This window comes from Eutrema salsugineum, unplaced genomic scaffold (assembly GCF_000478725.1).
Source record: "Eutrema salsugineum unplaced genomic scaffold, Eutsalg1_0 scaffold_8, whole genome shotgun sequence".
Classification (NCBI taxonomy): domain Eukaryota; kingdom Viridiplantae; phylum Streptophyta; class Magnoliopsida; order Brassicales; family Brassicaceae; genus Eutrema; species Eutrema salsugineum.
In genome coordinates this window covers 6,880,373-7,004,944 of record NW_006256414.1, presented here as the reverse complement: position 1 = coordinate 7,004,944, position 124,572 = coordinate 6,880,373, and the positions used below count along the sequence as shown (strand labels likewise).

General features: G+C 37.9%; 6 protein-coding genes, 1 long non-coding RNA gene, 2 other non-coding genes and 2 pseudogenes across 11 annotated transcripts; 4 read left to right on the top strand and 7 right to left on the bottom strand.

The window, feature by feature from the left end:
• Window positions 1-7,222: 7,222 nt before the first annotated feature.
• LOC18009943 lies at window positions 7,223-9,174 on the bottom strand. Its single transcript, XR_002896557.1, has 5 exons — window positions 9,044-9,174; window positions 8,720-8,839; window positions 8,010-8,245; window positions 7,819-7,896; window positions 7,223-7,604 (listed from the first exon to the last, which is right to left on the bottom strand). It is a non-coding gene; the product is annotated as an uncharacterized LOC18009943 (long non-coding RNA).
• Window positions 9,175-11,926: 2,752 nt separating this feature from the next.
• LOC18009862 (bromodomain-containing protein 3) lies at window positions 11,927-16,430 on the bottom strand. 2 transcript variants are annotated; one of them, XM_024149617.1, is made up of 8 exons: window positions 16,382-16,430; window positions 15,124-15,806; window positions 14,930-15,007; window positions 13,968-14,202; window positions 13,380-13,461; window positions 12,945-13,041; window positions 12,365-12,775; window positions 11,927-12,286 (listed from the first exon to the last, which is right to left on the bottom strand). In XM_024149617.1, exons 2-8 carry the CDS (start codon window positions 15,781-15,783, stop codon window positions 12,077-12,079), a joined length of 1,773 nt encoding a protein of 590 aa, XP_024005385.1. In that variant the 5' UTR covers window positions 15,784-15,806; window positions 16,382-16,430; the 3' UTR covers window positions 11,927-12,076. The 2 variants fall into 2 exon arrangements, with proteins under 2 accessions (XP_024005385.1, XP_006392350.1); XM_006392288.2 differs by having other exon boundaries at window positions 13,380-13,458.
• A 1,567-nt stretch (window positions 16,431-17,997) lies between these two features.
• Window positions 17,998-22,009, top strand: LOC112088253 (annotated as a pseudogene).
• A 1,040-nt stretch (window positions 22,010-23,049) lies between these two features.
• Window positions 23,050-26,528, top strand: LOC18009882 (UPF0481 protein At3g47200). The gene is made up of 5 exons (XM_024148936.1): window positions 23,050-23,058; window positions 23,239-23,750; window positions 24,846-25,663; window positions 26,179-26,311; window positions 26,343-26,528. Exons 1-5 carry the CDS (start codon window positions 23,050-23,052, stop codon window positions 26,437-26,439), a joined length of 1,569 nt encoding a protein of 522 aa, XP_024004704.1. The 3' UTR covers window positions 26,440-26,528.
• A 17,667-nt stretch (window positions 26,529-44,195) lies between these two features.
• Window positions 44,196-44,564, bottom strand: LOC112088251. Its single transcript, XM_024158558.1, has one exon. The coding sequence runs from the start codon at window positions 44,562-44,564 to the stop codon at window positions 44,196-44,198; it is 369 nt and encodes a 122-aa protein (XP_024014326.1).
• Window positions 44,565-51,148: 6,584 nt separating this feature from the next.
• On the top strand, window positions 51,149-51,616 carry LOC112088246 (uncharacterized mitochondrial protein AtMg00810-like). Its single transcript, XM_024158551.1, has one exon. The coding sequence runs from the start codon at window positions 51,149-51,151 to the stop codon at window positions 51,614-51,616; it is 468 nt and encodes a 155-aa protein (XP_024014319.1).
• A 1,815-nt stretch (window positions 51,617-53,431) lies between these two features.
• Window positions 53,432-59,617, top strand: LOC112088243 (annotated as a pseudogene).
• Window positions 59,618-60,079: 462 nt separating this feature from the next.
• On the bottom strand, window positions 60,080-70,690 carry LOC18009849 (DExH-box ATP-dependent RNA helicase DExH4, chloroplastic). The gene is made up of 34 exons (XM_024148554.1): window positions 70,394-70,690; window positions 70,156-70,261; window positions 69,816-70,015; window positions 69,688-69,714; window positions 69,438-69,585; window positions 68,994-69,370; window positions 68,526-68,744; window positions 68,220-68,331; window positions 67,694-67,882; window positions 67,496-67,572; window positions 67,215-67,337; window positions 67,063-67,149; window positions 66,875-66,975; window positions 66,468-66,525; window positions 65,932-65,997; window positions 65,620-65,705; window positions 65,346-65,529; window positions 64,986-65,112; window positions 64,784-64,866; window positions 64,539-64,691; window positions 63,777-63,881; window positions 63,351-63,491; window positions 63,170-63,263; window positions 63,030-63,085; window positions 62,696-62,779; window positions 62,531-62,629; window positions 62,307-62,444; window positions 61,789-61,859; window positions 61,546-61,621; window positions 61,235-61,318; window positions 60,854-61,042; window positions 60,573-60,668; window positions 60,249-60,371; window positions 60,080-60,160 (listed from the first exon to the last, which is right to left on the bottom strand). The coding sequence occupies exons 1-34, from the start codon at window positions 70,688-70,690 to the stop codon at window positions 60,080-60,082; spliced, it is 4,257 nt and encodes a 1,418-aa protein (XP_024004322.1).
• A 16,869-nt stretch (window positions 70,691-87,559) lies between these two features.
• Window positions 87,560-100,447, bottom strand: LOC18009828 (DExH-box ATP-dependent RNA helicase DExH7, chloroplastic). 2 transcript variants are annotated; one of them, XM_006392284.2, is made up of 34 exons: window positions 100,098-100,447; window positions 99,888-99,993; window positions 99,592-99,782; window positions 99,418-99,471; window positions 98,730-98,880; window positions 98,239-98,645; window positions 97,711-97,929; window positions 97,254-97,365; window positions 96,648-96,836; window positions 96,456-96,532; window positions 96,118-96,240; window positions 95,949-96,035; window positions 95,678-95,778; window positions 95,413-95,470; window positions 94,919-94,984; window positions 94,325-94,410; window positions 94,057-94,240; window positions 93,438-93,584; window positions 93,244-93,345; window positions 93,004-93,156; window positions 92,137-92,241; window positions 91,641-91,781; window positions 91,468-91,557; window positions 91,333-91,389; window positions 91,051-91,134; window positions 90,720-90,818; window positions 90,497-90,637; window positions 89,787-89,857; window positions 89,297-89,366; window positions 88,988-89,080; window positions 88,662-88,871; window positions 88,372-88,464; window positions 88,054-88,176; window positions 87,560-87,964 (listed from the first exon to the last, which is right to left on the bottom strand). In XM_006392284.2, exons 1-34 carry the CDS (start codon window positions 100,392-100,394, stop codon window positions 87,884-87,886), a joined length of 4,368 nt encoding a protein of 1,455 aa, XP_006392346.1. In that variant the 5' UTR covers window positions 100,395-100,447; the 3' UTR covers window positions 87,560-87,883. The 2 variants fall into 2 exon arrangements, with proteins under 2 accessions (XP_006392346.1, XP_024015493.1); XM_024159725.1 differs by having other exon boundaries at window positions 99,891-99,993.
• Window positions 100,448-108,749: 8,302 nt separating this feature from the next.
• LOC112082717 lies at window positions 108,750-108,856 on the bottom strand. The gene has a single exon (XR_002897336.1). It is a non-coding gene; the product is annotated as a small nucleolar RNA R71 (small nucleolar RNA).
• Window positions 108,857-123,457: 14,601 nt separating this feature from the next.
• LOC112082372 lies at window positions 123,458-123,564 on the bottom strand. Its single transcript, XR_002897039.1, has one exon. It is a non-coding gene; the product is annotated as a small nucleolar RNA R71 (small nucleolar RNA).
• Window positions 123,565-124,572: the final 1,008 nt, after the last annotated feature.

Here is a 124,572-nt window from a genome sequence, read left to right as displayed (position 1 = left end):
AAAGTATAAATAGAAGAAAATAAAATAAAATAAAAGAATAGAGAAAAAATGAACATTTAGCATGAGTGTGTGTGTGCGCGCGTGGGATAATAGTATTTTTTTTTTTAACCTGGGATATCCTAAGCCTATGGAGGGACACAGACTAATCCCCAAGAGGAGGTGCAGCCCATGGATAGACTCTCAATGGGTCGAAAAAGCAAAGGCTCATATCCATGTTTGATATCCGAAACAAATGTGTGTTAGTTTCACATAGCAGAAGGATTGAACCCGAAACGTGGTAGCGTCCAAAGCCCGTCCCCTGCCACTTGACCACAAGCGCTCGGACAATAGTACCTAAGGGTTACGAGGAGACAATCTTGGTTCCTATATCTCCTTCATTGTCTTCTTAAAGTGATAACTTCACACTTCTCCTTGACTTTCTTTTATATTTAGCTTCTGTTTACCATTGTCTTTTAATTACTTTATTTTTTCATTTCAGAAGCCTATTACCTACCAAGTCTAGAAAATTACATACAGTAAAAACTCTATAAATTAATAATGTTGGGATTTTAGTATTTTATTAATTTATAAAGTTATTAATTTATAAATTTTTAATAAAAAATATTTCTTATTTTTTATTAATTTTAAAAGAGTTTTTTAAAAGATTTTACTTTTTAAAACATTCTTTCTAAAATTAAAAATGAGTTACAGAGTTACAAGAAATTTTAAATTTGAAATGAATAAATTTTTTTCACTAAACTCATATTTTAGTAGATTATCTTACTTATATATTTATATTAAATTTTATTTATGATAATTATTAATTTATAGTATTAATGGGACTATATATTTACATAGGAATTTTGTTAAAATTATTATCTTATTATCTTATCGATTTGTATTAAATTTTGAACCGATCCAACTTGGGACCAGAAAATTTTATTAATTTATAGAGTTTCTACTGTATTTGTTTCCTTTTTCCTTCTGAAATTGTAAACAATCTTTATCACTCCTAGCCCTTTTCGTTAATCAAGTATTCTTCGATTCTTGATCAAACTATCTATCGATTTTGGAATTATCAAGGAGGAAAATTGATGCGATATGTGTGAATCACTAGGAAGCCTCCTTAAAACTTAGTTGAGCAGCATATATGGACCTAGAAAGTGATCACTGAATAATTTATGCCAAGCTAATATTAATGAAATACACGAGATGAACCAATTAATTAAGAACAATTTTTTGGGTTCACCCTTAGGGGTGAACTCTTTTATTCACCCCGTTCCTTTTTAACCAATCAAAATAAACCAATTCTTTTATTTAAATAAAAAACAATTAATTACTAACTCAATTAAATGATTATGGGACCCATAATTTTAAGAGGAAAATTTTGTGATACCACGATGAATACACGATTTGGGATTTTTTTTTTGTTTAGTAAGTTTTATTTTAAATTAATATTTTACTTCTTTTTTTAACCAATCAAAATAAGTCAATCTCTTTTCTTCAATAAAAAATAAAATAAATGTTAATCCTCAAATAAATAAAAAAACTGAATGTCTAAATCTCAAATAAAAAAATAAACTGAATGTCTAAATCTCAAATAAAAAATAAATTTAATTTTAATGCTTTTTTAGTTTCTCCTTTTTGCTTCTTCTCCTTTTTTGTTTTTCATTGTCTCTGATATTTCTTGTTTTTTATGATGAACCATCATAACTCTTGTCAAATTCTTAACAAATATAAAATTTTAAATTATTAAAAAATAACAGATTACTAAAAATATAAATATTTAAAATGACACTAAAAAATAATAATAAACAATAATGTATTTACCTTGAATAATTGTGATAAAAATTGATCATTTTGTAAGTTCGAACTAGTGGTAGCACCAGATAACTGGGTATCGAGAGTAGTAGTTGTATCCTAAATATTTATCAAATTTGTCTAATATTTAATATATAGTTATATTTAGAAAAAACGATGATAAAAAATAATAAATCTAATGAAATATTTACTTCGAGCACTTGTGAGAAATATGGTCCACTTTGTGAAGTCGAACTGGTGTTAGCACCAGATAATTGGGTATCGAGAGTACGAGTTCTAAAACATTTATCAAAATTATCCAATAATTACTATAATATATATATATAATTTTTTAGAAAAAGTTATCATTTCAGGTACTGAGAACTAATGAGATTTCAACTTTAAGTAAAAAACAAACATATTAGTCATATTTTAGAATAATGTATTTACATATACTTGCATAAATTTATATCATTATTATTTATGTTTTTGTTGGGACCATAAATTTACATAAGGGTTTCAAAAAACATATTATCTTATTATCTTATCGAATTTGATAGATTTTTACATTGACCCGACTTGGGACCAGCAAAATTTATTAATTTATAGTGATTATTAATTTATCGAGTATTAATTTATAGAGGTTTTACTGTATATATATATATATATTATAGTAATTATTGGATAATTTTGATAAATGTTTTAGGACACAACTCGTACTCTCGATACCCAATTATCTGGTGTGCTAACACCAGTTCGACTTCATAAAGTGGACCATATTTCTCACAAGTGCTCGAAGTAAATATTTCATTATATTTATTATTTTTTATCGTCGTTTTTTCTAAATATAACTATATATTAATTATTAGACAAATTTGATAAATATTTAGGATACAACTACTACTCTCGATACACAGTTATCTGGTGCTACCACTAGTTCGAACTTACAAAATGGTCAATTTTTATCACAATTATTCAAGGTAAATACATTATTGTTTATTACTGTTTTTAGTGTCATTTTAAATATTTATATTTTTAGTAATCTGTTATTTTTTTATAATTTAAAACTTTATTTTTGTTAGGAATTTGACAAGAGTTATGATGGTTCATCATAAAAAAAAGAAATATCAGAGACAATGAAAAACAAAAAAGAGAAGAAGCAAAAAGGAGAAACTAAAAAATCATTAAAATTAAATTTATTTTTTATTTGAGATTTAGACATTCAGTTTATTTTTTTATTTGAGATTTAGACATTCAGTTTTTTTTTTATTTGAGGATTAATATTTATTTTATTTTCCATTGAAGAAAAGAGATTGATTTATTTTGATTGGTTAAAAAAAGAAGTAAAATATTAATTTAAAATAAAACTTACCAATGTTAAAAAAATCGCTAGACGGTGGCTAGACGAGTGATAGGAGACTAGCGCCTAGGCGGATTAGTCGGAGACTAGGCGGAGCCTAGGCGTTAGCAAAATTTTTGTTAATTTTTATAAATTTTCTATCTATATATCATATTTTAAAAAAAGTTTTAATTTTTTTCTTAAAAATTATTTTATCAAAATTTATGTTTGAATAAAAAAGTAAGAAAAATTAATAAATAAAATTATAGAATAAAGTTCAACAAAGAAATCAAACTAAAAATCATCAAATTCTCCAAACTAAAATAATTTTTAATCTAAAAAATTTAAAAATGTAAAGCAAAGAGAATATCTAACTTATTCTTCAAACACATCCATATCCACCACCTGCTCATTTTCAGACTCAAATTCAAAATCAATAGCTATATCATTTTCATCGTCGGAATCAATATTTCCTCTAGGCTCATCATTAAAATTGAAAGTTGAAACTTGAAACAGAGCACAAACAAAGTAAACAAAGATGAAAAAGCAAATTAAGAGAATACAATATAGTTATATAATATACACAGATAGATAAAGAGAAGATCAAACTCATAGAGTTCAGCAATAGAGAATAATTATCGCCTCTTTTAGTTTATAAAGGTGAAGTTGTGGAGAGGAACGAAGATGATTATATGAAGTTATTAACCCTAATCCATGTTTCAAATCTTTTTTTTTCTTTTCTGTAAACCGATATTGGTTTACTATCTAAAACCGTAAAAATTGACTGAAAAAGAGATAAAAATAATTAGTCTGATTTAGCCGATTTTACCGATTTGGTCCAATTTTTCCGATTTTCTCCGACTTGGTCCGATTTTTACTAAACCGAATTTGCTTCACTGATTTATGAAAATCAGGTCGGTTAACTCCGACTAGCCGCCTAGGCGGCCGCCTAGTCGCCGACTAGGCCGATTTTTTGAACACTGAAACTTACTAAACAAAAAAAAAATCCCAAATCATGTATCCATCGTGGTATCACAAAATTTTCCTCTTAAAATCATGGGTCCCACAATCATTTAATTGAGTTAGTAATTAATTGTTTTTTATTTAAATAAAAGTTGGTTTATTTTGATTGGTTAAAAGGGAAGGGGGTGAATAAAAGGGTTCACCCCCCAAGAATTGTTCTTATTTATTATGTACACAATTGCAACCAAAACCTCGAAGTTACCATTGTAGAAATGAACAGAAAATGAAATATAGAATTCAGTCTTGATTGGTATTAGGAATTAGCAATTCAACAATATTGAATGGTTTAACATAAAAATATATATATTGAATGTCAAAAACATTGACAAGACTTGTTTGTTGATGATATTATTTTTCTTTTAGTTGAATGTAAAATTTATTCAAACCAAAAAAATCTATTTTACAACAGTTGTCACTTTTTTTGCAGAAAATTATAAGAGAGTTAATTTCTAGAAGATAATTTTTTTTAGAGCAAATACTCTCATCAGAGCTTGGTCGATGTTCTGAAATGCGTGTGGCAAATCATAACTTAGTCCTTCATCGTATGATCTTCTTGATTTCTGATTGAATAAAAACGAAGGATGATGTTCTTGTCTGATGAGTCGAGATGGTAGAAGATATCATTCTCATTGTTGAATGATAAAATAACGTTTGAATAGGACAATTCGCAATACTCATAAATGGTGCAGCCTACAAGCGTATAACAACACTAATTTCAGACCAGCCATTGTCCTACAACTTATATAGGTAGTCTTGGCGTAAGGTATTGTGAAGATGCGTCGGTAAAATTTTGGGGAACATAACAAAATGTAAAGACAAAGCTATATTATGCTCTCCCTTATCTTTTTATACCCACTTTATAATATATAATAAATAATATTTTGCCCCATATGGCTGCAAAATTAAATATTTGCCAAATATGTTTGTGATTTCTTTTTCAAAAACGGCTTTGATATTTCATGCCCTTTAATTAGTGGGTATAGCTTTGTCGTTTTTCTGTCCATGATAGAGAAACAAACAAATAGAATAAAATGAAGGGAAGAGTTTCACATTTAACCCATATTTCAAAATCAAACACCAAACTAACCTCTTTTTTTTTTCTCTCCAACTTTTGCTATTTTCTCACAATTTTATCATTCCCACTTAAATTATTAACGAAAATGCCATTATACATCTATTATTTCGATTTTTTTTTAAAATTTGGCTAAAGTCTCCTTGGACCTTCTAAATACCTTTTAATTACGAGAATGTCATCTTCTTCAATTTCTTCAACCACCATGAACAACCATGAAAATGGAATAAATGCTTCTCAACCAATTTTAAAGCTGTAATAAGTAAATATTTAAGCTCATTCACTCATAACCTTCCTCATTCTTTCATAATTTCTTCTCCAAAACATCTGGGCTAAGTTACAATGCCAAAAGTCATGTATTTTCGGTGATTTCTGGTTATTTAACATCTGGATTGCTTATTTTTGGTGATATTCTGAGTTCTGGGTGCTTAAAAGAACTGTAGCCGAGCTCAATTTTGTAAAAGGTAATCGTCGCACTTCAATTTCTCCATATTTCAGTTTTCATATCGCGAAAGTAGACTTCTCGTGAAGTATACTGAAGTCTACTAGTCAACATAAGGTTATTTTTGCAATTGACTTTTTAAAAGTAGACTTCGTTAAACTTCACGAGAAGTCTACTCGATATCCTTTGAAAACAAAAAAAACTTAGTAGACTTCGTTTGAAGGCTCAAGAAGTCTACTAAAGAAAAGAGATTATTTTTGTAGTTGACCGTATTTTGACTTTTTGATTTAGACTTCCGTATGAAGTCTACTGCTTACGTCTGCATACGAAGTCTACTTTAAAGTTACTTTTGTAGTTTGACCAAAAACATATAGGTCATTTTAGTGTTTGACTTCTGTTTTTCAAAAATTAAAAAATTTAAAAAATCCCAAAAAACTTCAGTAGACTTCTCAAAGAAGTCTACAAAGACTTCTCAAAGAAGTCTACAGTTTGTAGACTTCTTTGTGAAGTCTACTTATTTTGTTCGGTCAAACTTAGAAGGAATCCTTTTTTGAGTAGACTTCATTGTGAAGTCTACTCAAAAAAATCAATTGCAAAAATAACCTATTTTGTTCTGTAGACTTCTATTTAAAAAGTAGACTTGAAAAGTAGACTGTCAGAGAAGTCTACTCTTATATGAAGTCTACAATAGAAATCTACTTTGTTAGTCAATGCATCAGTCAAATGCTAAAGTAACATTTTTTGATTGAAGTCTACTCCTGAAGTCTACTACCCAAAAAGTCAACAGATTGGTCAATTGCAAAAATGACATTTTTTTAGTAGACTTCATTAGTAGACTTCTCAATGAAAAAGTAGACTTACATTTGAAGTCTGCTTTAGAAGTCTACTTTTTGACGTTTTTTTTAAAACGCGTTTAAGCAAATTTATAAACTATTTTTCAAAAATTTTGGTTTAGAATTGTTTCTTAGTAAGTGATTGAACTAACCATTGAATTTTATTTCATTTCATTGGATATTTATTGTTGAATCACAAGTTTCGATTTTTTAGGTACTTATCTTATCAAAGTAGACTTCTCCTCCAGTCTATATTCGAAGTCTGCTTTAGAAGTCTACTTTTGACGTTTTTTTTAAAACGCGTTTTAAGCAAATTTATAAACTATTTTTCAAATTTTTTGGTTTAGAATTGCTTTTTAGTAAGTGATTGAACTACCCAGTGAATTTTATTTCATTTCATTGGATATTTATTGTTGAATCAGAAGTTTCGATTTTTTACGTACTTAGTTTATCAAAATAGACTTCGTCGTATAGTCTACTAATGTTCTTTTTGTGGCTTTAGATATAATGTGTTGTCTTAGGTGATAAAAATACATAACATGACCAATACATTTATGCTCATTACAAATGATGACCAATAGATACCATTACACTTGATGATCATTATCCCAAAAAAAAACACGAGGTCCTAAACCCAGAATTTTTTAATATTGTTTTGATTCAAAGGTTCTTTTGGAATCTCTGGTACATTGTTATCTTCTGCTTAATGACAATAACAAGAAAAACAAGACATCTGTATAAAATAGTATATCACCATATATACAAATCGAGTTCATGATCATTATAATTGATGACCACAAAATTAAGATGATATAAACCTCACAAAATAAAAAAAAAATGAGACACAACTTCTCCTTTTCTATAATTACAAAATGAAAAAAAAAATGAGTAGATTACAAAATAGATCTCAAATTCACATTACATAAGCCTCCCAAAATTTTCCAAACCAAAAACATCAATTAGAATGAAAAACAATCACACTAGTCTCCCATTTTCTGGTGTTGTTCTTGGTGGATGTGAAGAGGAATACTGACGAATAAGCAGAGTTTGTTCGAACATCGCCTTTCATTACACAGATGTCGAATCTCAATCCGGTTCTGTCACAGCAAATGGTTCCTACACACAGATTTGAAAAATCGGTAACCGTAAGTTTGTGGAAGTTTTTCATAGATTACACAAAGTTTTAGTTTCTAGTTTCTAAATTAAGACAACAGAAAAAGAGCTGTTCTGTTTCTTGATTCTTTTAACAAAAGAAAAGGAGAAACTGTTTCTGGCTATTCGTAAACAAACAATTTCGGATTGAATTTGGAAAAGAACCTAAAATACTAACCAGTGGAGTTATCTGAGCAGAGAGGTGCAGTGGATGGCTCGTAAGGACTAAGAGCTTCGCTTTCTCTGCTAAACGAATCTGCGGAAGAGGAAAAAGAGAAGGATGATTGATAAAATAGAAATACAAACTCAAAAAAGCAAAAAAAAGACGAAGATAGTTGTGTGAGAGAGAGAGAGAGATGATAATCATACCTCTAAACCTCTCTTCTTTTCTTCCATGGTGGATGATTAATCTCTGATACTGAACCATCTTCTCGGGGAAGTACAAAGTCAGGGAAAAAGCAAAAACCCAGAACCCAAGTTTTGATTTTGACGAAGGGTTTGATCAATTTGGTGTTGATTCAGAAAAACGCAATGGAAGGAGACGATTTGTCGCTAGTAACCCAACTCACTCGCATGTGTTTATCTCCACCCAATGAGATATGAACCTGCAAGTATGAATCTTTCTCAGTGTAAGAATTATGACCAAAACTGATTTGAAAACAGAGCTAATGATGTTCAACATCAATTGTATCATGCGCTACATATCTGTAATTTTCTCTCAAACATCAAATTTTTTTTCTTCAGATTGAAACAGCCGATATAAAAATCCCTCTCAAGTGTAGTAAGAAATCCATTAGGAAAAGGCATTTTCGTCGAAGTATAAGTCACAGAGTAGTAAAGATTAAAAAAGGATTTCATGAATAAGCAGGACACAAGCAAATGGGATTATCTCTGGAGTAAGTATTAACCCAAAATCGGATTTTGCGGAGAAAACAAACTGAGACCCACATGCAGTAAAGAGAATAGACGAAGATCAGAACAAAATAAGCATGGGTTTTACGGAAATGGATCAAATCAGAAGAACCCGAGACACAGAAGAAGATAAGAAAACAGAGGAACCATACGGAGCCTAGTGTTACCTGTTCGGGTTGAGAAAGGGACTTTTGTTTCCATGGAAACTGCAAGGCTTGACGAGGTTTTGGTCGGACGTAATCATCTGCCAGAAGTGCACCGGTTTGAGCTGCCGTTCTTCCAAGTCGCTGACAATCATTTAAAATTGGTAACCTCATGTATCAGCTCAAATCAACTACAAACCCAATTTCAGAGAATCTTAATTTCAATTTGATTTTTAATACATCGCCAAACAAACAGATAGATGTTTTTTTTGAATCATTTTATACTATTAGAGTAAAGTTTTATAAATGCAAAGAAAAAGAGATTCAAAGAATGATTTTTTATATTACCTGAGCGGCGAAAACAGCGGTGGTGGTCTTGCTGGAGTCACCAGACACCAGATCTCTGAGCTTTGAAAACAATGGTGAGAAAGGGGATGGAGGCCAGAGGAAAGCGCCGTGTTAGAGAGTTTTTTTTGGATAAAATTAGGGTTTTATTAGAATTCGTTGGTTTATATAGTATGATAAAATTTTTGGTTAAAATAGCTATTTTTGGTTCAATTTTGGTTTAATTTCGATTTAAATTTTGGTTAAGTTAATTTATTCGGTTTAGCAGACTTCAATATAGAAGTCTACAAATTTTAAAACTTAAATAATAGATTTTCTTCTTCTTAATATAAAAACATAAATTTCCATTTATCAATATGAAAAAATAATTTATGTACATTTGGATTACAATTACAGAATTTATGAATGTAATTTTGATATCAAAATAATTTTTTCTAAATTTTAAAATTAAATTTCCTGATTTAATTACTTAGTAGACTTCATTTCGATAAACGAAGTCTACTATTAGATTTCTTTCTTTTTTTAGTAGATTTCGTTAGGGTGTAAACGGTAATTAGGATGTCCGTTTTTTGTTTAGTCATACATGATTAAATGGTCTTTTCACTACCTCTTTAAGTTATTTCTGCCAAATATTTTTTCAGGAGTCTACTTTTATATTCAAAATCAAGTTTTAGGTTATTTTTAACAAAAACCCCTAAAATGAAATAATACTATATATTAAGAATCATAATTATTGAAGATGGGTCCTTCGTGTTATGAGAAAGAAACAACAAAGAGAACCATTCATTCTTTTAAGGTCTAAAACACCACCTTTAGTTTGGTCATTCAACTACTATAATAACATTTTTAGATTACTTACGTAAGTTAAGAATAATGAATAATTGTTGTTCTTCAGTTCAGCAAATTGTATGTTATAAACGATGCCCCATTGGGGAAGATGGAATAAAGCAAGGAAAATTCAGGGATAAAAAAAGAGAATAATTGTTGCTATTAAATATGTATCTGAATAGTTTTCAGATTTGAAATTTTGACATAATATCGTGCATGCTATCATCACCTTATTACCTGTGGTAAATATGAATATGGCTATATTGACATTATTATAAATATCGTTACTTCGTTAGGCAGACGTTAGCCGTCTTGGTTAACAACATCCATTTATTTTTTCCATTTTGCTACAACGTCACACTATATATATAGTGTGACTAAAACCAGAGGCGAATCTAGCTATAAAGGAGTGGGTTGCATTAAAATTTAAAGGTTTTACATTGATTTATTAGGATGAAACGGCTTATTCGGCTATGTTTTTTTGTTTGGTATGATTATTTTGTTATGTTGCACCCACTATTACTTATGGACCATGGTTCAGTTCTTTTCCCGCTTCAATAATATTTTATATTTTGCATCCACTCAAAATAAACTCTGGCTTTGCCCCGGACTAAAACACATAGCTAACAATAAAACACAGTTATTTTTATTTTCCTTTAATAATATGATTAAAAATGTATTTATCAGTAAGGGCTATTGACTCACAAGACCGTGATCAACGAGTTGCATTCAGTTTATTTTGTTCTCCAATTCCTCCCCTCTGACAAAGGCAAAAATAAACTGTTTGAAAAAAAAAAATAAACCGTTTGTTTTCTTGTTGTACATGTATAGTACAAATTGTTTTGATAACAAAACCTTTGCCTCTCACCACTTACCTTAACATCGACCCAATAGTTCCTTGTTCCCATATTTTTCTTTTTACCACATACATCCAAAATAATGGTTGGAATATTTGATAACTTATCCTGAGTGTGAACCAATGGAATGGAATCCAAGATTTACTTATTCTTATACAACTGGAATATGCATATACATATAAAGTTTTAATTCAAAACACATTTCCAAAAGTATTAGATGATGGTGGGTTTGAAGTGATACAAATGTGTATTTTGGGTGTAACGAAGGCATGGGGAGCCTGTATAGGAACAGACATATTATGCCTCAGGAGTTTGGAAACTACTCCCTCTTAGAGAAATTGGCTCAAAATTCTCTTTTTGCTTTGGTTGGAAAAGAAAACATACATCCACTCAAAACTTAATCCTAGCCGATGGTGCAAACATATAAAGATATACATCCACTCAAAACCTAATTTATATCATAGCTGGCCATTATATGTTTCAACTTGAGTTTGTGGTCTTAAGTCAATTTACTCATCAAAAATGCAATTAATGCATGAAAGAACATACATATTCAAAACATGTTTAACAATCACACATACGTAGAATTTCTCATAAATTTACCTATTATATTTTATGAATTTGAGGCTAAGATGGTATAATATTTTTTTTGAAACTCATATATATGCATTATATATATATATAGTGAAATAATATCATATCTTCTTGGTGATACTGACATGACAAATAAGATCAAGATGGATCGATGTATGTATGAAACATGATGTTGAAAGAAGATAGGATTTCTAATTTCAAGTCAAACTAAAAGAATGTACAGCACAAGCAATAAAAAATACAAATATGAGCAAAATGTGAAGCACAGGCTATGCACCAAACCTTCTTTGCCTCTTACTAGCCTACTTGGTTAACTGTAATAAATGATTGGGATCACGGTTTACTGCAAAAATTTGTGTAGAGAATGTTTGCTTATGAAATGGTGTGATAAGTAAATAAAATTTGAGCTACTTTTGGTCGATTTGTAGCTCCAAACCATTATAGAAGCAGCCATTTTTGGATGCCAAGTGGAGGACCACTACGGTAATAAACTACCAATCAAATCATCACCTAAAATAAAAGATTTTAGCCTTGGATGAAATAAATAAGTAAACTTTTCAGTGTTATTAAACTAAAGTTTTTGAAAAAACGGAATCTTTATCCCCTTATTCTTGTTGTCTGATCATTTCACGGTAGTCATTATGTGATTAAAGAATTCAATTGTCTTAAAAAATCATGAACAAGTTGATTTTATGCTTTCAGTGACAACAATCATATGATGATTGGCTAAGTACTTATGTTACATTTTGAGTCCTTACTACATCAATGCCTCAACTGCTTTGTGTAAGGAACTACTACGACTTGAACCTCCTCCACGTTTAAAAAGCGAGTGAGGTCCGTTCCAGACAGAACTCTGGTTGTTGTTAGGAAAGATAGTTTCACAGAAACTTAGAAGCTTCGGATTTCTGACTTGGAACTTCTCATGCATCTTAGCTCTCCATTGTTGACGCTCCAACTCCTGCAGCTCCTGAAATAACGGAATAACACAACTAAACTCAATACTGATTGCTGCTTAATCAAAACATCACAAAGCAAAGAAAAATACCTTTTGCTCTCGGAGTCGTTTTTCCTTCTCTTCCTCCTCATTCTGAGCCGATTCTGGACCTTCAACGGAAGCAGCTAAAACAACCAATTTCTCTGCAGCACTAGTCACAGGCTCATCGCCAGTCTCTTCCATTGATCTATCAACCGATTGGGCCTTGCCCTCGACATTAACTTCGGTTTTATTTTCACTCTCCACTTCAAGGTTTTCCTCTTCCTCTTTACCTTCTTCTTCTTCCTCCACCTCTTGTTTATTTTCACTAACTCTTTGTCTTTTTGCCACCGGACTGTCTAGTTCCACAATTTCTGATTTTCCTTGTCCAGTTTTGTTTTCAACATCAACATCAATGTCCTGCTCCTCACCCATGTTTATTGACGAATTATCCACAGATGGACTTCCCACAGGTGAAGACTCCTTAAAAGAGAGAAATATATTAAGATTAATACTTATTACAAAGTTTACTGACTCGCTTTACACTGCAGCCAACTGAGGCCAAAACTTGGGTTGTTTGTGGGTTATCTTGTTTGCATAAACACATGATGACTAAACCCTAGACGTCATGTAAACAAAACACATTACTAACCTCTTGTGCTTCAGAATGTCCTTGAGAACCTTGACGTTCTCTTTTACGTCGCTTCAAGATACATATCGCGCACATACAATCACTCTTATGGTGCCTTCTGCAAACGAAATGATGACTATCAAATGAAAACTGATCCCAGTCCCAATTTTAAGGGGCACAAGCTCCGTAGTAACTATCAATTTAAAAAGAAATGCAAGATGTATGAACTGGGCTACAGAATACAATTTGGCAAAGAGAAAACCAAATTTAGCTACAATGTTGACTAAGATTGGCAATGGTTTAAAAGACCTTGTAAAAGATAACCTCTTCCCTATAAAATCTAGAAGCTTTATGAAACGTTGAAATCAAACTCAGGATAAAATTGGACACAAAGTAGAACATATTAGAATATGAGTTCCCATGTATCATAGAGAACAAAAAGTTTCAACGGCATACCCATGACGTTTGTGGCTCTTCTGTTTTGTTTGACTACCTTTGGTGGAAGCCTTCCCACCATCCTCTGGTTGAGCATTCTCTGCTATAAACCGAAGAAACCAAATAAGTTAAATTCTAGGCACAATCACTTTGGCCAAAATGCATAGCTAGTTGATACAATGCAAGTCGTGTATTGTTAACACTATCCGCAGTTGACATTTCTCCTTATAACTTCCTTTCGCATGCACCTTCCTACATATTGCTTTATGCATCTCTTCGTTTTTACTTTCATAAGAGAATTTGAACTAAAGCAATGCAAACTAGATGTAAGGCAGTAACCAAATGCTTATATGCAACTGCATTCAGGATTAACTCATCAATCTAATAACAGCTCTGCTTCTCCATTTATTACTAAAATGGGTTACATGCATTTCAACAATGAAATTTCATTAGCTAGAATAAGCAATGACCCTTGTCAGAAGCAGACGCTTCAAAATATGTTCACAATGTCCACATAATAAGCATAAAGGGAACCAGAAACGTAACTATGTATAGAGAGAACTGTAGCTAACAATTTAACAATGCTGGAGAAGAAAATGTTAACAATACCAGCAGATTGCTCAGTATACAATCCCGCAGCAGTCCAGTACTTCATGAAATTTTTCTTCACTCGCTTCATAAGGTCCACGATATAATCACCTTTCTTATTGTACTTGGAACAGTTATTCCAAATGTATTGGACATCCTTGTAAACATCCTCAGAATTCATATATATGTTGCCTTTTTCGAAATTACTGCATATTGTTCCAAAATCCATAGGTGTCTTGATGATATCGAAATAGTCCTAATTACATAAACAGAAAACATTTACACGTGTCAGACATCAATGCTGAAACAAGAAGCAAAGACGAGACGCAAAGATGCTCGAGATGGGATACGTATAGAAGCAATTTCACTATCCAGTGAAAGCGAAGGCACACTACTATTCATTAGCCATCTTTGTTAAGAGTCTGAGTACCACGATGACAAGTCAAGGAATTCATAGTTAGTTCATGAGACGACGTAGGCGTCTACTTTTATATTTGGAAACAAATGCAATTCTATAAGAGCTGATAAATAAATTTTGTAATAACCATAAGCCAAGGTTATTCCTCAAGGACAGAGAATAATCTCTGTATATTAACTATTAAGCCGAATAGATACAGCCAATCTGGTTCAGCTAACGCAAATAAAGAAGTTCCTTCCCTTGTTCACATATCGAAAGAGAAAGACTGGACCCCTGCATTGAGCTAAATAGTAGGACTACTGAATCTACTAGAGCATTTCTAGTTCCTGTCAACTGAGATCAAAAATGATTTTCACGAGAAAAGTATTTAGGCTGCAAAACCATAAGGAGCTTTGAGCCTAGGACGATTAACATAACCATGTAACTGGAGATATGCCAAACGTAACACATGTACCTATAAGTAGTTGAGCTTTCACAAGTTCACAAGCCAAGGTTAAAATTTAGCAACACCTCCCAAAATGGTGCCTTTATACCAATGAACACGAAGCTAAATATCCACACTTACAGGAATTCCAAGAGCTTCTGGGTTAACGGGAACATTAAACGGATCAGCAGCTTCCATCTTCATAATCTTCTTGATCACCTAGAGCAAATATGACACCAAGACAAAGAAGGTGCATTAGGTGTAATATTCAAGATCAACTGTATATACAATCAAAAGAGAGCAACAATGAAGGTGAGATAATAATCTGAGCATACTGTAAGAGAATCTTCCAGTTCTTGCTTATTGTATCGTGATACTTGATCGGTCTTCTTCTCCTCGTTCTGAGAAGAAACTGCCGCAATTTCTGGTTCTACCTTCTTGATTTCAGAGCTCTCATCAGGCATTTGTGTATCCTTTGGAAGTACATCTGCATCCTTTTGTTGAACTATATTTGCGTCCTGGGCCTTGACGGTATCAGCACTCTTCTCAGTAACTGAACTAGACCCATCAACCACCTTCGAAGGCTTAATCTTTATACCTTTTGTTTTCCTGTAAACATTCAAAAACACCGGTTTTCTGTCAGGCAAACGAGGAACCGGGTCCTCTTTCTTCTCCACAGCCACGACGGGTTTCTCTGGCTCAGCTTGAGGACTGCTCTTATCGATATCAGTAGTACGCGGTGAAACATCTGGTTCCGGTGCTTTCGAGGCCTTTAGTTTGACCTTAACACGTCCCACCGACTTAGCCGCCGTGTCTGATGCAACGGGATCTACACTAGCAACAGGTGAATCGCCGCTCCCGGTAGAAGAAGGTGCATCAACCTCCATTTTGGACTCATGTTCACTATTCTCGGAGGTTTGGTTCTCTGTTGACTCAGTGAAAGGCTTGGGCTTTTTAGACTTCTTGCCTTTCTTGTGTCCTCTTTTACGCTTCATTGTCTTAATACACAAACAGGCTCCTGCACAAACCAAAAGGCTTAAAACTCTTACAATCACCAAACGGAGCTAAAAAAGCCAAACACGGATGAGTTAATAACAGATGCTTCGATTCGTGCAGAGAATCCTATCGAATCATATGACAAAATTGGAATCTGAAGAAAAGCCCATCAAGAAATCAAATTGTTTTACAAACAAATTCACAATCTTGGCTTATTCATATCAAGAAGCTAAAAGATTTTACAATTACCAAAAGGAGCTCAAGAAAACCAAACACGCAAGAGTTAATTACAGATGTTTCAGTTAGTACAGAGAATCCTATCGATTGATATGACAAATTGGAATCTGAAGAAACCCATCAAGAAATCAAATTGTTTGTAGATAAATTCACAATCTTGGCTTATTCAAATCAATCAAAACAACCTGAAATTCTCCAAACAAAAGGAGGAACAAGAAGAGAGAATCTACCAGAAAACGGAAACCCTAAATCCAACCCAAAAAAACGAAAAATCATCGGTCAAGAAGAACGAGAGGAACAAGATAATGAGGGAAATTCAAAAAATTAGAATGAAAAGTTGGAGGGAAAAGAGGATTTTACCAAACAAGCTTATTAGACCGAGACCGAGCTTTCGAGTTACACAACAAACTCGTCGAACGTCGCTTATTAGACCGTGACGAAACGGTGCTTTTTGAGACTTATACTTTTATGCAGATTTACTGGTCACGTCGTCGTTTTATCTAATGGGTTTACAAAGGGCCTGTAAACGTCCATGAAAGCCACCATATTATTATTTTTATAAGAGCCTACCCTAAAGTATTAAACTATGTTTCACCACAGTGATGAAACAAGATCTACACTAGCAATAGGTTAATCGCGCCACTCCCGGTAAACGAAGGTGGATCAACCGCTACGCTTTTACGCTTCATAGTTAAGATATCGACGATTAAGCACAACAGCTACGAGAGATTCCTACAATACCTAAGACTAAAAAAGCTTAAAAGCTGAAACAATTACAAGGAACCAAGAAACTAAAACACATAAGACCAAGATTTGTAGTGTCCTACAAAAGGTTCCACCAAACTAATTATCTCAATAACCTGTAAATGACTTCTAATTCATGATATTTGAAATCTTAAAAAAAAAAAAAACTATCATTGTAACTATATATCTTTTGACACAACTAATTTTTTTCATATGATCAGAAAAAATATGAGATAAGCTTTTCAAACCTCTCTTCACAGCGTATAGAAGGAAAGAATGTGTCATGAAGATCATATTTCTTTACTATTAGTAATGGACCTAACTCACACCCAAAAGCTAGCTCAAGAGTGGAATATTGCCACAGACTATGTTCAGAACAAGTTCGCCCTAGTTGTACGGCTTTCTTACATCCCCCTCCCCTCCCCGCCCTCCCGCCCTCCCGCCCGTCACTACTCGAGCATTCATATTGTTGAACCATCTTCCACCCCACCCCCATCGGTGCAAAATTCAGACCCAAATGACAAACACAAAGGAAAAGCGATCACCAAGGAGGATGAGGATAATGCCAATAGTGATGCTGGAGATTTTGAGTCTTCCCCTAAGCTTCTCGAGATGGGTTCTGGATTTGGTGTGGTGCACTTTCCGCAATTTGGCGAGGCAATTCCCAATGAAGATAAGCCATTTAAGGCACCCTTAGCTCCGCTTCCGGAAACAGATGATGGTGGAAGCATTCTCGGAGCTGAACTAGTTCCCACTGATTGAGAGGACCAAGCTGACGGCGTGGAGGATGATCTTCTGGGTGAAGATTCGCTGCAGAAAAGATAGTGGAGAGTTTAGAGCGTACGATTTCTGACGTTGCGATCCCGATCTCTAAAAGCTCTGTTGTGGTATCAGCTGCTTCTCAGTCCCCTACTAGCAAAAACGGTGAGGTCTCCTGATCAGTCTATGGCTCGGAAGAAGAAGACCACTCCGCGGAGCCCCATTGTGATTACATCAGCTTCTAAAAAGCTCAAACCATATCAAAACAAGACCTCTCCGAAGAAGCGCCATAGCTCTGCAGCTAACTCTGCAATCCCTGTCCCTGGAGGTCGCTCCGATCCAATTCACAGGACCGCTCCAAGATCTGTCCCTCGTCCCGCAGCTGAACCCACAGCACCACCAAAAGGCAAGATCGTGAAGCACAGCAAGAAGACCAATGGTTTGGAGGACCATGCTCCTCCCAAGCCACCCAAATGAAGATTCTTTCGTGGAATTGTCAAGGGGTGGGAGATGAGTTAACTTCTCACCGACTGGAAGAGTTATATCATAAGTACTCTCCAGGATTTATGTTTTTATCTGAGACCAAAAACAATCGTATGTTTCTGCATAATTTGCAAGTTTCTCTAGGATTTGATTGCCTTCACACTGTCGACCCAATAGGGAACAGTGTATGCCTTGCTCTTTTTTATTCTAAGGACTTTCCGGTTAAAGTTTTTCATTTGGATGATCGCCTAATTGACATTGAAACTATTATCGATGGCAATAGAGTTTTCATATCTTTTGTTTATGGTGATCTTGTTGTTAAAAACCGTGAGTATGTTTGGGAAAGATTTACCTGTATCAGTATTTCCCGTAATGATCCTTGGCTCATTATCGGAGACCTTAACAAGATCACAGGCAACCATGAAAAGTGTGGGGGCAAGAAACGGTCTGAGGCAACTTTTCTTCCGTTTAGGACGATGATCCAAAATTGCATAATGATAGAAATTCCATACCAAGGCAACCCCTATCATGGATTGGCCGTAGAAGAAATGGAGTAATCAAATGTCGACTAGATAGGGCCTTAGGTAATGAGGATTGGCACAATATTTTCTCCCACACTTGTGTGGAGTATCTCAAAATGTGGGGGTCTGACCATAGGTCTATAGTAGCATCCATCAGAAATGCCCCCATGCGACATTACAAGAGTTTTATGTTTGACAAAAGGTGGATAGGCAAACCCAGCCTTGAGGACCCTTGCTTCGCTCCCACGGAAACTTTGTTTGTCGCATCAGACGCTGTCGACAAGCTATCTCTGTCTGGAAAAAAAGGATCACCTCAAACTCGCAGAAGCTCATTAAGCAGCTCCAATATGAGGTAGACAAAGCAGTAGAAGATGAAGGAATTTCCATGGAGGAGCTTTTTGCTTTGAAGTGCCTTCTTTGTGAAGCTTACCATGAGGAAGAGCGATATTGGCAACAAAAGAGTAGAACAACTTGGCTTAAAGAAGGGGACAAAAACACCAAATTTTTTCATGCTACAACTAAAGAAAAGAGGGATCGTAATAGGATTATGGGCCTCCTTAGCCCATTAGGGGATTAGGTGAATAATGAGAAGGGAGTCAAAACCATTGCTGTTGACTATTTTGAGTCGCTATTCACATCTTCTAATGTGGTTGATCCCACCCCTGTTGTCCAAGATATTCCGGTAAAAGTTACTGAGGAGATGAATGCAAGCCTAACTAAGGAGGTCTCAGAGGAAGAAGTTAGACGGACTTTGTTCTCCCTAAACCCTGGAAAGGCCCCGGACCTGATGGTCTTACCGCCCTCTTTTTCCAGAAGTTTTGGGAGACAATTAAGGCTGATCTCCTCCTAATGATTAGATAGTTTGAACAGTCCAGTTCATTTGATGATCGGCTCAATGAGACTAATATCTGCCTCATCCCGTAAGGAGATAAGCCTCGAGAGATGACGGGATTTAGACCTATAAGCTTATGTAACGTAGGTTACAAGATCATCTCTAAAGTCTTAAGTTTACGCTTAAAGAGATTTCTTCCAGAACTAATCTCTGAGACACAATCGGCTTTTGTGGCTGGAAGATTAATAACATATAATATTCTTATTGCACAAGAAAACTTTCATGCGCTACGATCTAATTCAGCTTGCCAAAAGAAGTTTATGGCAATAAAGACAGATATGAGTAAGGCATATGATAGGGTGGAGTGGTCTTTCCTCAAAGCCTTGATGGAAAAGATGGGTTTTGCCCCCCGCTGGATTGCTTGGGTCATGTACTGTGTTAGCTCGGTGAAGTGTAAAGTGCTTATCAATGGTGAACCGAGAGGATGCATTAAACTTTCTCGGGGAATCAGACAAGGAGACCTCATTTCCCCGTACCTTTTTATTTTCTGCACCGAAGCTCTAATCTCCCAACTCTGCAGTGCAGAAGTAAATGACAAGATCCAGGGAATACGTGTTGCAAGAGCTAGCACGCCCATATCTCATCTCTTCTTTGCAGATGATAGCTTGTTTTTTTGTAAAGCAGATCTTGTTCAAAGCAAAAAATTATTGACATTATCCGCTTGTATGGTGAGGCCTCGGGACAGCAGAATAATTTTGCCAAATCATCTATAATGTTTGGTACTGAAGTGGCTTCCTCTGTTCGACAAGGAATCCAAGATACCCTCGGCATTCACCAAGAAGGAGGGATGGGGTCCCACTGGGGTTTACCAGAAAAAATCCAAGGCTCCAAAGCTCAGGTGTTTGCGTTTGTTCGCAATAGACTGCATAACCAAGTTAACTCTTGGTTCTCCAAATTCCTATCCAAATGAGGCAAATAAATCATAATTAAATCCCAAGCACAAGCAATTCCGACATATGTAATGTCGTGCTTTCTTCTTCCGAAAGTTATCTGCTCTAAGCTTAAAAGCGCGATAGCAAACTTCTGGTGGAGCTCTAAGAGCGATAGTAGAGGCATTCACTGGTTGACATGGGAAGTCGTTTGTCACAAACTTGAGGAATTTAACCTAGCTTTACTAGCTAAACAACTATGGAGGCTTTTGCGTTATCTGGATTCTCTCCTCTGTCATGTCTTAAAAGGCAGATACTTCAATTATTGCAGCCCTCTTGAAGTTAGTGTTTCAAATCGCCCTTCGTACAGATGGTGTAGTATATTGGCAGCTAGACCCCTGCTTGCTTCTGGTATCCGCAAGACTATAGGGTCCAGCTTTGATACGTGCGTTTGGTCCAAACCTTGGATCCCCGATGCTCTGGCTAGACCTCCTAGAGGTTTCAACACTTATCGAGATCCTCTGCTATATGTTAACTCCCTTATTGAATTCGAGACTTAACAATGGAAACTAGACCGTCTCCAAGAACTATTCTCTTCCGAGGAGATTACCCTTATTTTGGGGATACGTCCGAGCCACGCTTTCTCAAGGAATGGTTACAGCTGGAGTTTCACTAAATCTGGCAACTACACTATCAAGTCAGGATACTGGGCTGCGAGAACCTTATCTCGTCTTACCTGCGACCTCCCTGTTCAGGGACCAAGTACTACTGTACTCAAGGCGCAAGTATGGAGACTAAAAATTATGCGCAAGATTAAACACTTCGTGTGGCAATGTATTACTCGTGGTATATCGGCCGAGACAAAAGCTGCCAGAGATGCGGCGCTGAGGAGGAGACCATTAACCATATACTTTTTGAATGCCCCCCGACCAGACAAGTCTCGGTTCTCTCGACGATCCCCTCTGCCCCCGGTATTTTCCCTCGATGCTCCATATTCGGTAACCTTGATTACCTGTTTTGGAGAGATGGTGAATCGTGATTAAGTAAAGAGCATCTCCGTTATTTCCCATGGATCATCCGGTTTCTATGGAAAACCAGGAACAAAAAAATATTTGAAAATATGGATGAATCACCCTCAGACATTCTCGACCATGCTAAGACTAAGGAAGAGGCTTGGAGATTAGTGAATTCTCATGAAAAGGAAGATCAGGAATCTATAGCTGTGCCCACAAGCACCAACCTCATCTCTGAAGATTATTTGAGCTGCTATGTGGATGGATCATGGGATGCGACTGCGGCATTCAGCAGTCATGGATGGATCGTCACATCTGGCAACAACACTGCATTAGTGGGACTCAAAGGTGCAGACCGCTGTTTATCCCCGCTTCACGCAGAGTTGGACTCACTGTTTTGGGCAACGCAATGCATCTTATCTTCTCATCTGAAGTGTTAAATCTTTTATACGGACTGTGGCGATCTCTTATCTATGACGGCTAACCCAACAGAATGGCCAACTTTCGCCGCAGAGCTTGTAGACTTTAAATCCTTAGCATCATGTTTTCCATCGTTCAAGCTTCTTCACATCTCTCGCAAATTCAACGTCCGTGCTGATAAATTTTCTAAAGCCGCAAGAGCAAGAGGAGTTCGATTCGCCCATGTTAGCCTCGCGGCCCCATCTTGGCTGTCCTTAGAGGATAATCTTTTGCCACAAGCTTTATAATAGGAATGATTGTAAAAAAAAAAAAGAAGAGTAAAGTATTGCCACATATTTATATATTGTCCAAAAAGATTTTTAACTCTCGATGTGGAAGATTTAATCTACCACATCTCCTCACACTCAAGATTGGACATCTAAACCGTAATGCTTGTGGGACTGGACATCCACGAATGTGATCCACTATTGAAAAATTAGAATCTTGCGCTTTAATACCATATTAGTAATGGGCTAACTTACATCCAAAATTTAACTCAAAAGTAGAGGATTGTCACCTACTTATATATTGTCCACAAATATTCTTTAACTTTTGATGTGAGACATTTATTCTAACATTCACCTCAGCTACTTATTTGATTTATTAACAAGAACCGTCTGCAGTCGTATCTCTATCCCTTCTTCACGTATTAGGGATTCATGGATATGAGGACGCATTTAGGGTGTGTCGTTGATGTTTTGCCCCTCAATGATGGATTTCTAAAGACCTGACATGTTGTTTAAAGGTTTTTCCTTCTCAAACTTCCAAACAAAAGAATCATTCATTGTAAAAGGATGAATAAAATTACCATTCTTTCAAAAAGAAAAAAAATTGTGATTGATATTTAATTACTGTAGTCTATTCTAGCCACGATCTAAATGAAATATTTTAGGACTTTGACTTACTAAATGAGCCAATAATGGCACCCAGTTATCGTTTGAATAACGTGAAAAAACTTGCGTGAGAAATAATGGACTAAATGTGTTTCGCAAGGGTTTTTCCTTTCTTTCAAGCCTGACAGCATAATTCTTTGCTCCAAGAATAATTAAAACGGAAATAAATAAAGAATAAAAAGTTAGATGATTTTTCTTAAGTCAGAAGCAATTTTAAAATGCTTGAATTAAATAGCTTCACATTCACGTCATTTATATATGTATATCCTCCTTTTGTAATCTTATATAAATCCTTATCCCCGCGTGTTGTAATTGATCCATGCACAATTAAATAAATTCACAGAAAGCAACAGTGCCTGTAAATCAAATTTTGTTTATCATTTATCAGCATACATATGGCCAAGGTTTGAGGAAAAAACTAAATTTATGTTTGTTTGTTTTTTTTTGTTTTCAATATTGATTATATCTTCTCGTCTCGTCGTCTACTTTAAAATTTTAGTTATGCTCACGTCTGCTTCATCAATAATCCTAGTTTAGTTGAAGTTTGAATATGCACCATATATAAATTGACTTCTTACATATAGGAGAAACAAATGATGATGGATCTAGAACAAGGATTAGATCCAACTAATAAAATAAAATACGAAGCAGTTGGTAACGTGGGTAGATGTACCAAAGGTTATCGTGGTAACGTGGGTAGCTTGGCCGAAGCTTTTCGTGGTCCATGGGCTCCTCCTAACCATGTTACAAAGCCAAGTAAATCTAAAGAACCAAAAGAGCAAGAGTTGATCGAGGACCAAACCAAGGAGAATGAAACCGGATCTAGTAACATGGGTAGATGGAGCGAAGGATTTCGTGGTCCATGGGATCAAGTAACAAGAGTTGATCGTGGAACAGCTCAGAAGGATTCCTCTGAGTCTGCGATTCCCGGTTTGTGGTCTTCTACTTTAAGCAAAGAGTTTTGTTGCATCTATAGGGTACCGAACCGGTTACGGAGAGTGAACACAGATGCATATACTCCTCAGATGCTTCTAATCGGTCCACTTCAACATTCTAAGAAAGCTGATGCCCTTGAGCTCTCCAAAACGGAATTAAGGTACTGTAATATATACCTCTATATATAAATTTCATAATGTCGGAGCTTTAAAATTTTATTAATTTCTAGAAATATTAATTAATCCATAAATTCATTTCTATAAATAAATTATTTTTTGTCCATATTTTTCTATTTTTTTCAAATGATATGATGTTATATTTAAACAAATCTACTTGTGAAAAAATGACATACTTGCACAAACTTAAAATTATGATTAATAATTTTAGCAATCATATAATAGTTGTGAATAGTATATCGGACTATTCATGTAAAAATCTCAAATCCGGCTCTTGGGTAGTTCTCACGGTGCTAAAGCACATGATCTACTAATTTTTACTATTTTTTTTCATATGTTTTAGGGCCCTAATTCTTAAAAAAAAAAATTTATAAAAGAAGGTCCAAAATTTCAGTTTTTTTTTAAAATATAATAGAGAACCATTTGTTTTTCTATAGCACCACCAGGCCTGAAAATATACTTATTCATTAGTTTAAAGTTTATAAGAACTTGTGGCTAACATCCTTATTGTTGATGATGAAATTAAAAAAAAAATAACATCCCTAGGAGTTATTGATGTAAGAAATAAAGAGATGGGCTCCAATGAGATTTCATCTTTAGTAACATATTAGTTATAGTTTAGTATATTTTCTAATTTATATATCCATAAATTTATATAGTTGTTAATTTATGTTATTATTTGGTCAAAATATCGAAACTGTTTTCTTGTATCAATTATCATTTTAATTAACTTTGTAATATGAAAATGGAAAAAACTGTTTAGTTGGTGTTTTATTTGATGTTTGCGTTCTCGCTTGTTAACATCTTAAATCATTGTGTTTATGTAAATAAAAACACATTCATTGTTTTCTAACAAGTCTCATATTAGTTTTTTACACAAACATTCATTTATTCTATGTTTCCCGCTTCCGTTAATGCTTCATTTATTCATAGAATAAATAAACATTCATTTATCTTCACTAGCTAGCATTATACGTGTTTGAAGCATTCATATTTTTTGTTCTTTAATTTATAGTCAAACTAATGGTTTTAGATTATTTCAGATATTCGGACTATTCCAGATATTTGGATTATTCTAGATATTTGGACTATAAAAACAGGGAGCATCACAAGAAGAAATACCTTACTGATATTGCAACTATATATGGGGATCAAACTATCGAAGAGTTCAGGAGAATCATTAAAAGAGATGAAGAATACATAAGAAAAAGTTACGCCGAAAATACAGAATGGATCATATCTCGAGAGTTCGTGGAAACGATCCTCCTTTACTCGATATTCATACTAAGGTTCTTCATTCAGACCGGTACTCAAATATTTAGCAGGAAAGATGATATTCTTTTCAAGGAACCTTGTCTCATAACCACTATTTTAGAAGACCTAGTGTTGCTCGAGAATCAACTTCCTTTTGTTCTTTTAGAGGAACTCTTTGAACTTCTCCAACTCCAAACCGAGGAAACGTTCCGTGACATTGTCCTTCAAATTTTTGGATTCGAAGGAAAGATAAAAAAAGAAGTCAAATTCCGACATTTTACAGAGTTGTTTCGACTTGTCCGTGTTGAAACACTTGGTTCGACTGAAGAATTACTAGAAAAATCTGAGAAACCAAGGAGCATAAAGAGTCTACACAAACACAATGCAGAGAAACTAGCCAGTGCAGGAGTGGATTTTGTAAATGCGGATGTAGAAAATAATTTATCGTTGGTGATTAATTTTGAAGAAGGAATCTTGAAAATGCCTTGTTTTGTAGTGGAAGACAACACGGAGAGAGTTATGAGGAACATAATGGCATTCGAGCAATGTCACTACCCTTTCTTAGCCTTTGTTTGTAACTACATCACCTTCTTGGATTTCCTCATCGACACAGAGCAAGACGTTGACTTGCTCTTCAAGAAAGGTAAAACACTTTACAAAATATCTACTTCTAAACTAAATAATTAGAGTATGAGACATGATGAATTTTAGGTGCGCAACCCTGAAAATTGGAAGTTTTAGTTTGGAAAACGTAGCACAAGTTAAACAAGTTGGTTTTTTTTTTTTTTTTGGATGCATGATTCAGGCTTTTGCCACCCGACTAATTTCCCAAAGTTGAGTGTAGCTTTCGAATAACCCATTCACCGAGTTTTCTAATAGGTGTAATGCATGATATGATTTTGACTAGTCTCCTAAATTGGTTCTGGTTACATATAGATTGAGACTTTCAGCAAAGTACATTTCAGTTTTATATTCGATTTTGATTTGTCCTGATATGAAAAATATAAAACACATTTTTTGTCAGAATTTAAAATATAAAACCATAACAATTTTTTGTCTACTTCAACTGAATTTCTGGGTTATGGTTGAACATTCCTATATTTTTTTTTCCTTCCAATTTTGAGATTCCTAACAAATCTTCACATTTTACGTCACAAGGAGTTGTAAAAAACTGGTCGAGACGTCCAAGTTCGGTGACGGAAATGGTCAACAAAATGTGTCTAGAAATCGCTGATCATGGCTCTAACTATTACAATATAGCCGAAAGCCTCATCAACTACTACAATAACTCATATAAAAAAAATAAGATATTATAAATACCATATCCACAGATCCCTCGATACTCTCCGGCGAGTCTACTTCAAAGACCTTTGGACCGGTACTGCCACACCGTTGGCGCCGTCATTATCCTGGTGTTGACTTTGATTGGGACGGTTGCTTCCGTTCTCCAAGTGAAGCAGAATAGCAATAATTCTGCTAAGTCTCCGCCGCCTCCGCCTTCGGCTTGAAAACCCTATATTTGTTCTTGATGTACACGAAACAGAACTATTGTATATTTGTTTTATTTTTCACATATATATATATATATATATATATATATATATATATATATATATTATTCACTTCCGCAGAGCAATTACGAGAATACATCTCATTGTAAGATATCTCGAAAATTATAAGTGCAATAATATTTATTTAACACTAGTTTTCTCTTTTGGCCTCTAGTTTTATAACATTAGTTCAGAAGTAAGAAGTACCCTAAAATGACACTAAACCAATTTTTTATGGATAACTAGAGTGTGATCCAAGCTACGTGGATGTGATAAACAATTTTTTTTAACTGCGTGATAAAATTTGTTCTAAATTGTGTTTATTATCTGAAGTGAGCATAGGCTCTTTGCATATGTTGTTTTGGTTTTTCTATGCAGTGTCCGAAATTTATGATAATCTATGTGTTGTTTTAGTAGAATGTACTCATTTTTTCATAATTGTTTTTCTATGTTATTCATTTTATGCAATTATAGTTGGTTTTTTAAAGGGAAAATATGAACATTTTGAATTTCTGATTGGGTAATATTTTTGTTCATTTTCTTTCATGTAAAGTTATTATTATTTGGAGATTGAATCTTATCCATTGCGTGAAATATATTTGTGTTTCTTAAGTTTATTTCTTACAAGTCGCGGTAGAATTAGTGATCTGGCATGAGTAAAGAGAGTGTTTTGGTAATCGGCGAAAGAGTATTAATAGTAGACGGAGTGATCGGATCTTGATCGGAACGTTTCTTTATGTTGATTTGCTGGTCAGACTCGATATTTTTCATTTTAAATCCTTTGTCTTAAATCGCTGCATGTAGATATAATTATATATATATATATATATATATTGAAAATTCGATTTCACATACTCTTATATTTTTTTAGATGTATTATAAAACCACAAATAGCAAATTTTACTTCTTAATTAGTATATACTTTACCATATATATTGGAAGTAATATTTTAATAATCTACTATATAATGGTATGGTGGTTATCAACGAATTTTATTTTTTGTTAAAACTAATTGTTTGTAATTATTATAATTTTTTCTTTTTTGTTAGATTAATTGGTTGTAATTATTATTTGTGCATTTAGCTTTATACATGCATAGATAGTTGTAATTATTATTTATATTTTTTGCTTTTTTTAGATTAATTTGTTGTAATTATTATTTATACATGTATATATATTAGATTCATCATTAATTGTCATGCAATGTAGATGCTGAAGTGGAGGAAATAGAAGTGAAAAAGGTTATTATATAAAGTAATTAAGGCAAATATTTAGAAAGGGCACCGTATTTGCGTAGATAACCATGGCCAACCGTATGTGTAGAAGAGAATGTGAAAGGGTAAGAAAAATTACCTCCAACACTCTGAAATTCATATTACGTGAAAAAGTTTAAATTTAAAAGAAAGTGTAATAGGGGCGTAATGATGCTTGTAGGCAGGTTTAGCTGCCCAGGTGCAGAGAAAATATCTCTGAAGTTGCGACGCGGACCAATGAGAACCACTCGTTCTTTCCCGCCTGAAGAGAGCATTTAATGCAAAGATATGAGATAGATTACATTGACCTCCGTGCCATATCTCTGTATTCTTGTATGTATAGATTATCACTGAGTTTGCATCGCTATATAAGCTATTAGCAGTCGAGCTGGAGAAAACGCCATTGTTAGACCTGCAAACATAGAAAAAAAAAGAAAGTTGTTGGTGCGATCTAACAAAAGCAGCAAGTTCAGTTTGTGTGAAAAAAAACAAGGTACATTTATTCCAACTTTCTTTACTTCAAATAGAGACTTAAATGCAGACATACCTCATACATTTATTAATGCATGTGAAGAACATTTATGACGAGATTGTCTTCTGTGATTCGAGTTTATTAATGACCGTTTACTATTATTATATTTCAGGGACAAATGGGTTTAATGGTGAAGTATGTAAGAGGCGTGTTGAACAAATCTGCAGATGGTGACTGGGATTTTGAGGTGGAGACAACCAGAAGAGGGTACGGACTCCTGATTTCCGAACGAGAAACCTTCGAGTCACTCGACGGGATGATGAGAGCCTGTTACAGCCTCGGTCCACACGACATGATGGCCATTGCCTACCAGCCCCCTCCAAGCATCTGTGTAGCTCCAGGTCGCAAGACTCCTCCTTTCGACATCATCAACAATGGCGATGTCCATCTCTTCATGGCTTTGCGAGTGGAGGTGGAGATACTGACCATTTGTGTGACCGTGGGAGCAGAAAATGTGGAGCGCTACCGTGCTGACCGGCGCCCTACTGGTGACGTTACCGGTCCACCTCTTGCATTTGAACGTCCAACACTGGCAATATCGGGTAACCCTTTTGGTTACAGCGATAATTTAATTAATACCGTTGAGCTTGCAATGAATGATGATAAAACATTTGGTGGACTTGACGATGTTCACAATTTTTGGGAAGGCCTCTTGGAGGGACCAACAGTGCAGATTGCTGAAAGTGTATTCCATAAGATCTTTACTGAGGAAGAGGCGCGTCTCATCATGGAGTTCCATAATGCCTACACCCACCGGGAGTCTGCAAATCAACAACCCATCAACAACAAAGACAGCTCCTCCAAGTCCTCGACTGAAGAGTTCGACCAGATGCAACATGAGGAGTGTCTCTCACATGGTCACCCAAACCCAGTTCAGCCCCCATCGCATGTGACTCGCGCAGTAGCCAACCTCTCCCTAAGGACAACCTCGGGTGGAGGTACCAGATAACTTTGATACTAAAACAAATTATATAACTTTGAACATTGCAGCTAATTTTATCGTTGAATTTGGTACATCGTGACGTAACGGCTAACTTTGTGGTTACAGGGAATGGAAGGTCGCCGCTGTCATCAGGCTCAACAAGTGGTGCCCTGAGTAACTTCCCTACAACTGCTGACAAGGGCAAAGCTAAAATGCCAACAGAAGCTGCCGGTAGTCCATTTCTTGGGTTGACTATCGCTTGCATCGGTGAGGGTAGCGGCGTGCCGAATAAACCGGTTCTTGTTTCAGACGATGACCTTTCTGACCACGATGGAGGCTACATATGTGAGTAGCAGTTGTATAAACAACTTCATACATACGGTTTAACATTAATGTTAAATTGCTACTTTTTAAATTATCGTTTTCTCTTAGGTGATGGTGTCAACAAACCAGATCTTCTGTACTTGGGAATGGTGTTCGAAAACCAAAATGCTTTCAAGCTACACATGTCATTCTACGCGATTGCTAATAAGTTTCATTATCACCACCGACGATCAACACCGAATCTTATGGTGTTAGAGTGTGTAGGACAAAACTGTCCATGACATGTTTATGCCGTGAAGATGCAGGGCATCGAATGGTTCCAGATGAGGAAGGCTTCCCTGACACATAGCTGCACAGTGGACGAGCGTGGCCAATACCATAGGCAAGCCACAACAGCAGTCATTGGGGATAACTTGAGGAGCATATATGCTGGAGGTTTGGTTGGAACACGGCCTAATGAATTGCGAGATATGATGCAAGATGAACACGACCTCCCAATTTCTTACTGGAAGGCATGGAGATCTAGAGAGATAGCAAGGAAAGGTAGTTTGGGTGCTGCTGGTACGTCTTACAGAGAACTTCCCAATTTCCTTCAGCTATGGTGATCTCAAATCCTGGAAGTCTTGTGTCTTTGGAAACAGAAAACGAAGTTGGCTTTGGTCAACGATTTAAATTTCTCTTCTTCGCTCTTGGAGCAAGTCTAAACGGGTTTCCATACATGCACAAGGTTGTAGTTGTAGATGGGGCTCATCTGAAGGGTAAGTATGGGGGTTGTTTACTTACGGCTAGTTGTCAAGATGGCAACCACCAGCTGTACCCAATGGGGTTTGGAATTGTTGACGGAGAGAACGATAAGGCCTGGATTTGGTTTTTTCAGAAGCTGGTGGAGGTGATCCCTGACAATGATGATCTAATTTTCATATCTGATAGACATAACTCCATTTAAGCAGCATTGCGTAAGGTAAATGCATTGCTTATACAATGTTTTTATTACTCCTCAAATAGATATGTTAGTTCTCTATATATTATGTTACCGTCCATCATACATGTGTTACAGCGCTAATATGTTTGTTAGCGAACTACGTCGGGTGTTAACTAAGCTTAATCTTTTACACTGTAGGTTTACCCAAAGTCTTTCCACTGTGTCTGCGTGGTACATCTCCAGCGCAATGTGCAGTGCATTTTCAAAAAATGGCAGCTAAGCTACATGGTCTCGAAGGCAGCAAGGGCTTTCGTTCCTTCTGAATTTTATGAGTATTTTAATGAGATTCGATCCATGGACGAGGGATGTGCAAGTTACCTGACTTCAATCGGGTTTGAGTACTGGGCGAGATCCCATTTTCCAGGTGTTCGTTACAACCTCATGACCAGCAATGTAGCTGAATCTTTAAACAATGTCCTGGCAAGTGCCCGTGATTACCCCATCATCCCTCTGGTGGTTGCATCCGAGCTACCCTGATGGGGTGGTTTACAAGGTCAAGGTTAGCTGCTAACGACTGTGGTACCACACTAACACCAAAGGTGGAGGAGATCCTTTCGACCAACTTCGAAATGTCTACAGGATTTTCATTCCGTAGAATTAATGGAGATGAGTATGAGGTGAGGAACAAGGAAGGCGTCCCATTCCTGGTCAATCTCCAAACAAAGTGCTGCAGCTGCAACGAGTTCCAAATGCTACGCATCCCTTGCCCACACGCTGTCGTTGCCGCCATCCGTACGGGTACCAGGGTTGGCACTTTGGTGGCTTCATAGTACAGCACCACCTTCTGAAGAAAGGTGTACGAGTGCAGCATCTACCCGGTAACAGCACCGACCCTATCCGTTGCCATTGGTGATGACTTTTCAGGACTGAATTTGCTTTCGCCGCGTACAAGGCGATCACCAGGGAGGCCGCACAAGACACGTATCCGTTCCCGCGGAGAATATGGGGTACGTAAATAGTTATCTTCTAAACTTTTTCTTATACCACTAATATTTTGATTGTCAATTTTGAAAAAAATTCAATAATTTGATGTAGGGTAACCAGCCAAGCCTCTTCCGAGTTTGTGGGCGCTGTGGTGGATTCGGTCACAACCGCGCCACATGCAAGAGGCCTATTTAGAGAGACAGGGAAGGAAGGTACAAGAAGAGAAGCAATGGAGTTGGTTTTTGTTTTGCTTCTGTGTTGATGGGGCCATCTAAGTTTAAGAACTATTTTGTGTAATATTTTTACATTCTGGACCCCTTTATTAATCCTTGTCTGTTTGATGTAAGATATTCCTGGAGTTGTCCCATCGTACTTGTTTATTTCGATGTTTGAATTCTATGTTCCCTTAATTGCTGTTAATGTTTAATTCTGAACTTAGCTCTGAAGAATGATTGTTAACACGTACTCGCCATGTTATAGGGGTAAACTTTTGTTGCACATAGTATACAGTAGACAACAAACCCTGAAATCAAACAATGAGGTCTGCTATCTATTTGTTTAGACCTGTTATTATATTATTAAGTAGTGCTAAACAATTTTTTTTGTGCTATAACTAAATTGATTTGCAGTAACAAAATACTACCGAGAATGTTTTGGCCCTAATGAAATGCATGTTATTAATCTGTTTAGACCTGCTAATGTTTTGTTTAGCTCTACAATAAAATTGTTTACTAGTAACAAAAATACTACCGATAATGGTTTGGCACTAATGTTATGCATGTTATTAATCTGTTTAGACCTGCTAATGTTTTGTTTAGCTCTATAATAAAATTGTATACTAGTAACAAAATACTACCGAGAATGGTTTGGCACTAATGTTATGCATGTTATAAATCTGTTTAGACCTGCTAATATCTGTTTAGTTTTGTTGATAACTTTTATGGACTTGTTACTGATTTGTTATCCGAAAATCATAAAATTACAACTACTAAAACAACAACGAGGATATCATATTTTGCAAATTCAAACACATAAAAATTCATAACACACAACAATTTGAACAACGACCATAAAGATAGAAAATGTATTATGCAATTCCAAATAACATGAAATAAGCTAAAAAGGTTTTTTCGGACAAGCACAGGAAAACCTCACAGTTGTTCTGCAAATTCCTCGAAGAATTTCACAGCCAGTACCTGGCTCGCATTGACAACTTCTTCTGGACTCATCGACTTGCATCTCTCCACACCCCCAATACAATGCATCATCACCAAAAGAGCAGCAGATACTCCAGAATCAGTACGTATAGGGTTCTGTGGAATCTCTTTGGCTCTTTGTATCGATAACACCTTATATTTGATTGGACGTTTGTAACCTGTTAACTTTTTCAAGACACACGGCAACATTTATGCTAGAGGTGTAAGCTCTTTTTTAGTGGCCGCCTCGGTCCGAATTGAGGTGTTGCAGTCAATACTCCACATCGCCCCACCCATAACGTCAACATAAATTGCTATCCAATTCTTCTTGTCCACATTGAAAGGCAGATACAATCTTTCAGGTGGTGGTTGTTCAGGTGTTTCTGGTTCCAGATATTCCATAACAGCATCGCCGAATGCAAACCTTTGTCTGTCTTTGGGTGCAAGCTTGGAGAACTTCCCCCAGCATTTCATGAGATGAGATACGAATTTCGTCTCCATAAACTCCGTCTTATTATGACTTGGCTCGGGATAGAGTCTGTTGTATACTGCACGGGCATAGAGTAAAAGAGCATCCATCATCTGCAACCAATAGTCAGTGAGTTAAATTTATGATATAAACGACCAGATGCATTAACGTATACCAGAGAAATGGTACCTACCTTAGCCAACATCGGCTTTGTCCTCTCTCCGATTTCAATAACATCCCTACCAGTAACGGATGATCCATCCCCAAGGCTGATAACACTGCGATCAAATTCTACAATCATCACCAGAACTCAGAAATCAGGAAACTTGTGAGACTGTCACTTACCGTTGAGGCTTGACTGTTGAAAGCAACCGTGCAATCTTCTCAAAATAAATCCTCATTTGTTTGGGAGGACATAAAAATGGGTTGGAACCCATGGATGATGCCAGCATCCTAGTGTCAACCTGGTAATCTGTATATGCTGTGTTCTGGATCCTAGGTCTCTTCCCTCTTCGGGGAGCCACATTGAAATCCATAACATCATCAACGAAATCATTGCCACCATCGACATCACCGCACCCTGAATATGAAGCTAAAACTGTTAGACAGATACTACACACTAAATCCGGAGCAACTAGATCTATAGCTTTAAAGTTACTAGATCCGGAGCAACATTGTATTTAGAAGTCTAACATTTCTGTTATCCGCTTAACTGCTGTTGTGTGGTTGTTAACTAAAATTGCAACGCTTGTAACAATGTTGGGAATAAGGGTAATAATATTGTTAACCTGGTATTATAAGTAATATCATATAAGATCATTACCGGATTACTCGGCGGAACATCGTTGTTGTCACCAACTTCTGAGCCCGACGCGTTCGATCCTTTGTTTCCCATTGCCGCTCGCTCAAGAGAATTGGTTTCGGCGGTGGCGAGAACCTCGTCCTGTTGGTCATCTCCTTATATACAAATGCAGACAGATATAAGCCGTTTGTATTTAAAACAAGATGATGAAGTATTGAAGGTAGATATAATCAAACCGCTCCAGCAAGTGCATTCACCATCCCGATAGCATCAGCAATCACAACATTCGGGTTCTGGTCTGCGTTTAACTGGGGAATGGTCGCACTCAAATCGCGGGAGCCTACGTTTGCGTTCGCATGGATACCTCCTTGTCTGCAATCTGACTTCTGATTCCCTGCAGGTTGTTTCCCGCTAACCGACAGCAACTTATCCAAAAACCCAAGAATGCTTGAAACCAGCTCTTCATGCATCTCTTTTAATTTAAGATCAAGACTGGCCTTCAAGTTTTCTTCAAAACCAGAAACAACTTGGTCAAGAGCACCAATTTTCAATAATGCCTCAGACAACGAATGCTGTATAGCTGGGAGTTGTTCCTTAACCAGATTACAAGAGCTATCCGCTGGATGGCTCGTACTACCAGAGATGCCTTTGTCTGCTGTAGGCATCCCAGATGCAGACTCCATTAGTTTCTCCTTCTCTTTCTTCTCCCGAATCTCTTTCCTCTCTGATCTCAACTTCAAGAGTCATCCCACCCTTGAACATTTCCTTCCTGAATTGAAAACCTTCACCTATAAGCTGCACCACATAATCAACTTTGGGATCATCCTCGTCATCAGACCAATCAAAATCCACATTCTCCATGCTGATATTGGGGTCGTCTGGAATAATACTGAAGACATCAACCTGAATGCAATGTTATACGGTTAACGTAAAGTTTAGATGTGTCAATCAGGTTTAAACACAGATAACAAAATTGTTAGATGTCAAATATAATCTGTTACCGGTTACTTACTTTGCATTCTTCGTCTACCTCCCTGGCGTGACCGGGACTGAGTCCAAGTTTGGGAACCTCCGATCTGGAAGTTGTCTTAGGTGTAATCCGGTCTGGTTCCATCATTGTGTCCTGATCTAACAAGCCCTCACCACCTCCTCCCGATTGAACGGCATCGTCTGTGTCACCTTCTTCATCTTCACCACCTTCCGATCCCGATGAATCGGAAGATTCATTGACTTGGACAACCTCCGTCAGCGCCGGTATGACCTCCACAAGAATTAACTGAATGGCATGAAAAAAACCTTTAACTGCGATGGTGCTTTGTGCAAGTGCAACCTCGTCTTTGGCTTTTATGCTAGCAATTAGCATCTCGAAGCCAAGTCTTCCCCATGGATATGAGAAGAAATCTTCCAGATCTCTGATTAACTCGACATGGTCGTAGACGATTTTGGAACGGTGGTTGGTAGGACAGAGGACGGCGCCGGTTATAGCGAGGCATGCGTACTTCAAACGAGTTGTCCAGTCGACGACGGTTCTCTTCTTCAGCATCTTGGTTGCCAAATCAACACTGCATACTTTGAAATTCCCAAACAAATCAGGCCAATAGGGTTTCTCTTTCACTGGATTTCGTTTTTTCTTCTTCAGCCTCTTCGGATACCTTCCGCAGGGCAGTCCGGTGACAATTGCAAACTCACGCAGAGAAACCCTAATTGGCCGGCTAGCAAACAGAATCCGTACCTCGTGCTTCTTGTTAACTTTGAATAGCCTGGTGATGATGTAATGCCCGAAACTCCCGGATAATGACAGTTTCTCCACTGTGGCGATGAGCTTCCCCAACGACGACCTTCGTAAGTAATTTCTCTCCTCCTCACCGAGAGCATCAAGTATGTTACTAATGGTCTTCGCTTTATGATAGGAGTTCACTCTCTCGCCGGTGGGTTCGCCGCCGGCGGCAAAAATTCTGGACGGGAGTTCTTGCAGCGCCATTAGTAGAGCAGTTGCAAATGGGTCAAAATTATCTCTAGTTCAGAAAGTTTGAGAGACGGTTTTAAGAAATTATTTTGAATTTTAAAAATAATCTTTTTCAAATTCAAAATATCATTATCACACTATGGACGTAGGGGTTCTTTCTCCTCTAATCTATAACCACTATCTTTAATAGAGTTATAGAGATATTTTTGTATTAATGAAAATATGAAGGTAGGCGTATAATGTATAGTGTTAGGTTTGCAAATACGGTCGTATTCTGCGTTACAGTCTGCAAATGTTCTATTATATATATATATATATATATATATTATAACATCAACTTTGAAAAGTCTTATTAATAGGATTATTTTGAAATCTATAAAAACTCTTTTACCCTCATCTAGTTTATAATTAAGAATGTATTAATTAAATTTTGAAAAAATTTCTGATATTTTATTTTCCAAATTGTTTTTCTAAATTTTTTTGTTCCCATTTAATCCATATTTTTTTATTTTTTTTGAAGTTTTTAAAAATACCATGAAGTAAATACACAAACTGTGATGATTCCAGTGGTCACCAACAGAAGATGTTTTCTATATAAAATAAAGATAAATACTCAGGTTGGTACTCATTAGTGGCTATCTATTGTGGTTATCTACAAACATTTGCGTCTCATAGAACCTGGCCTGTTGAAAAAAAAAAAAAGAACCCTGGCCTATAATAAGGATTGCAACGTGTGCAATTTTTTTAACCTGGAATCATGACAAGATATTCCCCATTTATTAGTACTGCACCAAGACATGTTATGAGAAACATTTTGGGTTACCATTTTTTAAAAATCTCATACTAACAGAAGCTTTCATTTAATTTGGTTAAAAAAGTTCCATGTTTTAAACAAACTTTTCACTAAAATGCATATCGTAAAAAGATTCCTAAGGATGAGTCCTTTTATTCAACTTCTCTTATTTTAGCCAATGAAAATGTGCCACATAATATTATATTTAAAATATTTTTCTACTGGAGAAAACCAAATTTTAAATTGAAAATAGTGATCCAAACATAATATTTAAGTTTATTTTTATTTAAATATAATATTACGTGGTATACTTTCATTGGCTTAAATAAGAACAATTGAATAAATAGGTTCAAAACTAAAAGTGAATCCAATTTTTTTTCTTATTTGACTAAAGTCTGCATATTTTGAGGTGAATTTGATACAAATCTATCGAGTATTCACATACCAAAATGTAAGATTGTTGAAATATGCTTTGGAATTCTACATAGAAAAAATGTAGACATACATTGGATATATGGAATACGTCTTTTGAGATTTACTCGTATATATACTTTGTGAATATTTCCATATCTTTCTAGTTGTATAATCTTCCTAAATATGTGGGAATCTAGGTTAAACTTGTGTGTCTATAAGTAAGATTGATCATTGTGAATAACAAGAAATCCTTTCATATGTCTTTTGGTTTCTTGACATTGTATCAGAACTTAAAAATCTTTGCTTGTTTTTTTTTTTACCTCGCCTTTTTCTTTTTGGTTCGTCTTACTCATCTTCTACAATATGATGTCTGGCACAGACGAACTCCCCGACTCTTCTGTGAGCACTTCGGCTAAGTCCACACGTACGACTCAGCCACAAATTAAGGTTCAACATCGGACAATATCATCTTATGATCTCACTGATGTGTCTGCTGCGTGAGGGTATCAAGTTTTACCCTAAATAAAATCAATAGCCGAAGGTGCACAACTGATCGATTGTAGTACTTAGGGATCGAATCCACATGGAAGGAGGATCTTTCCTGCAAAAGCCTTCGAAAGAAATATAAAGTAAGGAAGTCTAGAACCAGGCGATTTTTGTGAGGGTTTTGGCGGTATCTTTAAAACGTAAAAACTAATCTTAAAGAGAAAATACGGGAATTAAAATGACCTAATAACTAAACTTAACGAAAACAACTAAAAACAAGAAAAACGCCTAAACCTAATTGCTTAAATGAAAATCGATTGAAAGAGTAAAGATACTAGACTAAAGCTTGAATAAAAATCGGTGTAAATCTATAGGAAAATAGGCGCTGGGTTTCAGAGAAGTTTTATCAGGGTATGAACGATTCAAAACATTGCTAGAGAGATAATTTTATAAGATCTTAGCTTAAAATTTTCGAACTGGAGTCATGGACGTTTGAATATGCCACTGTCGTGATCATAGACAACTATCTCTCTCAACAATGACGAGTAGGTTTCTACTCTGGCCCTGGAAGAGAAGAGATGCATTATGTTTAAGACTCGTCAGCATTCACAAATCGCCCATAGGTAGGTTTCCACTCCTATGTTTGTTTTGCTCTCCCAAACTAGATCTGACACCGAATGAACAGTTTCGTGTCACCAAGCATCTGGATCAGATTGTATTTCATGACGCTACTCTCATGCAGTAAAAATAAATTCAGAAGAAAAAGTTCTAAGATTCGGCTTCAATAGCTCATGGAATCCTCATCGAACATATGTATCCCCATCGAAAATCCCTTAGACCCAACAATAAAACTAGTCAGACATAATGAACGAAATCAAAAACATAGTATTAAAAAGTAGAACAGAAACCGAAATTGAAAAAGAAAGAACAAGGGTTCAAGAGATAGATCTCTCTCTCCCTAAAACCTAAAAACAAAAGCTTAAAGTAAAATTCTTCTAAAGTATTTCGTCTCTCTTCTTCTCTCTTTAAAAACGACCTAAATGATATGTATTTATAGTCTCTAATGCTCTCTGGTGTCTAGGGTTCCAGAATTGAGGCTGAGAGAATGATATGGGCTTCAGAAATGGGCCTTCGAACTCGGAGTTGGCTGGCAGTGGTCGGGATGTGCGTGACCGCGGGGAATGGATGGCTGGCCGCGGTCGGGAAGCCTCTGACCGTGGTGAAATGGCTGTTGGCCGTGGGTGGAAATGCTTGCCGGCTGGTTTACGAGACATTTTGCCATTCGCGTATCTTTTGATTGAACCGTTGAATTGCCAAGCTGTAAAGTGTGCTGGAAAGCTGATACTTCCATCTTTGAGATCTCTAAATTTGAGCTGGATCAGACGGTGAGAAGGCCTTTAATCGGGGGTGAACTTCTGACGGTTTGACTCTGAGCTAAAAATCTGGTATTCTATCCATTTTGTTAAGCTTTTCCTTAAGTTTCGTGAAAAGAGTCTTGGAACTACAAATACTAGAAAAACGTAATAAAAGTACTTGAAAGCAATAAAAAACATAGAAAAAGTATTTCAAAACGATCCATAAAAATGGTCAAAATACGGTGTTATCAACTCCTCCAGACTTAAACCTTTGTTTGTCCTCAAACAAAGCAAAAGAACTGGTTAAGTGAAAACAAAAATAGGGAATGCACAAATCTCAGAGACATGAACTCCTAAACTAGGACCAAAGATCGTGCATCAATCCACAACTTATTCTAGAAAATTCTCACCAAGACACAAAAGATACTAGTCCACTTTTTCCGTCATGCAAAACTTAAATAATCTAAATCTTGATTCCAGTCAACTAGCTTTCTACATTCATTAAGTGCAATAGTTAATTCTCATTATAGACATCATCCAGGGTAGACGCCGTTTGGCATTAAAGGGCTGTTTAAGTGGTGGAGTTAAATTGTTCCGGGTTACCTGATGAATCTGGAGGATGCAAAATAATATGCAAAACCGCAAGAGAGATAAGGACCTGTTGATGACCGCAATTTTCAGTCACTTCTTCTTGTCCAATGTTGTTGTATAATCCTTCTTCCCTTGTTGTGAACAACTATTCCCCCAGACTTAGATTCTTTCCGGGAATCAGAAAATGATCTCCAAAACTCAATAAAATCGAACTCCAGTTGCCTTTGGACTTAAAATTCGAACTCTCATACGGATTTTTTTCTTTTTTTGGGAAAGGGGATGCCTTTTAAAGAGAGAGACTAGAGGACGAGATTGTACCAAAAGTTGAGATTTTTTCTATGGCAAACTGAGCTTTCTCTTGTGTTGAATCCTTCTGGGAATTTTCCGGCAAATCGCAGGTCTCTGTCTTTGGTGACTGAAAACTGCGTCGTTCCTCTTTCTCTCCAACGTTTTTACACATATCTGCATATAAGACAATAGAAAACAAGAGTGCATGTGGTTTGAAAGAGGATTGGTTAAGGTGGGGAACTAGCTAAAGATGATCTAGCCATTCAGGATCAACATGGAGTGGTAAAAAGGATAAAAGGAATCCTGAATGTATGATTCGTTTCCCTGGTCTAATGTTTCAATGAGAGAATTAAGTCCAAATTGAGTCCAAATAAAACAGAGCTAGTGTATTCCTTCATCTAAATCGAAATCCTTCATACTCATCTAGGGTACTTTGTTTCAAATGTGCTTAGCTACCGCCTAGTCTAGTCCTAAATCATGAATGAGCATGTCACTAGGAACAGTCTAAAAGCACACAGTCAACTATTATTGATTCATGTTCACCATTCCCTTTTAAAACCAATTTTGAAAAACTTTAAGGAAAATCCAAAAAGTGTAGATAATGCAAGACTCATGAAAGAAAAGTGGTTAGAAAGGGATGAAATCCTCCCCCAGACTTAAATCACATTTTCCTCAGTGTGAAACAAGTCGAGATTGGATGAGAAAAATGCATAGATAATCGAATTGGTAAGGCCAAAAAGAACTTACCTGGATCCGGGATGCTGGTGGAGATAGACCGGATTCATTCGAAGAGGTTTGCGAAAGTGATAGGTGGTGATGAAGGTGGTGGGGAGTGATGAATGAGGTGGATTTGGGGCTTGGTGAGGTGGAATGAGGTGAAGTGGGTGATTTGGGGTCGGGTATCATCTCAACGACCATTTGCCGTGGTCAGGAGTCACGCGACCGCGGTGAAGTGGTGCTCGGCCGCGGTCAAAGAGACGTGACCGCGGACGAAGAGGTGTTTCACGCGGTCAGAACACCTGCGACCGCGGGAGCTTAATATGCGGCTTGTTCGTGCTTCTCCTTAGTTTCTGCTGGGCCGAGCAGTCAGGGACCATCCTTCTTTTTGATTTTTTCGGTTTTTTTTATTTTTTTAGCTTTTTTGTTTTATAAAAAACAACTGAAACTAAGAAAAAGAAAAAGATCAATAGAAAAAGAAAGAAAAATCCTAAAGAAAACAATAGCTAAATGGGTTGCCTCCCATTAAGCGCTTAGGTTTAAAGTCATTTAGCTCAACTTTGGTGTAGGACGTGGCTTAGTCCAATGAAGAAGATCTTGTCCTGAGACAAGTCTTTTTCGACATCTCCTTACTTTGCCTAGCAGGTTCTTCGTCACTCCCAAGTTCTTCTTCAAACTCTTCTGTTGCAGAACGTTTTCCTGCTTTGCTGTTGTATGGGGCAGCTTCTGTGAAAACATTTTTGTCGATATTAGCAAACGAAATCCTCCGGTTTGGCCAGTCCATTATAGCTCCGAAAATTATTAGAAAAGACTATCCGAGAATTACTGGATGTGTTGCGTCTCTTGTTTCGACAATGTAGAAGTCGACAGGTACGATGCAATCTCCTATTCTCAAAGGAATGTCATGAGCTATTCCTTGAAGTGTTGCATTAGAATCATCAGCTAGACTAATCTTTGCTCTAGTCCTGCGCAGGTGCTTAATACTGATCTGCTCAAAGTTTAATCCCTAAGCTACTCTGCAAGAGCACAGATGTGCAGTTGTAGTATCTAGGGGTCGAACCCCAGAGACAAGAGATCACTCAATAAACCTTGTTTAGATGGAGTTACGCTAAGCCGAAGTATGCGAAACAAATAGCAATGCGAAAGAAATAAATAAAGCAGCAAAGAAAACGGTTTGTAAATTCGATGTGACAAAGGATAGGTCTAGGGTGATTTTCAGGAGATCGATGAATGCAGATCGACTTAACTAATCAGGGTTCAGTTATTAAGCACGGTTCTTGAACTCGAAACACAGAACTATAATTAACCAACTTCCGTTGTGAGAATTATCTAAGTTAAAATCCTAGAATTCCAAATTCCTTTGCAAATCCTATGGATTTAAACCAGCCTTAATGCACAAGTTCGATATGTTCACAAAGTATCTAAACCAAATTCCTTTGCGAATAGTTACTTTGCTCAACCTAGGTTCTTTCCAGTTATTCAATTACACTTCCGTGTCAATTAAGCAACCTAAGATCTAAGTTCTAGGTGATCAGTCCAGAATTAGCTTTAAGAACAACCTAAGATGGAGAACTAATAGATATGAACCCTAACTAGCAAGTTAATCAAACATTCAAAGAAAACCCTAATTAACCCTAAACCTAACAGGTGATCTACTCAGACATGGTCATTGAAACAACAAACATGATGAATAGAAAGCAATAGATTAAATCGAAATAGATAAAGGGGTTCGAAATCTTCTCTCTAAACGAACAGAGTTCAGACTTGTCTCCCCAAGCTCAGAAATCGCAAAAGCCGAAAAGCTGAAGGTATCTCTCTCTCAAAAATCTAAGGTAATTGTAAAAAGGGAATAAAAATCCTATATATATCTCTAAGACACGTTTTGGGCTTCCTTGGAAACGTTTAGGCCCAACTCCTTCTTCAAATAGGAAACAAAAATCGCCTTTTCCTTATTTCTCTAACAAGTGTCGAGCGTCACTCTCCATGGTGTCGAGCGACACAAAAGCACAAAATCCATACTTGACGAATTTGATCCTGATTAAGCTCCAAAGTGCTCCAAAGTCTCCAGTTAAGCTCCAAACGTACCTATGACCTGAAAAGACTCCAAAAGACTCGAAAGACACTAAAAAGACTCTATAAATAAGACTTATACCATGGTTAAAAACCATAAAAACCATGATATATCAACTCCCCCAGACTTAGCATTTGCTTGCTCTCAAGCAAACAGAACACCAAATAAGAGAAAGAGGTTTGAAAACACGGAGACTCAACCTTTCTTTGGAACATCGCTTTGACCGATCATCCTGCAACTCAACTAGTGCTTCATCATTCCAAATCAAACCACCATGTACTTCTCCGCAGACATTCACAGCTTTCCAGATTAAATCCAAAATTTCACAACATTGTCCATAAACCCTCATCGCTGGATCTCACTGATGATTCAGATGCCAAGAACCTTCGAGATTATTTTCCGTACTATACTCAAACAAATCAGCCATACACACTTTGACACTTTTTCTCTCCCCCAGACTTATTCTTTTCGCACATTCATCATCTTTTTCTTTTCTCCTTTTTATGGCATATACTCGATAAGGTTAAAGGTGCGAGTACTGATGGTGTTTGCCATCAAGTCCCCGAGTTGTCCCCTTACTTTGTATCAAAGGTTTTCAGCGAATAGTGGGGTCATAGGAAACTTTCCTACCCCTCACTTCCTTCCTTTGTGTGATCATTCCAACTTAGAAGTGAAATAATGGGATCATTGGAAACATTCCTAGCCCTTCACTCCTAAGCGAAAATCATCTCAATCTTTTCGCCCTTTTTTCCTTTCTTTTTCTTCTTCTTAGCTCGTTACAGGGAGAGAAACACCAACATTAAATTTCACACAGGCTTTCATTGATCAAGTACGAACGAGGAATCAAGCTCTAAGGCATTTGTCACATCAACGAGTTAAAAGTGAAGTTCAGAACTTAGCTCAGGTTAGTGGATTCTGTTGGAAACATGGACGCCTCTAGTCAGCTGGTCAGCCTTTGGATTTTTCATTAGTCGGATCTAGACTGAATCTGCAGCAGTGGTTACTTAGATGAAAGGTCAGCGCAATAATTCCAGGAAAAGCATCATAATCTCCAACAGGTTTTGACTCAAAAACGTTTTGACACAACTGACTCTTAAGAAAAACAGACACAATGTCAGCAACTACGTCCCCCAGACTTGAATAACACTGTCCCCAGTGTTATCTAGTCCGAAGTTGGCGAAACAAAAGAAAATAAACAGAGAAACACAGGAAAAACGGAGAACTTACCTGGCTGCAATGATGGTGTCGCGCGACACTTATGATGGTGTCGTTCGACACTTGTTATCTTCGTACCAAATTGCAGCAGACCAATCCGAATTTCTGGTTTGACTCCGGTTTCCTGATTTCCTAATTTTTTTTTTTTTTTGAACAAGTGACAGGCGACACCGAGTATGGTGTCGCTCGACACCAGCCCTGTTTCACCTAAAACACGAAAAGAAAAACGAAAATTACTGAAACAAAAGACTTATTTACAGACTCACCAGTGGATTGCCTTCTACTAAGCGCTTGTTTAAAGTCATTAGCTTGACTTGATGGTGATTCAGGCAGGAGGTGCACCATCCAGAGGCACGATATGTCCATCCGGAATCTCAGCTTTGGCCCAGTAGTGCTTCACCCTTTGTCCATTCACTGTGAACTCTCTGCTACCATCTGGTGTGAGGAGGACGATGGCACCATAGGGGCGAACCTTTTTGACTATGAAAGGACCTGACCATCGAGAACGAAGTTTACCAGGAAACAATTGCAAACGAGAGTTATACAGAAGTACATGATCATTAGGTTCGAATTGCCTGGAGAGGATTTTCGAATCGTGATACACCTTGGTCCTCTCTTTGTACAGCTTCGAATTCTCCAACTCGAAAAACCTGCAGTTCTTCGTCAAATCTGCCCTGGAATTTCGTTTCCACATAGTATACATTCTCTTCTGGCAGAAAATCATCTATGGGTACGTCCTCTTCAACCCTGATGCGTGAGAGATGATCTGCAACACCATTCTCAACACCCTTCTTGTCTTTAACCTCAATATCGAACTCCTGAAGAAGTAACACCCATCACAGTAATCTTGGCTTTGCATCCTTTTCAGGGAAATTTTCTCTATGAACGATTCAAAATATTGCTAGAGAGTAAATTTGATAAGATCTTAGCTTAAATTTTTCGAACTGGAGTCACAGACGTATGAATATGCCACTGTCGTGATCATAGACAACTATCTCTCTCAACCCTGACCAGTAGGTTTCCACTCTGGCCCTGGAAGAGAAGAGATACATTATGTTTAAGACTCGTCAGAATTCACAAATCGCCCATAGGTAGGTTTCCACTCCTCTGTTTGTTTTGCTCTCCCAAACTAGATCTGACACCGGATGAACAGTTTCGTGTCACCAAGCATCTGGATCAGATTGTAGTTCATGACGCTACTCTCATGCAGTAAAAATAAATTCAGAAGAAAAAGTTCTAAGATTCGGCTTCAATAGCTCATGGAATCCTCGTCGAACATATGTATCCCAGTCGAAAATCCCTTAGACCCAACAATAAAACTACTGAGACATGATGAACGAAATCAAAAACATAGTATTAAAAAGTAGATTAGAAACCGAAATTGAAAAAGAAAGAACAAAGGTTCAAGAGATAGATCTCTCTCTCCCTAAAACCTAAAAACAAAAGGTTAAAGTAAAATTCTTCTAAAGTATTTCGTCTCTCTTCTTCTCTCTTTAAAAACGACCTAAATGATATGTATTTATAGTCTCCAATGCTCTCTGGTGTCTAGGGTTCCGGAATTGAGGCTGGGAGAATGATATGGGCTTCAGAAATGAGCCTTCGAACTCGGAGTTGGCTGGCCGCGGTTGGGATGTGTGTGACCGCGGGAAATGGATGGCTGGCCGCGGTCAGGAAGCCTCTGACCGTGGTGAAATGGCTGTTGGCCGCGGGTGGAAATACTTGATGGCTGGTTTACAGGACATCTTGCTCTTCGCGTATCTTTTGATTGAACCGTTGGATTGCCAAGCTGTAAAGTGTGCTAGAAAGCTGATACTTCCATCTTTGAGATCTTTAAATTTGAGCTGGATCAGACGGTGAAAAGGCCTTCAATCGGGGGTGAACTTCTGACGGTTTGACTCTGAGCTAAAAATTATGTCTTCTATCCATTTTGTTAAGCTTTTCCCTAAGTTTCCTGAAAAGAGTCTTGGAACTACAAATACTAGAAAAACGTAATAAAAGTACTTAAAAGCAATAAAAAACATATTAAATTATTTCAAAACGATCCATAAAAATGGTCAAAATACGGTGTTATCACTCACCTCTAATGATAATCTGGGATCGTTGATTTCTCTGCCTCTACTCAGATGACCTAATTACAACGAATGGGCTGCAAACCTGTGCATGTCTCTGATGGCGAGAAAGAAGTTTGGCTTTTGTGGATGGCTATATTCCACAACCTGCGTTTGGTTCTCCTGATTTGGAGGATTGGTGGACCAATAACGCTTTAGTTATGTCATGGATCAAGTTGACCATGACAGAGACAGTTAGGTCAAACCTATCTAATCTTGATATTGTGAAAGATTATTGGGAACATATCTGACGCCATTACTCCGTGAAGAACAGACAGCGTGTTCAACGCATCAAAACTAAACTCGCAACTTGCTGGCAACACAGTCTCTCCATTGAGACTTATTATGGGAAATCAATGCAGCTTTGGACTTCTTAAGCAGAGTACCGACGAATCCAAAAGTTTTGGCTGTCTCGAGAGTGCTCTTCTTGAGCAAGAGCGTGAAGAAGATCGCTTACTGAAGTGGCTGAACAGTTGGACGAGCTTTACTCTTTATTGTGCAAGTCATTATATGGTTTGAAGCAGGCTCCGCGATGTTGGTGTGAGAAACTTGCTACAACATTACGTGATTATGGGATTATTCAATCTATACCCGATCTCTTTATTCAACTTGGATACTTAATGTACAATTGAGAAAATATAGATAGTTGAGCTCTGAATTAGTTATTTAGCTAGGAAAGTCACAGACGTGTCAAAAATGCGTCTTCTTACACATGTTCACCCTGTAATTTGCGTCTACTTACACAAAAAAAAACTGTTCACTATTATATCTTCATTTTTTGAAGCAGCATTTGATTTCTTCAATAAGAAGATGGACCATAGCGTTGACGACCTCGTCGTGGACAATACTGAAGCTGCAAACCAAGCTGTAGCAGTGTGTGTAGAAGTTGAGCTAGCTCAAGGTATGACACAGGATACTGGCGGAGCAATCTACACACGTAGAAGTGGGATTGTAGCTGAGCTAGAGCTGCATGACGTGCTTGACACTTCAAGAGACAAAAAGCTGACTTGGAGAAGGAGCTTGGAGTATCTTGGAGGCAATTTCCAAGAAATGTGAAGTTTCCTTATTCTTAGGAGAAGATAAGGGAATAGACAATGCACTTGAAGAATTGGAGAAATCAGCAAGGGGAGTCTCGGCTAGGGTTAGCCGCAAGTCTTATTATGAATAAATAAGCGTGTTGGAACCTTGTAGGATTTTTAACACAACTGAAAAAATTCTTAGCAAAGGGTGAGCGATTGTCTTGTAAGAGATTGTGAGCTAGAGTGCTAAGGGATTTGGCTGAAAGGTTCTTGAATCACGTATAGATTCAAGAACAAAATGAGGCTAGAACAGCAAATCAAGATGTGTCTTGGGTTTGCTTTAAATAGGGTTCTATATACTTGTAAGTTACAAACAGATTTACTAGTGAAGTATTTTCGTGTAGAGAAAATCTTTGTGTTGTGCTCTGTGTTAGTTCATGTGTTACCGCTCTTGCATTTTCAATTGGTATCAGAGCGGTCATCTGTGTATATTGCTAACATGTTAGATCTTGCGGAGAAAATGGAGAGCTACCAGGACATGGTAAACAATTCTAGAATCATTTTGGATTCCGGGAGCTGTGGCTCTTGGAAGGCAAGGATCAGATCCATGATCAATGGGATTGATCCATTGGCGTGGAAGGCAGTCCAGGTGAAGTGGGAAGAGCCTATGGTAGCAGATACTGGTGGGGTATTCCACCCAAAGCCGGAAGAGAGTTGGACTGAAAAAGAGTCAAAAAGGCAAAGTACAACTCCAGGGCTCTTACCACAATTCACTACAACATGTCAATGAAGACATTCAAGTTGTTTCAAGGAGTTGAAACTGCCAAGGAGGCATGGGACATACTTCAGATGCAGGGCCGGCCCAAAGTGATTTGACGCTTAAAGCGTAGGGTAAAAATGATGCCCTTAATCGAATTTTTTTTTTGCAGCATATTTTCTTCTTCACTCTTTGCATCTGAATTTTCTTCATTTCCTGCATCTTCTGTAGTAACAAACTCTTCATCTTCTTGAATAGGAAGCTCTTCAATGTCTTCATCTCCATTGTTCATCTCAGCTCTAGCTGTTTCATCATTTTCAGAATTGTTTATTTTTGTCACAAATCACTTGGCTGATTTCTAATCCTATTTTGTTGCATATTCTCTAATAATCTCAAACACACCAAAAAGTTTTTGAAATAAGAGGATAAACAATTTTTTTTGCTTAAAATCGATTTTTTCTGCTTAAAATCAATTTTTTAAGCTTAAGATCGATTTTTAAGCCCAATTTTTTTTTTTAAGCTTAAAATCGATTTTTTTAAACTCAGAATCGATTTTTGAAGCCCAGAATCGATTTTTTGAAACCCAAAATTGATTTTTTGAAGCCCAAAATTGATTTTTTGAAGCCCAAAATCGATTTTTATAAGCCAGAATCGATTTTTTTTTTAACATTTGATAGGGACAATGACTCTTATTTATAGGTAATTTTTCCTTCCCATTTTTTGGTCTTGGTCGATGTGGGATAAATGTTTTTACACACACTTATAAAAAAAATTTTGGGCTTTTTTTGCTGCCCCAAAAATTAGAGTCATCTGGGCTGCCCTGAAGCCCTTGCTTCATGGCCTTAGCTGTGGGCCGGCCCTGTTCAGATGCATGCTGGTATCCAAGTTCGAGAATCTGAAGATGGAAAAGCATGAAACCATTGCTAAATTTAAAGTTGAGTGCCCTATCACTGGAAGCAGCAACGTTGGGCAAGAAGTACAAAGACAAGAAACTTGTGTAGAAGTTTCTGAGATGTCTACCGTCGAGGCTCATGGGTTACAAGTCTGATCTGAATGTGTCTAGCAACACTGAGAACCTGGGTTTTGGTGAAGTTGTAGGGTTGCTTTAGGCACATGAAATGGAACTTGACAGCATAAAGAAACCTAGGAGTCTGGCGCTTAAGTGTGATAACCAAGCAAGCAATGCAGAAGAAGATGACCCCATAAGTTTTCTTGTCAGAAAACTTGATAGAGCACTGAGAAAATCTGGAAAACTGCAGAAGAAGTTCAACTCGATCAAGAAAAACTCAGATGGTGAGAAAGGCTACAAAAAGAATGATGTGCAGTGCCATGAATGCATGGGTTTTGGTCATTTCAAGACAGAATGCCCCACGATCAAACGCCGGGAAATTCAGTGTTTCAGATGCAAGGGATATGGTCACACTCAGCTGGAATGTATAATTGATCAGAACCATGAGAAAGAAAAGTCTATGCTTGCAGAAAAAGATTCTGAAGAGGAAAGTGATGACTCAGCAAATGAAATTAAAAATTTTGTTACCTTTATTGGTGTCACCGAGTTTGTCGAGGGGCAAGAGGATTCTGAGTCTGAATCAGAAAAAGAAAAGGAGGACGAGCTAATGAATAGCTACAAAGAGATTAGAGAAGCCTTAGTCAGCATTGGAAAGGAAAACACCAATCTGAAGAAGGAAAATCAGAAGCTGAATGCACTAGTCGAGACGCTGTATGCAGATCTTGAAGTAGCACAAAAGTTGGGCCAGGAGAGTGTTACACTGCTAAAGGAGAAGCTTGTTCTGGCAAACAAAGTGGAGGAAATGAGACAACACCTGAAGATAGAGAAGAAAATCTCAGAAGATCTTGAAGCTGAGCATTAGAGGAGTGCCAAGAATTAAGGGTGGAGACAAGTTTGTGTGTGAAGCTTGCAATCAAGGAAAGCAAGTTAAAGTCTAGTAAACGAGTTCCTGACATACAATCGAAAGCACTGCTTGATATAGTGCATATGGATTTGATGGGTCCATTGCAGACAGAGAGTATGGAAGGAAAACTGTATGTGTTTGTACTAGTGGATGACTACTCAAGATTCACTTGGGTCTGGTTTCTACGAGAGAAGTCTGAAACAGTTGATAGTTTCAGAATTTGGGCTTTGCAATTGATGAATGCAAAAGGGGGCATCAAGAAAGTGAGATGAAGACAAATTGCCCGGAAGCTAATTGGAAATGCCACCAAACATCGATTAGAGTAAACCGGAGAAGTCTAAATCGCCACCTATGAGCTTTAGAACCCTAGCATGAATCGAATATCCCCTAAGATATCCCTGTAAGCCCAACATTCGTTTTAGTAGAGTCTTGGTCTTGTTTTATTTTTGTGTTTTCAGTGACACACAACCCCACAAAAACCCCATTGGTCTTTGACTTCAATTACTAATCCAGTTCGAAGTTTCTGCAGAAAAGAAAACTCTCCCTGTGGATCGACACCCTAAGTACTACAACGCACGACTGTGCACTTGCAGAAACTAGGGTTTACAAATTTAAAACTTCTTTTGCGACATCAACCCTAGTGTGCATCATTCAACACAAGGACACGAGTCTACACTGAGTCTGTCAATGTGGTTTTTGATGATTATGCTCATATGAAGTGGGAGAGAGGTTGTGTGGGAAGTGACTCAGACGAGAGCGAAGAGAGATCTGAGCAGAACCAGGAGAAACACAAGCCCGAGGAGTCAAACCCATCGGCAGGACAACAGAGTCCGTCACAGAATGAGCTTGGGCAAGTCCATCGGAATTATTCATCCTCTGATGTTATTGGCGAGGTGAATGAGGGGAGGAAGACTTGGGGAGTTCAGCTGGACTTCAAGAAGATGGTTGGGAAGAACTCTGAGATGGTGTTGTTTGCATGCTTTGTCTCAGTCATCGAACCAAGGAATTATAGGCAGGCACTTGAGGATGAGTTCTGGATCATCGCCATGGAACAGGAACTGGAACAGTTTGTGTGAAATAATATATGGGAGCTAGTTCCACGACCGTCGGACTGAAATGTTGTGGGAACTAAGTGGATCTTCAAGAATAAAATTATTGAGAATGGTGCAGTTATGCAGAACAAAGCGCGGCTGGTGGCACAATGCTATTCTCAGATGAAAAGAGTCGACTTTGAAGAAACCTTTGCTCCTGTAGCATCGCTTAAGTCAATCAGGCTGTTTTTGGGAATAACGTGTATATTAAAATTCAATGTATACCAAATGAACATCAAAAGTGCTTTTCTGAATGGTCTTCTTTAGGAGGAAGTCTATGTTTAGTAATCTAAGGGGTTCAAAGACTCTGCCAATCTGAAACACGTCTACAAACTTCAGAAGGCGTTGTATGAACTGAAATAGGCACCTCAGGCATGGTATGAACGATTGATGAATTTTCTTGTTAAAGAAGGCTACATAAGAGGAAGTGTAAGCAATACCTTGTTCATCCAGGAACAGGCAGAGAAGATAAACATTTTTCATATCTATGTAGATGACATTATCTTTGGAGGCACCTCTCAAGAATTAGTCGATGCTTTTGTTGCAAGCATGACTCGCAAATTTGAAATGAGTATGGTTGGTGAGCTGAAGTACTTTTTGGGTCTTCAGATAACCCAGTCAGAGGAAGGTGTCTTCATATCACAAAACACATATGGGAAGAATCTGTTGAAGAGGTTCAAGCTAGATCAGTGTAAGGAGGTAAAGACACTAATGAGTATTACCACCAAGCTCACTCGAGATGAAGAAGGAGTCAATGTTGATCCAACACTCTACAGAGGAATGATTGGAATTCTGTTGTACCTCACAACGAGTAGACCAGACTTATGCCTAAGTGTTGGAATTTATATGAGGTTCTAAGCTAAACCAAAACAGTCACACCTTGAAACAGTAAAGAGAATCATCAAGTATGTCAAGGGAACATTGGAACTTGGAACCTGGTATTCTAAAGGATCGAATCAGAACTTGGTATGATACTGTGATGCAGATAGGATATGAATTGCAGATGATCGGAAGAGCACAAGTGGATGTTGTTTCTTCCTTGGAAACAACTTGGTATCGTGGCTCAGCAAAAAGTAAAACTTGGTGTTCCTCTCCATAGCTGAAGCAGAATACATCGCCATGGGTAGTTGTTGTAGTTAACTCCTTTTGATGAAGCAGATGCCCGCAAATTATGGAATGGATTCAGGGCCACTCCTAGTTTACTGTGACAACAAGTGTGAGATAAAAATTTCAAAGAATCTTGTGCAACACTCAAGAACTAAGCTCATTAACATAAGACATCACTTTATCCGTGAGTTAGTGGAAGAAAAACAGGTAGTGGTTAATCACATTGTCATTGATTTGCAACTGTCTGATTTATTCACAAAACCTTTGGATTTTAATTGATTTGTCACCTTAAGAAACTTGACTGGTGATTGTGGAATTTAACAAGTTTGTAAGATATGAAGAATTGATACAGGTTCTGACTCAGGGTGTATTTAAGGTTCAGATTTAGTCTGGAGGTTAATATTGCAGAGGAAAAGAGCTGTCTATCTTGTCGTCATGTCCGGCCATCAGAACAAGTTTCACGGAGAGAGCAAAATAAGCTAAAGCAGGTCGGTAGTAAGTTCGTCTCTAAGAAGTCAAGTGATGAGGCTAGCTTATGTACCAACCAAATCGATTGAGAGAGAAAAAGATTGTTGTCCAAAAGAGAAAAACCCAAGACTAAAAAAATGAAAGGAAGCTGTCTAAAAAGAAAAAACAGAGCAGAAAAAGAAAGGAAACTGCCAAGTTGTCTTGTACTACATCTCATAAACTGTATAAGATAATAAAGTTCCAGCTGCTCTCTCTTGATGGATGAAGGTTGAAAACTGATCAAGGATATAATAAAGACAGAACAGTGTGAAAGCTAGACTTTGCAGCGGCTAGACACAAAGAATCAAGAAAAGTTGAGTATACACTATGGGTCATGTGCTGAATCAGTTCGTGCGACATCTGAAAAGAAAAAGTAAAAACTTGATAAATCAATTGTTTTCAATAGCCAGTTAATAGGTGATGTATGAAAGATTGCTATTTGTGGATCAGCCATTAATTTTTCGGATTAAATGTGCTAATGATTGTTATGTCCTGGAGTTAAGTGATGTCACAGTGAATAAAGAATGACCCATGGACATATGATGGTGATTCGAGAAAGACCCAACAACAGCCTATGAATATAAGATGTTGTAAGATAAGTTATCTCGCCTGTTTTACTTTTAGGAAGATTGATGAGTCCGATGTAGGCAAGTAGAGTGCCAAACTGTATTCTCAATTCTCTGATGTTTGTGAAAAAGAAACAAATTCCTACGTAAGAATCTTCATTCAGACCAGCAGAACTCAAAAGCCGTGGGGAGGAGATATTCTTTTCGAGGAGCATCATCACATAGTCACTATTTTGGGCGTGTTTTTTTCATGGAAGCTGCATCAGCGTTCAATTATAACCAATTTCAGTTACTTTTCACCCAAGTATGTGGAGAGTAACACTATCATCATGTTTAAAAGTAGTTGTTGCAACTATTGCAGCTACCACTGTGTTTTTCCAGCGTCACCAGCAACACCAGCATCTCTTTTAAAATTAACCACAGCCTTACATTGATGTGAACACGGGCAACAATTTTCGATCTCGGTATTGTTTTTTTTTTGCCACGATCGCTGATGCAGCGTCGACGAAACGAACAGGCAGACCTAATCTTGCTCGAGAATCAACTTCCTTATGTTCTTTTAGAGGAACTTATCAAACTTCTCCAACTTCAAATCGAGGAAACATTCAGTGACATTGTCCTACAAGTTTTTGGGTTAGAAGGAAAGATACATATAGATGTAAAATTCCGATATTTTACTGATTTGTTTCGACATGTCCGTGTCGAAACACTTCGTTTGACTGAAGAAGAGATTAGCAGAGAAACTAGTCGGTGCAGGAGTGGATTTTGTGAGTGTAGAGAATGATCTCTCGTTGGTGATTAATTTTGAAGACGGAATCTTGAAAATGCCTTGTCTTACAGTGGACTACTACACCGAGAGAGTTATAAGAAACATAATGGCACGTACTCGAGCAGCCACGTGATAAGATCAAAGTACTGAACTCTTGTATAAACTGTATGTATAGAATGTAGAAGAGATATCGATTACATTCATCTACTCAATCTCATAACGATCGAGACCTCAAACTCAGACTCATAGCGTCTTTCAGTTTGTTACAAGATAAATGCATACCCTTCATAAAACTCCTCCTCTCTCTTTATAGTTCTCTCCTTCTAACAAACTCTCTCAGTTAGTTAGAGACTCTAGTTAGTCAACCCTCGTTGTTGACTTCTTCATCTTCTGGGCCCACATTACCCACTTTCTTCCTCCTCACGTACACCTTTTGCTTCATATCAATACCCCGCCCAATAAGACTGAGCTTGTCCTCAAGCTTGAATGTTGGGTATTCTCGATCAAAGGTTGAAGCTAAAAACCATGATGCTTCATGACGAGGTAAGTTCTGCCAAGCAATCAACACTTCCAATCTCCCATCAGTGTTGTACCTGGTATCAACTAACTCATCGGGAACCAGAATGAACTCGCCTATATCTGAAAAAGTATCCGGAAGAGCAATGATCTCAGACTGATCTCCAACCACAGCCTTAAGTTGAGAAACATGGAAAACCGGATGGATTTTAGAAGACGACGGTAAGTTCAGACGGTAGGCTGCTTTTCCGATCCTTTCTACCACTTCAAAGGGACCATAAAAACGAGCAGCTAGTTTCTGGCTTACTCTTCTACTGACCGAGTGTTGACGGTAAGGTCTCAGCTTCAAATACACTTTATCTCCCACCGCAAATTGTACATCCCTCCGATGTTTATCAGCACTCTTCTTCATGATCTGTTGAGCACGAGCCAAGTGATCCTTAATTCGATCAATCATTCTATCACGTTCACGTAACGATGTCTCCAACTCAAAGTTTTGTGTCGAACCCTCTTCAAAAGTTAGCAGAGCCGGTGGTTCTCTGCCATATACCACTTTGAAAGGAGTAGTCTTCAGTGATGAATGATAGTTCGTGTTGAACCAGTATTCAGCCCAGTGTAGAAAGGTAAACCAAGTCTTTGGGTGTCCCGATGCGAAGCACCGTAGGTACGTTTCTAAGCATCTGTTTGTGACTTCCGTTAATCCATCTATTTGAGGATGAAAGGCTGAACTGAAATTTAACTTGGTACCAGCCAATCTGAAGCATTCCTTCCAAAATTTACTTAGGAAAATGCGATCTCTATCCGATACGATTGACGTTGGGAACCCGTGCAAGCGTACAATCTCTTTCACAAACTTCGCAGCCACATCTGTCGCATTGAAAGGATGTTTAAGCCCAATAAAATGGCTATAGCGACTGAGTCTGTCTACTACCACGAATATCACATTTATTCCGCATGAAGAAGGTAAGCCCTCTATAAAATCCATGCAAATGTCCTTCCAAATCTGATCAGGAATTGGCAATGGTGTAATAACCCTGCAGGAGACAATGTAGAATATTTATGTGTTTGACATATTCCACAAGCTGACACATACTCCTGTACCGTCTTTCGGATGTCTTTCCAGTGAAATAGTTGCTGAACTCGTTTCAGCGTCTTAACAATTCCTGAATGCCCACCCACACAACCATCATGACACTCGTTTAGTATATTCGGAATCATTCGAGAAGATTGTGGGATTAGTAACCTTCGTTTATACCACACTCTGTCATTTACCAATGAGAAGCCCTTCTTCACTACTTCTCCTGCTTTCAGTTTTCTTCAATTCTTGAATGTCCAAATCCACTTCGATTTCATCATATATATCTTGTAACTGTATCGCATGAGGAACTGTGAGAGACAGTAAGATTGAGTTCACTTCGGTTACCCCAGTTGGTGTTATCCTTGATAAACCATCAGCGGCTTTATTCTCTACTCCTGGTTTATACACGATTTCAAACTGATATCCGAGTAGTCTCTGTAACCACCGTTGATATTCCATTGATACCTCTCTCTGTTCTAACAGAAACTTGAGACTCTTCTGATCAGTGTGGACTATAAACTTCTTACCAATCAGGTAGTGCTTCCATTTTTGTACCGCAAACACAATTGCCATTAATTCCCTCTCGTAAATGGGTCTCAATTGTTCACGAGCTGTTAAGCTGTGGCTGAAATAAGCAATCGGTCGTTTGTTTTGCATGAGCACTGCATCTAATCCAAAACCACTTGCATCCGTCTCTACAATGAAAGGTTCTGAAAAATTGGGTAAAACCAGCACTGGAGCTGACATCATAGCTTCTTTCAACTGATCAAATGCTTCCTGAGCTTCTGATGTCCACACAAAACAATCCTTCTTCAATAAACTGGTCAAGGGCCTTGCCAAACATCCATACCCTTTAACAAATCTTCTGTAATAGCCAGTTAAACCCAGAAACCCTCTCAATTCTTTGACTGTTTTTGGAGTTGGCCATTCTTTCATAGCCAAAGTTTTACTTGGATCTGTAGCCACACCCTTTTCTGATATTATATGCCCCAAATACTCCACTTGTGTTTGGCCAAATAGACACTTCTTCTGGTTGGTAAACAGTCGCTGGTCAGCAAAAACTTGTAACACCAGTCGTAGATGATCTATATGATCCTCAACCGAAGCACTATAAACCAACACATCGTCAAAGAACACCAATACAAACTTCCTTAGAAATGCTTTGAAGATCAAATTCATCAAGGCTTGAAATGTGGCTGGTGCATTAGTCAATCCAAAGGGCATCACTAAGAATTCATAGTGACCTTCATGCGTTTGAAATGCCGTTTTTTCCACATCTCTGTCCTCCATTCTTATTTGATGATATCCCGACCTCAGATCAAGTTTAGAAAATACCCTTGCATCGTGGAGTTCATCCAAAAGCTGATCTATCATCGGTATTGGATATTTATCCGGAACCGTAGCTTTATTCAAAGCTCTATAGTCCACACAGAACCTCCAAGTATTATCTTTCTTTGGGACCAATAATACTGGACTTGAGAAGGGACTTTTACTAGGTCGGATAATGCCAGAATCAAGCATCTCGGTGACCATCTTCTCCATAGCCTCCTTACTGGCATGTGGATACCGATATTGTCGTACCGACACTGAATTCACTCCAGGAAACAGTGTGATGGAATGCTCGTGGCCTCTCACAGGTGGTAGTCCTTTAGGCATGGCGAATACATGGTTAAAATCTTCTAAGACCGGTTTCAACGCCTTCGGGGTTTGTACTTCAGAAGATTTCACCGTATGATTGTATAAGCCAATTGAAACACTCTTCGTTTTCAATGTGAATGTAGGAGGTAGTGACTTAAAGGACAATCTTGGAGATAGCAAATCCGGATCTCCCACCAACTTCATCCTTTGTCCTTTATATGTAAAAGCCCAATCGTGAAGCTCACAATCTACTTCACACTTGCCTAAAGTTCTTAGCCATTGTACTCCCAATATTATATCTGCTCCTCCTAACTCCAGTGATATGAAATCCGCAGTAAAATCTGTTCCTTGTAACCCAAATTCCACGTTTCTGCAGACTCCTGACCCTTCCGCAACAATTCCCGTTCCCAACTTCACATGTAAATTTTTACACTTCTGCATTGATAGTTTGGCACGATTAATTGTTTGAGGATCCACAAAGTTGTGGGTGGCTCCACTGTCTATCATGAATATGAAAGTGTTTCTGCCAATTGTCCCTCTTAACTTGGTTGTAGATGGTGAATCTAAACCCATGAAGGCATTAAAGGACAAGTGCATCATTTCCACTTCCTCTACTATTGGTCCATCTTCTGTCTCAACCATATTCTCGTCTAACACTTCCATTTCATATCCATTCCTGTGACCTGAGAGGATAGTTCTTGGAATTCCGTAACATACTGCCGAACTGATCCCGTTTGTTGAAGGCAGCACAAACGTTTACCCGGTTCATCATCCAACGATTCCGCAAACTGATCGAATAGCCGTTGTTTGAAATCTTCCCAATCCACAAACATTTCTTGCTCTATTTCCCAGTTGAACCAACTTAATGCAGGTCCCTCAAGACTCAACGCAACCAATTCCAATTTCTGAGTGCTCGTATAACTTCCCAGACGAAAAAATCTTTCAGCTCTCGCAATCCAGCCATACGGTAATGTTCCATTGAACACAGGCATATCTACTTTCCTCAATAGGCTTTCGCGATTCGCTAATACACTAGAAATTCCCCGATAACCTAATTGATTGACATCCGGTTCAAGATCTTGAGAACGCGAAAGAACCTGAGTATTCAATTGTGACGGATCTAGGATTTGAGTGTGCGAAGATGTCGCGACTGATTTCGAAAGCGCTCGTTCTTCTCTGTGAGCTGGATCGAGCTTTTCCAGTGTTGATGCGATCGTTGATAAGATTTCTGAGTGGCGATGCATCGCTTCCGATTGATTCTCCAATCTTCGATCTATCGCGAAGATTCGCTTGCTCAGCTCGCCTGTTCTCTGTGATGATTGTTCCCAGCTTCCCTTCATCACCTCCATCTCCGCATGAATTTCTTTCATACTATCTTCTACCGCCGCTAATCTCGATAACGAATCCACCATTTCTCCCATCTTGAGGTCTGAATCGCGAGCTCCGAACGTCACGACGCACCAATTTGATAAGATCAAAGTACTGAACTCTTGTATAAACTGTATGTATAGAATGTAGAAAATATCGATTACATTCATCTACTCAATCTCATAACGATCGAGACCTCAAACTCAGACTCATAGCGTCTTTCAGTTTGTTACAAGATAAATGCATACCCTTCATAAAACTCCTCCTCTCTCTTTAAAGTTCTCTCCTTCTAACAAACTCTCTCAGTTAGTTAGAGACTCTAGTTAGTCAACCCTCGTTGTTGACTTCTTCATCTTCTGAGCCCACATTACCCACTCTCTTCCTCCTCACGTACACCTTTTGCTTCATATCACAACGTCACTACCCGTTCTCTGCCTTAGTTTGTAACTACATCATCTTCTTGGATTTCCTCATCAACACCGAGCAAGACGTTAACTTGCTCATCAAAAAAGGTAAAACACTTAACAAAATATATATCTAGTTCGGAACTAATTACAATTAGCTATATGAGACAATATAGGAAATAGAGGTGCGCAACCCTGAAACTTGGAATTTTTGGTTTGTGAAATATAACACAGGTAGAACAAGTTGGTTACATTTTTTTTTTGTTTTGTTATTATAAAGGAGTGATCCGGACTTTTTACCACCCAACTAATGCCTCAATTGCCGTCGAGTTAGCCCACTCACCAGGTTTATTTAATGAGTCTAAAAATATAATACCATTTTGACTGACCCTCCCTCGTTGGTTCCAGTAACGTCTGGATTCGAGCTTTCAGCAGGTATATTCCAATTTCAAAGATTTTATAAAACCAAAACAATTTTTTTTTCATCTTCAACTAGATTGGTTTGGTTAAACCAGGTTGTTGAACATTCCTATACTTTTTTTTCTTCCAATTTTTGAGATACCTAACAAATCTTCACATCTTACGTCAAAAGGAATTGTAAAAAACTGGGCGAGACATCCAGCTGGTACGGTGATGGAAAGGTTGAGCAAACTGTGTGAAGAGATGGTTGATTATGGCTCTCACTAGTCACTACTACGATATAGCCGAAAGACTCAACGAACACTACAAAAACTCATATAAAATTAAAATAAAAAATATTATATCTACCGTATCCACAGATCCCTCGATACTCTCCGGCGAGTCTACTTCAAAGACCTTTGGACCGGAACTGCCACCGTTGGCGCCGTCATCATCCTGGTGTTGACTTTGACTGGGACGGTTGCTTCCGTTCTCCAAGTGAAGTAGAACAACAATAATCCTCCTATCTATCAGCTGCCGCTTTCCACCTCCGCCTCCGGCTTGAAGCCTAGTTTTGTTCTTGTTTTACACGTAAAGAAACTATATCACTTCTGCAGAGCAATTTCAAATATACTTTCGGTTGCCTTCTTTGTAAGAAATCTCGAAAATGTTGTGTAATAATAAACATAAGTTTTTTTTTTTGTTTAAACGGGAAAAGAAGATATGAATTTTACAGAAAATACCAAAATAACCTTTTTATTTGTGAGACAACAATAAAATCCTAAAACGATACTTAATTTACAGCTGAGCAAATATAAATAGTTTAGCTCTGAATTAGTAATTTAGGTAGGGAAGTTACATAACTATCGAAATTTCGTCTACTTACACATGTTCACCCTGCAACTTGCGTCTACTTACACAACGAAACTGCTCACGATTCAATCTTCTTTTCCTGGAGCAGCTTTTGGTTCATGAGCGTTGCTGTTTGCCTTCTTCTATAAGAAAATGAACCATAGCTTTGACGACTTCGTTGTGGACTATACCTGATTTCTGCAACAAACGTGAAGAGAGAGAGGAGAGATTAGTCCTGAGCTACTTACCTCATCGAGTGGATCAAATGAAGGATTGAACATGTAACCTCGGGTTTTTGGATGAGATCTTTGAGAATGGAATGGAGTGTTAACCGAAGCTCTTTGAACAAAACTGCGGTTTGAGCTGGTGCTGCTAGGTTCAACCACCCATCAATGGTGACTGTTCCACTCTGTCACGATAGAGAAAGAGCACGCAGAGCAAACCAAAAGCCATAAACAGAGTATCCAACAAGAATCGTCAAATCGTTTTCGAAAGAAATGTGCAACCAAAACTTTTCAAAAGACTCTTAGGAACTGCGTATAGGATGTTTGTGTGATAAATGCCTGGTTCTTGATTAATTTTTTTGCATACAGCAAGACATGAACAATACCTGATGATGAACATCGACTGAGCCACCAAAAAGTAGAATAGAGAAAGGAGAAACAATGGTTGTATCTCGCAGATAAACTAATTTCTTTGATTCAACCTACAAGAAACAAGAAAGTCGATTATATTATCTGTAATCAGATGATATATTAAAATGATCTGCATTGTACAATCAGATTGAATGTTATTCAGTCACAATCATTACCAATTATGAAGCCAAATCTGAAAACTTCTGAGGCAAGTAAATAAGAGGGATAAAAGTAAAAGCAAATGCTTCCAAATTACCTTCTCAAAGAATACAAGGAAAGGGTATTGAAACGCTTTGCAGTTCTTATTTATAGAAGTATGATCGATATGGACTTCTCTTCTGCCATCATGCCATACTGCATAACGTTGTGTTTGTTTTTCTGGCTTTGTTAAACGGTTAACCAATCCCTCTGCGATATTCGGACATAGCCCCGCGCATGATATAGCCTGTACAATTTGGAAGGAGAACTCATGTACTGACAAAATTTAACTGACAAAATTAGAGCCAAGATTCATAAATACAATCTTTTGCCATTTTGCCTTTAGATAAAGGCACTGAAACTCTATTGCAACTTGTAATAAAATCATAGATGCTTAGCAACAAGAAGAAAGAATAGCGGAGCACCAGATTTACTTTACCTTAACAACTTCAGGTTCTTGTGAATACATATTGAAAGGTTGAGTTTTATCAGAAAACCAAACATCAAGATTATCTTTCCTTCTCTGCGCGAAATAGGATAAGAAACATTTTTAGTTCCTGATCATATTTCATTACATAAACATGGGCATTCTTTCTCACCAAGCTTATTAACATGATGGAACTTGATGGTGTTGTATCGAAAACTTATACAACAATAATAACAATGTTTTGGTGCATGTGTCTTCCATGTAAGATCAGACACATTTTCCATTTTAAGTATATATAGTTCAGATATTGTTAGATAAGTTACCTCGCCTGTTTTACTTTTAGGAAGATTGATGAGTCCGATGTCAGCAAGTAAAGTGCCAAACTGTATTCTCATGTCTCTGATGTTTGTGAAAAAGAAACAAATAATTAAGACTCATAGGATGGACACAAAAATGATGTGAATAAGAAAAAGATCAACTAAGACATCATAGTTTCATTTTCAATCATTTCATGTTATTTTTGGAAATCTTTTGTAGACAATTTCTAGCATCAAAGTAATATATACCTTATCGTCTGCATCACAGAGCTGCTCAAAAACTTTGAATCACAGAACCTCTCTGCAGCTTGAAATCCTTGCTGAAGACATCACAAACACATAAAGCACGTCAGATTTGGAGGACAGTGAGACACTTCCATGACCAATCTTTTCTATGTAAGCAGTCATGCTACATCAAACAATCCCTCTACTCATCTGTAAACCTCAAACTTTATTTACAATTCAACCCAAAGCCTTAACTTAATCATATATCTTTAACGAATTAGTTGCAACAAGAGACTTAGAAAGGTAAATCTCTTTCCAAGATTTGTAAAGCTTATACTTAGAAAGTTACTTAAATGCATGTACTGTCTATCACTTACAATTTTTTTTATAAGATTTCTTGCTTCTAAGAACAACTTTCCAAAACGAGGACATACATATTTTGTTCTTAAATCTACTATTGGGCTGTAAGGTAAACTTAATAACTTATACACAGTAAAAGCTAGATAGTAAGCGGCAGATAAAAATACCCTTTTTTCACATACCTCATGCAGTATCTTCGCCCATTTCTCGTATGCAACCATCATAAGGAGGTGATCAGATTGTTTGTCATTGTTGTTTAGATTACTCGAACTCTCCAGCTTATCACACAAAAGAGCAAGTTTCACCCGGTCGACATTTTGCTTCTAAGAAAAGGAGAGCAAACATATTGTCAGTTGAGAACCTCCTTGCTCAAATCAGCCAAGTTACGATAAAGTAAAAAATGTACCTGATCTTTGGGATATGTAAATGGCGATTTGTCGCTCAAGAAAGCAGCAATCGAGAGAATAGGTGATAAGCAACCAAAAATGCCACCATATAATAGCATCTGCAATTTTTAAAACGTTTAGTTATGATATGAGGCTAGTGTAGCAGTGATGTTACTTAAGCAAACCTTTCCAATCAACACATCAACAGGAAGTTTTGCTAAATGATGCCCAAGCGGTGTTAACTCCTCGTCTCCTTCAACAGCACCGACCTACAGAAGACAGAGTTCCCAAAAGAAGGCTCAGCACAGCAGACTCAAAAAGGTAAACACATATCGTTTTACCTGAATTGATACTAAAATCAGTGGTTGAGAAAACATAGAGCATGGGGAGTCTAAATGTAACAAACTCTAATTGACACTGCAGATATACGTCACAGTGAAAGGTCTCAACTATTGGATGTATCAGGAACTAATAGTTCTTACAAAACAAAAACTTTTATCGAATACAAGTACATGGTACCTTGCGCAACAATGAAATTGCAGAGTTTATAGCACCTTCACTCGGAGGTTCCAAAGCTTATAGTGTAAAGACCGTAAGGGGAAAAAAAAGAGTAAGACGAATGATAATGTAAGTTCTTTTGAAACTAAACTTGTTTTCACTTGCCTTGGACATAAAAGGCTTAATGTGACCCAAGCCAAGCGATTTGATTTGTAAACAAGACCCTACTAAAGGCTCCCGCAGCATCTCAGGAACCTAGCCATCAAAATGGAAACCGTGAGGTTAGAGGAAAAAACACAAGTGATCGCGAAACCAGAGAAGGAGAGTCTAAAAGAAAGACACCTGATAGGGACGCATGAGCTTCTCGAACCTATGCCGTGTGTACAATGAAAAGCAAATTCCGGGTTTGACACGTCCAGCTCTTCCCATTCTTTGTCTTGCATTTGCTTTAGATATCCAATCTTCCACCATGCTTGACAACTTCTGTGATTGATAAAATAATGAAGCACCAAAAGATGACATCTCAGAGACAGAAAAACAATGATCATGAGCGAATGATAGGAAGTGTTAGTTCCCTGAGATTTTGCCTATAGAAAGTGTTTGTTCCTTGAGATATTTTTTTGTTTGTTTTTTGTTTGCAGATTAAGTTACTAGGAAATGATACTTAGCCAAAATTCTTAAAAAGGAAACAATATATTAACATTTCATGTTAGTACAAACATAATCGTACAAGAAAATGGTTAACTGATTCATTAGCATTTGGAATACCTTCTGTGGATTATAGCGTTTTTCCTTGTGTTTGCCACTGTCAATCGCATACACCACATCTTCAATTGTTATACTGGTCTCTGCAATATTTGTAGCTACGATAACCTGAACATAAGAGACGATGCAAAATATTAATCAGATAGGGGTCAGTATAATGTATGGAAAAGATCTTTCAGAAAAATGTATTCAACACTCTTATGACAACAAAAATATATTTTCAATCCGCCTAGTATTATCAGCTTATTTAAAAGAAGAGAACTCATGAAATTCTTTCAACTACATCTTCTCAAGTTGTGTGAATGTTCCTCTCATCAAGTCATAAACGGATTGAACTGCTCTCTACATATCATTTTATACCTTTTAACCAATAAATCCACATTAAATTTAAAAGAAACTCTCAAGGAGTGAAAGACCATAATGCATGTAATGAAAATGAAAACCTTTTGTCAATCTGAAGTACGAAAAAGGTTGTCTACAGGACAAAATTAGTTTAACCACAAGTGATGTTAGTTATTGTACATAACTAAGGAAACAAAACATTTGCACAAGACAAGATAATGTCTTATAACACGATAAGCATGAAGCCCTTAACAACTATAGATTGTTCTCCACAAGGAAAAAGTAATGCACTGAAGACGAAGCCATTAAAAATTTGTTCATGTGGAACAAACAGAGTAAAAGTGACTGCTAACACAGAATCAAAGACCATCAAGGAGGAAAAGAAAAAAAGTAAGAGAATATATTGAGGTCACATGAAATTACCTTCCGTATGCCTTTAGGCGGGCGCCAAAACACCTTTTGCTGTTCTTTAGGTCCAATAGAAGAATGCAGAGGCAAAAGCCACTTCGCAGAAAGTCCACGAAAACGATCGGAAGCAGATAACCTATTGAGTAACATGGAAATTTCTGACATTCCCTGTTATTATTCCACCAAACAAATGTCAAGTTGAAGTGATAAACAGAGTGATTGATTCTCAATTAACAGAATAGATCTCAGAATCAGCTTACAGGCAAAAACACAAGAATGGCTCCTTCCTCATTATTGGCATCAATGTGGCATATCAATTCTTCAAGAAGCTCGTAGTCAATAATATCCTCATTTAACCTTTTCTGCACGGTACTCACAAGTTATTTGGACTTATGAAAACTAGGTGAATAAGAGAAACAGAAGCTTAAAGGTTCGTCATTTCTAACATTTCTTTCGTGCGGTCGCTGTAAGCTTCGTAATTAGTGGAAACATAAGACGACTTAAGACAGTCCTCTGAAACCATATAATTTTCGCCCCATCCAGCCAACATATGATTCTTCTTTCCCCTATGGACCTTTACAGGACCAAGCTGCAGACATTGAATCCATGTATTAACTAAACAATATCCAAAGTTTCAACAATACAATCTCGATGAGATTTTCAATTTTTCAGTATAGCATCAAGACGTGCAAGAAGTGGAAGAGCTCAACCATAATTTTAAGTGAATGAAAGAGATAAAGTTAAGTCTAGGAGTTGCTGGTCGGAGTGAAAAAGGTGATCAAGAAATATAACAAATTATATTTTTGGTTACACAAGATATACCTCGTCTTGATTGGATGAATCAGATCTTAGGGCGGCAGGAGAATCTGGAGCCAGTAGGTATTTAGTCTTCTCATAAATCTCCTCCAGAAAGTAAGTAGTAACCGGGTGTGTTCGTCCTTGAGCCGTTACTACAGGACATTGTCCAAAATATCTTGAGAACCGATCTGCATCAATAGTAGCAGACCTGAAAAGGGCATCAGACGCATGAATACATATAATGTTTACTTGCTATTTAAAATTTGCCATCGGAAAACAAAAAGCTACACATACATACATAAGGATAACTTTCAGTTTAGGTGATGCTTTGTCGCAGGATTGCTTCTCAATCATTCTCTTCAAAAAGATGAGAAGAAAATCACCCTGAAATTGAAAAAAAAGGTTAGTTTTTTCTCACACAGAAGTTGATTCCTAGATTTTTTTTTTAAAAAAAATTTGATTGTAAGTGAAAGGCATTTTCTGGTCCGATAATTCAACACTTGCAAAGTGACATGTCAACCCTTAAATGTGTATCTCTTTTTGTCAGCAACGATGCCAAAATATATTTGGTTTGTCATAATAATTGAAGGCTGAGTTAAAGGATACTCACCTTAAGAGACCGCTCATGCACTTCATCGACTATGATATGTGAAACACCTTTCAAGGTTTTATCCCCCTGCACGTGCAAGAAGTTGAAGAAAAACAGTGTGATTTGTTGATTATAGATTTATAGTATTGTCCAAAAAAATTGAGAGTGCATTTTCCCATTATGCTTACAGAACAGCATTGTAGTACGTGTCGAAGAAGTAGAAATTGCTGTAGTGTCTAAGAACTAGAATTGAAATTTCTAGAAATTGCTGGAGCTAAATCCTCTGATACTACCAATGATAAAACAAATCATGACAAATCTTCTTTTATCACCCTTCGACGCATGCACCTATCTCAACTAGTGGACACTCAATGTTACCATTAATTATCAGCGACTTTGTTCAGGTGTTATCTTTTCTGAAAGTTCAGGTTTTCTAGTTATGGTACTGCACGTTTATTAACAAAAATTGTTACTATTTCTCAGCATCTAAAATTGCTACAGAAAGTAAAAAGAATCAATTGCTTGCACAAGAGCTTACTAACAAATAGAGGACATACCCCAAGTTTCCTCAGTAGAGTGCCAGTAGTACAAAAGAGAAGCCTTGTCTTCTCACTCCTGAACAAGTACACAAGGACATAGTAATACGCCCAAGAAAAGCTTCGTAAACCACAACCCCAAGGAAACATCATTCAAAATAAAAGCCAAAACAGAAATGCATATATTACGACCAGATGATGATAGTAGTATATGCAACAATATCCATTGGTGAAGCCAGAAAGGCAGCATAATGAACAGACGAGATTATGTGTTGGAGGACACAATGAGGTTTTCTTTCCAATCATGTTCTACACAGAAGGTGATAAGTTACATTCATATGTAACTTTCACAAATGCATTCCACCTAAACATAGAACAAAAGTAAGAAATGTTTCTAGTCATCCATTGCTTAAAATTAAGACGCAGACCTTGCACTTTGATGACGAATTTGATAACCAACCAAGGAGTCACCTACGCCAGGAGGGGATTCACAGCGCTCATCAACAACTCTTTGTGCAACAGAGATAGCCTAAACCATATTACGCAGTTACTAATAGACACAAGAACCAAACAAGAAAATCCTGAAAACATGACTTCTTAAGACTGAGATACTCACTGCCATCCGCCGAGGTTGTGTGCATATGATATTACAGTATCCACCACGCTCCGACTCGATCATATCATCCAATATAAATTGAGGAACCTGGAATAGTGTATCATTTAATAATGACTCAATGCTTATAGCTGGAGCAACTGTAGAGACCAAACCTGTGTAGTCTTTCCAGAGCCTGTTTCTCCGCATACCACCAAGACATCCTTTTCTTTCAGATGTTGCAGTATGTCATTCTTCAATTCTGATATAGGAAGAGCAGCTCTAGCTTTCAACATGTCCTACAAAAAGTAATAAGATTATTAACTGGAATGAGCTAACTAGTGTGTGAAGCTTTATGCATATAACTGTAGCTTAAGAAATTAGCGACGTGAACAACATTCTTACTGTCACTAGAGCCAAAACTTATGTTCAAACATAAACGAAAACAAAATCTTACCTTGTACTTCGGAATTTTCTTCTTGTTTTCTTGTTTTCGTTTCAAAGAAGAACATTCAGCTTCAATGGAAGAGTCTCCTGTAATATATCATACAGAAGATTATACTTCCTACTAATGTTTTTTTCGGCAGTAAAATCCAGGGTTATATGATTTAAGCAACAGATACAATCTGTGACAATTTGAACCCAGGAACCATACTTTTAGCTCTATGGTTAGATTTGACAACATCCAAGTCATCATTCTCTTTGACACAGGAGTCTGCCATTGAAAGTGCACCGTTTTTTCCACTCAACGAAGTGGTCAAATTGAAATTGTCTGCCTCAAGTAAGCTGTCAACAAACTTTGCTCTTCGTTCTTCTTCGCTGCTTTGTATACCCAATGATTCCTCTGTGAAAGCTCAAAAGCAACTCTTTTAGAGTGATTATAATATTGCAAACATTTAAGGCCAGAACATATGCATGCTGAATCCCGAGATATGTCAAAACATTAAGCACACAATTATGTCGTACTTCGTCCACTCTAGTTCATACTTTCTTATAATTTCGCACAATACTGATGCACTTTTTAACAGTCAACATTTGAGCAAATAAAATCCAAAATTCCAATGCAAACTGTAGTTTCTTTATACTCTCACAACTTCATAATAAACTAGGTCATCATTCAAAACTTTTATGGACACTAATGCAAAACTTTGTTTTGAAAAAAAAAAAGTTCACAAAATCACCTTGTTTCCAGATCAAAACTAGAGAGGCATAAGGCTCAGTAATTGCAAAGTAAACAGGCAAATCAGAAAAGAGCTTATGGAGCGCAAATGCCGCAACTCTGTTTTGTGCATCCTGTCACACAAAAGTGCACTCTTATGGTCAGCATATATTACAGGCATAGATGATTATTTCCATTAATGCTATCAACTTCTAGTTTTTTTTTCAAGAAGATATATCCCTGACAACATTCACTCACAAGAGCCTAATTTGGACACTTGTTTAGCACCTTATCAAAAGATTATCAAATGTTGTATTACAGCAAGTACCTCGATGGATTCACAATCCTTAGCTTGATGAGGAAGTTTAAGAGTTACCAGATCCCCAGCTTGTCTGCTTTTACAACATCCACTGGATTTAACCATAACAGTTATGGTATATGAGAAACTGCTTCCTTCCCCTGTTACTTTATTGAACCTTGGTGCTTCCCACCCTGACTTTTGACACAATTGATGGAGTATTGCCTTTGGGATCTTTCGTGATTGGCCCTGTAAAACTTTTACAAAGTTAAAACTGACTAGAATAAACCAAGAGGAAAGAAGAAAAAAAACAAACTGTAGCCAGAGGAGGAAGTTCTATATCTATCAAACATTGTTAGAACTCAACTGCTTGATCATAAAGTCAGTATAAGTGATAAATGAAGAAGCATCAAAGCATCAAAGGACCTAATACTTGCAATAGTGTTTTAAAAGCCAAAATGGTATTTCTCCTAGGATCTTGTTGGTGTGAAGAGTTACCTTCTTCCAGATATCCTTAAGTTTCTCAAGATTTCTCTCATTGCATAGTTCTCTCATAATTTCCTTCTTCTGTAACTCCTGGAGTTCAAGAGGCGAAGGTTCATAAGGCGGAACATCTTCTAAGAACAAATCGCCAAGCTTCATGTCATCTAAAACATCTTCCGACATAACCGATTCTTGTCCCGAGGTGTATAAAAGAAGAGCTTTAGGTTGAGACTCCTCAGAATTACAGCTTCCAACAAGATTTTCATCCAAGTTCAAGTCATCTAACAGCTGATGAACGTCATCAGGCATGGTGGAGGTTACTTCTTTCTCTGTAGCGTCTTCAAAACATTGTTCACGCAGAAACTCAGATTCCAACATTCCTTCTGATATCCCTGCAAAACAAAACACAGATAGCTCATGACATACTCATGATTGAAAGATTGATTACTCAATCAATACCTGCAGATAACTCTTGCTTGAGCTTGCAAATGGCTAGGCCTGCTTGCTTCTGTCCTCTTTCATCACCCTTCCTCTTTGCTTTTACAGCATCTGATCTTTCCAAACAATATTCCTCGGCAATCTCATCGAAAGGCCTTGGACCAGGTACCTAGTACGGTAAGTAACAATATATCACTGCAAGTAGAGCTTGGCCTAACTAAGTAGTCTTTCTAACATAAAAGAAAAGAAGCCTGGAAAGTGGTTGAGTCACCTCCTCGTCCGAAGATTCCATTTCTTCCTGAAAATTCAATTCAAAGAAACATATCCATTGTTTTGCGTCTTCATATTCAAAGTATAAGTCTTTTGGAAAAATGGTTTGAAGCGTTATGTATGGTTTACCTCTTCAAGTCTTCTCATGTACTGACGAATCCAATCAGCTTGAGAAGATAATTGACAAGAACTAAGAGTGTCTTCTTCTTCATCTCGCTTGCTCTTCACTCGTATTAAAACTTCAGGCTCTTCCTGCTTTAACTCGACCAAAGAGTTACCAGACTCAGTCAAATCTTCCCGTGACGTCGATATCACACCCACGGAACCGCCTGCTTCACCAATAAGAATATGTACAAGAAATCATTGCAACAAAAACCGCTGAATTTTTTTTTAATAAAAAAAAATTGAATGTAAAATCTATACAAAGCCAAAAAAAATATCGCGTAGATATTCGAATATTGCAACATACATGTCGTAGGAAAGCGAGAAGCTCCTGAAGAAAATTTCAATGGCAACTCGAGACTCGGGAAGTTTAAGCAGAGCCAATCAAGAGCAGACTCAAATGTTGCTCGATCCTTAAACATAATAGACACACAAATTTCATTACGAAATCGCCAGAAAACGGAGAAAATGTTACTGAAGAGAACGATTATCTTCAATATTAGGTGAAATCGAATTGAAATTTTAGTGAAGGCGAGAGAAGTTACTATAAGAGAGGAGAGAGCGGATTCGATCTGATCATTTGAAAAGCCTTCGCAAGAGAGTTTATCGTAGAGATTAATGAGTTTCTTCTTCGTCTGAGCCTTGACGAGCGCACTAAGGATAGGAGCCTTAACCGGAGAAGAGGTCCGGCGAGAACTGAGCAAGAGTCGCCGCAAGCGTTCCTCTTCCTCCGGCGAAAGCAGAAGCTTTGGGGGTTTAGACGGTTTCTTATGGCTCGAATTTTGTAGTGGAGAAACGACAGTTTTGTTGATTTGCTTCAGAGGTTTCTTCTTCGGTGCCATTTCTCGTCGTACGATCACTCGTGAGGAAACTGTTCATTTCCCAGTTTTCGAGTTTCTATTTTTCTTTGTAGGGCTTTTTGGTTTGGAGCCAAAAGTTTAAATTGTATTTTTAACTTTGCCCCTTATATTATTCTACCTTTTTTATCAATTTGCTGCATAGTTTTAGAAGGAGAGTATTCAACCTAATTCAGAGAGAGTTTTCCAAAATGAGTATAATTTGAACGTAAACATTGTGGTGCAATCATACCAACACTAATACACCGGATTATAGCAGTTAAGTCTGTTTGAGAGAGAGTACTAATAGGATGGAGTTTAGCTACTCAAATACCATGTTCAAAATTTTGCTTGACTGTAATCGGACGTTCATGTGTAGCCTAGTGCCTAACAAAAAAAAAAAAAAACAGAGCTTTTTCTTTGGCTGTCGTAAAATTTGTGAGAGAACTGAAATATGAGTAGTTTTTGTTAGAAAGATCTATATAGACATAGTCTACAATCAGGGAACCAAAATATAAATAAAGTATTTCTTAAAGAACTAGAGTATCACATCAAGTAGAAAAGAGAAACAAAATGAGCAAGAGATAGAAACTCAACTCTTTCATCCATCAGGACCTCCTTGTGCCACATAAAAGGTCAATTGGTTATCCGCTACAAACACTTTTGGCAATTTGAGGAGCTGTTTGATTACCTTTTGTTGGTTCAATTGTTCAAATATGATGTCCTAGCTAATCTGCTCTTTCATGATGTCCAAAAGTGTTGTAATCTGTTTAGTAAATGCTAGCTATTCTCGTGGTTTATGGAGAGTTTTGATGACTTTCATCGATGAAGAGGGGAAAGTGATGTTTTGTACCTTGAGACTCATCGTGCTTTCAAGCACATATTCCCAACTTTTCACTTTAGCATCAAAACATGTCATTACCTACGAAAAGACCCTTCAACTATGATGCAAGGCCATACCTGAGTTATTCTCCCACAATCCAAGTATCACCAGATATATTCTTAGCAGTAGACCAAGCAAAGCAAATGTTTCACTTGAGTTGATCATTATCAGGTGGATTCCACTTGAACCCCACTGTCTTATCTTCTGGTGAGTTCTCACTATTTTTCCTCGGCACCACCAGCCTTTGACGGGCATCATCACAGGCTTTTTCGACCACCTAATTCTTCAGGAAAGATTTTCCTTCAAATAAAAGTTTGTTCTTGTTTTACCACAAACCCCTAGGTATCAAGGTGGCACTAATCTGATGAGATACAATTTATTCTTTTAATTTCTGCTTAATCATAGGACTTAATGTTGATCCAATTCGTTTGAATGACACAAAGAAATTTGAAAAATGCGGCAAGGTTTTGTAGCAGGTGTCTTGGGAGGGATCACAATGGTAACTCTATGGCAATAGTTCACTATTTTTATAGAAGATTATTTGCTCAGAGTATGTGGTTATCACTACAAGAAAACAATCGTTTTCCAACGGTCTGTTACGACGGTTTATAAATCGTCGCAAATATATAACGATTTTACAACAATTTTACGGGGAAAAAACAAAACGTCGTAAAACCGTCGTAAAAAAAATCATCGTAACTTTGACGTATAATTTACGACGCTTTACGACGATTATACATCGATGAAGAGAGATTTGATATTTATTGCAAAATCGTCGTAAATTGGATGTAACATTACGACGAATATACGACGATCAAAATCCGATGTACAGTTACGACGATTTTACGAAGACAAAGAAGGTAGGTGAAGAACATTTAAAACATGTTTACCTAACTAATGTCGATGAAATATTTTATCGCACAATCGACGTAAAATCTTCGTAATATGAAGGTTGGATGTAAAAGCGATGTAAAAAATCGTCGTAAAAGCGTCGTAAAGTCCAAAATTTTGTTATAAATACATCTTCATTCCTTCTTTCATTCACAACACATCATCATTCAAACATAAGAGCATCAGCATCTTGGAGACCCATTTTAGGTCTCTTAAACCTTAGTATAGTGTTGTAAAACCTGATATATTGGGTTGTCCATTGCTGGAAACCCGAATTAGTAGTAATTTCTTTGAAAAAAGAGTAATAATATTAAAAGGTTTACTCCATTCATGCGGCTACACGTGACACAAGAGACCGTCTCTTTTATTGTCTAAACAATAGAAAGAGATAGTATTTTTGAGTTATTTTCAAGATGTCTATATACGAGCTAAGAAGCTGGATGTATATGCGTAAAGATTCAGATAGGGCTTTGACAGAAGAATTCAAGAACGGATTAGAAATATTTATGTATCAGGCCAGAAATATAGAGAGAACGAAAGATAGCGGGAAGATGTTTTGTCCTTGTTTGAAATGCAAAAATACAAGGTATACACTAACCAAACCGTGTTGACGCATTTATTAAATAGAGGGTTTATGCCGCAATATTTTGTTTGGTATCTACATGGAGAAGGATATGACAGTAATACTCATGGGAATACTGTTAGTAGTAGTAGTAATTATCAAGGTCATGTTGATTTTGATGAATCGAATTATGGTCATCAGCCTAATCAGTATCAATCTGATCAAGGTCTAGATCATGATAGGATGCATGAGATGGTGACTGATGCATTTCATGAAACGCATACTGGTAATGCTGTTGAGGAACCTAATGTAGATGTCAAATGATTTTATGATTTGTTAGACAATGCTAATCAGCCAATCTACGAAGGATGTAGAGAAGGTCTGTCTAAATTATCGTTGGCAGCTAAGATGATATCAATTAAAACAGATCATAACCTGGCTGAGGTTTGCATGGATGATTGGGCTGATCTTCTGAAAGAGTATCTACCAGAGGATAACTTGGCAGCGGCAACATACTATGAAATACAGAAGTTAATTTTTAGTCTTGGTCTACCTTCTGAGATGATAGATGTATGTGTTGACAGTTGTATGATTTTTTGGAAAGATGATGATCAGCTGGAGGAATGTCGATTTTGCCAAAAACCAAAATACAGGCCGCAAACTGGTGGGCGTAAAAGGATACCGTACCAACGTATGTGGTATCTCCCTATAATTGATAGGTTGAAACGGCTTTATCAATCTAAAAGGACAGCTGCATCAATGAGATGACATGCAGAACATACACAAGTAGATGGAGAAGTTGTTCATCCATCAGATGCAAAGGCATGGAAACACTTCAATACGGTACCCAGATTTTGCTAAGTTCAAACGGAATGTCTATCTTGGTCTGTGCACTGATGGTTATAGTTCATTTGGTATGTCTGGTAGACAATATTCATTATGGCCAGTAATCCTAACCCCTTATAACCTTCCTCCAGATATGTGCATGCAAAGGGAATTTCTTTTCCTTAATATTTTGGTTCCAGGTCCCAATCATCCGAAACGAGCTCTCGATGTATTTCTGCAGCCACTCATACATGAGTTGAATCAGTTATGGTATACCGGCGTTCGCACTTATGACTGTTCAACAGGGAAAATTTTTACTATATGGGCTGTGCTTATGTGGACAATAAGCGATTTCCCCGCTTATGGTATGCTATGAGGATGGACTACACATGGGAGGTTATCTTGTCCTTATTGTCTTCATCGAACTGATGTGTTTCAGCTAAAATGGAAGAAAAACCTGTTGGCTTGATTGTCACCTGAGGTTTTTACCGGATAACCATCCATATCGGAGGAACAAGAGGTTATTTAGGAAGAACAAAAGTGTACATGTCCCTCCATCTGAAAATTTAACAGGAGCTGATATACATGCGCAAATCGAGCATTGGGGGCAGAGAGTTTGAGAAATGTGGCAAGGCTTTGCAGCAGGTGTCTTGGGAGGGATCACAATGGTAACTCTATGGCCATAGTTCACTGTTTTCATAGAAGATTATTTGCTCAGAGTATATGGTTATGTAGTAGACAACTATTTTTATAAAAAAGTTTCATCCCCTTCAGACAAACATTCTCTCACTCTGAAAGTGTGAGACATTATGGACGATATTTCCTATAGTTGCAAAAAGTTGAAAGTAAATAGACATATACTAACTAGTCCTCTATCACTTCAGTATAGACGTCATTTTCAACTCTAATTCTTTCGTTTGTTGTGTTCATAGATTTCTAGTAGACGACTACTAGTAGGTGACCAATTGTTTGTTATCTAGCACATGCTCACATTGGGGTCTCCATATTTGTAGGATCGATCAATTGTTTTCCTAGGTGTATTTAAAGGCCTCATGGTTAAGATAATGAATCAGACTTGAAATTTGCAAAAAGAAAACTCTTATTGTGTTTTTAATGTTCACAATCTCTTAGTTCTGAGGAGGGACCTATCATAATCAGATCTATTTTGTTGAATTTGAAGTCATAGAGCTTGTAACCTGGTTTACATCGGAAAATCATAGGCTTTTCCAACCACCCCAAAATGCCAGAAAATATTTTCCTTTAAATCCAAAGTTTGTTTGTGTTTCCACAGAGTCCATAAAATCCAAGGGGCACCAATGGGACTCTTCCCATCCCAAATTTTTTGGACCGATAAATTTGTATGGTGTTTATGCCCTCATGGGTTCATGAAAGTGAGGAGAGCAAAAAAAGAAAAAACAGAAAAAAAACTAATCTATATAAAGGGTGATTTGCATGAATAATAGGTTTTGGTAAGCAAATTAGCTAATTATCATAAGAAAGCGTCAATTCATTATATAGCAGTAGTCAACTGCAAAAAGTAGGTGGAAAAGTCTGAATACCCTTTAATCTATGATTTTGGATAAAAAAATTTCTGACATGATTTGGGATAACAAAAACTTAGAAAGATCGAGACTTTATCTGCTTTTTTGAACAATAGCAACAAAAACTTTAACCAACATTAATATTTATTGTCGTTTTATAATATGTGTGTAAGACTAAATTAATTATTATTTTCTCTCTCCACCAATTTTCTCTTCCTCTCCGTTATTCTTCTCATCCTCTTCTTTTCTGTTTCTTTTTCTAAACACAATATTCAGAAGGAGTGAATTTTAAGTAATGCAGGGCTGATTTGATTAATCTAATTTTGTAATTTAGCTTTATGGTTTGTATTTTCTCAAGAAATTATACACGATATTTTTTTTTGCTCAAATCATTTGAAATCTGAGGTAACTCTAGCATAATTGACTATTTAAAAAAATCATTTAATTAGAGTATGCGGTTATGTAGTAAAACACTATTTTCATAAAAAAAAGCATCTTCAGATGAATATCTCCTCACTCTAAAATTATGAGACATTATGGACAGTATTTTCTATGGTTGCCCAAGTTGAAGGTAAATAAACATATATCAAATAGTCATCTATCACTTCAGTATAGATGTTCTGTTCAATTCTAATTCTTTTGCTTGTTGTATTCATATATTTATAGTAGATGACTACTAATATATGACTATGTTTAAAATGTAGGTGGTTGTTATCGACCATGATGAGTATGAAAACATTGTAAAGGAGAAGGTTATGGGAGAGGTATACACAACCAGTTTTTGGAGACCCTTTATGAAAGACCTTTCTACCCAGAAACAACATATGTATGTTTTGGTGACTCGGAACTACTTCCCCCCATTAATGCGCTGACCACATGGTCGATAAAAGAAAATAAAGATCTCATCCCAAGGAGAAATGAAGGTAACGTAGTCAACTATTTAGTGTTTCTAACATAGTCAACTTTTTTATATTGAGTTGTAGTTGACTACTTTGTGGTAGATCCAATTGGTTTGAATGACACAGAATTTGAGAAATGCGGCAAGGCTTTGCAGCATATGTCTTGGGAGGGATCACAATGGTAACTCTATGGCCATAGTTCACTATTTTCATAGAAGATTATTTGCTCAGAGTATGTGCTTATGTAGTAGACAACTATTTTTATAAAAAAGTTTCATCCCCTTCAGACAAACATTCTCTCACTCTGAAAGTGTGAGACATTATGGACGATACTTCCTATAGTTGCACAAAGTTGAAAGTAAATAGACATATACTAACTAGTCATCTATCACTTCAGTATAGACGTCCTTTTCAATTCTAATTCTTTCGTTTGTTGTGTTCATAGATTTATAGTAGACGACTACTAGTAGGTGACCAATTGTTTAAAATGAAGGTTCATTTGAATGACACATAGACGTTGACTACTTTGTAACGTATTTTGATTAGATAGCTAGTACTCAAAATCAGTTATTAGTAGTTTTTTACTTTCTCCATACAACTCAAAGTTGATTCTAATACTTAAGTAAGTATTAATAATTGTCTATTTCGATTAGATTACTACTCAAAGTTTATTGTTGGTAGTTTTCTATTTTCGCTGACTCAAAGAATTCAGGGTAACACTTCATCAAGCTGGGCTGTTTAATGAAGGTAGATAGGTTGAGTGATGTGTCGTGTGGTGAGGGTTGTCAAGTTTTACCCCAAATGAAATCAATAGCCGCAAGTGCACAGCTGATCGATTGTAGTACTTAGGGATCGAATCCACATGGAAGGAGGATATTTCCTGCAAAAGCCTTCGAAAGAAATATAAAGTAAGGAAGTCTAGAACCAGGCGATTTTTGTAGGGGTTTTGGTGGTGTCTTTAAAACGTAAAAACTAATCTTAACGAGAAAATACGGGAATTAAAATGACCTAATCACTAAACTTAACAAAAACGACTAAAAACAAGAAAAACGGCTAAATCTAATTGCTTAAGTGAAAATCGACTGAGAGAATGAAAATACTAGACTAAAACTTGAATAAAATTGGTTTAAATCTATAGGAAAGAAGGCGCTGGGTTTCAGGGAAGTTTTCTCAGGGGTATGAACGATTCAAAACATTGCTAGAGAGTAAATTTGATAAGATCTTAGCTTAAACTTTTCGAACTAGAGTCACGGACGTATGAATACGCCACTGTCATGATCATAGACAACTATCTCTTTCAACCCTGACCAGTAGGTTTCCACTCTGGCCTTGGAAGAGAAAAGATGCATTATGTTTAAGACTCATCAGTATTCACAAATCGCCCATAGGTAGGTTTCCACTCCTATGTTTGTTTTGCTCTCCTAAACTAGATCTGACACCGCATGAACACTTTCGTGTCACCAAGAATCTGGATCAGATTGTAGTTCATGACGCTACTCTCACGCAGTAAAAATAAATTCAGAAGAAAAAGTTCTAAGATTCGGCTTCAATAGCTCATGGAATCCTCATCGAACATATGTATCCCTATCGAAAATCCCTTAGACCCAACAATAAAACTACTCAGACATGATGAACGAAATCAAAAACATAGTATTAAAAAGTAGAACAGAAACCGAAATTGAAAAAGAAAGAACAAGGGTTCAAGAGATAGATTCTCTCTCCCTAAAACCTAAAAACAAAAGCTTAAAGTAAAATTCTTCTAAAGAATTTCGTCTCTCTTCCTCTCTCTTTAAAAACGACCTAAATGATAAGTATTTATAGTCTTCAATACTCTATGGTGTCTAGGGTTCCGGAATTGAGGCTGAAAAAATGATATGGCCTTCGAACTCGGAGTTGGCTGGCCGCGGTTGGGATGTGCGCAACCGCGGGGAATAAATGGCTGGCCGCGGTCGGGAAGCCTCTGACCAAGGTGAAATGGCTGTTGGCCGCGGGTGGAAATGCTTGCCGGTTGGTTTACGGGACATCTTGCTCTTCGCGTATCGTTTGATTGAACCATTGGATTGCCAAGCTGTAAAGTGTGCTGGAAAGCTGATACTTCCATCTTTGAGATCTCCAAACTTTAGCTGGATCAGACGGTGAGAAGGCCTTCAATCGGGGGTGAACTTCTGACGGTTTGACTCTGAGCTGAAAATCTTGTCTTCTATCCATTTTGCTAAGCTTTTCCCTAAGTTTCCTGAAAAGAGTCTTAGAACTACAAATACTAGAAAAACGTAAAAAAAGAACTTGAAAGCAATTTAAAACATAAAAAAGTATTTCAAAACAATCCATAAAAGTGATCAAAATACGGTGTTATCATTGAGCGCCCTAATGACAGATGGTTCCTTGAATATTTGGTTTAAAACATTTCATGTACTAGCAAATGAATAAGCATCTTCTGCAGATTCTCTGGGAAGCCTTACAAAGACATCAACAAGTGCATTGCGAATCTGGAGAAGCACATTATTTGTGAATGGTGTGGGTTCACATTGTTGAAGAGAACACATATCCCTACAAAAGAAAAATGGCAAAAAGTTAGTTATTGTAACTGATTACTATTGTAACGTAGTTAACTATGAATAGTTATATTAGTACTTGGTTATATGTGCATAATAGTTATGTAAACTGAATATGGAATAGTTGTTTACTGTATCTGTTATAGACGATAAGAGTAGACAATTACTAATGACGATATTCAATGTAGTTATTACTTACTCAGTATGCATATAAAAATAGTTAACTACTCTAGATCTTCAAAATCAAGAGAATCATATATCGATAACAACGAAGAAGTTGACGGAACTGGATGAATACAGTGAACAAAAATCAGAAGTACTAGAAATAAAGTTGATTATAGAGAACCAGAAATCGAAGAAGTGAGCAAAAAAAAATAACTAGCTACTGACTAAATAAAACAGACAAATAGTTAGCTACTGACTAAATAATTACTATTGTGACGTAAATAACTATCGTTATTCAAATGAGTAGTTGACTATTCATGTATAGTAGTTTTATAGACTAACTGAATACGGGCGTAGACATTTATTAACGACGATGACAATAGTTATATATCAAAGGTAAGATCTAAAAATCATAGATCTGAATACGTTGTAAACCAGACGTGGATAACAAACAAAAAGGCAACTGTAGTGGGAAAATGCAGTGTACAAATTGGTAGGAATCACGAGTAGACGATTACTAAAGACGGTGTAAATAGTTAACTACATAAAGAAAGATTTGAAAATCCTAGATCTACAAAATCCAGAAACCCAGATGTGGAAAAATAGCGAACAAGGACACAATACTGAAGAAAAACGAAAACAATAAACATAACAGAAGTAGTAGAAAGAAGCAGAAGAAAACCAGATATCAAAGCGGTACCTGGCACAAGTACCTGGCAGGCAAAAAAATCGGCAGTATTATGGAAGGTGATGAACCGGAGAAAACGAGGGATGGTAGAGCCTCGCCGTAGAAAAGGAGAGGAGCAATAAGATGGACAGACGAGACCTCGCCGTAAAAACAGAGAGTAGAGAATTATGTGGATGTCGGGAAATGAAATTGAGTTTCTGATGGTTGAGTTTGAGTTTTGAAATGAGATTTTCTAGGTAGGTTCTGAAAGAAAAAGAATCAATTCAAAATTTAAAAACAAAAGAGAGATAATGAACTCAACTAAAAGTTTCCGAGCAAAAGTTATGGTGGTGTTGAAAAAAAAAATTGTCAGAATCTATAAAAGTTTTATTGGTGTGGTTCAAAAGAACATGTGTGGTTTAAGCTTGATGAGGGGGGTTCGATGTCTTAACTCATTATTAAAAAAAAAGGGTTTTAATCGACCTAAATAAGACTCTGCAGAATGCTATCCTATCTAATTAGAGATAATTACACTAAAAGACACTTTCTATAACATGTATTACACTAAAAGACACTTTCAGCTATTAGGTAACTTATTTTACTGTTTACGCCCAAATAACCCGAAATTGCACTTCGTGGATACGATAAGGTGGACTCGAAGAAGTAGATAGCAAATTAAACCCAGATTTTAAAAACAATAATTATTTTTCTCCAACTGTTTTGTTTTGTATTTTTATGTATTGTGAAAGAAATAAAACAACTTTTTTTTGTTAGAATGAGTTATAATTTCATTTTCTTATTTTTTTAAGACCCATTATAGTATAGTTTATTTATCAAACAATAAAATTTTCAAAAACACATGTATAAAATTTTTTTAAAAATCAGAAGTCTAGGTAGATATCCACTCAGAAAATATGATGTGGATGATGCATAATTGACATATAACATGGACCTGATTGTGTGGATATGTTTTCATTGATATATTTGACATGGATATACATTTTACATTGTCCATAGGTGGACGTGGATCATGTGGATAGGTTATAGACAATGTAAAATGTATATCCATGTCGAATATATCAATGAAAACATATCAACGCAATCATGTCCATGTTATATGTCCATTATGCATCATCCACATCATATTTTTTGAGTAGATGTTTCATTGAAAGCATATCCACGCAATCATGTCCACGTTATATGTCCATTATGCATCATCCACATCATATTTTCTGAGTGGATATCTACCTAGAATTCTGTTTTTTTTTTAAATATTTTTATACATGTGTTTTAAAAAAATTCTTGTTTAATAAATAAACTATAGTATAATGGGTCTTAAAACAATGAGAAAATAAAATTATAATACATTCTAACAAAAAAAATTATTTTATATCTTCCACAATATAGAAAAGGAGGACCACCGCAGCTTCCACCGCGTGCCACTACAGTTATCTCGCCGCTGCATCATGTGGACGTTAAGAGAGAAGCAAGCCGAGAAGCCACGATCTCAAGCCATCTTGCAGTCGGGGCTACCTCACGTACCCGTTGCTGCTTACCACCGGGACCATCCTTGCCCGAGCTCTTATCTGTCACCCCTGAAGGCCTGAAGCTGAATAGCACGAGTTAGGGGAAAACAATAACCAGTGACTTGCGCAGGAAGCCCTAGTCCCTTCCCTGATCAACCTCCCCTCCTCCGTTCCCGTGCCTCTGCGATCCACAATCTATTCCACTGTCACTTCCAGCAGCGAGGGTTTAGGAGCCTATATCATAACTTGCACGGTAAGTCATCAATTTAAGGGTTTCAATCCAAAACCTTAGCACCGCCACATCTCCGATCTGCCATCTCCACCTCAGAGATGCTGTGTTTCCGACCAGCCTCCGCCTCTTTTGAACTGTCTCGTCTTCCTCGAGTCCAACCACTGCATCTCGCCTCCAATTCATTCTTCGAAGCTTCCCTAGCTACCACCGCACCATCACCTCCGATCAGCCCTCGTCTCCGATCAGCCACACCACCTCGTCATCCCCATGTCCGCATTATTCCTCTCCGTCTCTAAGGCCAAGGTGAGGACTTGGTTGCACTTCCCTGTATGCGATTTGTTATCCTTCTTTAAATAGTCTAGGGTTAAACCAAATATATTTACATAGACTTATATGTTTTGTGTGAATGATGCTTGTTACACGATTTGCGCGAATGAAATCATTTACTTATAAGGATGACCTAATAACCAGAATTACTTGTCGAAGTGTTTGAATACGTATGCATTGAGAGTTGACTGTGAAAAGAGGACTTAGTATGCATGTTTAGTTACAGGGGTTAATACAATCATACATTATTGTGTGTGTAACATCCCAATTTTGGCCCAATCAGAGAAAACCTATTATGACCAGGCCCGTTCCAACAACCTTAATTTATCCTCATATATAAATGCGGAATTAAATGAGAAAGAACCTCATTTTCATTCTGATAACCCTAGCCACCTAAGCAAAAAGAAAGAGAGAGAGAGGGAAACTTGCCGCCGCCGAGGAAGACAAGGGAAGCCGCCGCTGTCGCCTGAGCTCGCCGCCGCCTGCTGAGAGAAGAAGGACTGTTTGTCAGCCTCATCCTCTGCAGAAACTTCTTAATTCCTTTGACACCAGTTCTCCATAAGTCAGATATGCTTTTAGGCCAAGGTGAGGATTAGATCTAGGGTCTCCTTCTTATTCATTTGTCTTCTTCTGGTGTGTGGGGTCTAGATCTGATGAGCTTAGGATGTTTCCTTGTGCATCTATCTAGATCTATGTATAAAATCTAATAAAATGAATTAGGATTTCATTAGAGGAAGAACCAGCATGTCTGCCTGATAACCCTAATGTGTGGTTAGTGATTGGTAGCATAGCTAGATCAGTTGTCCATCTCGGTGGTGATGTGCCGAGGTATGAACTTGTTTGCTGAGCTGCTGTCTGTGTGACTATAGAGGTAGCCCATCGGTGAAGGAAGGTACGCCGATCCTTCCATAGTTTATGTGACCTGAGGCCTGTCTATGTAACCTGAGGCCTGTTATTATGTCTGTGTGACATGGGAGATGTGAGTCCTAAGTCTGTGTGACTGGGAAGTTGGCCTTGTGTGATGGACGGGTTGGAGACATCACAATTGCGTGTTAGTTGTTCGTGCATCACTAGAGTGCTTGTTTGTTGCTTGTTAGATTTACTAGGTGAATACCCGCACGTAACATGTGGGTTTTTCTTTTCAATTTTTTTGAATTTTTTTATTATTTTATAAAAATTAATATAATCATCACTTTTTACTTACTTACTTGTTAATATTTTATTCTAAAAAATTTTAAAATATTAATTTAAATGCATATTGAATATTATTTAATAATTTAAAGTTATATTCAAATTAATATCAATTTTTTAATTAGTTATAACATAAATTTTTGTTTAACATTTACATAAATATTAATTAAGTCAATTAATAAAAAAATTAAAATTAATATAATCATCATTTCATTTGTTACTTGTTAATATTTTATTATAAATAATCTTAAAAAAATAATTTAAAATATATCTTGAGTATTATTAAGTAATCTACAGCTATATAAAAATTAAATACATATCTATCAATATTTTTAATTAGTTATGACATAAATTTTTGTTTAACATTAATATAAATGTTAGTTAAGAGTCAATTAATAAAATAAAATTTTTATATTTTTTAAATATTTTAAAATTTAATATTAAAATTTATTAATTAAAATTTAAGTGACAAGTGTCTCCAATGCTGATGTGTCAAGCATATGAAGAAAGTTGAGCAACTTTTATATATAAGATACTTGACATGTTGTTGGAAAAAATATGAGTGGGAAGGAAGCCTGGTTTGATTCTCACTGAGTAATTCCCCAAATTAGTCACTTCTCTCTTTTAAATCCGTATTGTAGGTGAGTGTGATAATTGTGACTATGATGATGTCTGGGAGGAACTAGACGAGTACCTCTAGTGTGGTGTGCCTTCAGAGATGGAAGAAGATTTTTATTGCTTTAAGAATTATTTCGTATTTTTTTAAAAAACATTATTTTCTATTAATTTTCGGATTATTTAAGTTATTTCATTTCTATTATAAGACTTGGAATTGGTTTGGTTTGGAATAAGATTTAAGAGTTATTCAAGAAATATTGGTTTAAGTTAAGATAATACCGCCAGTTTAGTCTAGTTCTTTTTGGAACCCAGGATCGGGGTGTTACAATTGGAATCAAAGACTAGGTTTGAGTTAGGAATAGAGAGAGTGTTAAGTCTAGAGTAGTGGGATTGGGAATAAATTTTTTTTTTTTAAGTTTTCAAAAGTTTTCAAATATTTCCGAGTTTTCAAAAAAAAAAAAATTACCACCTAGATTAGCCTCTCTAATTATTGTTTTTAATTTTTATCTGCAGGAAGTTCAGTCTTTACGGGACCAGACTGACTTAACTGTTTTCTCGTGTAGTGCAATGTAGCTGCCTCCGAAAGCCAGGAATGTGCGCACCAGATCCCAAGCTCGTCATTCAAGTGGGGATGAGGAGACCACTGACACGACAGGAAGTGTGAACCGAGTTCAAGTAGATCAGCAGGCTGAGAATCCTGCGGGAGATGTGCCTGTTCAAGTGCCTGCAGCAGCAGAAGCAGCTCATGCTGCAGTCTTGGAGGATCTGCGCTGTTATCGGGAGATGTATGACCACTTGAACTAGGGAGTGGTTGTGAATGCTCAGCACAGCAGCAGCCGCAGCATCAGCAGCATGTGCCTCTGCCGCCAGTGCATGAACTGCTGCCTGTGGTTGTGCCGCCAGTGTTTGTTCAGCCTCAGAATGTGCAGCCGCCAGCGTTCTTTCAGCAGCAGTATGTGCCTCCGCCTCCGCCTCCTGCGCCTGCTAATGTGTTTGGGCTGACATATTATGAGGCCATGAGACACTTGAAGGATATGGGAATGGAAACATTCGGCGGGAGGTCTGACCTAGTGTCTGCAGATAACTGGAGGAAGAAGTTGGAGAGAAATTTTGTTGCCATGAGATGTCTGGATGGTTACCGGAAGGACTTAGCCGTTCAGTACTTAAAGGAAGAGACACTGATATGGTGGGAAGGTGTGGTGGAAACAACTCAGGGTCGCTATGATTTGACTTACAATGATTTCAAAGAAGCATTTGCTGGAGAGTATTTTCCGCCCGAAGCTTTGGACCAGATGGAGAGTGCCTTTGAAGACCTGCGTCACGAAAACGGCACTGTGAGAGAGTACAAGGAGGAGTTCAACAGGTTGAGGAGATTCTCCAAGAAGCACTTCATGCAGGCTGACTTGGTCCACCAATTCATGAAGAATTTGAGGTTGGAGTTGAGGAGCAGATGTTCTGTGAGGAGGTACCCCACATTAGTGGAACTTGTGGAGACAACTGCCATTCAGGAAGCCAATCTGGAGGAGCTGAGGAGGACCAGGCAGGGTCAAGGCCGAGCATCCCGTGCTCAGGAGGCACCAAAGAGGACTTGGGATGATATGGCAGCAGGGAGAGCCAACGAGAATGATCTGGGGTGCCTGCATTGCAGGAAGAGGCACGCCGGACAGTGTGGAGTGATTAAGTGCCATGGATGTGGAGGAGTGTTTCATCATGGAAATTGCCCAAGTGCTGCAGGGCTTGGCAAGTCGCTGCAGGAGGTTAGGTCATTTCAAGAAGGATTGTAGGAAGGGGGAGCAGCGCCAGGAGCACCACCAGCTAAGAGACAGGCTGTTGGACCTCGTGTCTTCGCCATTAGAGATCCTGAGGGAGCCGCACCGATCGCTGGTAAGTAAATGCTTAAGTGATTATATATGTTGCTTGTGAATAGGAATGTAGAATGGAAATGCATAACTAGACATACATATGAATCATGTAGGATCAGTCTCAGTTGGGGGCGCGATTGCATATACCTTGTTCGACACGGGTGCCACTCATAGCTTCGTGAGCCCGAGGTTGACTAAGTGTTGAACCTTTTATGGGAAGTTCATTCCAAAGTCTAAGGCAGTGGAGACTGCCGGAAATAAACAAGTAAGGACCATTGGGGTACATGTAGATGTACCAATTGTATTGGAAGGTGCAGGATTTCCATGGACCCTAGTGGAAATGGAGTTGAGCCTCTATGATGTTATCCTTGGGATGGATTGGCTGAAGCACTATGAAGTCGTCCTGAATTCTCGGAAGTCGAGAGCTTATCTCCCACAGCTAGGAGGGAAGTTAGTTTTTCAAGGAGTGTAAACTAATACAGGAGTGCCAATCATCTTGATGATTCATGCAGAGAATCTTATGGAGGAAGGATGTGAGGCATTCTTAGCGACGATCTCTATGGATGGAGAGGGAGCAAACAAAAGTCTTGAGGAGATACCAGTGGCAAATGAATACGTGGACGTATTTGAGCCATTGATTGGACCACCACCAAGAAAGGAAAGTGGACTTCACTATCGAAGTAGAACCAGGGACAGCCCCTGTTTCGAAAGTTCCATATCGGTTGGCACCAGCAGAGATGGCTGAGCTAAAGAAGCAGTTGGAGGACTTGACGGATAAAGGATTTATTCGGCCAAGCAGCTCGCCATAGGGAGCACTAATGTTATTTGTAAAGAAGAAATATGGGAGCTTTCGACTTTGTATCGACTACAGAGGGTTGAATAAGGTGACCATCAAGAACAAATATTCTTTGCCGAGAATTGATGAGCTATTGGACCAGTTAGAAGGAGCTTCATGGTTCTCCAAGATTGATTTAGCATCTAGCTAAACCCTAAACCCAAATTTATCCCCATATATAAATGAGGAATTAAATGAGAATGAACCTCATTTTCATTCTGATTACTCTAGCCACCTAAGCAAAAGGAAAGAGAGAGAGATAGAGAGGGAAGCTTGCCGCCGCTGTCGCCTGAGCTCGCCGCCGCTTCCTGCTGAGAGAAGAAAGACTGTTCGCCAGCCTCCTCCTTTGCAGAAACTCCTTGATACCTTTGCCACCAGTTCTCCGTAAGTCAGATCTGCTTTTAGGTCAAGGTGAGGATTAGATCTAGGGTCTCCTTCTTATTCATTTGTCTTCTTCTTCTGGTGTGTGGGGTCTAGATCTGATGAGCCTAGGATGTTTCCTTGTGCATCTATCTAGATCCATGTATAAAATAAAATAAAATAAATTAGGATCTCATTAGAGGAAAAACCAGCATGTCTGTCTGATAACCCTAATATGTGGTTAGTGATTGGTAGCATAGCTAGATCAGGTGTCCATCTCAGTGGTGATGTGCCGAGGTATGGACTTGTTTGCTGAACTATTGCTGTCTGTGTGACAATAGCGGTAGCCCAACAGTGAAGGAAGGTACGCCAATCCTTCCATAGTTTGTGTGACCTAAGGTCTATCTGTGTGACCTGAGGCCTATTATTATGTCTGTGTGACATGGGAGATGTGAGTCCTAAGTCTGTGTGACTGGGAAGTTGGCCTTGTGTGATGGGCGGGTTAGAGACATTACAATTGTGTGTTAGTTGTTTGTGTATTACTAGGGTGCTTGTTTATTGCTTGTTGGATTTATACTTGACATGTTGGTGAAAAATAAATGATTGGGAAAAAAGTCTGGTTTGTTTTTCACTGAGTAATTTCCTAAATTACTCATCTCTCTCTTTTAAATTCATATTGCAGGTGAGTGTGATGAATGTAAGTGTGATGTTGTTTGGGAGAAACTAGACGAGTAGCTCTAGTGTGATATGTCTTTAGAGATGGAGGAAGATTTTTATTGCTTTAAGAATTATTTCAGATTTTCTTTTAAAACATTGTTTTTTATTTGTTTTTGGATTTTTTAAGTTATTTTATTTTTATTGTAAGACTTAGAATTAGTTTGGTTTAGAATAAAATTTAAGAGTTATTCAAGAAATATTGGTTTAGATTTATATAATACCGGTAGTTTAGTCTAATTCCTTTTGAAACCCAGGATCCGGGTGTTAAGTGTGAGTGACATATACATTGATGAGATGTGACAATGTTGATGCTCTAAGCATGTTGTAAGCGGATAGTGACCTCACTGCAAGATTTTGTGTTGACATTGGTAAGCCGAAAAGGGACATGACCCATTTAATTATGTATGATGAGCCTGTTACCATTTCCCCGGAAATAAAGATCTAAACTTCCCAAATAATTTAGATTTTATTAGCTATAGGGAGTGTTAGTAGTATCACAACACTGCGTCTTGCACATGTTTTACCTTAAAAATCTTGGTTTGTAGTTCATGTGTGTTGAGGTTTGCCTTCTTCTATAAGAAGATGGACCATAGATTTGACGACTTCGTTGTGGACTATACCTGATTTCTGCAACAAACGTGAAGAGAAAGAGGAGAGATTAGGCATGATCTTACTTACTTCACTGAGTAGATCAAACGAAGGATTGAACATGTAACCTGGGGTTTCCGGATAAGATCTTTGAAAATAGAATGAAGGGTTAACCGAAGCTCTTTGAACAAAACCGCAGTTTGTGCCGGTGCTGCTAGCTTCAACCACCCATCAATGGTGACTGTTCCACTCTGTAAGGCAGATAAATTAAGTATTATCCAACACGCAATCGTTTTCTAAAGACATGTAACTCTTAAAAGAGCCAAAGAGTCTTAGAAGCTAGTGTAGGACATTAGGACCCCAGATCTCTGTGTCATCAATGGCCACGTTTTCAATTCATTGTTTGAAAAATAAGAATCAGAATAACATGATATGGCTAACAGTACCTGATGATGAACATTGATCGAGCCGCCAAAAAGTAGAATGGAGAAAGGAGAAACAACGGTTGTATCACGCAGATATACTTTGTGCGTTTCAACCTACAAGAAATAGTAATTACCCATATGATTAGATGGTTACAAATTTACACCAGAATCTGCCTAGTAACATCAAACTGAATAACAAGTCACCATGTTTGTCCAATATCATCAAATGATATAATTCGAAGCCAAGTATGAAATTCCAGAGGCATACAAATCAGAGGGATAAAAGTAAAATCAAATGCTTCACATATTACCTTCTCAAGAAATACAAGGAAAGGGTATTGAAAGGCTTTGAAGTTGCTGTTTATAGAAGACGGATGGATATGGACTTCCCTTCTGCCATCGTACCACGCTGAATAACTCTTTGTTTGGTTTCCTTGCTTTGTTAAACTGTTAACCGCTGCCTCTGTAATTCCCTTATCATTGGCTGCAATATTAGGATATAGCCCCGCGCATAGTATAGCCTATACATATTTGACAGCTGAATTCAGGTACACACCAAATAGATAATCACGTAGAACCTCTTTTTCAACAACAAATGAGCAAATATCTGAGCTGCAGAGCACCGGATGTACTTTACCTTAACGACTTCAGGTTGTTGTGAATACATATTGAAAGGTTGAGTTTGGTCAGAAAACCAGACATCAAGATTCTCTTTTTTTCTCCCCGAAAACTATGATAAGAAACGAAGCGATTCTTGATCAAATTTAATTATATTCGGCTTTCTTTCTGCTAAGTTTACAAATATGATGAACCTTATTGAGTTGTAACATAAAACTTGAGAACAATCATTTCAATGTTTTGGTGCATAATGGATCTTCCATGTAAGATCAGACACATGTGTGCTTATGCATAGGTACCAAATGTTTCAAATGGGTAGATAAGTTACCTCTCCTGTTTTAGGAATATTGATGAGCCCGATGTCGGCAAGTAATGTACCAAACTGTACTCTCATGTCTCTGAGATTTTTGAGAAAGCAACAAATAAGATTTGATGGATCAAGACAGATAATGTGAGAGCATTCTTTAAGTCTAGAACGATTTTCAGAGACTCTTGGATATATCAAAAGTTTCCTACTAATACATAGGTTTAAGTTACTATTATTTCCGTACTTAAGGCATCAACACAGTATTCCCATACTTTTACATCCTTAGTCAAGCTTGCAACTTGCAAGGCAGCAGAAAACATCTTAAAGCATGTTTAGATAATCATTATTTGTTTAGCTTTCTTAAATTTTCCATAAACTGAAGGTTATTCCTTGTAACAAGAATACAAAGGAGAAAAAGCATAGAAAGGAAGTAACAATATATATAAAAATGTCATTTTTTCTACTAAGGAGATCTTTTGTAGAAAAGTTATAGCATCGGAATACAATGTACCTTATCATCCGCATCACTGAGCTGCTTAAGAACTTTGATTCACAGAACCTCTGTGCGGCTTTCATTCCTCTCTGAAGACATCAAATTCATATAGACCATGTCAATATGCAGATCATTGCTGTGCTAAATGGATGGATCAACCCAGTATCAATTGATCCATCCACGCTTTATTCAGACTGTCCAATGAACAGCTCAAGATCATGGACAAGTATGCTATAGAAACGTGAAGTTAAAATCCATGGTTCAAGGGTTCTTAATTAGAAGTGAAATTAATAGCTTTTCTTCTATATTAAATTCAGGCTACATCGACTAATCTCTGCACTCAGCTTTAAACCTCAAAATTTACTTATGACCCAACCCAACCTCAAATTCTCTCTCTCTAATGAATTAGTTGTTAAGAAGCTTAGAAAGATTTCTCTCTCCAAGATGTCATTCAATTACTCTATGCGTGTATTGTCAGTCACATGATTTATTTCTTCTTCTAATTATTGGTTCTTAGAGTTGGAACATTTCTCTAACTTAGAAACTAAGAAATTTTGTACTTAAACTACCATTTGGCCATGATGTATACAAAATAATAGCTACTAAGATCTAAATCCAGATATACAGACATCTATCAAAGTCAAGAAATATCTATCGATGGTGAATTAAATACTGATTCTACAACACATTTCAGAGAATCTAATTTCGAATATCCGTTCATCACAAACCTCTTGCAGTATCTTCACCCATTTTTCGTATGCAACCATCATAAGGAGATGATCAGATTGTTTGTCATTGTTGTTTAAATCACTTGATTTCTCCAGTTTGTCAGACAAAAGAGCAAGTTTCACCCGGTCAACATTTTGCTTCTAAGAAAAAAGAACGGAACATAGAGTTAGTTGACAACTTTCTTATGAAAATCAGCAAAGCTCTGAGACAGTATAAATGTACCTCATCTTTTGGATATACAAACGGCGTTTTATAGCTTAAGAAAGCAGCAATCGAGAGAATAGGTGATAAGCAACCAAAAATACCACCATATAACAGCATCTGCAATTTTTCAAACATGTAGTCAAGATAGTGGAAATAATTACATGATGAGCTCTCTGCCTCTCTAGTTACCTACATCAATGATCAAGACATTGAAACATACGTAGAATTTTTCTTAAGGATGTTAAATGAGACATATGATGAGACGAGGCTAGATGTTGTGAGGAGAGAATAAATATAAACGAGAAGGCAGAGACCAAGGAAGTGCAACAGTAATGTTACTGAAGTAAACCTTTCCAATCAACACATCAACCGGAAGTTTTGCTAAATGATGCCCAAGTGGTGTCAACTCTTCGTCCCCTTCAACAGCACCGACCTAAAGATGACAGGTTTCATTTAGAATACTCAGTAAAATTTAGATGAATATAGCTGAAGGCTACAACGGAAAGAATATTAATCAACCGCACTAAAGAAACATCATTTATATGTCCAAGTGGATGCATCAAATATGAATGATCACAGGAACTAAGCGTTCTTAAGGAGAAAAGGCTTATAGCCTTATATTACATGGTACCTCGTGTAACAATGATATTGCAGAGGTTATAGCACCTTCACTCGGAGGTTCTAAAGCCTAAAGACAGCAAGTGTAAAGAAGAATCAGATAGGTGACAATGTTGTGTCTTTTGTCACTAAAAATGATATCGCTTGCCTTCGACAGAAAAGGCTTAATGTGACCCAAGCCAAGCAATTTGATTTGTAGACATAATTCTACTAATGGCATCCGCAACATCTCAGGAACCTTGTCATCAAGATGGAACTGATGAGTTTAGGGGCTATAACCAAGTGAACAAGAGACCAAGAAAGGACTTAAAAGAATAACACCTGATAGGGACGCATTAGCTTCTCGAACCTATGTCGTGTGTACAATGAAAAGCAAATTCCAGGTTTGACTCGTCCAGCTCTTCCTGTTCTTTGTCTTGCATTTGCTTGAGATATCCAATCTTCCACCATGCTTGACAGTTTCTAAGATGATAAAATAATAGAGCCCCAAATTGACATCTCGGAGATAAAATACAATGATCATGACGCAATCACAAGGAGAGATACAAGGAGCTTTTGGTTTCAGTATGGAGAACTAAAAGTTAATTTCAAGACACAAGGTAATAGACATTCCAAAATAGCGGATATCAATTTAGAAAAAGGACTTCACAAGAAAGGGGTTGTATGCGAATATCACAACAAAATGTGCATAATGTGACAATTTATTTTCAGAAAACATATGACTAAAAAAGGAAACAAACATTGAAAATCAAGAATGTTGGTCTACAAGCATCATCGTAAATGGAAAATGCAACTCATTCACAAGCAGTAGTAATACCTTCTGTGGATTATAGCGATTTTCCTTGTGTTTGCCACTATCAATCACGTACACCACGTCATCAATTGTTATACTGGTCTCTGCAATATTTGTAGCTACGATAACCTGAACATAAGAGATGATGCAAAAGATGAATCAGATTGGCTTTGCAAAAATCCATGCAAACTAAACGGTTTAGTTTATGGAAAATATCTTCAGCAAATAGGGAACACATGCATTTGTTGAAAGGGATTCAGAACTCATATGATTAACATTATACGTCAATCGGCTGAATTTGGAGTTAACTTTTAAGAAGACACTAAACCTTTTCGACTACATCTTCTCATGTTTTGTAAATGTTCCTCTCATCGAGTCATAAATGAACTAAACTGTTGTCCGTATATTATTCTTAACTTTGAGATCTATAATTCACATAGTATTCTACTGAAAACTTGCACGAAGACCAAAATAAATGTAAGCCTTTTGGCAATCTGAAGGTGGTAAGGAAAAACTTGTCCATGGAACATATCAACTTTTTAACCATAAGTGATGCTATGTTATTAACTTTTTAAACCACAACTGTTGCTATTTATTGTGCATATCTCTCAAATTCATTTACTAGTGGAAATTAAGGGAAACAAGTAGTTGCATGAGCTAGAATCTTGATTTAACGATCATCGATCATGCATTCAACACACTCAGCCTAGAGCCCTCAACAACTTACGACTGTTTTCCATTAGACAAAATGCAAAAGCAAGGCAACTTAATGATAAAGCCATCAAATTTTCCCATCTGGAAAAATGAATCGAAAGTGACTCAACTCTAGGAAACTAGGCATTCTAAACATGAATAGCAATCGTGCTTATATAGATGTTTACAGGAAATCACCTTCCGTAGGTCTTCAGGGGGGCGCAGAAACACCTTTTTCTGTTCTGTAGATGCAATAGAAGAATGTAGAGGAAGAAGCCAATCTGCAGCAGGTCCACGAAAACGATACGAAGCAGCTAACCTATCGAGTAGCATGTGAATTTCTGACACTCCCTGTTATTACCAAACAAATTTCAATCTGACGCGATAGACAAGATGATTGACTCTCAATTAACCCGAAAGACCTCAGTATCAGCTTACTGGCAAAAATACAAGAATGGCTCCTTCCTTGCAAGTATCATCAATGTGGCATATCAACTCTTCAAGGAGCTCGTAGTCTATAGCATCCTCATTTAATCTTTTCTGCACGGCATTCACTAGTTATCGAGACTCAGAATAACTAGAAGAATAAACGGAACAGAAACTCTAAATGGAGAATTGGAAATATAGCGTACCAGATTTTGTTGTGTTTGATCACTATATGAGGTGTAATTGCTGGAAACATAAAACGGGTTAAGACAGTCCTCTGAAAGCAAATAATCATCACCCCAGCCAGCCAATACAAGATTCTTCTGTCCCCTACGGTCGTTTACAGAACCAAGCTGCAGACAACAAATCCAATATTAACTACACAACATCCAAAGATTAATAAGTACAAGCTAAATGGGAGTATCCGTACGGAAGCACTAGAATCCTAATGTCAGAATCATACAACACACATCAAATCAAAAGGAATATACATATTAAGCCCAACAAAAATGGAAACATCATTTCGTATCAGGCCCCAAGAGGTAAATCCATAAACGACCTTTGTACTGGTCGTATATTTTGGCTCTGCAAATAGTTAAAGATATTAATAAGAATGAAACATTTCTCACAGTAGAAAATACTCAAATACAAAATCAGAAGAAAACTCTAAATCAAGACGCAAGTGTCTAGCAGCTGCGACGATCTATTTTTAGTCATACAAAGGAATTGCTCCACTGGTGCAGACTCCATAAAAGGTAAATGGAAAAGATGCCGGAAAAACATGAGAGGCGCTGGCCAAAGTGAAAACATGAATAATTTAGATACCTTGTCTCTAATGGATGAATCAGATCTTAGTGCAGCGGGAGAATCTGGAGCTAGAAGGTACCTAGTCCTCTCATAAATCTCCTCCAGAAAGTGAGTAGTAACTGGGTGTGTTCGTCCTTCAGCAGTAATCACAGGACAATGAGCAAAATATTTTGAGAATAGATCTGCGTCAACAGTAGCGGACCTGAATGGCATCGGAAGAATAGATTAATATGCTATTTACTACTATATATAATCTGTCTTGAAAAATAAAAGTCACAACACGTACATAAGGATAACTTTCAGTCTACGTGATGTGTTATCGCCTGATTGCTTCTCAATCAGGCTCTTCAAAATAATGAGAAGAAAATCACCCTGAAATGAATATGAGAAAATAAGTCTTCTCACCCACAAGTTGATTTTAAGAAAAGGATGAAAGGCAAACAACTGTCAGATTGTTCAACACTTGCAAAATGGGCGTATCAAAATCTGATATACAGATCTAGCATTCTTTATGGTAAGAGAAGCTTGAGATACTAATAATGCTTGTCAGCACAGAATAAACATGGAAGCAATACATATGATCCCTTTATTCTAAAGTAGTGTCAAACGAAGCCAGAAGAGAGAAAAAAGTGGTGAAAAAGGTATACACCACCAAGAATTCGCTGTTGAAAATGATAAGATGCGATGGAATTGTAGTGGAGTTTAACTTTATGTGCATATTCTAAAAGTACTGCTAAAATCCTAGTTTTCTGACCTAGCAGGTTTTGAATTCTAGTTTTTCATTAGATGATACTATATGGATTCTCAAGTAGAACCCCTAATCACGTGTCTGTTTTTCTTAACAATGATCTAATTTGTGGCTGACTTAATCAAAACTCACCAAAAGAGACCGCTCGTGCACTTCATCGACAATAATATGTGTAACATCGTCCAAGGTTTTATCCCCCTGCAAGGAGTGCACAAACGAGCAAACAGACAAAACAATAAGAAAGATTACTGATTATAATCTTAAATATTTACTGTGCCGTCTCTCATTATGCTTTACGGAATAGCATTGCAGTGTCTCAAAAACTGGAATTACAGAGTTCTTAGAAATGTCTTTGCAGCAAATACCCTCTGATACTACTAATGATGCGCCAACTACCTCAACTATTGGACTTTCAATGTTCCGCTTAGTTAATATAGACTCTGTTTATGTAATATTTTCTATACGATCATGTTTTCTAGATACCATAATATTCGTAATGCAGCTATAATGTTTAACCTTTATCCACATCACCAGAATGTTTTTTTATAAATTTTTTAATCTTTATCAGTGGCCTAAAACACTTTAACATGTAATAGGAACAGCTTATTAATAAATTAGGAACGTACAGCGAGTTTTCTCAGTAGAATGCCAGTAGTACAAAACAGCAGCCTTGTCTTGTCACTCCTGAACAAATATAAAAATATGCCAAGGGAAATTTGCTTAATCCGCCACTCCAAGAACATCATGAAAAGTGAAAACCGGAAAAATATAAGGCCATCATCATATTGTAGAGTCAGAAATGATAATATTACAAACAGCAGATGATGGTGACAAATGCAACCATACACTAGTAAGACCAAAGAAAAAAATTCTTAGAATTAAGGGGCAAACCTTGCACTCTCAAGACGAACTTGATAACCAACCAAGGAATCATCTAAGCCTGGAGAGGATTCACAACGCTCATCAGCAACTCTTTGAGCAACAGAGATAGCCTAGACCATATTACACAGTTAATAACAAAAACAAAAGATAGAAAGATATCTGCAACCTAGGCTAGCTGACATCATTAAACTTCATCGAGAATAAAGGTATCGTAGTTAATATCAGTATGAACCAAACAAGGAATCCCTGAAGCATGACATTTTAACACTGAAATACTCACAGCTATCCGCCGAGGTTGTGTGCATATGATATAACAGTATCCACCATGCCCCGAATCGATCATATCATCCAATATAAATTGAGGAACCTGAAAAATGTAGCAGTTAGAAATGACTCAACTGTAAGCTGGGAGATATATTCAGCGAAAAGAGCTACTGACGAGACCAAACCTGTGTAGTCTTTCCAGAGCCTGTTTCTCCGCATACTACTAAGACATCTTTTTCTTTCAGATACTGCAGTATGTCATTCTTCACTTCTGTTATAGGAAGAGCAGTTCGATTTTTTAACATGTCCTGCAAAATTTTAGTAGGATTACTGTGAAAGCTGTAGAAGGAAAGTCTTGACCATTCTGAAAAAAAAAGTTATATAGTTCATACTGGAATAAGCTAATCAGTCTAGAGAAGATTTAAACATACAACAATATGGCAGAAAATTAGCTACATAAACTACATTCTTGACAATATCTAGAAACAAAACCTCTGTTCAAATATTATCAAGAATCCTGTACCTTGTACTTCAGCATTTTCTTTTTGTTTTCATGTTTTTGTTGGAGGGATATACATTCAGCTTCTATGGAGGAGTTTCCTGTAACACCGAAAATAGATTACTATGTTTCCTGCTAATGATTATGGCAGTAAAATCCAGAGTTATATTATTTAAGATACTAAGCGACCACAGATACAATTCGTGACAAACATACGTTTAGCTCTGTGGTTAGATTTGACAGCGCCCTGGTCATCTTTCTCTTCGAGATAGGTGTTTACCATTGGAATTGCATCGTCGATGCTCGACGAAACGTTCAAACTGAAATTGTCCGCCTCAAGCAACCTATCAACAAAGTTAGCTCTGCGATCTTCTTCTGTGCTTTGTACGGTAGACAACAATTCTTCTGTGAAAGGTCAAGGTAACTGTATTAGAGTGATAGAGATATTGCAAAACGAGAACATATGTGCGATAACTTAGAATGGTAATATTAGGGATATGCAAAACATTTGGCAAAAGATTATGTCGTATTCCCTCCATTTTACTTCATATGCGGTAATAGTTTCACTCAATACCGATATGCTCTTTTTAACAGCCAAAAGTGTTTTGAACAATTAAGTACCAAAACTCTCATGCAAAATACAGTTGTTGTAGAGTTACCATAGAACATCAATGTAAACCTAGACAGACAGGTCATAATATACTAGGCTAATGAATCTAAAATTCTGTGGCATAGCTGATATATATATTTATATATACATATATATATATATTTTTAAAAAAATGTAAATACTAGGTACTTAGACAAAATTCATAAAGTCACCTTGTTTCCAGCTCAAAACTAGAGAGGCGTAAGGCTCCGTGATTGCAAAGTGAACAGGTAAATCAGAAAAAATCTTATGAAGGGAAAATGCTGCAACTCTGTTTTGTGCATCCTGTCACACCCAAGTGCACAGTAAATTAGTATATTGATCACATGGTCAGCATATTATTCAGGCACTGATGATTATTTCCAGTCAACACCTTACAACTTTGATAAGGTTCATAACTAAGGTTTCCAAAACTTTGAGCAACAATTGTTTGACATATAATAGTACACTAGAGAACTTTCTTTCTAGCTGTCCTACTTTATTTTACCCAGAACCTGGAAAATCAAGTAATTAAACTGGAATTTTCAAGCGAGAGTCTCTAACTACACTTAGTATCAAGGCCCTAACCATATATATTTCAGCATCTTTTTAAGAGAATATCTTATGTTAAAAGATGGATCAAACGTGTACCTCGATAGATTCAGAGTCCTCATCCTGATGAGGAAGTTGAAGAGTTACCAGACCCCCGGCTTGTCTGCTTTTACCCCGTCCACTGGCTTTACGCAGAATGCTAACAGTATATGAGAAATTCCTTCCTTCAGCGGTTATTTTATTGAACTTTGGTGCTCCCCACCCTGACCTTTGACACAATTGATGGAGAAATGCCTTTGGGGTCTTTTGCGCCTCACCCTGTAAGAAAAAAGAAAAAGCTGACAAGTTACACAGCTGACACTTGAACACACCAAGAGAAAAAAGGGAGCAGCGCAGGGGATAAAAACAAGCTTAGACGTTGTAGTTAGAGAAGGAAATACCATATCTATTAACCATAGTTAGAACTCACTTTAATGGATCAAAATGTCAGCTTATGTGACAAACGAAAAATTAACAAGCAGGAATAAGCGCAGTAGAAGCATTAAACACCTTTTAGTTGTAATAGTATTTTACTATGCTCAAAGCTAAAATGTATATATCCTAGAATCTTTTTTGATAAAGACTTGCCTTCTTCCAGATGCCCTCTAGTTTCCCAAGATTTTTCTCACTGCGTAGTTCTCTCATCATTTCATTCTTCTGCAATTCCAGGAGTTCATGGGGCGAAGCTTCAGAAGGAGGGACATCCTCTAAGAAAATACCGTCAAGCTCCAAGTCCTCTGAATTATCATCCGATGCAACTAATTCTTGTCCCATGGTACATGTGGGAAGAGCTTTAGGTTTATTTTCCTCAGATCCACAGCTCTCAACAGGATTTGCACCGAAGTCCGGCTCATCTAACGGCTCAACAGAGACAGCATTAGCACTTACTGCCTCATGAACACTATCGGGCATGGGATAGGTTAATTCCTCTTCTGTCGCATTTTCAAAAGCATGTTCACGCTGAAATTCAGATTCCAACGTTGCTTCAGATATTCCTGCAAAACAAACACATATAACTTATGACAAGCTGTACCCATTTAAATGATTGACAGATTGATTACTATAAGATTAAGCTTAACCAAGAGCAGATATCTCTTGCTTGAGCTTGCGAATGGCTAGGCCTGCTTGCTCCTGTCCTTTTTTATCACGCTTCTCCTTTGCTTTTATAGCATCTGATCTTGCCGAATAATATTCTTTGGCAACCACATCGAAAGGCCTCGGACCAGATACCTAGTATGATTTGTGAAAACAAGATATCACTATAGAGAACGACATCAAAACCAAGAATATGAGACCAATATGGTGTTGCAAAACTAATTGACTGAAGTCTGTAGATTAGCACAATCATCATAAACAAATAAAGATATATTCCATTCTACCATATGGGAAAGAAAATATATAAATTAACAGGTTGCAACCAGCAGAGCCACAAACACTACGGACAATGAATAAATTAGCTCCATAAACTTCGGCCCTGACAGATTATTAATAAGCTTAACCCATGTAATACCTATTTCGCAAAACAATAATTCGTGGTCCAAATTCAAGAGCTTCCAGATATTCATAGTTTTGTAATGTGAAATCTTTCTATCATACCAAAAATCATGAGGGAATATTTACCCTCAAGTAAGATGCATGAAAGGTAACATGCAAGATAACAGTGAAAAAAGTTTTCCACATCAATGACGGTACTGGTCTCACGAAGTACTGAACTATATTCCATTTCGTTGCCATTATGGAAAGAAGCCTTGAATAGAGCTGAATTACCTCCTTGCTGGAGCCAACACCATCTACCTCATCTTCCCAAGAATCCAATTCCTCCTGAAATTTTTAGTCAATGAGCATAATCATCTGCGAAATTATATATCGTCTTCTTTTGCGCCTTCAGATTATTTTTGTATTAAATTACTGGAAATTTTTTGAAGCATTCTATATGACCACCTCTTCCTGTCTTCTCATATACTCACGGATCCAATCAGCTTGAGATGATTGGCCAGAACTAAGAGTATCTTCATCTTGCTTGCCCTTCACTTGAACAAAAACTTCAGGTTCCTCCTGCTTGTACTGGACTAAAGAATCCGAAAACTCATTCCAATCTTCCCGTGAGGTCAAAATCACACCTACAGAACCACCTGCAACACCAATGGGTACAAGCATCAATGCCGAACAAGCAGTGCAAGTTCCCGGAGAATATTACAACCTTAACAAGTGTTTATGGGGTGGATTCTATTACATACCACCTGTAGGAAACCGGGAAGCTCCAGTAGAAAACTTCACTGGGAGCTCATGGCTCGGCAAGTTCAAGCAGAGCCAATCAAGTGCAGCCTCAAACGTCGCTCCATCCTTAAACGAAACATACACATTGTCACAGGCATCGAATGAGGTATTCCAAAGATGAAAAAATTAAAACAAAAATGAGAACAAATGCGAGATGGTGAGAGTGTTACTCTAAGAGAATAGAGTGCGAGCTCAATCTGATCATCTACGAATCCTTCGCAAGAGAGCTTCTCGTAGACATTATTGAGTTTCTTCGCCTTCTGATTTTTGGAAAGCGCGCTATGGAGAGGTGCCGGAGCAGGAGGACCGGTGCGGCCAGAGTTGAGCAAGAGCCGTCGCAAACGGTCCTCGTTCTCCGCCGAAATCTGAAGCTTAGGACCTGAAGATGGTTTCTGATGGTTCGATTTCGACGATGAAGAAGCAGCGGCTTTGTTGCTTTGCTTCTGAGGTTTCTTCTTCGGAGCCATTCTCTTCGTCTCCGATCAAAGACGGAGCCTGAGATGACGCGGAAGAATATTGAAATTTGGGTCCTGTTGAATTGCATCACACAGCACCTGGTATGAAAAGATATTATTGGATCTTATGGGCTTTTTTCTTGAAGCCCAAGTATTGTTTTTGAGGCCCAAATAGTGTTGCTCTTCTTCTACAAATAACCGTAAGGTGCAAATTATGGCACAGTAAGGTTGACCAAACAATTATTTTTATTTTGATAAAACAACTGATTAGATGATAAAATTGAATGTAAGATTATATAAGTCAAAATGTGTTGGAGATTATTTTAAAGTAGCTCATCTAGGTATGCTCGATACTACAATCTAATCTTTATCGGTTTTGTTTTTAAGTCATAGATCGTTGTTGACAATTATTACTGGTTTTTGGAGGCGTGAAGCCAATGGATGTAGCTAACCGTGGTGTACTATTATTTCAGGGCGCAACATTTGTTGGTGTTGGATTTAGCCCAAATCCAGCTCATAAAGCACTTTGAGTGAACAAGCCATTATAAGGGAAGTTTTGGACCCTATAGGCCCGTAACTAAGGCAATGAAAGCATCTCCAAGGAATATACTCAAGTACAAGTCAATCTAAGAGGACGCGGAAAGCTGGATAAAAAAAAATCGCGGAGATCTCGGAGAAAAAGAGGTCGTAGATAAGAGGAGATTGCGGAGATCTCGGAGAAGGAGAGAACGTATCAACCCGCGGATCTCGGAACAATTTGTCTCGTTCTATTTAGTATGTTTCGTTCTATTTAGTATAAATAGGAGTTGAATCTCTTGTAAAGGGCATCCAATCCTTAGCTCAAAAACACTTTGTAAACATTCATCTTTCATCAATACAATCCAAATTCGTCGATCTTTGTCTTTATTTTTACATCGCTCTTACCAGAATTCTTGCCCAAATTCTTCTACCACAAAATCAACACACTAAATCCTTGAGTGTGGATTTTAGGATCCACATTTTGGCGCCGTCTGTGGGGAAGAAACAAAGAAATTCTTACACCTGAGACCGATCTCAAAGACAAGTAAGAACGAAATGGATCCCAAAAATGTTGAAACATCTGGCTCTAAGACAAGCTCCGGCCTCGCACTAAACTTCAGCATCGCAGGACGATCTGGAGATGCCGAGATCACCGATCCACAAAGCTCGTCTGCCCATAAACAGACAAACCAGCCGAGCGTCGCAAATCCGACAACCAGCTCGACTCAAACTGTTTCTTCGAGCGCGATGCGAACTACCGGCATACCCGCTGTGTCACGCTCGGAGTCCGGAACGGCCCCAATATTCACATATTCGCGGACCTGGACAAGATTTGGAATTCCACCGATCGGATCCAGCAGTTCGAATCGAACTGAATCCGTCCGGGCCGGATCGTCTCAGACGGTAGCCAGCGACGACCTAGCGGAATTTCGAAGGATGCTAGCCTTCTTGGCAGAACAAGCCCGCGCGCAACTAGCTATTCTCACACGAAATGAGAAAGACATAGCTAACTTGCGACGAGAGCGGACACAACCAACTCAGTCTCAGGGCGAAGATCACGACGATCTATCCGAAGAGGAAGATCGAAGTCCGCCCCCGACTACTCGATTGGAGTTCGAACACCTCGCAAATGACAATCTGTCAGCACAGTTCGTCACTCCGTCGCGAACTAACAACACCCCAATATTTAGTGAGATAGTCAGTCATCTGCCGATACTCGGATCCGGAACAACGGAGCACAAAACACCTGCAGCAGACGATTGTCGAAATCAGCTATCAACACCTCTATTCTTCCGCGGATCCCAAAGTCGTAGTACGAACCGTGCTAACCCACCAACCGACAAGCGATCTAACAAAGAACGGATTGCCGACGACACTTTCCAAACCGGAAGTCCGCAACAAGGAAAAGCGCGCAATAAGAAGCGCGCGGAGGACCCTCCAAATATCATAGATCCGCGATCTATAAACAACTTCGATGCGCTCCAGCGATACATCGAAGCAAACAACACCGAGCTAAAACGTATGTACGCCGCAGTACATAAAGCAACGAGTGCAGCTCCTGATATAGATTGCGTGCTGGACGAAACTAGAAGGACCCCCTTCACCGATGGCATAGCTAACGCTAAGATCAAGGACACTGGGAAAATGCGGTTCCCAGAATATAATGGAACAGCAGATCCCTTAGCTCACCTCAGAGCTTTTAGGCTCTCTGTAGCCCGAGCTCATCTCAACGATGAGGAAAAAGAAGCAGGCTATTGCCGGCTTTTCGCCGAAAATCTAGTCGGATCCGCCCTAGAATGGTTCACCGGGCTAGAAGAAGGATCCATTGACAATTTCCAGCAGCTCGGTTCGGCCTTTCTTAAGCACTATTCGGTGTTTATAATGTCCAAGGCCACGGAAGCCGACCTATGGACCTGCAGACAGAATCACCAGGAGCCCCTGCGGTCTTACTTGGCTAGGTTCAAGGAAATAAAATCCAGGATATCCGAACTAAACGAGGGAGTAGCACTCTCCGCACTCAAACAAGGGCTATGGTTCGACTCACCTTTCAGACAGGAACTATCGGTTCGCTGTCCGGTGTCTCTAGACGACGCTTTGCATCGAGCTTCAAGCTTTGCTCGCTACGAGGAAGAACAAAACGTCCTCCGAGAACAGTTCGAAGCCGGGTTACTGACACCCAACCTCTTCACCTTTGCAGACACGGACTCCCTTATGAGATCGTGACAGACATTAGTTCTAAGTATCTGTCGGACCCTTCTGTCCGGAAAACGGAGAACTTAACAAAGAACGGCTAAGAGATCGGCAAGGTGTGATCAAAGAACAAAGAGATCGAATCCTTGTCCGAATCTAGAGTTACCAGCAGGCCGCGACCCGCTACTATAATTCTGGTGTAAAACACCTGAGCTTTAGTATTGGCAATCTCTTGCTACACAAGGTATTCAATAACACTAAAGAGTGTGGCACCAACAAGCTGTGTTCTAATTGGGAAGGTCCTTACAGGATCGTCGAAGTAGTCCGCAGTGGTGTCTACAAACTCGCGAACATCAGAACCGGAGTGCCAGAGATAAGAACGTGGAATGTTATAAATCTCAAACATTACCACCTCCGAGCACCGACAATAATCGAACTACGTTCAAGCTTGATCCCTTGACGGGGTACGTAGGCAGCTCAACACCGAATCCAGCCATTATCTTTTCTTACATACTTAGTCAAAATTATAAAATGTATGTAACATCGCGTTTGTGAATAAAAACCCTTATCCAAAACTCGCTCACTTCAAGATCTCTTAAAACGATCTTATAGCTCGAGGCCCCGAGCCCGCTAAGTAACGATTGAGCCAAACAATCTCAGCTTAGTTTGCTATCATATTGGGTAATTAATAGTCATAGTTTATAGCTCGCTAAACGATAACGAACTCTACCAAAGTAGATTAAAAAGTCGTTATCCGCAGTAAACTATCATAAATCGATCTAAACAGAACGATCATCAAGCTCGTAGCTCGCTGAGTAACTTGGCGCCTACAAAATAAAAGTTACTATCACAGTTCGCTACTCGCTACTTGACACCATAACGCGATCTCTCTAAAACGATCGTATGGTCACAACTTATAAAACTTCGGCACATTTTAAACAAAGAGCATTTATAACGCCTTGTTCGAAATCCTGATCCCATGATTAAAAATCACGCGATATAGGTCGTTCAGGTCCCATGGGGTGAAAAATTCTCCATAAAATAGTCCGCCCCTTTAGTTCGTTTCTCACTAAACGGGCTGGGGGGCAATTATTGGTGTTGGATTTAGCCCAAATCCAGCCCATAAAGCACTTTGAGTGAACAAGCCATTATAAGGAAAGTTTTGGGCCCTATAGGCCCGTAACTAAGGCAATGAAAGCATCTCCAAGGAATATACTCAAGTACAAGTCAATCTAAGAGGACGCGGAAAGCTGGATAAAAAGAGATCGCGGAGATCTCGGAGAAGAAGAGGTCGTAGATAAGAGGAGATCGCGGAGATCTCGGAGAAGGAGAGAACGTATCAACCCGCGGATCTCGGAACAGTTCGTCTCGTTATATTTAGTATGTTTCGTTCTATTTAGTATAAATAGGAGTTGAATCTCTTGTAAAGGGCATCCAATCCATAGCTCAAAAACACTTTGTAAACATTCATCTTTCATCAATACAATCCAAATTCGTCGATCTTTGTCTTTATTTTTACATCGCTCTTACCAGAATTCTTGCCCAAATTCTTCTACCACAAAATCAACACACTAAATCCTTGAGTGTGGATTTTAGGATCCACAACATTGGAGAGAAGGACTATTCTTTCTTTCTGAAAGCCTTGGTTATGATCAGGGTAAGCTCTCGCTCTCACTTCCACTGCTTGTGTTGCATTCAAAGAGAGAGATGGAAGAAAAGACAAATTTTTGGCATAAGCGTGGTCTCTTAGTCAAACTTATACTATTTGACAAATTTTTGACAAATTTTTGGCAGATAGGAGTTTTCGAAGAAGTTCTCAAAGCAATACAAGCAACGTATTAGAACTCATCCACTCGTCATGTGCGGTTCAATGCAAACCAAATCAATAAATGGAAGTAAGCGCTTTCTCACATTTATTGATGATTATTTAAGGATGACATGGGTGTATTTTATGAAGAGCGAAAGTGAAGTGCTCTCAAAATTCAAGATATTCAAGCTTTATGTGAAAAATCAATTGGAAACTTGGATTAAGAGGCTTAGAACAGATGGGGTGGTGAGTTCTTATCATAATAATTCATCAAGCTATGTCAAAAGAGTGGCATAAATCATGAAGTAACAACACCATACACTCCACAACAGAACAGTGTTGCAGAGAGACGAAAAAATACACTTGTGGAAATGGCTAGATTGATGATATATTCATAAAATGACTCATTTAGTATGCATTTTTAGTCCCAATTCATAGTCCCATGTATGCATTTTACATAAAATTTTAGGTACGTAGGCATTATTGTAGCATTTAGGAGTTTTCATGAAATCTTAGTGAGTCTTGCATGCTTGGAGTGTCAAATAGGTACTTTGGAGATCACTTAGAGTGGAAAAGGTGAAACCAGGTGAAGAAATGGTGAAAGAATGAGCAAAAATGATGAAATTGGCATTTTGGAGTGTATGGGCCAAACCATGTACCATGGACAGCTTTTTCTCGGCCAAAACCGTACCGCGGGTTACAGCTCTAGGCCAAAACGTGTACAGCGGTATGCGAGTCGCAGCCAAAAATCTCTTGTGCCAATACACCTCAAAGATCGCGTTATTGGAAAGTCTTCTCGTCCAAGTCAGCTTCCGGGGTCTTCATAGAAAATCATTATGATTGAGTCACGGTTACAGTACAGTTAGTATCAATGGATTTGGAGCAATGAGCTGAAAGATATGGCCAACATAAGACAAATCTGTCTTGCATCCATTCTGAACCGATGCGATACGCCTCAGAGATAATCCAGAACGAAGCCCTTCACGTCCGATCCAGTCTCCGGTGTCTGCACAGAAGTTCGAGAGAATTGAATCTAGTTTCTAGAACTCTTAAATTCAGGGGATTTAAAGTTGTGAGCGAAGATATAACGTAAGTGTAGGAAGCACAGGTCTAGAAGCCAATCTGGACCAGTGCAATGCGCTTTAAAGATCGGCTTTCCAGAAAGCCTTGCCGACCTCAGATGGAGTTAGGTTCTCCACAAAAGTTCGAGCTGGTTGAGTAATCTATCCTGTGGACTTGGTCTTGAGTCATCTGGATCACTGAGATGAGAGTTACTGAGAACGGAAGACAAGCATATCATTCCGGGTTCAAAAGAGCTTGTTGGGTACTAAGTGTTTTCTTGTGCCTTGGTGTAACCCCTCGGTATATCTTGACAATGAGGCACATTTATGAAACTTTTGGCCATTTCCTCGGTCTGACACCTCGGCCTGGATACACCGAGGCAACACTTACACGCAACAAATGCTCAATGCTTAATCATGACCCCTCGGCCTATTCCACACCGAGGCATGTCTTGTGAATGAAATGTGTAACCCCTCGGCCTGATCTCTCGGTGTGCATTACACCCGAGGTCCTCTGTGATGATAACCCAGTTCACAAACAGCTTGTTTCACGTGCAAAGGAATCAAAGACAAATCTCACACATGTTCTTGGAATGTTCTTCACATTTCAACCCAGATACAAGACCCCTCAGTGTGTGGCCTTGGTGTGGATGTTCTTCAGGAGGTCGAGGCATGGCTCCAGCAACTTAGAAAGGGCGGGTCAGTACCCAGTTTGTCCTTGGCTGACCCGGCCCAAAACTCACACTATATATACATTTTGGGGTTAAAACCCTAAGCATCTTTGATTCCTTTTTTTGTTTTATTTTCCCTTTTAGTGGAAAACGAATTTGTAAAGAGATATATTTGAGTTTTAATAAATATAAAGCTGTTTCTTATCATCTTATCTTCTTATCTTTATTTTTAATCATGTTTAACATCATCTCTTGCAAAAGATTAGGTGTGTTAAGCATGATTAGTGAGTAGTCTTCTTTCAAGCTTCTATGTGTGTAGATTAGAGTGCTTAGATTTTTTATTTATGATGTTTAGGTTTTAGATTCTCATTTCCTTTCCTTAGTTAGCTGCTCTTAATGCTATATCTCTCATTATAAGCTTGAGTTAGAACTTTGACATTTCTCGACCCACAAGGTGTTTGATGAAATGTCTGAAAGAGCTAACTTAAGGGTTTATGTTTTGAATGCCATGGGAATGTTTGTCTGAAACATAAATGACATTTTAGAACTGTTTGTTAATGCATATTGATCATCATTACCACTAGTGAGAGTTAGGTTTGAATGCTTATTATTATAGTGATCATTAGGTCTGTTCTTTTAGGTGATGCTGCATCAGCGGCGTGCGACCAAAAATTTAACGTAAACGGCGGTAACAAAACAATAGAAAAGGAAAAAATGTGAGGCTGCGGCTATTTATACGGTGATGCTGGTGACGCTGAAAAAAGCCAGCGTTAATTGGAATAGCCGCTGCGGTTGTCGTTATGACATACTCTCCACAGATTTAAGCCACAAGTCACTTACAAGTAGAGCTTTTTACTCTGTAGGTACCACTGACGCAGCTTCATCTAAAAGAATAGACCCATTATCTAGGGAAGGAAATAATATTGCTTTGAGTTCTAAGTTGATTGGATTTTGATATCATGTGAATGCTTGCTATGTCTTTCTATATAACATTCAGTCTATCTTAGCTCTTATTTTGATGCACAAAGAGGCTGTTTTGTCATATTAGACTTGGAACCTTATGCTTGTTAATTGCTTATTTACTAATGGGAATTAGTCTTGATTAGGTAGTTAATAAAGAAAGTTTTATCATGGGAATGAATTAATCTGAATTGAAAGTCTAGACTAAAAAATTGCAAGTGTTATATTGTTTGCTTACCATCATAAATTAAGCATTGAAAGCACCCTGATCAATGGTCAGATCTAGAAGTTTAGCTTTATCTTTATTTGAATTTGAGTCTTTGCTTTGTTGTCTTGCTTATTTAGTTCTTAATTATTATTTTCTTCTTGTTTGTTTTATGTTTTAGATCTCTTAGTCACTAACCTGTTTCATTAGACTTGGATTAAGATAGATGCATCATAGTCTTGATGTCTAGAATCTCTCCATTTGGATTGACCCTCAAGTACTACAATACAAGAAGTTAATTGACCTTAGTAGGCTAAAAGCTTACTATCAATTTGGTGTCGTTGCCAATTGGAGAGTCTTATTCTAGCATTAGGACTTTGGATCTTCTTGAGATCAAGTCATTTTTACTGTGTTTTACTGATCTCCTTGCAAGTTCTGTATTTCTTATAGGTGCATGCAAACCAGATCTCAAGCAAGAAGAGAAAGAGAAAGGGCTGTGCACATTGAGAGATTGGGTATGGATCAAGGGAAACAAGCCAATGGTAGTAATGGAAACCACCAGAATTAGCAAGAGCCTCCACCTCCACGTCCAAGAACAGTTGTGGGAGCTGGTGATGAGGCCAATACTCAGGGTCAGAGACATGGGATTCAGCTCCAACACCTGATAACGAATTTGAGATCATGTCTGGCTTAATCAACATGGTGCAATCAAACAGATTCCATGGCTTGGCATTAGAAGACCCATTAGATCACATTGACAACTTTGATAGAGTTTGTGATCTAACTAAGATGAATGGAGTGAGTGAGGATAGCTTCAAGTTGAGGCTATTTCCTTTTTCTCCAGGAGATAAAGCTCATCAATGGGAAAAGTCTCTACCTCAAGGATCAGTCACAACATGGGAGCAATGCAAAAGATAATTTCTGACCAAGTTCTTCTCTTCATCAAGAATATCAAGGTTGAGAAATGAAATCTCACGTTTCATTTAGAAGAACTATGAATCATTTTGTGAGGCTTGGGAAAGATTTAGAGGGTATATCATGCAATGCCCTCACCATGGATTCTCAGATTCTCAGCTGCTAAGTACCTTATACAGAGGTGCTTTACCAAATGTCAGACTTTTATTGGACACAGCTTCAAATGGTAATTTCATGGCCAGAGAAGTAACTGAAGCAATGACCCTTGTGGAGAATATAGCTCAGAGTGATGAGCTTTATGGGTCAGACTTTGACAGAAATTCAAGAAGAGATGTGAGTGCTGAAGAGGAAAGAACAAGGAAAGACATCAAATCTCTCAATGAGAAGCTAGACAAACTTCTCTTATCTCCTCATTAGTCAGTCAACCTTGTTAGAGATGTGAATCATGTATTTCAGGACAATGTTCAAGGGCAAGACACCACAGCTGGGGTGAACTTTGTAGGTGGCCAACAAAGTTACCAAAAGGGCTTTAACTACTACAAGAATCACCCCACCCAGACCTTTAACCCTCAAAACACTAAGCAACAAGGTTTTGTTCTTCCCCAACAACAAAATTTCCAACAGAACTCAGGAACTAAGGATCAAGAGGTGCAGAACCTGCTCTTGCAAATCCTCCAAGGTCAAGCAAGTGGTGCCATGGACTTCAACAAGAAAATAGCAGAGATCAACAACAACGTGGATTGCACTTATTCTGATCTTCTAACTCAGCTTGCAACCTTGGCTTCCAAAGTCAAGACTCTAGAGAACAACAAGGGCCACTCCACTTCTCAAGTTCAAGAATCTTTACAAGGGACATCAGTTGCAAATCCAAGATAATACTATAATGAAATCCTCTCAAATGATGAGAATCATGCTGCTGTCCAAGAAATTGAGGATCTTGTCCATGGCAATGTCTCAAGTGCAAAACGCTTGACAAAGGATGATGAGGACGCCATCATAGAGAAGTTTGAGTTCCTGTTCTGTGATCTCAATGAGGACATTATGAAAGAAGGTGGGGAGGCAGCTTGTTTTGATATGAAAAAGAATTATTCTGAGATGGCTGAAGGAAAGGATCAGAGAATGGTTCAAGCAAGGACATCTGATAGAGTTTCTAGCACTGGTTCAACAAGGGTGAAAACCAAATTTATCCCAAAGCTAGGTAATCCAGGAAAGTGCTCCATCTCATGCTCTCTTGAAAGCTTGAAAGTGGATAATGCTTTGTATGATTCTGTATCAAGCATCAGTATAATGTCTTTAGACATGATGGAGAGACTAGGGATCAAGACTCTAAACCATCACCCCATCTCAATTACCTTTGGAGATTCATCCTCAAAGAAGCTATATGGAATCCTTGAAGATTACCCACTAAAGATTGGTGAATGCATAGTTCCAACTTATTTTGTGGTAATGAAGATGAAGAAGACCAAAGAGCTTCCTCTACTGCTTGGAACTCCTTTTCTGAACACCACAAGAGCAAGGATGGACTTCGATACTCAAAGAGTGGTGCTTACTAAGGTAGATGATGAAGTCTCTTATCCTCTTAAGCCTCTTCTTGCTGGATTTTGTGGAGTTATATCTGAAGATGCTGATGATTTCAAAGACTATAAGATGAAGTATGTAGGGAGTATTGGAACTATAGAAGAAGCTCAACCCCTTGCATCTGTTGAGAAGAAGAAAAAATCCTTAATAAGACCTGATCTTGAGTTTGAAGAGGATTTCTTTAGTGATGATGAAGCTTGTTTGGAATCTCTATCTCCTAGAAAGAGATTAGTGACAACAAAGGCAACAGTTCAAGCTCCCAAGATAAGAGCCCAACAAGCACCAAACTATTCACTCTTGGGTCTTCTTCTCAAGTCTTAACTCTCACTCCTTGGAAGTTTGATGGTGGAGCTGTGGAATACAAGGCTAGAGGCAATGGAAGATCAATACCATTTGCCAAAGTCAGAGCAATCCTCACACCAGAGTTCAAGGATAAGGTATCTGATGGTGCTCAAGAGCTGATGAGCAAGGACATCATGCTTGAATTCATGGACAAGACAAGTAGAATCAATGCTCCCCCTCTCTCTCATTAAGAAAAAAGTGTGAAAAGTCAAACTTAGAGACTTAAAACAAAGTGCTCTTGGGATACATCCCAAGTCTATCTTTGTAAATACATTTTCAAGCTTTTCTTTTCTGTTTTCTAGGATGTTTTTGATGTGTTTGTTGAGTGTGGTCAGGTGTTTAGGTGTTCAAGAAGACTTACCAAGGTGTGACTTGGAACGACTCTTTACACAGGATGAACAGCAGACAAGAGGCTCCTGCTCCCATCTCCAAGTCCATGAGAAGGTGACACTCCAACCTGTATATAGCATCTAGTTTAGTTTATTCTCTCTTTTGCATTTTGTGTTTTGATTTGTCCTCCTCTCTTATGCTTTTATAACACAAGGAACTGTGTTATTTAAGTGTGGAGGAGGGGTTTTGGGTTTACTAATCATGTTTTCTTTGTTCTTATTTTCTCTTTTGCACCTTAAGTCTCATTTGATCATGCATAGCATCTAAGTGCATAGAAAAACCAAAAAAATTGAAAAATTTGGAAAATTTCACACAAAAATATTGTTCATGTAGCTGCATTCACAAGTTTGGATTGAGTATAGAGTTGCATAATCATATAGGTTTGCATCATTTTCATGGGAGTAATGATAGATTTCTTTGAGAGATCATCATTTAAAGAGTCTAGTTCATGGCCCTAGTTATTACTTTTTTTGATGCTTGCAAGTGATGAAATGTGTGGCATTGTTTAGACCTTGATTGAAGCAAGCTTTGAATTGAATTCAGCCTTAGTGAGTGGAAATTTTAACCTGACTTTGAATTATCATGTGATGCTTGCTTAGATGAACTTGTGGATACATATACATACTTGGGTTATCTCTTTCCTTTTTACCACTATTGTTAACCCAAGTAGTTGATCTCCATCATTGAGACAGTTTTCCCTGTCCTTAACTAAGCCATCTTTGAAGCCTAAACACTCTAGTGAGCAATGTGAGGCCTTAGTTTTGAATAAACTTGACATAAAGTATTGGGTTTAAAGGGACAAGAATAGGCTTTCATGTAGATCTAGCTCTACATCATGAGACTAGAGTAGGTTAGGAGGGGATCTTAGGGAATCAGTGAGTAGAAAAGAGAGAGATAGTGATGAGAACTAGGGGATGGAAAAGAAAAGAAAGTGGATTGGGGTCTAGTGTTCAAAGAAAAGAAAGCTCTTGTGTTTTAAAAGAAAAGTCTAGCCTCTAATTGAAAAGAAAGAAAGAAAAGAAGCCAAAAAAGCTCAAATGTCTATGGAGATGAGAAAAGAGGCTAGATAGTGCAAGAAGAGAGAAAGACTAAGTGTAAGTTTAGACCCCAAAACCAGAGTTTGAGAATGAAAGTTGAATCCCCTGGCGTTAAAAAAGAATGAGAATGAAGTGAGAGGTGGGCTGAGAAGGAAATGAAAGCCTTGGAAAAAGGGTATCTTAGGAGTGTTCTTCATGGGTTTAGAGTTAAGGTGAAAGATCAATTTGGGGCATTCGGTAGATGGGAGCCTATTTTTGTATGCATCAGTTGCTTTTTACCCTTAACCTTCTGTTAAAGTTTATTCCTTCATAGAGTGATCCCTTAAGCTGAATTGATCCCACTTAAGCATTAAATGAGAACATCTTTGTCTCATAACCTCATCTCTCAGCCAAACAAGCTCATTTGAATAACCATCACTTTCATCCACATGGTTACAATTTAATGAATGTTAAAAGGCTGAAGGATAAGAATGCTTGTGTAGGTCAGGGTTTGAACTTGCTGCATCCAAAGTATTTCTTGCATTGCATCTCAGAACTAGTAACTAGGACCATGAGCTTGACTCTTTTGATGATTAACTCTCTTTCTTTAAAGAATTTTGAACTCCCAAACTCGCAACATCTCTCTTATTTGTTCTTTTTGCCTGAGGACAAGCAAATGATAACTGTGGGGGAGTTGATATTCATTGAATGACTTATTTAGTATGCATTTTTAGTCCCAATTCATAGTCCCATATATGCATTTTAGATAGAATTTTAGGTACTTAGGCATTATTTTAGCATTTAGAAGTTTGCATTAGGTCCAAGTGAGTCTTGCATGTTTGGAGTGTCAAATTGGTATTTTGGAAGTCAATTGGAGTGGAAAAGGTCAAATGGTGAAAAAGAGCAAAAATGATGAAATTGTCATTTTGGAGTGTATGGGCCAAACCGTGTACCACAGACAGCTTTTTCTCGGCCATAAACCGTACTGCAGGTTACATCTCTTGGGCAAAACGTATACCGCTGTACGCGAGTTTCGGCCAAAAATCTCCTGTGCCGATACACCTCAAAGATTGCGTTACAGGAAAGTCTTCTCGTCCGATTCAGCTTCCAGAGACTTCATAGACAATCAAGGAGATTGAGTCACGGTTACAGTACAATCAGAATCAATGGATTTGGAGCAGTGAGCGGAACGATATGTCCAACATAAGACGAACCTGTCTCGGGTCCATTCCAACCGATTCAATACGCCCGCAGAGATGATCCAGAACAAAGCCCTTCCCGTCCGATCCAGTCTCTGGTGTCTTCACAAGAATTTGAGAGAATTTAATCTAGTTTACATAACACTTAGATTCAGGAGATTTGGAGCTGTGAGCGGGGAGATAACACAAGCGGAAAAAGCACAGGTGTAGAAGCCAATCCGGACCAGTGTAATGCGCCTTTAAGATCGGCTTTTCGGAAAGCCTTGCCGACCTTAGATGGAGTTGGGTACTTCACAAAAGTTTGATCCGGTTGAATCATATATCCTGTGGACTTGGTCTTGAGTCATTTGGATCACTGAGATGAGAGTTACTGAGAGCGGAAGACAAGCATATCATTCCGGGTTCAAAAGAGCTTGTTGGGTACTAAGTGTTTTCTTGTGCCTCGGTGTAACCCCTCAGTATATCTTGACAACGAGGCACATTTAAAAAAATTTTGGCCATTTCCTCGGTCTGACACCTCGGCCTGGATACACCGAGGCAACACTGACAAGCAACAAATGCTCAATGCCTCTCCATGACCCCTCGGCCTATTCCACACCAAGGCATGTCTTGTGAATGAAATGTGTAACCCCTCGGCCTGACCTCTCAGTGTGCATTACACCCGAGATCCTCTGTGATGATAACCCAGTTCACAAACAGCTTGTTTCACGTGCAAAGGCCTTAGCTGAATTAAAGACAAATCTCACACATGTTCTTGGAATGTTCTTCACATTTCAACCCAGATACAAGACCCCTCAGTGTGTGGCCTCGGTGTGGATGTTCTTCAGGAGGCCGAGGCATGGCTCCAGCAACCTAGAAAGGGCGGGTCAGTACCCAGTTTGTCCTGGGCTGACACGGCCCAAAGCTCACACTATATATACGTTTTGGGGTTAAAACCCTAAGCATCTTTGATTCCTTTTTTGTTTTCTTTTCCCCTTTAGTGAAAAACGAATTTGTAAAGAGATATATTTGAGTTTTCATAAATCTAAAGCTATTTCTTATCATCTTATCTTCTTATTTTTATTTCTAATCATGTTAAACATCATCTATTGCAAAGGATTAGGTGTGTTAAGCATGATTAGTGAGTAGTCTTCTTTCAAGCTTCTATGTGTATAGATTAGGGTGCTTAGATGTTTTATTTATGATGTTTAGGTTCTAGATTATCATTTCCTTTCCTTAGTTAGCTGGTCTTAATACTAGATCTCTCATTATAAGTTTGATCTAGAACTTAGACATTTCTCCACCCACAAGGTGTTTGATGAAATATCTGAAAGCTTACTTAAGGGTTTATGTTTTGAATGCCATGGTAATGTTTGTTTGAAACATAAATGACATTTTAGAACTGTTTATCAATGCATATTGATCAATATTACCACTAATAAGAGTTAGATTTAAATGCTGATTAATATAGTGATCATTATATTGGGAAAGAAATGATCTTGCTTTGAGTTCTAAGTTGATTGGATATTGAGATCATGTGAATGCTTGTTATGTGATTCTGTATAAGATTCAGTCTATCTTGGCTCTTATTTTGATGCACAAAGAGGCTGTTTGGTCATATTTGATGTAGCTCAAGCTACAATAACTCAAAGATCTTATTTAGTCTAAGAATTCCTAAGTTGCAATGCCTTCTTGAGTCGTTGAGAACCTTAGTTCTAGCCGAAAACAAGGAAGAAGGAGATAACGATCTCTTTATAAATTCAATAATAGTCTGCCTTACAACTAAATGGATCAACCTTTATTTATAGAGGTGATCTAAAAACCCTAAAACAATAGGAACAAACTCCTAATTAAATAAGTAAAATCTCCAAAACCATAGTTATCTAGAATAAGTAAAACAATAAGTAAAAAGGAAAATAGAATAAAAACCAAAGCTCTGTTTCGATATATCACCCTGCATCAGGTCACCCGGGGTAGAAAAAGATTCGTCCCCGAATCTTCGATTTCATCCTGCACCACATACGAACATAAATGTTTGACATTGAAGACGTCAGATGAACGTACGTCAGGTGGAAGTTTCACACGATAAGCATTAGCATTGATCTTCTCAAGCACCTCCAGTGGACCAATCTTGCGAGATTTAAGCTTGTTGTACTCCCCAGCAGGAAATCTATCTTTTGTCAAAATGGCTCAAACGAAATCTCCAACTTTGAATTGAACGTCTCGACGATGACGATCGGCTGCAGCTTTGTATTTAGCAGAGGTTAGCTTTAAATTGTCATGGACCTGTGCGTGAATGAAAGAAATGTTGGCAACAAAATCCATCGCCTGCCCATGATCCCGAGTAGCGTCTGGTGTTACACCAAGGTCAACTGGTCCTCTCGGAACAATGCCATTAACAATACGGAAAGGACTGAACGAAGTGCTCCTGTTGACGGCATGATTATATGCGAACTCCGCTTTGCACAGAATAGTATCCCATGATCTAATATTCGCACCCACCAAACAACGAAGCAGATCACCCAAAGATCGATTAATGACTTCGGTTTGTCTATCCGACTGAGGATGATACGCGGAACTCATGTCAAGGCTTGTACGTAAAAGCTTCCACAAAGATCTCCAGAAATGACTCAAAAACCGAGAATCAGAAACTATGGACAGCGGCAAGCCATGAATGCGGTAAATCTCACGGAAGAATAACTGAGCTACCTGGATTGCATCTGTTGTCTTCTTACAAGGAACAAAATGCGCCATTTTGGAAAAACGATCCACGACAACAAAAATAGAATCGTTGCCGTGCTGAGTTCTTGGTAATCCCAAAACGAAATCCATGCTTATATCAGTCCACGGCTGCCTTGGAACAGGAAGCGGCATATAAAGACCATCATTACTAGCGTGCCCTTTGGATGACTGACAAACAACACACCGCTCAACATAACGGTCAACATCACGGCGCAATGTTGGCCAAAAATAGGACTTCGCCACCAACTGTCGCATTCTATCACGCCCAACATGCCCTTCACCATGCAACTCCTCGATAATCTGCTGTCGTAAACTACAAGCTGGAACACATAGCTGAGTATTGCGAAAAATGAACCCATCTTGAAGGACGAACTCAGGATGGAAACCGTCTTGCAGAGCCATCCAAATCGATCCAAAAAACGGATCAGAAGGATATAACTCGGTGAAAACAGCAAACCCAGGAACAGAGACCTCCAACGTAGCAAGTAAAGTGTGACGACGGCTAAGAGCATCAGCCACTTTATTTGTACGCCCTGATTGATGTTTGATAACAAAGGTAAACTGCTGCAAAAACGCAATCCAAGACGCATGACGAGAAGAGATCTTGTCTTGACTTCATAAGTGTTTCAAAGCATCATGATCCGTATAAAGAATGAATTCTTGATGAAAAAGGTAATGACGCCAATGTTTGATAGCTTGCACAATAGCATAAAATTCCACATCATATGTGCTATATCGAGCTCAGGAACCTGCAATTTTCTCGCTAAAGAAAGCTACTGGCCGCCCCTGTTGACTCAACACCGCACCAATCCCCATTTTGCAAGCATCAAAATGTAATTCAAAAACCACAGAAAAGTCGCGAAGAGCTAATATCTGTGCTGAAACGAGTTTCTGCTTAATAGTCTCAAAGGCAGTGTTAGCTTCAGGAGTCCAAATAAATGATGTGCCCTTCATACAGTCGGTTAGTGGTGCCGTAATATCACTAAAGTGATGAACGAACCTCCTGTAAAAAGAAGCAAGTCCATGGAAACTGCGAACCTCCGTAATCGAACGAGGCGTAGGCCAAGTCTTGATTGCTTCAACCTTCGAAGGATCCACCTGCAACCCTTTGTCAGAGATGATATACCCCAAAAAGAGGACCTCCGATGCCCCAAAAATACACTTATTGCGAGCTGCAAACAACTGATCACGCCGCAAGACTGTAAGAACTTCGGCCAAATGCTTCAAGTGACTCTGCAAATCTGCGCTAAAGACAAGAATGTCATCAAAATAGACAACAACAAATTTGCCGATGAAAGTACGTAAAGCCTGATTCATAACACGCATGAACGTGCTTGGTGCATTGGAAAGGCCAAATGGCATCACCATCCATTCAAAGAGGCCTTCACGTGTTTTGAACACCGTCTTCCATTCATCTCCTGGGCGAATCCGAATTTGATGATATCCACTCTTCAAATCTAACTTGGAAAAGACCGAAGCACGTCCAATCTGGTCTAAAAGATCATCAAGTCGTGGTATTGGAAAACGAGAACGCACCATTATTTTGTTAATAGCGCGACTATCGACACACATTCTCCAGGACCCATCTTTCTTTGGAATTAGCAAGGCCGGAACAGCTGTTGGACTCAAACTTTCGTCGATATGACCCTTGTGGAGAAGTTCTTCGACCTGCCTTCGCAATTCATCATGTTCCTGGGGGCTCATCCGATAATGTGGACGATTAGGGAGCACTGCATTCGGCACCAAATCAATGTCACGAAGAGGAGGCAAGCCGTGAGGAAGATCTGCAGGGAAAACATCCTGAAACTGTTCTAACAAGTCGTGAAACGCCACAGGGACATCATCACATGGAGAAGAAACAGCCGGGATGATACCAGAGCCCAAATCGTAGTGGACTCCGTTAACTCTGCTTCAAAAGCTGCTTTAGGCAACGTGAGAAGGGACTGCGACGACGAGGCTGGGGACTTGGCGTTGTCGGTTTGAACACATGCCTCAGATTGTTCTTTGGAGATAAGCAATGTCACAGTACGTTCACCAAAAGAAAAGCTATACGTGTTAGCTCATCCCTGATGAATGGCATTTCGATCAAATTGCCAAGGGCGACCCAAGGGGAGGTGACAGACGTCCATGGGCACCACATCACAACACACTGAATCTTTGTAAGCACCAATCGAAAATGCCACCATCACCTGTTGAGAAACACAAAGCTCAGTTCCATTGTTCAACCATGCGAGTTTATATGGAGAAGGGTGAGGCTCCGGCGTCAAACCAAGCTTATGAACAGCTTCCTTGGCAATGACATTGGCACAACTGCCCGAGTCAATAATCAGCTTACAAATATTTCCCTTGATGGTGCAAGTAGATCGGAACAAATTGGAACGCAGCCACGATTCTTGCGACGCACGAGGTAACAAACAATTGCGACGAAGAACCAAGTTCACGCCTGTATCGCCACTAATAAAATCGGTAGGATCGTCTTGGTGAGAATCAGACTCATACTCATCAAAACGTGGTTCCACATCCTCAGTTTCCTGAACCACCAACCCTCTCTTTGCTTGTTTTGGACAAGCGGTTTGAGTATGACCCTCTCACCACAACTAAAACAGTGCAAAACATTTGTCCTGGCTGGCCAAGAAGACGCAATTGTGTCCATCTGTGTGTTTGATTTTAAGACCTCAGAACGATTAACCGCCGAATCTGTAGCTTGCCCAACATTAGCATCATTCGATGTAGCAGGTGGAAAACAGTTTCGCGAGGTGGAGGACGACCATGAAGAACGAAATTGTGTTTCCATTGCCACAGCTCTCTGGTGTGCTTCAGAAACAGAAACCAGATTAAATTGCTGCAGACCCACTTGTAGCTGAGGACGAAGACCTCCAATAAACCGAGATACCAGCTGTTCTTCGTTCTCTGAATGTGGCATCCTAGCCGTCATGTAGAAAAACTCCGTCGCGTAATCTTCGACAGATTTGTTCCCTTGACGAAGGTTCTGCAACTTGTTATACAAAGTGCGCTCATAGTTGTATGGAAGAAAATTGTGACGCATATGCTTCTTCAACCGTTCCCATGAATCAATGCGGGGTTTGTTAGCACGCCGTCGAGATTCTTTGAGCTGCTGCCACCACGCCATCGCACGGCTCTTGAATCGAGTTGCCACCAAAGAAACTCGCATATCATCAGGAACCTGTTTAAAGTCAAGTATTTCTTCTACCAAATTCACCCAATCGATAAATTCCTCTGGGTTCAAAGTTCCTGCAAACTCAGGAATATCAAGTTTGAATCCCATCTCCCATCGTGAATTGCGAGCCACCTCATCAACGTTACGTCTCTCTTCACGTGGATCATCCATGCCTTCTCTCTGATTATCAGCACGTTGATCAAGCTGAGGAGCACCACGTTGTTCGTGAGCAGGATCAGCAAACAAATTATCAACCATCTCCTCTGCATCGGAGTCATCATACTCTGCTCTGTTACGTCGATTCTCTCTGCGACCATAAAATCTCTCATGCTGATCTTGTAACACCATAGTTAGGGCGTTGTCCACAGCTGCTTTCAATGCATCATGAAGGTCGATGGTGAAAGTCTCCAGAGTGCGTCGAAATTCATCTTGTTGTTCATCCGCTATTGGCTTCCGAGGTGCCATGATTAACGAGGACCGAGTTTTAATTAAGACTGCTGGAATCTGATACCAACTGATGTAGCTCAAGCTACGATAACGCAAAGATCTTATTTAGTCTGAGAATTCCTAAGATGCAATGACTTCTTGAGTCGTTGAGAACCTTAGTTCTAGCCGAAAACAAGGAAGAAGGAGATAATGATCTCTTTATAAATTCAATAATAGTCTGCCTTACAACTAAAGGGATCGACCTTTATTTATAGAGGTGATCTAAAAACCCTAAAACAATAGGAACAAACTCCTAATTAAATAAGTAAAATCTCCAAAACCATAGTTATCTAGAATAAGTAAGAAAATAAGTAAAAAGGAAAATAGAATAAAAACCAAAGCTCTGTTTCGATATATTACCCTGCATCAATATTAGATTTGGAACCTTATGCTTGTTAATTGCTTATTCACTAATGGAAATTAGTCTTGACTAGGTAGTTAACAAAGGGATTTTTATCATGGGAATGAATTAATCTGAATTGGAAGTCTAGACTATAAAATTGCAAGTGTTTCATTGTTTGCTTACCATCATGAATTAAGCATTGAAAGCACCCTGATCAATGATCACACCTAGAGGTTTAGCTTTATCTTTATTTGAATTTGAATCTTTGCTTTGTTGTCTTGTTTGTTTAGTATTTAATTATTACTTGCTTCTTGTTTGTTTTATGTTTTAGATCTCTTAGTCACCAACCTGTTTCATTAGACTTGGATGAAGATAGTTAGTTCCATATAGTTTTGGTGTCTAGAATCCCTCCATTTGGATTGACCCTCAAGTGCTACAACACAAGAGGTTAATTGATCTTAGTAGGCTAAAAAGCTACTACTAATTGATGCTCACAGAGAGGAGTTTATCAAACAAGTTTTGGGCTGAAGATATTGAAACATCAACTTATTTTCAAAATAGATTACCATCTAAGCCGTTGGAGAAAGGTGTGACTACATTAGAAGTATGAAGTGGGAAGAAACCAAGTGTAAATCACTTGAAGATATTTGGCTGTGTATGTTACGTACAAGTTCCAAATGAGAAGAGAAGAAAACTTGACGCTAAAGCCAAGCAAGGGATATTCGTTGGTAATAGCAATGAATCAAAAGGATACAAAAAGTTCTGATTAAACGAAGAGAATATAGAAGTGTCAAGAGACGTGAGATTCGATGAAGAGAAGACTTGGAATTGGGATAAGAAGGTAGTAAAGAAATCGATTCTTTCACATTTCAAGATCAAGTCTTCAAGGGAACAAGGAGATCAAGGAGCAAATAACGATATAAACGCTCAAGTAGAACAACTAAGTGATGCATTTAACCAACTAAAAATATCAAATAGAGGAGTTCAAAACATGGTTGAAGAAGGAGAAACATCTGTTGGTCCAAGATGATTCAGATCGATCAATGATTTGATGCAACAAACAAATGAAGTTGAAGAGATGGCTCATATACATGAGATGTGTCTTATGATGGCCGAAGAACCTCAGGCTTTGGAGGAAACAATGAATGACGTGAAGTGGATAGAAGCCATGAGAGAAGAGTTGAGAATGATAGAAAAGAAGACGTGGCAGGTTATGGAGAGACCAGAGTTGGTTGGGTTTTCTGATAGTAATTGGGGCAGCTCAGTTGATGACAAGAAGAGTACATGTGGCTATGTCTTTAAGATTGGATCAGGTGCATTTTATTGGAATTCTAGCAAGCAGAAGACAGTTTCTCAATTAACGGCTGAGGCGGAAAACATTGCTGTTTGCTGATAACACCGGATTTTAACAATTTTTATGGATCATTTTAATACCTTATGCAGGTTTTTTAAACTCTGTTTTCAATGTTTTTAGGTGATTTCTATGTTTTATAGTTTTAAATACTTTTCAGGAAACTTGGACTAAAGATGTGCAATTTGGAACAAAAGAACAATTTTGGATAAATGCAGATCGTCAGAAGTATGGCAAGAGATGAAGATCTTCTCACTGTCCGATCATCCCCGAAATTTAAAAAAAAATAGAGGACACAACCAGCTTTCTAATGCAATTGGTTTGGAGATAATCCAACAGTTAGTTCTTCAGATATTCCTGATACACTAAAGACATAAAATGCAGTCTCGAAGGAGAGCATAAGCCACGACTGCGACCAGCCAAGGTTTCCCCGCGGTCAGGACCATCCCGACCGCGGCCAGATATCATTGACGTCCCAAGATGACCTAATTCAAGCCCAAGTTCAGCACACCACTTATTCTTCAAACCCTAGACGTTCCCGACGAATTAGAAGGCTATATATATATACTTGTTTTAGGTTATTCTAATGACCAAGCCATGGAAAGAGAGCAGAGAGGAGAGCCGCACACCTTTGGAGTTGCCGTCGTTGGGAGAAGAAGGAGTTGCCGAAGGAGCCATCATCGAACTCCACCTTCATCTGCGTTCTTCGTTCTTTACTTTTTCTCTTATTTAATTTCCAGCAAACTACAATATTTTTATGATTGAGTAATTCATTTGTTGGGTTTTAAGGGATTTTTCAAAGGGAATTCATGGATTGATTTCTGGTTTGTCAGATTATGGTTTATCTTTAGAGTTCTTCGTCCAAATTTGTGTTTCGTGTATGTGGCTTGGATCGACCATTTCGCTATTGCGATTAGGTTGATATACTCACTGAAAGTGTTGTTGAATCGACTAACCTTATTTAGATGAGTAAATTCTCTTAGACAACATGAGTCGTCTAAGGCGTTTTGTGAATTTATCGAACTAATTTGTCTAGACACTTTGAGAACTGAATGGGAGTTTAGCAAATCTGAGTGAATAGATTTGTGATTAAAACTACGTGAGTAGGTTAGTCTTAGTTTGATTTCAAGAACATATCTATAGAAAACTCTATGTTTAATTATCTTGTTTCGCTAGTCTATATTTCCCGGCGAATTCCGTAACGCCCAACACCTTTTTGAATTGATTTGATCTCAGTATTCACTTGTTTTTAACTTTATTAATTGTTATTTTCGTCACTATTCACAACCCCCAAACAAACACCCATATTTTCATCTTAGCTCGGTTCTTATCTCAAGTAAATTTGTATTGCAGTTACTTGGTCTTCAGTGGATCGACCCCTACGTACTACAACGTACATCTGTGCGTTTACAGAAAACTAGGGTTAAAACCCAAACACATCAAGTTTTTGACGCCATTGCCGGGGACTTTTAACGTTGCCTACGAGTTTCAGGTCAGAATTGAGTCTGAGATACGTTCTCTTGTTCGTTTTTTTTTTAAATTTATTTTCTTACTTCATAATATATATATATATATAAATAAATAAATAAATAAATAACAGAAAAAATAAATAAAACTATTTATATATATAAATAAATAAATAATAAAAAAAAAATATATATATATAACTCTGAGATGGGCGAGAACAATATATAGTTGCAAGGTTTAGATAGGCTTAGAGATAACCACAACGTCCAGCAAAAATTTAATGAGCATGTTTGGTTCCAAGACGCTCCTCGTTTAACTCTAAAAGATTATAACACTCTGTATGCTTTCAATGAGAACCGTTCTCCCATTAGTCTACAACCCATCAACGTAGAATATGAGATTAGCCCGAAACTCATAAAATTGGTCAAGCAGAATCAGTTCCATGGCGATGCATTGGAGAACCCTATGAACCATCTTGAAGATTTTTGAAGAAATCTGCAGTACCAACCAATCAATCAGAGTTCCTGCAGATTACATAAAGTACAAGTTGTTTCCATTTTCTCTTTGTGATAAGGCACATGCATGGTTTAAGTCTTTGTCTCCTGGTTCACTCGGATCATGGGACGAATGCAAGGCTGAATTCCTTAATCATTTCTACACCACCTCTAAATCAAAGTTTTTTAGGGACAAGATTTATAGATTCCAACAAAAAGGAGGCAAACCTTTTCATGAAGCTTAGGATCGTTATAAAGGCTACATTAGAGAATTTCCTCACCATGGTTTTAGAGTGACATGCATCTTGAACACCTTCTACAAAGGTCTTGAATGGACTTCCAAGTCACCTATAAATGTGGCAAGCGATGGGAACTTCATGACAAGGACTGTGGAAAAAGCATATGTCTTGATTAATAATCTTTCTGCAAGCAGCAGAAACAATTTTCCGGATCAAGGAAGAACACCACGTTCCACTTCCCATGATCATAAGGATATCAAAGAACTTAAAGCCATGGTGAAATTGTTTCTCAAAAATCAGCAGCGTTTTGTTAATGTCTGTGAAGCAGTTAATGCAGCCGAGATTAATCATCAATTTGCAGCACAAGAGCACACCCTTATGTATCTCCAATCTGCTCCAAAAACAACCACAACCTCTCAAGACAAAAAAACTCGAGCTTATGGTGTAACCACTTTTTATGAAGCTGCGAAAATTATGAGACGATGTTGATATGAAAGTAGACAGCTTGTACACTGACCTTAATGGTAAATTTGAAGCTCTGTCCACTCATGGTTATAGCATGGACGTGGAGCTATCACAAACCACTGATAGTTCAAAAAGCTCCAAAGTTATCAAGAGACGAATCGCTGAGGTGCATGAAAAATCTCCTAAGACACCAACAACCTTGAGCTTGAGTTAGACAACATGAATGAGCTTGGGTACCAGTTAGACATCTTGTATGATTACCTCAACAAGAAAAATGAGGAGTCATTTGAGAAGTTCACTAACCTCTCAACTCATGTCAAGATGCTCGAGAACCAAATCGGACAAATTGGAGAAAGTGTGAAGAGACAAGATGGTCATCTTCCGGAAAAAACAGTAAACAATCCAATGGGAGCTTGTAATCTCATAGACACTGATGGTGAGAGAGAGTTCACGCCTATTCCTAGCAATCAGGTCACTGAAGTTGAATCTCCAGCATGTCCTGAATAGTATGATGCAAACGGCAAACTTCCACACCAAATGAAGCTTCATAAGATAAATGATTCAGTGATGTTTGTCTTCCCTTGCATAATTGA

Bases quoted from the DNA above. Each gene is read 5' to 3' on its own strand.
- LOC112088251 (XM_024158558.1), bottom strand. From the start codon at position 44,564: ATGTGGAAACGAAATTCCAGGGCAGATTTGACGAAGAACTGCAGGTTT.
- LOC18009828 (XM_006392284.2), bottom strand. From the start codon at position 100,394: ATGGCTCCGAAGAAGAAACCTCAGAAGCAAAGCAACAAAGCCGCTGCT. The intron at 96,837-97,253 runs GTGACTTTATGA...GACCTTTCACAG, and splicing joins AGTTTTGAGCTGGAAACAAG to AAGAATTGTTGTCTACCGTA. The intron at 88,872-88,987 runs GTAAAGTACATC...AAATATGTATAG, and splicing joins AACAACCTGAAGTCGTTAAG to GCTATACTATGCGCGGGGCT.
- LOC18009862 (XM_024149617.1), bottom strand. From the start codon at position 15,783: ATGAAGCGTAAAAGAGGACACAAGAAAGGCAAGAAGTCTAAAAAGCCC. The intron at 15,008-15,123 runs GTATGCTCAGAT...TATTTGCTCTAG, and splicing joins AACTGGAAGATTCTCTTACA to GTGATCAAGAAGATTATGAA. The intron at 13,042-13,379 runs GTATGCCGTTGA...TTTCGTTTGCAG, and splicing joins AAGAGCCACAAACGTCATGG to AAGGCACCATAAGAGTGATT.
- LOC18009849 (XM_024148554.1), bottom strand. From the start codon at position 70,690: ATGGCACCGAAGAAGAAACCTCTGAAGCAAATCAACAAAACTGTCGTT. The intron at 65,998-66,467 runs GTATGTCCTCTA...TTGCACGTGCAG, and splicing joins CTCTACTGAGGAAACTTGGG to GGGGATAAAACCTTGAAAGG. The intron at 63,882-64,538 runs GTAATTTCATGT...TCTTATGTTCAG, and splicing joins CGCCTAAAGGCATACGGAAG to GTTATCGTAGCTACAAATAT.
- LOC18009882 (XM_024148936.1), top strand. The intron at 23,751-24,845 runs GTACTGTAATAT...GGATTATTCTAG, and splicing joins CTCTCCAAAACGGAATTAAG to ATATTTGGACTATAAAAACA. The intron at 25,664-26,178 runs GTAAAACACTTT...TTACGTCACAAG, and splicing joins TGACTTGCTCTTCAAGAAAG to GAGTTGTAAAAAACTGGTCG.
- LOC112088246 (XM_024158551.1), top strand. From the start codon at position 51,149: ATGAATTTTCTTGTTAAAGAAGGCTACATAAGAGGAAGTGTAAGCAAT.